The 144,179-nt window shown below is 40.5% G+C and overlaps 1 protein-coding gene and 1 long non-coding RNA gene across 2 annotated transcripts; one reads left to right on the forward strand and one right to left on the reverse strand.

Moving 5' to 3' along the window:
* Positions 1-12,413: 12,413 nt before the first annotated feature.
* On the reverse strand, positions 12,414-12,904 carry LOC115629545. The gene is made up of 3 exons (XR_003995932.1): positions 12,677-12,904; positions 12,499-12,603; positions 12,414-12,439 (listed from the first exon to the last, which is right to left on the reverse strand). It is a non-coding gene; the product is annotated as an uncharacterized LOC115629545 (long non-coding RNA).
* Positions 12,905-17,701: 4,797 nt separating this feature from the next.
* Positions 17,702-55,799, forward strand: LOC115629546 (tubulin polyglutamylase TTLL4). The gene is made up of 4 exons (XM_030526027.1): positions 17,702-17,841; positions 17,903-19,074; positions 19,151-19,361; positions 55,566-55,799. Exons 1-4 carry the CDS (start codon positions 17,821-17,823, stop codon positions 55,680-55,682), a joined length of 1,521 nt encoding a protein of 506 aa, XP_030381887.1. The 5' UTR covers positions 17,702-17,820; the 3' UTR covers positions 55,683-55,799.
* The last annotated feature ends 88,380 nt before the right edge of the window (positions 55,800-144,179 follow it).

The raw sequence follows: 144,179 nt of genomic DNA on the forward strand, positions 1-144,179 counted from the left end.
GAATTTCTCGGAGCATGGTCTACTGGACACTGGGGCGAACATAAGTTGTATAGGAGCAGATTTAGCAAGGATTGATTGGTCTGGCAGCTCTCAATACAGTAAGATGGTTTCAGATGTCAAGACAGCTGATGGAAAGAAACATCCTGTTATAGGTTTAATCAAGACCGAAGTGAATTATCGGGATACCAATAAAATTATTACGTTCTATATCATACCATCAATAGATAAGCGGGTAATATTGGGAATTGATTTTTGGAAAACGTTTGAATTGGCCCCTGGTCTTATATCAGAGATCGAGTTGCCAATACCAAATATAGATAACGCTGTAAACGAAAATAAATTTCCCCTAACGATTGAGCAGCAGACCCGACTTGAGGCTGTTATCGCTTGTTTCCAAATTTTGAACGACAGGGATTAGGTAAAACATCGTTAATTAAACACCATATTGAAGTAGGAAACGCCACTCCAGTTAAACAAAGATTCTACCCTGTATCCCCAGCTGTAGAAAAGTTGATGTATAAAGAAATTGATAGAATGCTGGAGCTAGGAGTTATTGAGAAATCTTATAGCCCATGGAGCTCACCCATGCGTCTTGTTGTAAAACCAGGAAAAGTGCGGTTGTGTTTAGATGCACGAAAAATAAATCAGCTCACTAAAAAAGACGCATATCCCCTGATTAGCATTGATAGCATTTTTGCAAGACTGCCTAAAGCAAATATTATTACAAAAATTGATTTAAAGGATGCATATTGGCAGATTGGCCTAACAGAAGAGTCAAAAGCTATAACCGCATTTACGGTACCAGGCCGACCGTTATATCAGTTTAAGGTCATGCCTTTTGGTCTTTGTAATGCTCCGCAAACCATGTGCCGACTAATGGATGAACTTATCCCATCAGAGTTGAAGCATTGTGTATTTGGTTATTTGGATGACCTCTGTGTAGTGTCTGAAGATTTTGAAACCCATTTGTCGATTCTTATAAAATTGTCTGAACAATTTCGTAAAGCTAATTTAACATTAAACATAACGAAGACACAGTTTTGTGTAATCGAAGTACCATACTTAGGTTATTTAATAGGTCGTGGAGGTATCTCAACTGACCCGAGTAAGGTCGATGCAGTTCGGTTATGGCCAGTTCCCAAGACATTAAAACAGGCTCGAGGATTCATGGGAGTTGCAAGTTGGTATCGAAGGTTTATAAATAACTTTTCTGACGTTGTGTTTCCTATAACCGAACTCCTGTCTACCAAAAAGAAATTTGCTTGGACTGACGCGGCTCAAATTGCCTTTGAGAAATTAAAAAACTTACTTACCTCAGCACCAGTGCTTCAGAACCCTGATTTTAAAAAGAAATTCTACGTGCATTGTGATGCTAGTGACTATGGTATTGGGGCAGTGTTAGTGCAATTGTCAGAAGATGGGGCAGAGCAGCCGATTGCTTTTATGTCAAAGAAACTGAATACCGCCCAGCGTAACTATAGTGTTACTGAGCGCGAATGCCTAGCGGCACTCGAAGCGATAGAAAGATTTCGGTGTTATATTGAATTGCAAGAATTTGAAGTCATAACAGATCATGCCAGTTTAGTTTGGCTTATGAAGCAACAAAACTTAAAAGGCAGGCTGGCAAGATGGGCGATGAAACTACAAGGTTATGCATTTACTATAAGTCATCGTCGAGGTAGAGAAAATATATTTCCCGACGCGTTATCTCGTTCAGTTTCGGAAGAAGTTGCAGGATTAGAAGTTATTCAACCGGAAATAGATTTAAATTCACCTGATTTTGACGAAAGCGAGTATGAGAACTTAAAAACGAAAATTCGCGAGAACGAAGCAAGCTATCCTGATTTAAGGATCCTTGATAAGTTTGTTTATGTTCGAACAGAACATGATGATGGATCCGAACTAAGCAGACAAACCAACTGGAAGCTGTGGATTCCCACCAGCTTAACCAATGGAGTTATTAAACGGGTGCATGATGATATTGTCACAGCTCATGGAGGCATGGCTAAAACTTTGGAACTTATACGCAGGAACTTTTACTGGCCTGGGATGGTTTCACAAGTTAGGGATTATGTCCGTAGTTGCGAAATATGTAAAACTACAAAACCACCAAATCAGATCTTACGGCCGCCAATGGGAAAGCCAGCAGTATCTTTTATTTATTTATTTATTTATTGTTAATTACTTCCTAGCGCAACAAGTAGAGTTACTTATATGTTATAGCACTAGTCACATAAAGAGTTTTACATATGTACTAAACTAGTTAGTTTATAATTTTTTATAAGTTTTAGGTCATTTCAACGTTTGTATGTTGACATTTTAGGGCCTTATCCACGCAGCAAGTGCGGCAATCTTGGCTTATTAATAGTGGTCGACCATCTATCAAAATATAATTGGTTGTGCCCATTGAAAAAATTTACCGCGAATGTCATTAAGGAATTTCTGCAGGATCACATTTTCTTTCGATATGGGGTGCCAGAAATTTTGATAAGTGATAACGGATCGCAATTTAAGGCTCGTGAATTTAATGCCTGGCTAACATCACTAGGAGTAAAACACATGTACACAGCCTTATACTCTCCCCAGGGGAATGCCTCAGAAAGAGTAAACCGATCAATCATTGCAGCTATTCGAGCTTACTTGAAAGACGACCACCGCGAATGGGATCTGCACATACACGGCATTAGCTGTGCTTTGCGTAATTCTTACCACCTGAGCATAGGCTGTTCTCCTTTTCACGCCTTATTTGGTTTTGACATGGCTACCCATGGAACTCATTATAAGCTGTTAGAAAATGTTAAAATGTTAGAAGAATCTAATAATGTATTACAGCGGGACGACCAATTACAATTGTTAAGAAAGGAATTGAGGGAAAATATTGCCCAAGCAGCCGAACGGAGTGCAAAACAGTACAATCTAAGAACACGTATTAGGTCTTTTAAAGTGGGACAAGAGGTGTACCGGAGAAATTTCAGCCTAAGCAACTTTGCGAAAAATCAAAATGCCAAATTCAATCCACAGTGGATAAAATCTCGAGTACGAGAGCGGCTTGGAAATTGTTATTATATACTAGAAGACTTCAACGGTCGACTCCAAGGGACCTTTCATGCCAAAGATATTCGGCAATAATTTGTGTTTTCAGGTTAATTCCCCGGGTCATGACCCTAGAATTTACCTGTGGTTGTGGTGAACAAGGGATGCATAATTTAGCCAATACCTAAACCTAAGGGTTATCGGTGCATCGAGCTTATGATCGTGAGTGCAAATGTCAAATTGGCAGATGCGATGTCGCGCTATTTTTCTGTCTCTCTCTCTCTCTGAGAGGATCATAGCGTGCACAGCATATAAGCGATAGAGAGTACAATCGTAGTTCTTCTTTCCTTTTGAGCCAGCATCAGCGACGGACGTACTTAGTGCAGTCAAGAAAGAAATAAATCGTGAATCTCGTTCTGTCATTGATATAAAGAAATTAATCTCGGTAAATATCAGGCATCCACCAAATATTATTGTTTTATAGTAAGTTATGTTCTTTTAGCTACCCATAAGTGGGCAGTGAAATAGATATTTTGGTGCAGAATTGTTGGCAACGAGGAAAAAAGGGAAAACAACAAAAATAAGTCCACACGCAGCAAGTTGCGGGCCAGCTTTATTAATTTAGTGGCGGCGCAATAGCGTGAGGCCCCATAAAGGCAAACATTGTGAGCTTGGTGCCCGATTCTGGAACCGCGCACCGCATGGAATGCACTCGAATCTGACCTAAAAGTGGCTAAAGGCTCTGTCGCAATTACTACGTGAGGACACATGTTATACCTTTGCGAGAATTGGGAGTGGCCAAGAAATTCGGCGCCTCCCAGAGCAGGTTTCAAGCGACTGTTGCTAATCAAGGACTCCATAGTTCGTGGCAATACCTTTGAAACCATGCAATATCCATGATAAGTGCATGAGCATGGTGTTTCGTCCATAAAAGCTGCTTCACTACAACAGCACTCGTGTCGAGCGCGAAACTAAACCCAGCATTTTACTAGGAAGGAGAGAGAAGGTTCTGCTACATGACCAAGGAGAGGACACAGGTCCAACGCGAATAGCCATGTTAGGCTATCGCCATCTGAAATTTGTTTAATTTTAATTTTGAGTTAGGTTATTAATTTGAACTTTTCTGTCTAACTACAGAAGCAGTTATTTAATATAATTTCCACAACAACAAGAGTATGTAAAGAAAGCGCAGCATGTCTTCGATGTAGGATGGATATGTATTGTTTGATAAAATTGGCAACCCAAACCCACACGACACAAATTTAAATTTATTCTCCAGCAACTACATCAGCGTCGACTACGATGGCCTTCGGAGGAGATTACGATGGGTGAGTTCGTTCCAAATAATTAAAATATTTAACTTTGTGTTGTGATTATAATAACCCGAGCCAAACCTATGTATATTACATATTGAAATGCCAAATGCAAACTCCATCTGAGCTTGTATACCAAACTAATACATAATGCAATACTGGTGGTTGCAGTTATCAGCTGTTTGATTTTTATGCATATGCGCCTGAACGAAAATAGAAACGGGTAAAGCATATTTTTTCCTGTACTTTGTTTTGATTATACTTATCCGCTGAGGCATCGAACATGTGAGCTAGCCGAATACGCAGAAATCTATACATAACGTTGTCGTTGTAACCAACCACTCACCGTGGTGCACACCTAGTTAAACATGAAATGAAACGCATAGTACTTATATTATTATTATTATACTTAAGTTGGAAGATAATCATTTGAAGTTAGTTTTTTGTAACCATTTTGTATTATAGTTTAAACCCTTCTTATTATTGATAACCTTGTATACTTTTCAAACAATTTTCGCCATTAAAGGCACATGAAGTTCGCATCTTAAAATTTGAAATGAGCGTTATTACAATTAATTTTTCCATCTTTATCTAAATAAATGTATATTATCATGAATGAGTAAATTTTGAGTAAATTTCCTTGAAAGTAATGTAGACGGGGAATATGGTGTCGTAGAAACTTTAGGGATTTTCCACATATTTGGCTAAAGGAAAATCATGGTAGGGTGGGTAAAGAAGCCTAGCTACAATAACATCTAGTAGCTCAGAGGTGTAATACAGGGCTTTTCCTCCTTTCTTAACTCCTATTTCTCTTTCTTTCGGGTCATAAGCTGCCCAGTTAATTTTTTTGCAACATTTAAGGCATAGCGGACTCATTTATTTATTCTATGTGTATACGACGAGTTAATGGCAGAATCAAATGAATCAACGAACCCCCCCACAGGCTGTTTGCTAGTCGCAATTTCGAGTCCCAGTCGATTTATTTGTTTCTAGGTTCACCTTAGCTCAGGGATGAATTTTGTTTTACCGGTCATGCATTTTTTTCAGAATACCGTAATCAGACATTACATCTAATTGACTGCCCAACAGGAACTATGTGTGTATATTGTATACAGATGCAGTCGCGGAGAGAAACGGTAATCTCGTTTCATTCCTAGTTCATTTTATCCTCGGATATTATAGAATCGTCATCCACTATTTGAACATAAATGCATATAGTTATAAGCGTCTACAATGCCCTGACCTACACTGCTGCAAGGAATGGCCCTTGCGAAGACAGTTGAGGCACAGATGCAGTCGATTTGCCTCCTTGTATCGCAAGTTGGCGTTTAAGCTTAAAAACCTTGGACATTTGGACAAATAGTGGTCCTTAGAGTCACAAAATATGCAAAGTGCTTGTGTGCGGTTAGTTGATACAATAAGTGTGTTACGGCTCGATCTACTTAAGCTCTTGCCCACCTGTTGGCTAGGTGTCTTGTGTACCGACATGCCTGTCCGTTTTGGAAGTTTACCGGTGGGCAAGGCCTCCTCCCACTTCTCATGCGTATGCTGGTCCAATTTGCCAGATATTAGATGAATAAGCCAGCCATCAGCAAGCTCCTGTGTGATTGTCATTGTGCTTAGTGCTCGCAGATGGGAATTGATTTTGTCGCTTAATGTGCGTAGACTGCTTGCGGAACCTGACTCAACGCCTGAAAGACCAAATATAGACCGCACGTGTGCCTGAAAATGGAGTAAATTGTTATCAATACGTTTGGCTAGCAATTCCAAAGCCTTGTCGTAGTTCTTTTCTGTAGGCTCAAGAGAACGTATTGTGTCGAGGGCGGCGCCATCCAAACACGAACGAAGATGTTGAAACTTTTCCACTTTGGCAATATCGTCATTGTTACCAACGGCGGAGTTGTAGACAGCGTAGAAGTCAGGCCAATCAATGTGGGTGCCAGAGAAACGTGGGAGCTGCAACTCAGGCAAGCGGGCCTTACGCGATGTTATCCTTAAAAATGAGCTTTGATCATCAATGCTTTGATGAACTGTTGTACAGTTGGAGAAAGTGGCCCTGCGTATGTAGATGGTCGAGCTGCCTAGCTTGGATTTTACCTCGTAATATATTTGCGCAAAATTCTGCCTCGAATCGCTCACCAATTCCAGCAGATCCAACTTCTCGAGAGTTGACTGCGCACGATCAAAATCAGCGTTAATTCGTTCGGCGCCTTCTAGACGCACCTGTAGGCCAGCCTCATCCAAATGGGTAAGCTCATCAGGTAAAAGGAACTGGTTCATTGACATAAGTTGTTTGAACACTGCAGCCGTTTTCGTCTTGTAAAAGTCAATGTCACTCGCGGCCAGATTCGGCTGTGCAGATGCTGGATCTTGAGCCATTGCAAATTACTTATGCACTTGTTTGTATAATGTATATGTAATATACAGAGCTCTGCTAGTAGCACGCAATAGTTTAAAAGCAGATTAAATTCGGCTCGCGGATTGTTTAGAACTGCAGCGTAAACAATAGGTCGTTTGGCACTGCTAACTATGTATGTAAGCGATAATATTGATTATATGCATATGCGTATGCAGACGGCAGCCAAAACGAAAAAGCGAAGTTCAATTTGCACGATATTATTTATCACTCTCTTTGTGTTTGTGCAAAAAGTGAAATTATATCTGCGCGCAAGTGCAACTACTGCATCTCAGCAAGCCACGATATAGCTGATTGTCAACCTTTCGCAGCAATTCCTGTTGCAGAGCATTTCACTTTCATCAGAGCATAGAAAATGTGTATAAATTGCCTAAAAATAGGGTATGGTGTGTCGAAGTGTAACGCTTCCAAGTGCCGAGTCTGTTCAAAGGCTCATCATACGCTGCTTCATCGGTATGAATGGCAAGGTGCCAATAATGCGGCAGCATCGCATCCGACCAATGAGGCATATGTTAGCCATGTCCGAAGCAAGGATCAGATAATCCTTGCTACAGCAGCACTTGTAAAAGTTAAAGACAGAACTGGCCAATTCTAGGTTGCTAGGGCATTGTTGGATTCTGGATCCCAAGTCAACTTCTTGTCGGAGTCGCTGGCTTACGCCAACGCCGAGAAAATGGTGCGTTAAATATTCTGACAGTTGGCCAGTCGAACGGTTCGGCATAGAGTCAACGCTTGTGTTCAGTCACGCACCACCGCATACAGCTTCATGGCAGATTTTTGGGTACTAAGATCAATATCTGCTTGTCAGCCAAGCGATGCCGTGCGTCTCGAGCAGTGGAAGGTACCACCAAATGTCGAACTGGCTGATTCTGAGTTTTTCAGACCAGCTAAAATAGACTTGCTGCTGGGAGCCGAAACATATTTTCAGCTTCTGGGCGTTGGCCAAATAAAACTCGGTCCCACACTTCCAATTGTACAAAAGACGCTGTAAGGTTGGATTGTGTCTGGAAAATGCACCCAAAGGGCACCTTCTGCGTCAACAATATGTAATATTGCCATCAAAGACAATGAATGTTCTCTCGATTCTCTGGTTGAACATTTTTGGGAGTTAGAGAAAGTCCCAGAAAAATCGAAAGCTAGTTGTTACTCAGCTGAACAGTTAGCCTGCGAGCAAAGCTTCGTTCAAACAGTCCGCAGGCTACCTTTTGGCCGTTTGGAAGTAAATCTTCCTCTTAAACGAAGCCCTAATTCGCTTGGTCATTCCTTTGAGATAGCAAAAAGGCTTTTCTTATCGTAAGAGCGAAGGCTGCTTAAAGATGAAAGCTCACGTCACATGTACAATAAGTTCATGAGAGAATATTTAGATCTCGGTCACATGTCAGAGCTTTATGGTACTCCTCCAGAACCACACTGCTATATTCCTCATCAGTGCGTTCTGAGGCCTGAAAGTAGCACCACTAAGCTGCGCGTAGTTTTCGACGCGTCTAGAAAAACCTCTTCGCTTGTGTCGCTGAACGATACTTTAATGGTAGGTGCTACAATTCAGAGGGACCTCTATGCCACTCTAATTAGTTTTCGGCTGCATAGATACGCAATAAGTTCCGACATTTCTAAAATGTACCGGCAAGTAGGAGTGACTAAATCAGATCACAACTTTCAGCTGGTTCTCTGGCTACAGGATGCTTCTCAAGATCTGAAAACGTACCGTTTGAACACGATCACTTTTGGAACTGCCTCGGCGCCATTTCAGGCGATTCGATGCCTTTTGTGGATGTGGCAATCCCAATGAGCTTGCATACATCTTGGGACACATTCAAGTCAAATCTGCTTAAACTCGATCAAATTATTATACCGAGATATGTAGGTCTCGCCGGAAGTCGAACTATCCAAACACATGGTTTCGCAGATGCATCCAGCCACGCTTATAGGTGCTGCATCTACATTCGAACTGATAACGGTAACAATGCTGTCTCTGTCTTGTTGTACTGGCTTAAACGAGATCCATCTTCGCTGTCGACATTTGTCGCCAATAGGGTTGCGGATATACAAGTAATTGCAAGTCAAACGATTTGGCGCCACGTACCGACCGAATGGAACCCCGCCGATTTAGTGTCCAGAGGCACTAATGTTGACGAGTTGGAATCGTCCATTTGGTTTAACGGCCCCGTATTTTTATTGAAACCTACTAATCATTGGCCAAACTTACATCAGTTTGAGTCAGCACCAGATTTAAAGTCGTCTGAGGACAAAAAAAAGTGTCGGCACACACTGTCACTGAGACATATTTAAGCCCAATTGAGGCCTTAATTGAAAGGTGCTCCGATTTCAAAAAGCTGGTTCGTATAGTGGCATACGTGAATCGGTTCTGTCTCAAATAGAAATGCAAAAGCAGATGCTTGTTTACTGGCTTTCCTTAAACTAATAGAAATTGCACCAGGAGGTTAAAAATTTAAAGGCGTCCAAATTGCTTCAACCGAAATATCAGCGTCTGAATCCGTTCATGCACCAGTACGAGCAAAACGGAGTTAGCTTGCAACTTGTGCGAGTAGGTGGATGGCTGCTTAACGCTTCTCTGCCGTACGACGCGAAATTTCCTTTGCTAATGCCACGAAATTCGCGTCTTGTAAATCTTTTAGTTCGCGCCTTGCATTTTGAAAACCATCATGCAGGTGCCAAAGTCATGGTTGCTCTTCTTAGGCAACAAATATGTTTTATCAATAATGCTCGAGAGGCATGCACAAGGGCAGTAAAAAACTGCGTGCATTGCTTCAGCTACAAACTAAAGTTGCTGAGTCAAATAATGGGCAACTTGTCATCCGATCGCGTGAATCCTGAGCACGAGTTCGCGGTTTGTGGCGTAGAATATTTTGGTCCTTTCCACGTCAGTCTCAGAATTCGTGGAAGAGCCCCTTTAAAGCCCTATATCGCAGTATTTGTGTATTTTACGTCAAAGGCAGTCCACCTCGAACCTGTTGAAGACCTGTCGACTGATTGCTTTTTAAATTCTTCACCAGACGGGGTCTTCCAGAGCGCGTGTACAGCGACAACGCGACAAATTTCGTGGGCAGCATTCGGCGACCAGAAGGATAGGAAGGTGTCGTACGTCGTACAGCGAGCACCCCACTTCGAAGGACTGTGGGAAGTAGCAGTGAAGGCCGCCAAGAATCGCCCTCGACGCCTTCAGAGGTGGAGGTAGAGGCTCTACTCAACTCCAACTCCCCCTCAGCAGCGATCCAAGCGACGGCGAGGCCCTCACTCCAGGCCACCTGCTAATAGGTCGGCCTCTACGTTCGCTGCACGAATCCGAGCCACGAAGGGCTGGCAGTAGGACTAGCTCCGGGTTGTTGAAACGGTGGCAGCAACTTTCGGCGCTCAAGCTTCAGTTTTGGCTCAGCTGGTCCTGGGGCTACGTCCTCAGCCTGCAGCAGCGGACTCGGTGGGCCAAAGGAGAGCCCAACGTGGAAGTCGGCGCCCTCGTTCTCATCCACGAGGACAATCTTCCACCCCAAAAGTGGCTGACAGGAAGCGTGGTTCGCACAACCGTCGAGCAAGACGATAAGCGCGTGTGGCAGAAGTACGCACAGCAACAAAAGTGGTGAAACGGCCAATTCACAAGCTGGCCGTACTACCAATAGGTTAAAGCCTATCACTTTAACGAGACCGGAATGTTGAAGCAGGAGTTGGTTAGTTATAAGTTTGATTATTGTTGAATTGTAGATTGTAGACCTATTGTAAACTTAATTTGTAAGCCAATGAATTTTTAGCAGTGTAGTAAATGGAATATGTATAAGCTTAGGTTAGCATTGTAACTTTAAGGCGCGCTGTTAGAATGTAAGAAAAGTTCGCATTGTCATAGGCCTAAGCATAAATAGAAATTAATACAACTGGCACTCGTTAACTAGCATTGAAGAACGACACATGAATTCTTTAGCACAAATAAATTTCGTTAACTTCTCCATCAACCCAACTATAGTATTATTCATTACCGCGGTCGATTTATAGTTTCAGTTAAATACATATACATAAATAAATATAAACAAATATTTATAGTATATATATATATCTCTATATATATAAAACAGTTCGTCCTGACTGACTGATTGACAATCAACGCACAGCCCAAATGGTAAGAGCTAGGAAGCTGAAATTCGGGTAAAAGTTGTCTTTTATGGTGTAGGTGAGCATTAAGAAGCAATTTTGGAAAAGGGGGAAAACGGGCTCCAAAGATGTATGAAAAATCCGCAATTTTCATTTGATTGGCTTCAAACTGGGTTTGTGTAATCTATAAAAGAATTAAAAAAACACTGCATACTTGATTTTTCACCGTTTTCTTGGGGCAGGAAAAAGGAGGGTTTCCTGTGGAATAATTCAAACACAATCAACACCCCATAGGAAGGAATTTTTGTAAATTCGAGCTCCAAGTGGGGGAAAATTAGATTCAAAGTTTGTTTGAAAAATCCGCATTTTCCACCAATCAACTTCAAATTTTGTTTTTAAAATCTATAAAAGAATGAAAAAAAAACTGCATACTCGGTTTTTATAGTCTGTACATGAAATGTTCAAGAGTATATTAGGTTTGCGGGAGCTAAAAAATGTAACAGGCAGAAGGAGGCGAGGCAGACCCGACAAAGTATATATATTCTTGATCAGCATGACAAGACGGGTCGATCTAGCCCTGTCTGTCCGTCTGTCCGTATGAACACCTGGATCTCAGAGACCATAAAAGATAGAGTCAGCAAAGTTTGCACAAGATGCCTTATTTGTGGACGCTATACGAGTTTGTTTTATTTTTTTGATTTTACCCCCGATAATGGTTTTTTTTTTCGTAGCGCCTTTCGTATAACCACGTATATCTCGGAAGATATAAGACCTAGGGACATAAAATTAGAAGTCCAAGATGCCTTATGTGAACACGCAGGAATTGTGTATTTTGGAAATTCCCTCCTTCCCCATTTACACTCGCAATTCGTGATGGAAACATAACTCCTGTAATTCTCGGAATTTTTGACACAAATTTGGCAAATACGTACAGTTAGTGACTATGTGTGCTTATACTAAATGTCATTATGATTAACCTATTTATCAGGAAGTTATAGCCATATATATAATATTTGGCCAAGCGCTGCCCGCAGTTGTTGTTGTTGCTGCTTTGGTTCAAAATTTTGCTACATGCATACATGAATAGACACGCATAGGCATGCATACACTCCCATAGACACAATTCCTATGTAAATGTCTAATTATACACCCCTTACGTGAGTTCGAATACCAAGGGTGGTAATTTTTTTTTTTTTAATTTTCTTCATTTTTAACATTTCTATAATTTATCTACACATATGTACAGAGTATGTCGTACATATGTACAAAGTCGGGACACCTGACTTTAGCATTTCTACATGTTTTTATCATTTTATATTGAGTAATACTTATTACATAACTTATATGTATATGCATTCTATAAAATGTTGTTCATTTATTACTTATTGTGTCGTCATCAAAACTGAAACTATTCCTCTAATTAATTATAGCTTACATAATTTTTAAGGTTTTTGGACATCTCCACTTCACCCGTTAATATGAAGAAAACTGCAATCGGTAAGTCTCCTTCTTTTATTATTATGCGTCCCGAGGATATTGGCATAAATTGTACAACCGGTATTAACCTAGCACGAATTTTCTGCATGCATTTAATGGATTGGTTAATTTAAAAGATAAGAAGTTTATGGTTTGACTTACTGGTGGAATACGAGCAAAGCACCTAAGTCCAGCAAATAAGTGACATAATTTCTTTCTTTCAGAAACAGAGCGAGCGGCATGTGGTGTTCTTATTAGGGATTTTTCCTTTGTTTTTTTTTTGTGATGTTAAAAAATGAATGAAATACTAAAAATCACTGGTTGTTATAAATAAACTTACACCTAATGTTAACATCCCTACTTTTCTCTTGGTTCGTAAAAGTAAGGCTTTATTTTTTTTCGTATTCAAAGATATTTTTTGATCCCCGGTATCATCAAGCCATTGTAAATTAACTATAACTGCACGGACTAACCTTTTAAAAAAATATTTCAGGTACGTTTTTCTTAAAAAGTCTTCAGCTACGCGAGTTCGCTTCGACATATTAAACAATAAAAAAGGTAACACAAAAATAAATTTTAAAATTAAACGTCAATGAATGAACTGAATATGTTCTGTATTCATCTTGATTAATAAACACTAGCTTTCTATGTGTTAGACAAACATCATCCAAATACCATTCCTTCAACAACCTAACTCTCAAGCTTCAAAATAATACATACAACAAACTTGCACAGCATACACACATGAGGCAATATGGTGTCTCTAGCTATTATAATCTCTGAGATCCAAGTGTTCATACGAGTTCAGATATTTGTTTGTTAAATCCAATATAGATATAATCTGTGTGTCTGCGACGTGTCTTGTCTTAGTGATCAATTTTTATGTTGTGATAGTTATAGTGTATATCGTTATAATCGCGAGAGCCATGCGGAGGGTGTTGCTCTGTACATTAACTGCACAAAAGTTTTTCCGTAACGCCGTTCATATCATCGCCTATTTTTTTGAGACTATAAGACCTAGGGACATCAAATTTAAAGTCCAAGATGTCTTATGTGAATACGCAGAAAATGTTTTTTTGGAGTAACTCGTTCGACATTTTTTTAAAATTTTCTTATTATTCTAAACATATGTACAGAGTATTTCAAAGTCGGGACACTCGATATTAACTTCTCTACTTGTTTTTTAAAATCTTTATTCGTTATTTAAGATCTGTCCCAAGAATGACAATCATTAAATTTTATGGTAGCATTGAAATTTGTTCAATCATGCTGTGGTTGTTTTAGCCTCTGGTACTAACTAGTGGCTGAATATTTTACAATTGGTACTTGAACCAAGTGTATTCGGAGGAGCTGAAAGGAAATGTGAGATCAGAGCGAGTGTTCTTGTTGTTCTGTCTGTTTATTGATTGAAATGCAAGGGCTTATATACTAAATTTGAATGTGCGCAGGTCTAATTATTACTAACAAGTGTATCTTAAAATATATTGCCCATGCGTAGCTCGTGATACGGTCAAGTGCGTGTGACATTGACAGTATGATGAACTTCAGCGCTATGGGGCATACATATATGAACAGCAACAATATAGGTATATTGATAATTAACAAACCATAAATATATTTAGTCCTGTTTAATTTGGAACACACCTTGTATACATACATACAGGTTGCGCCATCTTTTATGTCGGTATGTAAACATTGAATATCTTTGAAAATAAACAACCGATTTTCAAGTATGAGATATTTTTTTATTTAATTTGGTTCTGTACAATTTTTTCAGACTAATTTTATACACTGGTCTACTCAAGTCAATCGGTTCACTAATGACAAAGTTATTCAATATTTACATACCGACATAAAAGATGGCGCACCCTGTACATACATCATAATTATTTCTTCTCCTCTTTAATGAAAAGTTACAAAAATACAACGCGGCTTATCTTGTATTCTTTCTCAGAGTAAATAAATAAACCATGTTTAAAGTTAATTAAATTTCTAATTTTGTAAAACCACTTCTTGGTGATCACCAACACTTTGACAGCTTTTTAACGCTTACCATTTTGGCTGTGCGTTGATTGCACATACCCACATACATACTACATGTACATAAATACAGTGAGCCAATCCCGTGCGGGACATTTAATTTTGATTTAAAAGTCGGGACGTCCCACCAAAATCGGGACGTCTGCCAACGCTGATATGTACATACATTTTATTTTTTTATGCAGGCGCTATCTATCCTCATGTGCATGTACGTACATATCCATACATATAAGTATACATACATACATATGTAATCAATTGTACAGTTAAACACTTATCCATATGTGTTTGTTGAATATGAATGTTGTAAGTGTAAAAGGCGTGTTTCTGCTTTTGTAAATCGCGGTGTATGGATACACAAATTTTTTTTGTAAATCGAATAATTAGGAGAATGTCGATATTTAATTTATGATTTTATTCTTGGGTATATGGTAGTCCAATTTTAAGGACCGATATATGTACATAATATTCCTTTTTCATAAAATATTAATTTATTTTATGCAAATGTGGCTAACATTAACATTGCTGTTTTTTGGATATGCGAGATCCATCCAAATCCCTTGCTTTTTTCAACAATAAAATACATATACATGTATGTATGTATGTACATGACAGAATGCCTTAAGATAGACTTTGTGCAAAAAACTGGAATAAATATTAGAGTATTTCCTAATTTGAAATTCTATTTTGGTCGTGTTGTTTTTGTTTCTATCGCATTTTCGTGTGTTCGTGCTTATTAAGTCAACACGAACACGCACAAAATTTGAATATGAAACACGGCAACCGTGTGCACGCAGTGCAGCGATGTGCCACGAATAATAAAACACACAGATTGAGTGTGTCACTGTGTAAGTGTGTTTATGTGGTGTCCCCAACTGTTTCATATTGTGCGCTCTTTGTTATTTATTGTTATACTCTGTACATTTTATGTGCAGAGCCGTGTTGTGCCGTGTTGCTGAAAATGTAACAGGCAGGAGGCGTGGCAGACCCCACAAAGTATATATATTCTTGATCAGCATGACGAGACGAGTCGATCTAGCCCTGTCTGTCTGTCTGTTTGTCCGTCTGTCCGTATGAACACCTGGATCTCAGAGACTATAAGAGGTAGAGACACCAAACTTTGCACAAAGATGCGTTATAGGTGTACGCCACTTTCCCACTATAGGGGTTTTCGCGATTTTCCATTTGTATAATCGTCTATATCTAATAGACTAGAAGACCTACGGACACCAAATTTTAGTCCCAGATGCCTTATGAGAATACGCAGAAAATGTGTATTTTGGAATTTCCCTCCCTCCTCCCTCTCCCCTGTAAATCGCAAATACCCCGAGTTAGTTATTATGTGTCCGTATGCCAAGTTTCACTATGATAGACCGATTTAACAAGAAGTTATAGCCATAAATATATTTGCTGCTGCAGCGCTGCTCAAGCGCTGCCCAAGCGCTGCCCGCGGCTGTTGTTGATGTTGCTGTTTGGTTGACTGCGAAAATGCTTACACAGGCACAAAATTCATACACTCCCATAGACGCAATTGCTTTGTATATGTGCAATTATATACTCTTTACTTGAGTTCGAATACCAAAAGAGGTAAAATCGATCAAATTTTTATACTCTGTACATAAAATGTACAAGAGTATATTAGGTTTGCGGGAGCTGAAAATGTAACAGGCAGAAGGAGGCGTGGCAGACCCCACAAAGTATATATATTCTTGATCAGGATGACAAGCCGTCTGTCCGTCTGTCTGTATGAGCGCAAGGACCACAGCAAGTACAAGAGCAAGAATAACCAAACTTGGTATCCAGATTCTCCTAAATCCCCACTCCCCCGCAATAAATGTTTTTCATAACTCCAGTAATTCTTGGAATTTTTAACTCAAATTTGGCATATACATACAGTTAGTGATTATGTGTCCGTTAGTTAAGTATCATCATGATCGGTCAATTCTGAAGAAAGTTATAGCCATAAATAAAATCGCTGCCAATGCGCCGGTTTGGTTCAACTTTGTGCTACATATGTATGTACATACACGCATATAAACACGGAGACACGATTCTGATGTAAATGTATTCTGTTGAAACTGTACATGAACGTGTCTGCACTTTTCTATATACGTATTGAATTTAATTAAATAATTTAATTAATATATTTTTTTTTCATTTTTTCCTTTTTGGTGGGAGGTACAGGGTATTTAAAGTTAAGCCTTCTCGACATTAGCATTTTTTCTTGTTTTTAGTCTAAGCTTAAGCCAAAATACACGATATGTGAAACCTCCCATACGAGATTTATATTCCACCGAGAATTGGTTTCGAGGCAAAATTTAGGCGGCTGAGATTTCTGTGGCAGCCTTGAGTGTGTGTCTCTTTACCTAACTACATCTATGTGATTGTACTTTGTTGTTGCCTGCGGGCAGATCTTCGTTTAATGTGTTGGTCCATCGAACGTCTAGTCAGCCTTAAATATTCATAATTCTAAATAGCAGTTTCGTTTTTATTCTCTGTACATGAAATGTACAAGAGTATATTAGGTTTGCTGGAGCTGAAAAATGTAACAGGCAGAAGGAGGCGTGACACCCCACAAAGTATATATATTCTTGATCAGCATGGCAAGACGAGTCGATCTAGCCCTGTCTGTCTGCCTGTCTGTCCGTATAAACACATGGATATGTGAATACGCGGAATATGTGTATTTTGGAATTTCCCTCCCCTCTCCAGCGCAACCACTGATTTTCTGATTTGGGAAGTACCCCCAGTAAGTGATTATGTGTCCGTTTCATTATAATGCCTTTAACAAGAAGTTATAGCCATAAATATATTTGCTACCCAAGCGCTGCCCGCAGCTGTTGTTGATGTTGGTGCTTTGGTTGACTGCAAACATGCTCACACAGACGCGAATAAACGCGCATAAGCATACATACACTCATATAGACGCAATTGCTTTATAAATGTGCTATTATACACCCTTTACTTGAATTCGAATACCGAGAGAGGTAAAATCGATCAAACATTTTTTTTAATTCTCTTAATTTTTTTAATTTCTATAATAACCCTAAACATATGTACAGAGTATTTCAAAGTCGGGACACCCAACTTTAGATTTTTTACTTGTTTCTAAAAAAACTATACGATAATGTTTTTAAAGAATTTTTAAAAATGTAGATAAAAAACCTTAAATTAAGACCAATTGCTCCAATTCCACTGTTTTGAAATCGTTCCTAATTATGAATTGAAGGTCTTCTTTTTTCTGTTTACGTGATCATCTTGAGTATCGTTTTGTACTCAACATTCGCATTTCAATATCAATATATTATCGATATTCTCGTTTGATACGCATCGCTATATGTTTATGTATATTTTCGTATTTTACATTATTTTTAAAGTACCTAAACTTAAATTTTTTGTATTATAAGTTGAATTAAACGAGACAATAGATCCAAATATTGTATAATGCCAGGATGCAGTAACAAGGTTACATAAAATGTGTTTAATAAACGCCTCAAATTGTTTCTAATATTTTTTTGTTATTTAGGCCACTAAGGCGGATAGTCAATCCTCTACAGCTGTACCGACACGATCGGTAATAATGTTGTTAGCAGCATCCTTGACAACTGCTGTAATTGTTGAACTCATGCTCTACTACAGAAGTGAATCTTGGGGCAATTCGAATAATGCGACTACAGAATTCATTGCGCGATCACCCACATATGCAATTTTTAGCAAAAGTGAATCTGAGGATCATTTGGTCCATGTAAAAACATTGTTGCACAAGTTCGGATATAAACGGGTAGATATTGACAGCGACTGGAACTTGCTTTGGGCGCATGACTACCCTTATGCCAATTTCATAAGTTTAAAGAGTTTAAGCGCAAATCAGTTGGTAAACCATTTCCCTGGTTGTGGTTACTTAACTAACAAAGTCGATTTGAGCACCAACACTAAAAGGTTGACATTTCTGCCCCAGGCGTTTCGACTACCAGAGCAGAGTGAGCTGTTTTTACAATATGCGCGTTCATTTCCCGACAAACTTTTTGTTCAGAAACACAACGAGCACCGTGGCATTAAAATAAAAGCCTTCAGAGACGTCGAACTGAACATGAGTGATTCCTTCGTGCAAGAATTTTTGCAAAATCCCTTTCTAGTCGATGGTTATAAATTTGACATCGGCGTGTATGTTGTGATCACTTCCGTAAATCCTTTACGTGCTTACATTTACACTGGCGATGTTTTGTTTCGGTACTGCCCTAAGAAGTACCATCCATTCGATGCCGAGGACATAAATAAGTACATTGTAGGAGATGACTATTTGCCAACATGGGAAGTGCCATCACTTCGTAAGTACTATACTAATTTTGGCGCTAGCATGCGTGATGCTTTTGAGGCTTACGTTCGTGATCAGTCAATGGATCCTGCTGGTATATGGCTGCAAGTTGAACACATCCTCCGTACCACAATTCAAGAAAAGGAGAAAGATATATTTGACACCTTTCGCTCATACAAAACACATAATTTCTTTGAATTAATGCGTTTTGATTTCTTTATTGACGCGAACTTAAATGTTTACCTCATGGAAGCAAATATGTCACCGAATCTTTCCTCGGCTCACTTCAAGTCCAATTCTATTTTATATAACCAGGTTCTTTACAGTGTTTTTAGCTTGGTGGGCATTCGTCCTGTGAGCTCTCATGACTACACAAATTTCATGTGAGTGTGACATGAATTAAGTAGAATTAGAAGCCATATTTAATTTTGTTTTTTTAATTAAATTTTTGATTCACAGGTCGGCTGAAGTCAATGATATAACAGATGATAAAAATTTAGCCACTGGTTTAAATAAGTGTGCCAAATATAAATGCGACAAGTCTTGTAACCAAGAGAATTGTAATCTATGTCTGCCTTGCTTGAGTGGATCTGATTATGAGATTATAAAAAAGGCACATCGGGAGCATTTGCATCGCGCCGATATGAAGCGTATTTTTCCAAAGGAAATTGTAAGTACCTAATTTTCCACAAAACACATTATGTGAATAAGGCTTCTTGGACTGCTGATCAAGAATATATGTATATATTTTGTGCGGTCTCCCACGTCTCCTACCTCTCCCCCTTCCGATGTACATATATCGACATACAAATTAAGCAAGTTCGCTGTTGAGCGAATTTATAAGATGCGCGGTGTCGCACAAATGAGTAGACTTTTTAATTAATGCTTTCACGTGGCGATGACCGACGCGGTTTATTTCCAAAAATCAACTAACTCTACGTACAGAAAAGTTCTTAAAATGAAAGCTAGCCCTGTGACCCATATTTGCTGGTATTGCACTTTCTTCAAGTGCAAGTCTATGCTTATCGTTCTTATTCTGCATGATCGAGCGGTCACTGACTTATGACCGGCCGGATGTGTTAACTCCTCCCTCGCTAAGTTGAAGGCCGTCCTCGGTTTTCCTCAGACTCTCGATAACAATCTGCAAGGAAGATTGGCGGCTAGCCCTTCTCCGTTTCTGGTACAGCTTCGAAAGAAGGAGTCCAATAGCTATGATGAAAAGAATGGATGCGCTGAACATCGCCGGTCTTGTTGTCAGTTTATCCTCTATGCCACCAATGTACCGCGGATTTTCAATGTTTAACCCTTGCAGATATGGCAGGCTCATAATTTCTTGGTGACCAGTGATATTCAGGAATGCCGATGCTGCTGAGGCCGGGTGTCATCGGACGATATTCTTCCTGTTTCTGAACAAAGACCCGTTAATCCAGACTTCTTCATCGAATGTCAGCAGGAACGTACCATGGATACGTTTCTCTGTACTATTGTCAATTTTTATTTCGGCAGTTCCCTCATTTATTATGATGATACCGTCGTCCACAACCTCTAGCGTTTTTAGATGACTGGGACGAGTGCTGCAGTGTGCGGTGCCACCGGAGTGGAGTTGTTGCGCACATGTCGCGGACGATAGCTCCTTGCAAAATGTTGACGTGAGAGTATCGGTGCAATTTCCGATTGGCAGGATTTTATTGCCACAGTCTGCGACATTATTATCTTCAGCAAAATGTAGTATTGTACCATTGTGTTGTACAGGAAACAGGGTGATCTTTTTACAGACTAAGCTAGGATCAGGATATTTAATTATAAAGTGCAGAAAATTATTATCTAATACAACATTGTCAATGTTACTATGTCATTGTCATTGTCAATATGTCATATGCTACTTCCATTAAATCTGTTATTGCAATAATAGTAGAGTGCTCATTTAACATTTTCTCTAAATCTTTAGAATCAAGAATAGCGGGGTTAATAATTTGGATCTTAGCAAGTGTAACAGACAGCATTAATGTCTCAAGTTCCGAAATTAAAATTCTATCCCTTGCGAGTAATGTTTCGTAGAGGTGGCCAGTTTCGATTTGTTTTTTCTTCGTATCCCTGACAATCAGATTTACAGTTTCAGTTTATTTATTTATTTTTTCTTGTACTCTAGTGTTAATAACTAAACTTTGTTGATTGTACTTTATTTTCTCGAAATCGTCGAAATCCGGGGGTTCCAGCAACTATCTTCAGAGCTGTTCCCAAAATATTTATACTTCTTGTATGTCTATGATGAATGTTAATAGTTTCTAAAAGTGTTTTTATATGACCTATGTCAGATTCTAGTATTTTTATACTCTGTACATGAAATGTACAGAAGTATATTAGGTTTGCGGGAGCTGAAAAATGTAACAGGCAGAAGGAGGCGTGGCAGACCCCACAAAGTATATATATTCTTGATCAGCGTGACACGACGAGTCGATCTAGCCCTGTCTGTCTGTCTGTCCGTCCGTATGAACACCTGGATCTCAGAGACTATAAGAGATAGAGACACCAAATTTTGCACAAAGATGCCTTATGTGTGTATTCTATACGAGTTTGTTTTATTTTTTTGATTTTCCCCCCCACTTGCCCCCTACTCGCGTAATTCTTGGAATTTCGAACTAAAATTTTGGCAATACCCCCAGTTTGTTAATATGTGTCCGTGTACCAAGTTTCACTATGATAGACCGATTTAACAAGAAGTTATAGCCATAAATATATTTGCTGCTGCAGCGCTGCTCGCGGCTGTTGTTGATTTTGCTGTTTGGTTGACTGCACACATGTTTACACAGACACGAATAGATGCGCATAGGCATACATACACTCACACAGACGCAATTGCTATGTAAATGTGCAATTATACACCCTTTACGTGAGTTCGAATACCGAGAAAGGTAATATCGATGAAATTTTTTTTTTTTTATTTTCTTAATTTTTTTTATTTTCTATAATTATTGTAAACATATGTACAGAGTATTTCAAAGTCGGGACACCCGACTTTAGCTTTTTTACTTGTTTTCATGTGGGACTGGGAAAAATGTTTCATGAGAAGTTGTGTTTCCTCGGCTTTTTCCGAGTACATAGTCAGATTGGATGAATGTCTGAGATACTTAAAATTCTTCCAGATGATTGCGTTTCCGTCTAGTAGTGGGATATAATCCGAATTCGAGTAGTCGGTTAGCTTGGCAGTTGTTATTGTAACAAAAAGCAGGCAGAAACCTAAATAGAATAAATGAAAAATAATAATAAATGAAATGAAAGCTCATCGTATATTGTCCTTATAGACCTCCCTTCCACTTATCAGAACCGTTGTTCCCAAGTCAGCTTCTACTGTAACTTCCTCGTACAGGGGTGTTAGTTTGTTTCCTAGCCTTTTATTTATTTTTATAAGTACTTTGTCTTGTCTCGTTGTGTCTTTGAAGCTGCGTTTCTTGGGCTTTATTAATTTTGTCTCTTATTTCTGCTTCAAATTCCGGTGTGGAAGAGTGTATTACGTCGATTGGTCTCTTGTTTATGGTGGAGTGTACTGTCTTATTGTATTCTATTGTTGACTGAAGTATCAACTCGACTGTGTCGTTCATGTGTTTTTCTAATTTCAGGCACCTAGCAACTTCTGCTAGAGTACTATGAAATTTCTCTACCTGTCCATTTGAAGTACTATGAAGTGGTGGGGAATTTACGATCTAAACAATTTGCTTTCTAAAAGTGATTTGATAGTTCCTGAATTTGAAGAGGGCTCATTGTCGCAATATATGATTGTGGTATGAGGATAAAAATTCATAAGCTGTAAAATTGGTGGCTCTATGTTTATTATAGTTCTAGAAGCTATATGGTGCATTTTCTTCTAAGGCGTGAAAATTCTGCCGCGATAAGGCGTCAGCAACAAAGTTTTCTTTCCCTGGTTTATAAAACATTTGAGCATTGTGCTCATCAATAAAAGCTTTCCATCTTTTAATTTTCGCGTTTGGGTTCCTATCTGAGACTGCGAATGTGAGTGGCTGATGGTCGGTGTAAATATTCAGATTTTTAACGCCATATAGATAATTTCTAAGGGTTTTTAATGCTAACACTATAGCAAGTAACTCGCGCTCATTTGTTGCGAAGTGTTGTTCGTTATCTCTTAATGTTCTGGAAATCATAGTAATTGGTTTCCTATCTTGAGACAGAACTGCCCCCAGGCCAACGGATGAAGCATCCGTCGTTAAGTCAAATGGGTTCTGATAGTCGGGGTAAAGTAGCATAACGTCATCAGACACGAGAATATTTTTCAATTTCTCAAAAGTTAGACGTTGTTTCTCGTTAAGGCTTACAGGAATTTTTTTGATTGTCCTGCACTGATTTTGCCGTTGTCACCCTTCAGTATTTCTGTCAATGGCTTAGCAAAACCTCCGAAACCCTCATATTTGCATAATAGAGTTTATCCAATACCCATGCAATATGTTTTACGTGGTCTTCCATTCTTTTCGAAAAAATGATAACATCATCCATATAAACATAGCATGACTTCCCAATTTGTTCCCGAAGGACATCATCAATGGCTCTCTGAAAAATACTGGGGGCGTTTTTCAAGCCAAAAGGAAGTCTGCAGAATTCATACTTCCCGTTCCCTACAGAGAAGGCAGTTTTTTCCCTATCCTTTTCCGCAAGTAGTATTTGGTGAAATCCCGATTTTAGGTCAAGTGTCGTAAAATACCTAGCTTTCCCTAGATTTGAGAGGATTGCTACAATATTGGGTATAGGGTATATATCATCTGTAGTTTTTGAATTAAGTTTTCTAAAATCTATAACAAGACGCTTTTTCCTGTTTCCCTGTTCGTCTGTCCCCTTTTTATCAACTACCCACACCGGATTATTATAGGGTGATCTAGATGGCCTAATTATTTTGTCTTTCAACAAGCTGTTGATTTCGCTATTTACAAAATCGGACACCCCCATTGGGTAAGGATATAGCTTAGAATATCATTTACTGTTCGGATAGTGCCGACGATGTTAATATTATACGGGAGGGCTTCGTTAGAGTCGGCAAAGACTTTCTTTTTAATACCATTTCTTTGAATTCTTCTTGAATGTACTGAGGAACTTCTATGCCCTCTATTTCTGTAAAATTGACGTCTGTGCCTTTCAGAAATTGAATTATTTCAAATCCGGATTCGGTTTTCAAAATTTTATTTTTAAAATCCAACGTGGCATTTACTCTATTTAATAGGTCAAGTCCTATTATTCCATCAAATGTTGTCAGATTGGGGAGTAAAAAAAATGTAGCTGTGGTGTTGAAAAGTTAAAGCCATGAAGTGACTTAACGGAGAAAGGTTTATCTACTGCAATAACGTTTTTTAGTTCTGTTAGTGGTTTTATATAGTTCTTTGAGGCACCCGTGTCAATAAGTAATTTAATGGTTTTACCTGCTATCGTTCGTTCTACGGACCTCTATACCTAGCAGTCCCACTATTTGGTATTTTTGTGTCCTGATTTTGGAATGATAAGTAAGGGGGAAGGTTTTGGTTCCTTTGTTGAATTGATTGTCTAAACCGGGAGGAACTGTCAATTTCCATCGGTTGGGGTGGCTCCTGTTTTGAGAAAGAACTATTACTCTGTGCTTTTTGCTTATTAAAATATGGACTTTTACCCTGTGGCGGGCTGTTATTATCCATAACTAGACTTTTTAGCTGTCGTTCTCTTCTGTGAGCTTTCTCCTCGAGGCTTTTTGCATAGTTATTTGCAAATTGGAAACGCTCATGATTTGACTCAACTTCCTGGGCTAAGGCCAGGGCTGATGGCAGGTCTTTGGGACGTGACGAAAAAAGGATGTCGCTTAAGGATTTTTTGGTGCCTGAAATAAATACTCTCAAGGCATCTGTTCTATATTTTTCGTTAAGGGAGGCAGCCGAGGTCCCATCGTACGACATTATTGTCTTATTTATGAGGAGCGTAAGCTTTCGCTCGATCTCCTCATAGTATTGTGTTATTGTCAAGTTTCCCTGACGCAGAGTCGACAACTCCTGCTCAATTAAGAAAATAGGGCGTTTATCTGCATACGTAAAGTCAAGTCTGTTTATGATTGCTTTAAAGTTTAATGGTGTATCGTAGGAAGACAGCACCATATCGGCAGGGCCCTTTATCTTATTTCTGATTATACCTAGCGCCTGGTAATGTTTCGAAAATTTTATAAGCCGTATGGGCGGCTTTGCGCCATGAAACGTATGTCTCATGTTTACCCCCAAAGTCGGGTACAGATTTAACAATATCCCATTTCTCACTACATTGGATGCCTGGTATTATATCGGCGTCCCTAAATATCTCTACCTCGGGTACGGTTACGGTTACGCTAGAAAATTTAGTTTCAATTTCTTTCAATTTATTCTCAACAAGTAAAAAAGCTAAAGTCGGGTGGCCCGACTTTGAAATACTCTGTACATATGTTTAGAATAATTATAGAAAATAAAAAAATTAAAAAAATAAAAAAAAAAAATTGGATCGATTTTACCTTTCTCGGTATTCGAACTCACGTAAAGGGTGTATAATTGCACATTTACATAGCAATTGCGTCTGTGTGAGTGTATGTATGCCTATGCGCATCTATTCGTGTCTGTGTAAACATGTGTGCAGTCAACCAAAGCACCAGGATCAACAACAGTCGCGGGCAGCGCTTGAGCAGCGCTGGAGCTGCAAATATATTTATGGCTATAACTTCTTGTTAAATCGGTCTATCATAGTGAAACTTGCCACACGAACACATAATAACAACTGGGAGTATTTCCAAAATTTTAGCTCGAAATTCCAAGAATTACGGGAGTTACGATTTGTGGTGGAGAGGGGGAAGGGAGGAAAATTCCAAAATATACATTTTCTGCGTATTCACATAAGGCATCTGGGACTATAATTTGGTGTTCCTAGGTCTTATAGTCTCCGAGATATAGGCGATTATACGAATGGAAAATCGGGAAAATCCCCATAGTGGTGAAGTGGGGGGGGGGGGGGGGGAATCAAAAAATAAAACAAACTCGTATAGAATACACACATAAGGCATCTTTGTGCAAAATTTTGTATCTCTATCTCTTATAGTCTCTGAGATCCAGGAGTTCATACGGACGGACAGATGGACAGACAGACAGACAGGGCTAGATCGACTCGTCTTGTCATGCTGATCAAGAATATATATACTTTGTGGGGTCTGCCACGCCTCCTTCTGCCTGTTACATTTTTCAGCTCCCGCAAACCTAATATACTTCTGTAAATTTCATGTACAGAGTATAAAAATTTGAGCCTGATTTGCGAGTGCAGTTTTACTCCCATCTCGACTAGAATTTTTAGATCGGACTCGGTGAAAGACATTTTCGTAGTTATGCTTTGCTCGGGCCACCAATTCTCGCCTTTTTTTCCCTGAATTTTTTTAGTTCTGCTGGGATCTTATCCAAACCGGATACTAGCTCCTCTAGTTCAAATAGTCACTCTACTTACATGTCTTTTACTAATTGTCGTGTAGTGTTTCTTCTTATAAAAAAGTGACCATCTGTCACTGTAGTCTTCCTTCGTTGGATCTTCTTTTTTAGTTTTTGTTGTTTGCCGGCTTGGCAATTTTTTTGGTTTTAATATGGTTTAATTAATTGCGGATCGTGGTTTCCGTTTTGTTGGGCGCCAATTAAACAAGTTCGCTGTTAAGCGAATTGATGGGATGCGCGGTGTAACACTATTTCGGAAGTTTTACACTGATTCGCTGTTGAGCGAATTTACTATATATGATGCGCGGTGTCGCACAAATGAGTAGACTTTTTAATTAATGTGAAAAATCGCTACAAACGAGGTTCACAGTGCCGATATTGCAAGGCAAGTGATTTGCCTGCTGCCGCTACAAGTTAGCGGGCCGGCATAAGAAAAGGAATGTACAAAGAGAGCGCCACAGAGGGCGCAGCAAAGGGCGCGATAGAGAGCGCAAAGAAAAGGCTTAGAAGCTAAGTAGGGTGCTCCAACATTCCGGCCCCTTTGAAGGACTCCCGGTCTTTCAAATCCACACCGCCAACATCGTGGACTGGTCGCCTAGCAGCGCCGCTGCCTCCAACAATCCTCCTATGTGAGGAGGTCGGGGAAGAATGAACCACCAATCGATTCGTCGCTCTGCCGCATAGTCCGTCAGGGCGTCCTTTCTCCGCTCGAAAGCCGACGGCATGTCCCTCAGCAAGCCGCTTGTTCCCGCGAAGTTCGTCACGTTGTCGCTAAAGACCATTTCCGGCAGGCCGCGCTGCCCGATGAACCTTGTAAAGACGTTAAGGACAGTATCAGTGGATAAATTAGCTACCAGTTTGAGGTGAACGGCCTTCGAGGCAAAACAAACGAATACCGCTACGTAATTTGTAACGGGCGGTCTTCCGCTTATGCGATAGCTACCATGGAATGGGCCGCAAAGTTCGAGTTTACAAACCCTGAAAGGTCGACCTTCTCGAAGGCGATCACCTGGCAAATTTCTCATTATTTGCTCAACTAACTTGGGCTTACATCAAAGGCAGTTATGTAAAACTGCTGAGCAAAACCTACAAGTATTTATCACCCAAATCTGTTGCTTTAGCAGCCCAACTAACATCTTAAATCGCTACAGCTCTTGCCACAGAGTTTTGGCCGCTGTGACGATGGGGCACAAAGGTCCAAGTTGCTCAGACAAACGAGATAATATATTCCGCTTTGTCGGCTTCAACGAAGTAAAGCTATCCTCATGCAGATGATAACGAAACACATCATTATGAGAAGCCAGCATGTCGTCAACATAAAAACAATTTTTAATGACATTTAACGCGACATGGTGACATCGAGCATAAATATTTGCCAATTCAAACAACGAGCGCACAGCTAAGAATGGCGCTGATGCAGTCCCGTATGTTACAGTGTTCAACTTAAAGGACTGCAGCTCAAGAGAGACGCTTTCTCGCCAGAGAATGAGCTGGTAATTTTTGTCTTTTTCAGACACGTTTATTTGCCTGTACATCTTGGAGATGTCGGCAGTAATTGCGTATTTATTCAACCGAAAATTTACAAATGTTGAATAACGCTCCCTCTGAATAGTCAGCCCAGCCATTAACGTATCGTTTAATGATAGAGCCGTTGACGTCTCACTAAAAGCGTCAAACACCACACCCAATTTGGTTGTGGGACTTTCAGGCCTCAGGACACATTGATTAGGAATATAATAATGCTGCCCTGGAGGAGCAGATTCAAGGGCTGACATATGCCCAAGATCACTATACTCTCTCATGAAATCGTGGTGCATATCATGGAGAGTTTTATCTTTTGTGAGTTTACGCTCAAGTTGTAGGAACCGCCTTTCAGCAGTTCGAAACGAAAGGCCTAGTACAGTGGGATCGGGATTGAACGGAAGTTCGAATTGAAAATGACCTGTAGACAGGCACTGTACTGAATTTGTGAAGTGTGCTTCACAGGCCCTTTGTTCAGCTGTCTGGCGCACAGCCTTCGACTCATTTGGGCTCCGATCGAGTTCCCAAAAGCGTTGAACTAAGGTGTCGAGAGAACAATCATTAACTTGAGCGACAACGTTAACGCTGAATTGTTGAGGAGGTATTTGCCCTGTATTGCTTCCAGCAACAACCCATCCCAGCAACGTCTTCTGCAACAATGGAAGACAAGAATTGAGCTCGATTTGCCCAACGCATAATAACTTGTAAAAAAGTTCAGCGCCTAGGAGAATATCAACCTTGGCTGGCTTATAGAATTCTGGGTCAGCCAACTCAAGGTTTGCGGATATTTTCCAATTCGATGTGGGCACAAAGTTACCAGGCTGACAAGTAGATATGGATTTAAGAACCCAAAAATCAGTGCCAAAGCTGTGAGAATTGAAACGAGATTGAATATCAGCGCACACCTTGTGCCTACTACCAGTAGTGGTTCCACCTGCCATTACAATACTCACAGCTGTGTCTTTACGCTTTAATCGAAGGCGCTTCGCAAGGTTCTCAGTCATGAGGTTCAACTGTGAGCCGCCATCAAGTAACACACGAGCAGGATGGTAATGGCCGAATCTATCTTTAATTTTTACCACTGCTGTGGCAAGAATTACTTGATCGGCACTTAAAACGTGACCTAAGTACGCTTCTGGAGGTGCGACTGCGTGTGGAGCGGGTGAATTTGGCACAGCTACAGAGTATCTGTGCAACAACGAATGGTGTGGTTTTGAACACACCCGACACTTGGAAGCCTCGCAGCTGGAAACTATATGGCCCACATTCAAACAATTGAGGCACATTTTTTGAGTCTTAGCAAACTCAAATCGCTGCATAACAGATATAGAACCGAAGGAAGGGCAAGAATAAATATTGTGATCCGCAGAACCACAATATGTGCACTTCGAAACCGATTTTGAAGGCTTTGAAGGACCCTTTGTGCAAGAAAACGAAGCTTTACTATTTCTTGCAGGTTCTACTCGCGGTTTATTTGGAACCCGAGTTGTCTCTTCAGCCGCTAAATATTGGTAACGCCTGTTTAACTGCTTAGCGCAGTCATCCCAAGAAGGCAACTTGTCATAATCGAGCTGTTCCTCAAAACGAGATTTGGTTGCATGATCAACTTTGGCCATAACCATATGTATGATCATTGCATTCGAAATGTCCTTTTCACTTCCCAACGAAGTTAAAGACGCATAAATGGCAGAAACAGTGTCAATGATGGACCGCAAAGTAGACGCATTAGGTTTGGTCATACTTGGGATGTCAAACAATTGCGAGATAGTGTCGAAAAATATCAAACATTTGTTGTCGTACACAGACTTGAGGCTAGCAATGGCTTTCGAGTAATTGCATTCCGTTAACTGAAACGGTTTCACAACTCCTAGAGCCTCACCTGACAAGCACGACACCAAATGATTAAACTTCTCGACGTTGGTCAACGAAGGATCGTCATGAACTAGGCTTTCAAATAAGCACATAAAATTCTTAAATTCGGCATGCTTTCCACTGAATGTAGGCAGTCGCATTTTGGGTAACTGGGACCGTTGACTGGCCATCATAGAACAGTCATGAGAAGTCTGACTTTCAACTTTTTGTTTCGTTGCCTTCACATACAACGCCTTAGTTGAAATGCACAAATCCTCAAGTGGCCCTCTACTATCGTTACTTGGATTGAGACTATCCAAATCTGCCTAAAGCGCCATAGCTTTCTTTATGTAACCTTCCAACAGCTCGAGACGGCACTCGAGTTCTGTTTGTTCAAACGAAATTGTCTTTAACTGAAATGCCGTTTTCATACGAGCAATATCAGCGCTAACCTTATCAAATTTCTGCAAGCATTGTACTAGTTTAGAACTAGATTTAATGAAATCTGCATCTCAGCTGTACTCAGAAAATAGGCGTCGATTACCGCAAGCACGCTTGTAGGCAACGCTAATCCAAACGGGTAGCGGGGGGAAGTTCGTTGGCCCAGCGACAAGTATAGCCGAAAAAAGGCGCGCACAAAATATAGAGCGACAAAATTCTTTTGCTACGCTAGCGGCGCAAGCAACAACAAAGCTATGTTTGTATGTATGCAGCTGATGCAACAAATCTAACAACAACAATTAAACTTATTAATGCTTTATGCTCAATTGTTGGCACAGAATACCTGTAAGCTCTCAAAAGAGTCCACCGAAACTTCCCTGGATTCCGAGCGACGATCACCCATAAGCCAAGCCAAACGACAGTACCACAAGTAGGGCAGACAGCAGCTCCACAGTCCAAACGAGCAGTTGTAGTTGATGATATCCAGAAAGGCACCAAGCTCCAAATCCAAATAAATGTATGTATATGGTATCCAAACGACACCAGATCCAAATCAAACGAGGTACTAATCACACGACCGCGCACAAAAACCAAGCCACAAAGACCGCAAACAAACGAGGAAATCTTATGAAAACCGATGTCCCTGCTCGGGCGCCAATGAAAAATCGCTAGCTTTTTAGCGATTGCAACAAACGATATTTAACTAGTTATAGTATTAATTGAAGACACGCGGAAATCTTTCGATTATTAATATTGCTTTTAATGGCTTGGAAAATTGTACAAACGAGGTTCACAGTGCCGATATTGCAAGACAAGTGATTTGCCTGCTGCCGCTACAAGTCAGCGGGCCGGCATAAGAAAAGGAATGTACGAAGAGAGCGCCACAGAGAGCGCAGCAAAGGGCGCGATAGAGAGCGCAAAGAAAAGGCTTAGAAGCTAAGTAGGGTGCTCCAACATAATGCTTTCACGTGGCGATGACCGACGCGGTTTATTTCCAAAAATCAACTAACTCTACGTACAGAAAAGTTCTTAAAATGAAAGCTAGCCCTGTGACCCATATTTGCTGGTATTGCACTTTCTTCAAGTGCAAGTGGAGGGTGAGTGCCCTGTAGTCGCTGACGCGCGACTATGCTACTGTGCGCATGCACGAGCCGTACGCTTAGATTGATGACCATGCCCAAAATCGTTCTTATTCTACATGATCGAGCGGTCACTGACTTATGACCGGCCGGATGTGTTAACTTACACACCTTACATGAGTTCGAATACCATAGATGAAATAATTGATCACAGAAAAATTCGTTTTATTTATTTATTTTTTTTATTTTATTTTATTTTACATAAAATGTACAGGAGTATATTAGGTTTGCGGGAGCTGAAAATGTAACAGGCAGAAGGAGGCGTGGCAGACCCCACAAAGTATATATATTCTTGATCAGCATGACGAGACGAGTCGATCTACCCCTGTCTGTCTGTCTGTCCGTCTGTCCGTCCGTATGAACACCTGGATCTCAGAGACTATAAGAGATAGAGACACCAAATTTTGCACGAAGATGCGTTATGTGTGTATTCTATACGAGTTTGTTTTATTTTTTTGATTTTCCCCCCCCACTTCCCCCCTATGGGGGTTTTCCCGATTTTCCATTCGTATAATCGCCTATATCTCGGAGACTATAAGACCTAGGAACACCAAATTTTAGTTCAATATGCCTTATGTGAATACGCAGAAAATGTGTATTTTGGAATTTCCCTCCCCTTCTCCCTTGCAAATTGCGATTTTTTCGAACTCCCGTAATTCTTGGAATTTCGAACTAAAATTGCAAATACTCCCAGTTAGTTATTATGTTTCCGTATGCCAAGTTTCACTATGATAGACCGATTTAACAAGAAGTTATAGCCATAAATATATTTGCTGCTGCAGCGCTGCTCAAGCGCTGCCCGCGACTGTTGTTGATGCTGGTGCTTTGGTTGACTGCACACATGTTTACACAGACACGAATAGATGCGCATAGGCATACATACACTCACACAGACGCAATTGCTATGTAAATGTGCAATTATACACCCTTTACGTGAGTTCGAATACCGAGAAAGGTAAAATCGATGAAATTTTTTTTTTTTAATTCTCTTAATTTTTTTATTTTCTATTATTATTGTAAGCATATGTACAGAGTATTTCAAAGTCGGGCCACCCGACATTCGCTTTTTTACTTGTTTCTTATTCTTACTATCTTTAATGAAAATGTTATCATTATCTTCTATTTTCTCTACTATATATGGTCCTAAATATACTGGGTCTAATTTGTGCCCTGTTTCGTTTCTTATAAGTACTTTATCTCCTACCTTTATATCGAAATTCTTAGTATTTTCGTCATATACTAAATTCCTATAAGCCTTGGCTTTTTATAGCCTGTACCCAAAGGGTGAAAGACTATACTAGTTTTGTGCGCATGTATGTAACACACAGAAGGAGGCGTGGCAGACCCCACAAAGTATATATATTATTGATCAGGATGACAAGACGAGTCGATATAGCCATGTCCGTCTGTCCGTCCGTCTGTCCGTCCGTCTGTCTGTATGAGCGCAAGGAACTCAGGAAGTACAAGAGCTAGAATAACCAAACTTGGTATCGAGGTTCCCCTAAGTCTTAGGCAGGTAAAGTTTATTTATTTATTCTGATACACCCCCCCCCCCCCCCCCCACTCCCCTGCAATTCGTGCTTTTGTTTAGGTTTTGAATAGGTACATCAATTTTGGTAGGTACATCCAGTTAGTAGTAATGTGTCCGTGTGCCAAATTTCATCATTATAGGTCAATTCTGAAGAAAGTTATAGCCATAAATAAAATCACTGCTCATGCGCTGCCTGCAGCTCTGCTGGCAGCGCTGCCCGCTGCTGTTGTTGTTGCTGCTTTGGTTCAACTTTGTGCTGCATACATACACGCATATAAACACGCTGAGACATTTCTGATGTAAATGTATGCTGTTAAAACTGAACATAAACATGTCTTCTAATTTAATTTAATTACTTTATTAATTCAGTTTTTTTAATAATTTAATTTAATTTTCAAATTTTTTTTTTTGATTTTCCTTTTTTGTGGAGAGTACAGGCTATTTTGTTGTCGGGCTTGCTCGACTGTAGCGTTCTCTCTTGTCTAACATAATTCTAGCTCTTTTGTAATTAGTTTTGTTTAAATCTATGAACTGTTTTGGTGGTCTGCCAAATACTAGTTCGTGTGGACAATTCTCATGCGTTGCTGATGGTGTCGTGTTGAAGCAATAAGTGAAATATTGATCCAGACAATCCCAAACAGTTTTGTCTGCAGAGATATATGAACGAACTAGCAGGTATTGCCCGTCTTAACCCGGCTCAATATAATGTTTCCAATTGTATTTATTTTGTGTGTGCATAACCTACTCATATGTTTTCACCTTAAAGGTTACCAGTAGGAAGGCATTTAAGGTATTTAAATGAACATTTTCTGTTCTTGACAAAAAATTGTTCAATAGTCCGTTACATTTTTGTTCTTGCCAAACTATTTCGTTAAACGAACATGACCACTATACCTAATATTTTTTAAAGCTCGTTTTCCCCCCTTTGGAGCTAGAATTTTCCAAAAGCCTTTCTTAGTGTGCTCCTACACTATGATGGACACTATGAAAGGATACTTGAGTCCAAATTTAAATTCACATTTGAGTCTTTTCGTGTCATATTGAGTCAATACGGCCACGCACAAACTCGGAATATGAAACACGGCATTCGTGTCAATGCCGTGCAGCGATGAGCCACGATCAAAAACCACTGGCACCGATACCATCAAAATATCGAAGTTTGAATGCAATAAGCAGAATATTTAAATAATAAAATCGAATTATTTATAGAGATCAATAAGAACAAATCATATACATACATCTGCCCGCAATGCGAAGCAGAATATGCGTAGCTCCGATATTCGGTTTCTGCTTTACTATCGGTTACGCAGTCGTTGCCTAGCGACGGTAACTGTAAACTTTTGGCGTTTTGCCTTTGCAATTAACATTAAATGGTCAAAACGAAAGAAGAAGAGCGAGCCAATGACTTGCAGTTGTTGTTGTTTTTAGAGCATTATTTTTTTTACAATCAAACAACTGTGTTCGATTGCCCAATGTATACATTAATACGAATGTACATACATGCTATATTCATACACAGGCATACATACATACATACATACATATGTATGTTACTCTTTACTTTTTCAACCGTACGTAGAGAACCGCACACATAGACACGAACTGTTGCTTGTTGTGTGCGTGAGTGTGTGTATGTGATGTCCCCAACTATTTGATATTTGTTGTTGCTGCATAAAGTTATTAATGAAAACCCTAATGCCAAATGCACTAAACAAAGAAAAAACTACTTTTAAAAATGTTATATAATTTTCAATTAATTAACATTTCTTGCTCTGTCAGTGCAAGATGAATGTACATACATACATATGTAGATACATATGTACATACATAGATGTGCACATATGTAAGGACATTCACACATTAGTGTGTCACATGTTGCTTTGGCTATTTCAATCGTTTGCACGCAACTACACGAACAGCTGTTTGCATGTGTGTGTGTGTGTATGATATGTTTGATATTTTGTATTGTTTGTTCTGCCTGCTTTTGTAAAATGCATATTTTGAAAATCCTTGAATGCAAAGTTGTAGATTTAGTTACGTAGATTACATTCCAAATTTTAAATCGATCGGACTAAATTTATAACACAAACTTTTCATTTGAAATAGTGAATAAATATTAAAACCCCAATAATTCAAGCTCCAACACAAACTTCTTAGTGCGCATCTACACCCTGATAGGATACTTGAGCCCAAATTTCAGCTTTCTAGCTCTTACCGTTTGGGCTTTGGCTGTTGACGCGGTTTCCTTTTTGTGCCCCAACATTTTTTTTACAGGAAAACTCCCATATTTTAGGCCCCAAAAAAAATATCAAAAAACCAAGTATACAGTTTTTCTTGGAATTGTTCTGAAAGTATACAAACTAAGTTTAAAGTTAATCAGAAGAAAACTGTAGATTTTTCATACAAACGTTGGAGCCTGTTTTCCCCCCTTTGGAGCTCGAGTTTTCCAAAATCCCTTCTTAGTGGGGACCTAGACTTCGAAAGGATACTTGAGTCCAAATTTCAGCCTTTCAAATTTCCTAGCCTTTACCGTTTGGGCTATGCGTTGATCACCAATCAGTCAGTCAGTCAGTCAGGACAAACTGTTTTATATATATAGATGTATTCATTAAATGTTCGATGACTTCGTTCTATTGTCCCTAATGTTTGATGATGATATGCAGTAGAGGTGAGATTCTTGATCTTCATTTACTTGCATAAATCAGTTAAAATCTGGTTTTTATACTCTGTTCCCATGTCCGAAATGAACGTCTTCATTGGACCATTTGGATTCTGTCATTCGCAAGGTCACTACTTTTTGTACTTCATCATTTGTAATGACTTCATGTACGTTGGGCTTAGATACATTTTTATGACTTTGCCTTGGCAGAAGTTCATAATTTTCTACTGTACAGTTTTTACTTTGTCTACTTTGTCGCCTGGTAGTGACTTTCAGGACTTTATGTTGCATATCTTTCAGTTCTTTTATATTAATACGCGAAAGTGCGTCTGCTACAAAATTATCCTTCCCCTTTAGGTATTTTACTGTGAAGTTGTATTTTTCAAGCTCTAGCCGCATGCGAGTTAACTTCGAACTGGGATTAGTCATAGAAAAAAGATATGTCAATGGTCTGTGATCCGTTTTAATAGTAAAGTGTTTGCCATAAATATATGGTCTAAAGTGGATAATTGCCCAATGAATTGCCACTAACTCATGTTCTGTTGTGCTCTTATTGCTTTCCCCTTTTGTAAATGAACGAGATGCATAAGCTATTGGGAGTTGAATTCCGTTATGGTTCTGAGTTAGAACCGCTCCGCAAGCTTGTTTACTATCATCTGTTATTATGCAAAATTCTTTGCGAAAATCAGGATATTGTAATAATGTGGGTTGCATAAGCTTTTCTTTAAGGTATTGGAATGCGTTTTGGCATTCACTTGACCATTCAAAAAGTACATTCTTTTTACATAATCTAGCTATGTGCCGTGAATAATAATTGCAGAATGCTACAAATCGTCTTGCGCTGTCATTATGAGGGATAAGATAATTTTTAATGACGTAAAATTTCTTGTCATCTAACAATACTCCTTTGTCAGTGCATTTGTGACCTAAGAATGTCACTTCATGCATGAAAAATCCATATAAAGGAATGCCTGAGAGGGTTCTAAACCCGAGAATGCTATAGTCATCATTCTCTGAAATGAATTTGGTTCTATTTTAAGACCAAATGGTAATCGCGTGAAGCGATATGAGCCATTGCTCGTTGAAAAAGATGTTATATTTCTTGAACTTTCTTCAAGTTCAACTTGGTCGAAACCTGACATGAAGTCAAGGCATGAAAAGAATTTAGCTCTACCCAGTTGGTCTAGAATATCATCAATTCTGGGGAGCGGGAATTTGTCAGAAAGTAGTTTTTTGTTTATTTGGCGATAGTCAATTACTAATCGCCATTTCTTTTCTTCCGAATTTGGTAATGATTTTTTCGGAACTAATAAGAGTGGGCTGTTATACTCGGATACAGACGGTTCTACGATTTTGTCATTTATTAATTTCCCTACTTGTTTTTGAATTTCCTCATCATCTTTAAGTTTCAATGTTTGTTTATAAAAATTATTTGTCGCTATTGGTTCGGTTTCCAGTCCGAACACAGCACTATACTTGGTGCATAATTCTGTTAGTTGGCTTTTGAGTTGTTCTGGAAAATTTTTCTTTAATTTTGAAAGTACTTGTTCGCTTCTAATTTCTGGATTAGTGTTATGAATGTCGTAATCTGTTAAATTTTCATATTGGATTTTGTTTACTTTGACCAATTGGTCTAAATTAGTTGTGTTTAGAAGGCGAATGTATACACGTTTGGATGCTGTTATTGTATTTGCAACATAAATTCCATTATGTATTTCTTGATTAGGAACAAATATATAATCACTAGCAGGTCTTGCCCGTCTTTGCTGGGCTAAGTAAAATGTGCTTAAAATTATAAGTTTAATTACTATGTGATATTCTTCTTTCGACGCTCTCTAAAGTTTTTTAAAGAGTTCATTTTCCAAATATAGTACAATAAGTACTATGTGTGGTTATACGTACATACATACATATGTACATATCTTCGTTACGCACCGGGCGGACTGCCAGTCCTGACTTAACTGTGTGCTTTCTCAGGATGTTGTACGCACGGTCGAGTTATCCCCGAAAAGGCCGACGCTGGACATTAATTTTGATTTATAAATCGGGACGTCGCGCCAAAATTTGAGCGTTCGGCAACGCTGATATGTACATACATTTAAATTTTTCATGCAGGCGTTATCCGCCTATATACATACATACATATATAAGTATGTATTAAATTTTTTAATTCAACACTAATTTGTGTCTTCAATTCCAAATATGATTGTTGTGAATGTAAAAGGTGCGTTTCTGCTTTTTTAAATCGCATGAATAAACTCACAAAATAGGCTTAACAATAAATGACTCTTAGATTTGTTCAGAGTATATTTGTATTGTTGTTAGCTAACACTAAAACGGTAAGTCGCTGTAAATTTGCGATCAGCTGAGATCCTAGAGATGGGCATGTGTCGGATGCTCTATGTGTTAGAGCATCAAAACTATCGATAGTTGAATCCGTCGATACAATCAATAATTCCATCGAAGTTTGAATGCAATAAACAGAAAATTTAAATAATAACATCTTATAATTTATTGAGATCAATTAGAACAAATCATATACAAAAATACATATGTACATCTGCCCGCAACGTGAAGAAGAATATGCGTAGGTCCGCTTTCGGTTTCTGCTTTACTATCGCTTACGCAGTCGTTGCCTAGCGACGGTAACTGTAAACTTTTGACATTTTGCCTTTGAAATTAACAGGCGTAAATGATCAAAACGAAAGAAGAAGCGCGAGCCAATGACTTGCAGTTGTTGTTGTTTTTAGTTTTAAAAATTTGATTTAAAACCATAGAACATTATTTATTACAATCAAACAACAGTGCTCGATTATCCAATGTATACATACATACATACATATGCATGCATGTTTCTCTTTACTTTTTCATACATAGACACGAACTGTTGCTTGTTCTGTGTGTGAGTGTGTGTATATGATGTCCCCAACTATTTGATATTTGCGTTCTTTGTAATTTGTTGTTGCTGCATAAAGTTCTTAATGAAAACCGTAATGCCAAATGTACTAAACAAAGAAAAAATTACTTTTAAAAATGTTAAATAATTTTTAATTAATTAACATTTCTTGCTCTGTCAGTGCAAGACGAATGAACATACATATAGTACATATATAGATGTGTACATGTACATAGATGTGTACATATGTATGTATGTGTGTACATTCACACATTAGTGTCTCACATTTTGCTTTGTCTATTTCAATCGTTTGCACGCAACTGAACGAACAGCTGCTTGTATGTATGTGTGTATGTATGTATACTTAGTTGTCCCCAACTGTTTGATATTGTGCATTGTTTGTTCTGCCTGCATTTGTAAAATGCATATTTTGAAAATACTTGAACGCAAAGTTATAGATTTAGTTACGTAGATTACAGTCCCCAAATTTGAAATCGATCGGAAAAAATTTATAACTCAAACTTTTCATTTGAAAAGGTGAATAAATATTAAAACCCCAATAATTCAAGCTCCACCACAAATTTCGAAAATCCGAGTATGCAGTTTTGTTTGTATTCTTTTATAGATTATAAAAATCTAATTTAAAGTTGATCAGTGCAGAAATTCAGAATTTTCAAACAAACTTTGGAGCTCGTTTTCCCCCCTTTGGAGCTTGAATTTTCCAAAATCCCTTCTTAGTGGGCACCTTCACTATGATAGGATCCTTGAGCCCAAATTTCAGCTTCATAGCTCTTGCCAGTTGGGCTGTGGGCTGTTGACGCGGTTTCCCAAAGGGTGAAACGCTATACTAGTTTTGTGCGCATGTATGTAACACACAGAAGGAGGCGTGGCAGAATTTTAAAATCAATTTTGGTGGTACATCCAGTTAGTACTAATGTGTCCGTGTGCCAAATTTCATCAAGATAGATCAATTCTAAAGAAAGTTATAGCCATAAGTAAAATCGCTGCTCATGCGCTGCCTGCAGCTCTGTCGGCAGCGCTGCCCGCAGCTGTTGTTGTTGTTGCTGCTTTTGTTCAACTTTCTGCTGCATACAAACACGCATATAAACACGCATATAAACACGCATAGGTACGTGATGTAAATGTATGCTGTTAAAACTGAACATAAACATGTATTCTAATTTAATTTAATTAATTAATTCATTCATTTTTTTTAATAATTTAATTTTTTTTTAATTTTTCCTTTTTGTGGAGAGTACAGGCTATTTTACTGTCGGGCTTGCTCGACTGTAGCGTTCTATCTTGTTATTTCAGGAAAACTCCCATATTTCAGTCCCCAAAAAAATATCAAAAAACCAATTACACAGTTTTTCTTCGAATTTTTTTTTTTTTGGAGCTCGATTTCCCCCCTTTGGAGCTCGAATTTTGCAAAATCCCTTCTTAGAGGGCACCTACACTATGAAAGGATACTTAAGTCCATTTCAGCTTCCTGGCTTTTACCGTTTGGGCTGTACGTTGATCACCAATCAGTCAGTCAGGACAAACTGTTTTATATATATAGAGATTTACTGTATTAATGTTCATTTTTCGAATTACTTGGGATCTGGCTGGCAGAAGAACTGTATTGTTACCAGCACTATATGTTATCGGAACATAAATAGGATAATTTAAATTTTGAGGTCTAATTATAAACCAATCTTCACTTGATTCGAAATCTAATTTACAATTGAATTTTTTAATAAAATCAATGCCTATTACTCCATCACACGGTATTAAACAAGTAAAAAAGCTAAAGTCGGGTGTCCCGACTTTGAAATACTCTGTACATATGTTTACAATAATTATAGAAAATAAAAAAAAAAATAAATTTAAAAAAAATTGGATCGATTTTACCTCTCTCGGTATTCGAACTCACGTAAAGGGTGTATAATTGAACATTTACATAGCAATTGCGTCTGTGTGAGTGTATGTATGCCTATGCGCATCAATTCGTGTCTGTGTAAGCATTTTCGCAGTCAACCAAACAGCAACATCAACAACAGCCGCGGGCAGCGCTTGAGCAGCGCTGCAGCAGCAAATATATTTATGGCTATAACTTCTTGGTAAATCGGTCTATCATAGTGAAACTTGGCATACGGACACATTATTACTAACTGGGGGTATTTGCAAAATTTTAGTTCGAAATTCCAAGAATTACGGGAGTTAGGGAAAATCGCATTTGCGGGGGAGAGGGGGGAGGGAGGGAAATTCCAAAATATACATTTTCTGCGTATTCACACAAGGCATCTTGGACTAAAATTTGGTGTGCCTAGGTCTTATAGTCTCCGAGATATAGGCGAATATTCGAATGGAAAATCGGGAAAACCCCCATAGGGGGGAAGTGGGGGGGGGGGGAAATCAAAAAAATAAAACAAACTCGTATAGAATACACACATAACGCATCTTCGTGCAAAATTTGGTGTCTCTATCTCTTATAGTCTCTGAGATCCAGGTGTTCATACGGACGGACAGACGGACAGACAGACAGACAGGGCTAGATCGACTCGTCTTGTCACGCTGATCAATAATATATATACTTTGTGGGGTCTGCCACGCCTCCTTCTGCTTGTTACATTTTTCAGCTCCCGAAAACCTAATATACTCTTGTACATTTCATGTACAGAGTATAAAAATCTGAATCTACCAAATGAAATTCGTGTGGAATAATATATTTTGTTGATTGAAGTTCTATTGAAGTTGTTCCTTGAGATTTTATTACACCTTGGCCTATGCCTTGGATGTTTATAATTTTTTCTTCTTGAATTTTGAAATTATCTGAATTTATTTTTAAAAGTGAGATCTGCACCAGTATCTATTAGGAATGTGAGTTTATTCTCAGTTGAATGATTATAAAAAGCGACAAATATATTAAGACTGTAATTGATGGAATGAACCTTTGCATTTACTAGTTGTTTCCTAAAGGGTTCTGAGAGTTATCCTACGCATTTTGCGCCACTCTTACATTGTTATTATTATTACCTTGATTGGAGTTACCTCGGCCTCTTCCGCGGCCTCGTCTTCCTCCACGGTTATTGTAATTATTGTTGCTGTTGTTGTTACCGCCTCTGTTGTATTTATTGTGGTTGTAATTTCTGCCACGATTACAACCTCTGCCTCCTCTGTTATTGTTGTTTGCACCTCGTCGACAATACAGGACAGTGTTACTTTGACCTGTTATCTCTGTGCAACTATTGAAAAATTTGGAAACGGCATCATTCATATTTGTGAATGTGCCTGCCTGCATGATAAGTTTTACCTTATCAATTGAACAATTTTGGGTCATAGCTTTTACAGCTATTGTAGTGCTGTATTTGTTTCGAAGTGATTGGCTTAGACCTTCGCTGATATAGGCGCCTTCAAGGGCCTTTGCCAGTTTTTCCACCTCTTTGGTGTATTGATTAGCCGTTTTCCTTTTCTGTTGCAGATTAAGAAGCTTAGCAGATACAACTTCTACCGATTCTCCTTTTATTGCATTTGATAGTTGCGTAATGATTGCAGCAATTGTCCGCTTATTACTTATTAAATTTATCGTATGGCCTTTTAGCTTTGTTTTTATAAGGCTTATTGCTGTTAGCTCATGTGTGCCTTTTAATAATAGATTCAAAGAATCTAGAAAACTTTGTAGATTTTCCGGCCTACCGTCAAACTCTGGTATCAGAGATGTGGCTAGCTTGATAAATTCTACAAATGTTTGTGCCATTTCAGAGATTGTTATTATTTCCGGTTTGGTTTCGATTGGATCGCTTTCTTCTAGTGTTTCAATGTCACTATCAGATTCAACGTCGCTTGGTTGAATTGATTCATTTAGTTCTTTCAATTCGTCGGGATCAAACTCCGCCAATTGATTTAGACTTTCGCCTATTGGCGACAACTGGCTGACAATCTTGTGTTTAGGGATTTTATTACCTTTAAACATTTACTATTGTGCTCAGATGTGAATTTATTTTCATAACCATTTACTAAGGTAACTATATTATTGTATTCCCTTTGTTACAAATTAATTTTAGTTTGAATTTGTACTGTTTTTAATTTGAATTTGAAAGTACCTGCCGATTATTTGTTTATGAAACTATGTAATTATCGATCATTACTTTAGAATTAAGTATCGAATTATCGCGTCAGTATTCAAGACGAAGGGAAAGGACTGGTATGTAAGCGCATAAAAATATATAATTTGTAAAACAAAATTACTCATAGATAATAAAACACCACCACAACCGCTCAAGATTTTCACTATAATTGCCAAGTGAAGTTGGGTTAGTTGTCGTTTTCGTTATTCGCGGACCCTTCGGAGACTGCTCAACATTTTTTATTATCAATCGCCGCCATCTTGGGAGACGCCGAGCGGCATTGTCTGCCGCCCAGTATTGGACTAATTCAGGAATGTGCATCGCCGCCGCACAATTGGAGAAACCTGAAGAAGTCACATAAAGATCGGAGTCTACTAAATATACATATCTACGTTCACAGTGCATTGCCTGCCGCACAGTGGTGGATATATAAGGAGTGGTGAAAAAGTTTAGTGCATTGCCTGCCGCACAGTGGTGGATATAAAGTTTTGTGCATTGCCCGCCGCACATCGACTCTTTATGCCAAGAGTCAGTCATCGAACAACTAAAGGAAAGCCGCCAGTCCGTTTAGGATTTGAACACAACATGTCTCAAAGGTCAGACAATGAAGATGAGCTCGACGCTACCGTGGTTGCCCCCTGCAAGGTTGAGCAACTACAGCAAAAGGTTCTGGACTTGGAAAAGAAGTTTGCAGAGGTGCTCAAGCGTAATGATGAGCTGAGTAAGTCCTTAGAAGAAAAACTTAATCGTAATGATGCCGAAAGTAAAGGTATGTTTCAAAATGTAATGCCCTTAGTAGATCATAACATTTTCCCAGAAAAGCACCTAGAAAGCCAGCAGCATGTAGTTAGAAATAACGAACCAGATAATTCCATTACAATGCCGCCGCCGCCAAAACACACTGTTCTACAAGCTGCAAATGCTATGTCGCCGCCGTCAGATTATACGTCTCTACAAGCAACGAATTTTTTGCCGCATTCGTTGCAACCTGTCCCTCATATGCCGCCGAGGTCTCCGTATACATCTTCGTCATCACAGAATAATAATTATCAAGACAACTCACACAGTCAACCTTACTTACGTAAACTACAGGATTTGCCTGAGTTTTCTGGAACACCTGAACAGTGGTATATGTTTTACGTAGCCTATGAAGAAACATCGAAAGCGTACAAATGTACTAATTTGGAAAACTTGACGCGCCTTCAAAAGGCTCTTGTAGGTGCTGTCCGGAATATAGTTTCTTTGCTTATACACTCTGAGAACGTCGAAATCGTTATTGCTACTTTGAATCAGTATTATGGTCGCCCTGAAATTTTAATCCGAAGGCAAATTGCCAAAGTTCGTGCCTTTCCGACAGTAAAATATAATAAAATAAACGACTTAATTGAATTTAGTGTATTAGCCGCCAACTTGACAGCATTTTTAGAAAATTATAATGCTAAGCCGCATTTAAGTAATCCAACTCTCATTGACGAGTTGGTAAGTAAACTGCCTATGTCTAAAAGAGAAGAGTGGGCAAAATATATGACAGAAAAAGGATTGATATACCCAACAGTAAGGGATTTCTCAGAATGGCTGCAACAAGTTGCGAAATACTTAACAATTGCATTAGAAGCAACAACCGTCAAAGTTGAAACGAATGAATTGCGAGAGAAAAGACCTGAACCAAAGCAAACATTTACTTTATACGAAAATAACACGAATTCCCAAAATGGTCTCCTATGTAACGCCGAACATCAACTCTATAAATGTAATGTCTTTCGCCAAAAAGAATTGGCCGATAGATGGGAATTTGTCAAAAAGAACCGATTGTGCTTTTGTTGCCTAAGTCTAGGCCACTCACTACAAAATTGTTCACGCCGAAGAGATTGTAATATCGACTCTTCTACTAAACCACATAATCGTTTGCTGCATTATAACGCCGCGATGCAAGGTAAAAGGAAAATACATCCTACAACTATCTCCGAGGAACCAAAATCAGAAGCCAGTGTTGTTAATACAACGGTCGTCGAAAAAGATTTGCCCGATAAAACGCTTCTTAAGTTTCTGCCTGTAAGTGTTTCGGGTCCAAAAGGTACATGCGAAATTATTGCATTCATTGATGAAGGATCAACTATATCCCTGATTGAAAATGACGTCGCTAAATTAATAGGAGCTAAAGGAAATAAAAGCCTAATGACGCTAAAGTGGATAGGTGACAAATCCGTAAGCGAAATGTCCGAACAAGTTAATATAGAAATCAGAGGTATAAGCTGTGGACCTATATCCTACAACTTGAAAAATGTTCGCACAATAAAAAATTTGCTTTTGCCAAAACAGAGCCTGAACTTAAATAAATTTTACTCTCATTTCCTTCTTTGAGAAACTTACCAATTGAGAATTACACTGACGCCGCCCCTAAAATGTTAATTGGAATGCCACATACAACGTTGATAAGGCCGGTGAAGGTCATAAATCTTAATAACAATTTTGCCGTACACAAAACAAAACTGGGCTGGACACTTTTTGGTTCTAACGAATCTCTGGAGAGATAGTAATGTCAGCACGCCTAGCACATACGTTTTGCAAGTAATGATTTTTGGATCAGCCAGTTCGCCATGTTCAGCGCAGTATGTTAAAAACACAAATGCCAAAACCTATTTAGATAAAAACAGTAGAGCCGTGCAAGCCATAATAGAACGCCATTATGTTGATGACTATGTTGATAGCTTTAGTAATATACATGAAGCTTATTCCGTTGTAAAAAAGGTTATTGAAATTCACGAAAATGCTAACTTCGAGCTTCGTGGTTTCGTTTCAAACTCAGAACAATTAATGCATTTGTTAAATATCAAAAATAAACCACATCTAGCAAACCTAGCAGACCTTAATCAACGTAAGCCAATCACTGAAAAGTTTTTGGGCTTACACTGGAATGCAAAAGACGATATATTTTGCTTTGTTTTTATACTCTGTACCCAAAGGGTGAAAGGCTATACTAGTTTTGTGCGAATGTATGTAACAGGCAGAAGGAGGCGTGGCAGACCCCACAAAGTATATATATTCTTGATCAGCATGACAAGACGAGTCGATTTAGCCCTGTCTGTCTGTCCGTCTGTCCGTATGAACACCTGGATCTCAGAGACTATAAGAGCTGGAGACACCAAACTTTGCGCAAAGATGCCTTATGTGTGTACGCTGTGCAAGTTTGTTCTATTTTTTTGATTTCCCCCCCACTTCCCCCCTATGGGGGTTTTCCCGATTTTCCATTCGTATAATCGCCTATATCTCGGAGACTATAAGACCTAGGAACACCAAATTTTAGTCCCAGATGCCTTATGTGAATACGCAGAAAATGTATATTTTGGAATTTCCCTCCCTCCCCCTCTCCCATGGAAATTTCGATTTTCTAACTCCCGTAATTCTTGGAATTTCGAACAATTTTTTTGCAAATACCCCTAGTTGGTTATTATGTGTCCGTATGCCAAGTTTCACTATGATAGACCGATTTAACAAGAAGTTATAGCCATAAATATATTTGCTGCTGCAGCGCTGCCCGCGGCTGTTGATGCTGGTGCTTTGGTTGACTGCGAAAATGCTTACACAGACACGAATAGATGCGCATAGGCATACATACACACACAGACGCAATTGCTATGTAAATGTGCAATTATAAACCCTTTACGTGAGTTCGAATACCGAGGTAAAATCGATCAAATTTTTTTTTATTTTCTTTATTTTTTTATTTTCTATAATTATTGTAAACATATGTACAGAGTATTTCAAAGTCGGGACACCCGACTTTAACTTTTTTACTTGTTTTAATTTGAATTTGAAAGTACCTGCCGATTATTTGTTTATGAAACTCTGTAATTATCGATCATTACTTTAGAATTAAGTATCGAGTTATCGCGTCAGTATTCAAGACGAAGGGAAAGGATTGGTATGTAAGCGCATAAAAATATATAATTTGTAAAACAAAATTACTCATAGATAATATATGAAACTCTGTAATTATCGATCATTACTTTAGAATTAAGTTTCAAATTATCGCGTCAGTATTCAAGACGAAGGGAAAGGATTGGTATGTAAGCGCATAAAAATATATAATTTGTAAAACAAAATTACTCATCTATATATATAAAACAGTTTGTCCTGACTGACTGACTGATTGGTGATCAACGCACAGCCCAAACGGTAAAGGCTAGGAAGCTGAAATTTGGACTCAAGTATCCTATCATAGTCTAGGTGCCCACTAAGAAGGGATTTTAGAAAACTCGAGCTCCAAAGGGGGAAAAACAGGCTCCAACGTTTGTATGAAAATTCTACAGTTTTCATCTGATTAACTTCTTAGTTTGTATACTCTCAGAACAATTCCAATAAAACTGTATACTTGGTTTTTTGATATTTTTTTTGGGGCCTAAAATATGGGAGTTTTCCTGTAAACAAATGTTGGGGCACAAAAGCAAACCGCGTCAACAGCCCAAACGGTAAAAGCTAGGATGCTGAAATTTGGGCTCAAGTATCCTATCATGGTGTAGATGCGCACTAAGAAGGGATTTTTTTAGAAAACTCGAGCTCCAAAGTTTGTTTGAAAAATCCGCATTTTTTAGCCGATCGACATAAAACTTGGTTTCTGAAATCAATAAAAGAATACAAAGAAAACTGCATACTCGGTTTTTTAAATTTTTGTTGGAGCTTGAATTATTGGGGTTTTCTTGGGGCACAAAAGGAAACTGCGTCAATAGCTCACAGCTCAAACGGTAAGAGCTAGAAAGCTGAAATTTGGGGTCAAGTATCCTATCATAGTCTAAATGTGCATTAAGAAGGGACTTTGAAAAAAATTCGAGCTCCAAAGGGGGGAAAAGTAGCTCCAAAGTTTGTTTGAAAAATCGGCATTTTTCAACCGATCGAACTTAGTTTCTAAAATCAATTAAATAATACAAACAAAACTGCATACCTAGATTTTCGAAATTTGTGTTGGAGCTTGAATTATTGGGGTTTTAATATTTATTCACTATTTCAAATTAAAAGTTTGTGTTATAAATTTAGTCCGATCGATTTAAAATTTGGGTAATGTAATCTACGTAACTAAATCTACAACTTTGCATTCAAGGATTTTCAAAATATGCATTTTACAAAAGCAGGCAGAACAAACAATACAAAATATCAAACAGTTGGGGACAACTAAGTATACATACACACACACACACATGCAAACAGCTGTTCGTGTAGTTGCGTGCAAACGATTGAAATAGCCAAAGCAACATGTGACACACTAATGTGTGAATGTCCTTACATATGTGCACATCTATGTATGTACATATGTATCTACATATGTATGTATGTACATTCGTCTTGCACTGACAGAGCAAGAAATGTTAATTAATTGAAAATTATATAACATTTTTAAAAGTAACTTTTTCTTTGTTTAGTGCATTTGGCATTAGGGTTTTCATTAATAACTTTATGCAGCAACAACATGTATGTACATTCGTATTAATGTATACATTGGGCAATCGAACACAGTTGTTTGATTGTAAAAAAAATAATGCTCTAAAAACAACAACAACTACCAGTCATTGGCTCGCTCTTCTTCTTTCTTTTTGACCATTTAATGTTAATTGCAAAGGCAAAACGCAAAAAGTTTACAGTTACCGTCGCTAGGCAACGACCGAATAACGGAGCTACGCATATTCTGCTTCGCATTGCGGACAGATGTATGTATGTATATGATTTGTTCTTATTGATCTCAATAAATAATTAGATTTTATTATTTAAATATTCTGCTTATTGCATTTAAACTTCGATATTTTTATGGTATCGGTGGCTTCAACTATCGAAAGTTTTGCTCTAGCAAATTGAGATGAGAATTGTCAGTGCTTTTTGATCGTTGCTCATCGCTGCACGGCATTGACACGAGTGCCGTGTTTCATATTCCGAGTTTGTGCGTGACCGTATTGACTCAATATGGCACGAAAAGACTCAAATGTGAATTTAAAATTAGGATATACCCTTATAATTATTCCCCTTTTATGCACATAGTCTATCTTAAAACGTTGTGTTATCTCTCTATATAAAACAGTTTGTCCTGACTAATTGGTGATCAACGCACAGCCCAAATGGTAAAAGATGAAATTTGGACTCAAGTGTCCTTTCATAGTATCCATCATAGTGTAGGAGCACACTAAGAAAGGCTTTTGGAAAATTCTAGCTGCAAAGGGGGGAAACCGAGCTTTAAAAAATATTAGTTCATAGTCATGTTCGTTTAACGAAATAGTTTGGCAAGAACAAAAATGTAACGGACTACTGAACAATTTTTTGTCAAGAACAGAAAATGTTCATTTAAATACCTTAAATGCCTTCCTACTGGTAACTTATTAGGTGAAAACATATGGGTAGGTTATACTCACACAAAATAAATACAATTGGAAACATTATATTGAGCCGGGTTAAGACGGGCAATACCTGCTAGTAGATAATAAAACACAACCACAACCGCTCAAGATTTTCACTATAATTGCCAAGTGAAGTTGGGTTAGTTGTCGTTTTCGTTATTCGCGGACCCTTCGGAGACTGCTCAACACCCTTACTAATATTTCTATATGGTTTTTTAGCGTTTCCGCCTTTATAACTGCATCTTTATTGATGCATTTGTAAGATTTATCAAATGTGTAACGAAATGCGTCTATATGTTTCGCAATTTCGTTCCATTCCATTCTTTTACTGGAATTTTCTTACTTTTGTAAGCGTACTAACCATGTAGTTGCTGTACCTAAATATGGGTCTTCTTTTTCTGTTAATTTTACCCTGACATATGGTAGTGTTGAAAGTACCATTGCCTTTTCTGCTTTATCGCAGTGTATAAGTGGTCTACAGATTCCGCCGAAAGCTTCTACATAATCAGTCTCGAACCGATATACTGATATGTATTCGCTATGGGAATGTAAAACTCTAATCGCATTAATACGAAAATTTGGAAAGCCTTCGTAAACGTGATCTATTTTCTCCTTATTCGTTTTTATACTCTGTACATGAAATGTACAAGAGTATATTAGGTTTGCGGGAGCTGAAAAATGTAACAGGCAGAAGGAGGCGTGGCAGACCCCACAAAGTATATATATTATTGATCAGCGTGACAAGACGAGTCGATCTAGCCCTGTCTGTCTGTCTGTCCGTCTGTCCGTCCGTATGAACACCTGGATCTCAGAGACTATAAGAGATAGAGACACCAAATTTTGCACGAAGATGCGTTATGTGTGTATTCTATACGAGTTTGTTTTATTTTTTTGATTTCCCCCCCCCCCCACTTCCCCCCTATGGGGGTTTTCCCGATTTTCCATTCGAATATTCGCCTATATCTCGGAGACTATAAGACCTAGGCACACCAAATTTTAGTCCAAGATGCCTTATGTGAATACGCAGAAAATGTATATTTTGGAATTTCCCTCCCTCTCCCCTCTACCCCGCAAATCGTTACTCCCGTAATTCTTGGAATTTCGAACTAAAATTTTGGAAATACCCCCAGTTGGCTATTATATGTCCGTATACCAAGTTTCACTATGATAGACCGATTTAACGAGAAGTTATAGCCATAAATATATTTGCTGATGCAGCGCTGCTCAAGCGCTGCCCGCGGCTGTTGTTGATGTTGCTGTTTGGTTGACTGCGAAAATGCTTACACAGACACGAATTGATGCGCATAGGCATACATACACTCACACAGACGCTATTGCTATGTAAATGTGCAATTATACACCCTTTACGTGAGTTCGAATACCGAGAGAGGTAAAATCGATCCAATTTTTTTTTTATTTATTTATTTTTTTTATTTTCTATAATTATTGTAAACATATGTACAGAGTATTTCAAAGTCGGGACACCCGACTTTAGCTTTTTTACTTGTTAGATCTTATCTAAGTTATTTGCCCTACTCATGTATCTTTTCTTAATAATTGTATTATGCTTAACATAGATTGTAAGCAGAAATTGTAAAACTGACACTATCGTGATAATTAATAACAGGATCCACAACGATTTTATATCGTCTGTGTGATCATTTATCTTGACGTTGTTTACAACGTTGGCAGTATTGTCTTTTGCCTCACTAGAATCACTAAACCATCCCATTATGTTCTCAAATTCTATTTCTGTCTATTCAATATTAAAACAATTTTCTGTTTTTTTTTTCATGAAAGAAAAATTAATTTTATTTTCATAATATTGTTTAATCATATATTTAATCTTTTTCTTTTAATCTTATATGGGATTTTATAAAGAAAGAAAAATATATTTTCCTCTTAGAAAATCGAAAACAAAAATTGGAGTCATATTTTCATTGCAATGAACTTATTGCAAGATTTATGAATTACACAAAAATTCTAAACGCAGCTGAGTATAAATACTCAGCGCCAGAGACGTGGAAAAGTTAGTTATTTAGTTTATGTAGTAGGCTCCCAATTCAATGTTACAAATCATAAAATTAAAAAAAAATTCTCCAACCACATATGTCAGTAATGAAAGCCTAACAGGTTTTAGTGTTTTGCGACTTGCATTGACGTGCGTCAATTCGCATGTAGAAATTAAATCTATGGCAAGTTAAGGCTTACCCATATTTGCCGCCCCCTTGCGTGGCCTCGCCCGGTTGCGAAGTTTTAATTCAGCTTTTAATTCGTTGATGCGCTCTATGTAGCGCTGTCGGTCTTCTGGTGTCGTCGCTGCCGCCAGCAAATCTTGTTGCAGGCGTTTTTGTTAAAGTAGCTTTCTTACTTGTCCTCCACGTTTTGTCTTTGGTTTTGCTGTAGATTTTTTTTTCTGCCGTGCCCGGTACTCAGCTATTGTGAGTGGGCGTGGTCCATCGTTTGGAAACACCTCCAGGTACTCCTGGATGGAAGCTGCTTCCCTTTGCTCAATAGGAACAGAATCTATGTAGTCGTCACTCATAAGGGCTTAACTGGGCGCGTTAAGCGGTGCCGGTGCTGGTCATCGCACAGGCTTAATAATTATATGTAATTATGCAATTACATTACAGCTTCGTGTAACTTGTCACGGTCGCCATGTAGTTGGAATCTTCAGTCCAAATTGAAAAACGGTTTTATGTTTGCCAGAGCTTCTGCTCTACTTGGCTGTGCAAATGAATCTGAATATATTAGACTGAAGCTAATACATAAAGTTTTTATATCTACATATTTGTATGTTTGTATGTTTATATTATTGTGTTCATATGTATGCAGAAGGCATGCATATGTTATATATGTATGTATTTGACCACTTGAGCTGCAAAGTGCACGCTCCGCATTTCCCACGCGCTCGGCTTGTATATAAGCGGTGGATCGTATTACATATGCGCTGGTGTGTTTCCATGTTTAACTGTGGGCTTTTGGGTATTTGTATATTTACGATTATTATGACAAAGTGTCACAATGTATGTATTTACTGTTATACCCTTCGATTTGTATTACTGGCAGGGTAGATATACTACTACTTCTTAATTTTTTTTATTTTCTATAATTATTGTAAACATATGTGCAGAGTATTTCAAAGTCGGGACACCCGACTTTAGCTTTTTTACTTGTTTTAATTTCTATAATTATTCTAAACATATGTACAGAGTATTTCAAAGTCGGGACACCCGACTTTAGCTTTTTTACTTGCTAATGTAACTGGCGAAGGCTTATCCTTTTCCCAAAATCAATATAATATATTCATTTACGATTTTTACCTAAATGTTCTGCAATATATACTGCTTAAATGCGACTTCTGAGGTTTTGTTGCTGCCCCGAATGCCAACAATTTCTGCGTGCCGAAACACGACAATAAACACGATTTTTTCCAAAAAGGGCAACAACGGGCAAAAGGTGTTATTTTGAGATGAAGAACAACACTCATAAGTAAAAGCTGTCGTACTTAGTTTTTGTCAGCAGGTGTCAGTTCGTTTTTTATACTCCAACAAGATAGAACGCTACAGTCGAGCAAGCCTGTACTCTCCACAAAAAAGAAAAATTAAAAAAAAAAAATTTAAAAAAAAAATAAATTATTAAAAAAATGAATGAATTAATTAATTAATTAAATTAAATTATAATACATGTTTATGTTCAGTTTTAACAGCATACATTTACATCACGTACCTATGCGTGTTTATATGTATGTATGCAGCACAAAGTTGAACCAAAGCAGCAACAACAACAACAGCAGCGGGCAGCGCTGCCGACAGAGCTGCAGGCAGCGCATGAGCAGCGATTTTACTTATGGCTATAACTTTCTTCAGAATTGACCTATAATGATGAAATTTGTACCTACCAAAATTGATTTCAAAATTCCGAGAATTACGGAAGTTATAAGAAAAAACACGAATTGCGGGGGAGTGGAGGGGTGCATCAGAAAAAAAAACACAAACTCGTCCTTTCTCCGACTTAGGAGAACCTGGATACCAAGTTTGGTTATTCTAGCTCTTATACTTTCTGAGATCCTTGCGTTCATAGAGACGGACGGACGGACAGACGGACATGGCTATATCGACTCGTCTTCTCATCCTGATCAAGAATATATATACTTTGTGGGGTCTGCCACGCCTCCTTCTGTGTGTTACATACATGCGCACAAAACTAGTATAGCCTTTCACCCTTTGGGTACAGGCTATAAAAAACACAGGAGACGTATGTTAATTTTCTACGAACAACCATATAAATTGGACATTACACATAAGTCAAAGCCTTGGACTGCATATAAAAGTATTATATGCAGTAGATGTCAGAGCAAAAGTTTTGCCAACATGATCGTTTCGCCTGTCTGAGTATTTTCTTGTACTGTGACAGGCTCTGCTTGTATGCACATCAGTTTTTAAGGTAAAGCACTGAAAAAATCTTCTTGTTACCCAACTGGGAAAGCACCACGTTTATTTCGGAAATAGGGTATTTGTCGGCCATTGTGACTTTGTTAAGTTTGCTATAGTTGACTAGCAAGTCTTGTCCGTCTTTGCTGGGCTCAGTATTTGTGCTTACAATTATAAGTTTATTTACTACTAGCAGGTATTGCCCGTCTTAACCCGGCTCAATATAATGTTTCAAATTGTATTTATTTTGTGTGTGCATGACCTACCCATATGTTTTTCATCCTTATTAGTAACCAGTAGGATTGAAATCATCCAGTTCGATGTTTGTCGGCTAGTGCCTTTTTGTTTCATTACGTCGCATTTTTTATTACAATTAAGGGAACGGCATTCTAGGGTTCTATGATTTCTTCCCAAGCAGTTTACGCATAATCTTTGCATTTGTGCCCAGTTCAGTCTTTCTGGGGCTGATTTTAGTTTAAATCTGTCGCAATGACTGGTTGGACTGATTACAAAACGTGCATGTTTTGTATGTGTCAACTTTGCCCGATGCGTATGCCTGAAATTTCTCCAAAGCCAGAAAGTGTTGCTCAAGGAAGGACATAAACTCCATTAAAGATTGGAGTTGCCGTTCATTATTAAAACGATCCTGAAGCAGTGAGCGACAGGTGGTGAATTAGTCGTTCTGCTTCGCCTTGAACGTTGGCCTTCAAGTACCACAATTTCTGAATCGTGGGAAGTTCGGCCTCTTGAATTATCTTTTTGAAGATGTCATGAAATTGTTGCCATTTGAGATAGTCACCGTCAAATTTCGGTATTGACATCTTTGGCAGCTGCAACGACAATTGACTTGTCATTTGTGTGGGTGCGTCAAGTGCGGGAACATGCATTCATGGACATCGGAAATTTGATTCCAATATTTCGCCATAGGCCTCAGTTGTTGTTTGTTTCCAAGTGTAATTTGTCCCATTATGCGAGACAATGCACTCATCAAAGCGTTTTGATGCCTTATATGCGGCTCAATACCTTGTAACCTTTCAGCATTATCGCCTAAGAGGCTGGTGTCCATGTCAAACGTTTGAAGCATGGTTGTGTGCTGAGTAAATTTAGTTAAATACTCATTAGCGATATCTATTATTTTTGTGTAATAGTCGCTTTCAAAATAGCTGAAATAGTTGCAACTGCTCCCAAAGATGGCTTAGCCTTGCTTTTCTTTCTTCGTAGTAAGCTTTCGTTTTTCTATCCTGGGAATCCTTTTTGTAATTCCTTATCAGTGTTTGAATTTCTTCTCCCAGCGATGCCTGCTTAGTAAGCAGCGAATTCAGGAGATAGAGTTGCAATTTCTCCAATCTGGTATTAGTTATCGGATCCGTTGGAGGTGTTTTTGTTTTGCTTTGACTCACATCGATTAAAGGTGAATGGCACTAAATACCAATGGATACCATGATACGGTCAAGTGCGTGTGACATTGAAAGTATGATGAACTGCAGCGCTATGGGGCATATATATGAACACCAACAATAAAGGTATATTGATAATAAAAAAACCATAAATATATTTAGTATTTAATTTTTATACTCTGTACATGAAATGTACAAGAGTATATTAGGTTTGCGCGAGCTGAAAAATGTAACAGGCAGAAGGAGGCGTGGCAGACCCCACAAAGTATATATATTCTTGATCAGCATGACAAGACGAGTCGATTTAGCCCTGTCTGTCCGTCCGTATGATCACCTAGATCTCAGAGACTATAAGAGATAGAAACACCAAATTTTGCACAAAGATGCCTTATGTGTGTATTCTATAAGAGTTTGTTTTATTTTTGTGAGTTTACGTGAGTTCGAATACCGAGAAAGGTAAAATCGATAAAAAATTTTTCTTTTAATTTTCTTAATTTTTTTTATTTTCTATAATTATTGTAAACATATGTACAGAGTATTTCAAAGTCGGTACACCCGACTTTAGCTTTTTTACTTGTTTTTTGATTAATAATAAGTTAACGCAAAGAAATTTTTCATAGAAAGTTGATATGTACAATTGCTGCCCAAGCGCTGTCCGCAGGTGTTGTTGATGCTGATGCTTTGGTTGACTGCAAACATGCTGACACAGACACGGATAGACACACATAGGCATGCATGCCACACACAGACACAAATTCGATGCGAATGTGCAATCGCATAAAAATTGTTTCGTCAGTTTTGTTTGCAACTGTTGCAATAATATTGGGTTACGTTCTCTGATGAGATAAACTAACTCATTTTCAAGAAACACTGGTGTTTTCTCAACAGTCAAAGTATTCTGAAACCCGAATTGTTGTTAACTTAAATTAAACGTTTATGTTTGACTATTTCAAAATAATATAATTGAAATTATTGATTATGTCATTCTATGCCCTTTACGTGAGTTTGAATATATACCTTTTCATGTAACAGTTTGTAACAAAAGATATTTCTTATTTTTCAGGCAAACTATCGTGATTTTAATTTCACTAGTGAAACTAAAAATATGACCAGAAAAAATGCTTGGATGACACAATGGTACGCTTATAAATGTGAATATGATCGAACGTGGTGCTCTTAAAATTAAGTAAGCTGTTATCACAACTGTAAAAGTAAATATATGTAATATACATAATTAATATCATAAATGACAATAACAGAAAACATATTATTTTTAATAAACGGTGATACCAACGTTTTTGTTAATGCATAATTTTATTTTGTATCCAAAGTGAAAAATTGGTATACTAGTTTTGTGCGAATGTATGTAACACACTGAATGAGTGTGAAAGACCCTAAAAAGTATTTTGGACTTTGTAACGACGTACTGGCGAATGTCACATGGTGTCGTCACTAGTGAGGGACGGCGAGGTGTAGTTTTAAGGAAAAAGGAAAGATTTAGACATATAGATATAGAGGTAAGACAATAATGGAAAATGGAGTTAGTTCTTTTTTAGCCACGGAGACATTCAGCTGCGCTGCACAGCGTTAAGATGGCTCGGTTGAAGCAACGTTTAGTGATGCGAGGTGACACAATGGGACGTGCATTTCGACGGCAGCGGGGACCCACGAGCATTCTTGCGCAAGCAGGAAAGTAAAGCAGAAGCGAGCGGGGAACCGGTGGGCAACTTAGTGCCAATATTACCTGGAGTGTGCAGCGCTGACATGGGACCGGACTAGGCGGAATCCGACCCAGCAGCCCCCTATGTGAAGCAGTGGCCATAAAGCGCGCGACGACACTTCCAAGGCGAGTCAGATACAACCGCAGCATATGTCCAAGCGATGCTGATGGTCATGTTCGACGCGGCATGTCTGGAGAAGAGCTGCTGAGGCTCATCTATAACAACAGCCTGTCGACGATAAACATCAGGATCCACCATCACGACGTCCATACGGTAGCCAAGTTTAATCAGCAAGCGGAAGAGCTGGAGGAGCTGTGCATAGCGCCGGTTTATTCCGCCGAGACGACGCCCACAATACGGCGAAGGGGGCGTCGGAGGCGCCGAAGAGCTCAACATGCAGCGTTGGCGATAACAGAGCCAATTGGGGCTCCAGCTCACAGAAGAACAGGCGGCTGGGGCAGTCGATCCATTGTTACGACAACCACGAAAGGTGGCCGGCAAAATCCACGCCGAACTGGAGGTGCGTTGGCACGTGGATGGAGGCAAATGGATACAGCGCCTGACGACAGCAGACAGAATGGGACAGAACTGGTCCCAATTCGCACTCCTAGAGCGGCGGCAGTGAAACTGACGCTGCGAGAACGTATTCTGGCTCGGTTTGGCACGCCTAGACAGTTAATTACCGATGATGTCACACAGCATGTACAGCATGCTGCATGGGTTGAACATCGGCCAGAAATTCCTTTGGCAATTAACACCACTCAATTTGTAGTCACAGGCTACTCACCAGCGTTAATCTTGTCCGCAAGGGACCCAAGACGTCCACATACGGGGACGATCCATATGCACCAGGGGCCAACGCGGTCAACCTCAAGGCGCATACAGCGCTGATAAAATTTGTCACGCAGAATGTACGAAGGAACCAAGGGCTGGCCAGTGAAGACCAAGCGCGTCAATACCATTTGAGGAGGCGTCCCCGAATTAGCGACGAAGTTCTGGTCAAACAGTACCAGTTATTCAACACTACAAAGTAGTTTGCACCGAAGCTGGCTCCATGACGGGCCATACACAGTGAAAGCGTTCGTATTTCCAGTCATTGCCCTCCTACAGCCAATAGCAGGAGGAGGGGCTTAAACCGCACACGTGCGAGACCTCAAAACCACGACTGCCGATCCACACCAGTATTTCGACAGTGGCGCAAGAAGTTCTGCCCAGGTGAGAACCACTAAACGCATACTTTTCCCAAAGTTAATTACTGGCATGGCCAGGAAGACCGTCTACTCACCAATCGTCAGACGTACAAAACGGGTGGCTGAACATGAGGGGAAGCGCAGAAGACCAGGCTGGACAAAAACACAGGTACATAAAATAAAAGCGTCCAAAATAACAAATCAATGTCACAACACGTTGCCGCGATCGCGACGTCATAGCTCCTGTAGAGAACAGGTGGCAGCGATGTTCAATAAAATGCAGCGGACCGGTGCCCAACACTATTGCATGGGATGGGTAGCACTGTTGCTGACTGTTGCAGGTCCGCAGAGCAGAATACTAACGGTAGGCAAGAATTCCGTTGACCCACCGGCGGTACCAGCGGGCCGACCGGCAGCCAGCCCCTCCGAAGAAAGAGGGGAGTGTAACGACACCCTAGCAACTCCCACAGGGTGTCGTCACTAAAAAGTGACGGCGGGGTGTAGTTTTAAGGAAAAAACTATAATATAAACATATAGATATACAGGTAAGACAATAATGTAAAATGGAGTTAGTTCTTCTTTAGCCACGGAGGCATGCAGCTGCGCTGCACAGCATTAAGATGGCATTTATTTTCTGCTAAGTGCACTGAAGGCCGCCTACACCAAATAAAACGATTAAAAGTTAAGCCCCTTACCATTTATTTTTGGGGGTTCAAGTAACAAATAACTTGGACTAATCTGGTCGGCGATGACACCGGAGCAACATCACAACTTTTAAAAAGTTGTTTCTACCCTGTACCCAAAGGGTCAAAGGGTATACTAGTTTTGTGCGAATGTGGCAGACCCCAAAAAGTATATATATTCTAGATCAGGATGATGAGTCGATATAGCCATGTTTGTACTCAGATTCAGCAAATACCTTCAGTTAGTGATTATGATTATGATAATTTTGAAGAAAGTTATAAATGTGTGTTCCAACGTAAACAGAACTTAAAAAAAACAGAACAAATGGTTTTTTCGGCAAAATCGATTTATTTTATTCAAAATAATCTCCTTCTGCTTCAATACAGCTTTTTGCACGATCCAAAAGCATGTCGAACGAGTGTTTTAGCTCGTTGGCCGGTATGGCCGCCAGTATGCAATCCTTTTAAATGGCCTCTACGTCTGCATAACGCTTTCCTTTCATGGGCAAATGCATTTTTCCGAAAAGGTAGAAATCGCACGGTGTCATATCAAGTGAATACGGCAAGTGGTTAATGGTTAAAATGTGATTTTTGGTCAAATAATCGGTCACCAGCGTCGATCGATTCTGATCAATTTTTGGTCGTTTTAGAGATGTTCAATTCCATCAATTACAATGATGATTTCGGCTGATTTTTGATGAATTCACGCACAGTTTCGATGGAATTTTCGGTGATCACGAATTTTGATTGGCCCTCATGTTGATCGTCATTTATGTCCTTACGTTGAAACCACTCGTGCACTCCGCTACGGGATAGGCAATCATCGCCATAAACTTGTTCCATCAATTGAAACGTTTCGGTAAAAGTTTTACCAATTTTAAAACAAAATTTTATGTTGGCTCTTTGTTCGAAGCTCACTTTTGCACCGATAATATAAACATACTGACACTTAAAACGCAATAACTTCACTTCCAATCGATGTAATGTCATGAAATTCTCACTGGACAATCGATAAAGATAGCAGATTCTAACGCACCAGTCGACATATAGATAGCGGCACCAGGGGGCTCTAGATTCAAAAAGTCCTGTTTACTTTGGAAAGCCCCTTGTATACTCTTTACCGAAGCTCTACCCGCAGCTGTTGTTGTTTTTGCTGCTTTGGTTCAACTTTGTGCTGCAGGCATTAATGCACGTAGAGACACGATTCTGATGACAATGTATGCTGTTAAAACTGTATGTAAACATGTCTCCACTTTTGTATGTATTTGTATTTAATTAAATTAATTTAATTTTTATTATACCCTGTATCCGTAGGGTAAAAAGGGTATATTAGGTTTGTGCAAAGTATGTAACATGCAGAAAGAAGCATCTCCGACCCTATAAAGTATATATATTCTGAATGAGCATGACGATTCCGTCCGTCCGTCTTCCGGATGAACGCAAGGATCTCAGAAACTGTAAAAGCTAGAATAACCAAATTTGGTATCCAGATTCTCCTAGATCCGAGAAAGGACGAGTTTATTTTTTTTTGAATTTCCCGGGAATTGATTGCACTCGGACATATACGTGCATTGTTAGCACTGCGCAAGATACACATATGTATGTACATTAAGATGCAACTAATTACATACATACAGTTCTCAGCATATAGTGGCGCATGCATCTGGTTTGGCACAGGAAATATTTGTGTCAAGTGTAAAACGGCAATTTGAAGCAATTATTAAAAATCGGGAATTGAAAATTGTCGCAGTCCCAAGTTCGTTGACCGACCATTTCATGCTCATGCTTCTTTGCTGACCGTGGTATCGAGTTAGTACTGTACGGCCTACGCTTACAGCAACGGCTTATGCGTGGGTGCGCGCCAGTACATACTTAGACCGCTCATTTTGTGCCCTTTGCCCTCTTTTCGTTTCATCTTCACACTTAAACGCTGAGTGCAGTGATTCTCTTCGTAAGTTGTTTGTTTTTGCAATTAAATGCACCGCCGGCAGTTGATATATTGCTTCCTGCTGCGCAACATTCTAATTTACCAAAAATGAAGCTACCAAGATTTAGTGGCAAACATGCAGACTATAAACATTTTATAAGCCCTTTTAAAAGTTTGGTAGATTCTGACCGCTCACTATCAAAGATTGAGAAGTTTAACCATCTTCTCTCTTGTCTATCCATTGAAGCCTTAGGGACAAGCTTTTCAAGTGACCGGTGAGAACTATTCAAAGGCATTAGAAAGTCTAGAGCGGGTATATGACAACAAAAGCTTAATATTTTTGGACATATTAGCACAGTTGTTTGACGTTCCGTCTATGAGCAAGCCCTCAACTTCGGCTTTGAGATCAATCATAGACACCGTACCAGCCATTTTCGAGTCACTCCTGTCTTTGGGGAATGAAAAACAAATTGTCAATGCACTGTTGATACACATCGTCTTGTCGAAAGTAGACAGTTACACAAAGGCTAAATACGAAGAGCAGCTCGACTATGATAGTTTACCACTGTGGTCGGAGTGTGACACTGTACTCAAGAGGCAATATCAACACTTGTCTGCTGAAGAATCCTCAAAGTCGAAAGGCAAGCCAAGGTTTGAGTTTCCGTCGAAAAAGGCCACTAAATCATCGTTTTCATGCTCCAAAGGCGAACAAAAATGTTCTTTTTGTGAAGTCGATCACCACATCTATAAATGTCGAGGTTTCAGTGCGACTCCTGTTTTAGAGAGGTTTGCTTTTTTTCACTAGTGAAACTAAAAATATGACCAGAAAAAATGCTTGGATGACACAATGGTACGCTTATAAATGTGAATATGATCGAACGTGGTGCTCTTAAAATTAAGTAAGCTGTTATCACAACTGTAAAAGTAAATATATGTAATATACATAATTAATATCATAAATGACAATAACAGAAAACATATTATTTTTAATAAACGGTGATACCAACGTTTTTGTTAATGCATAATTTTATTTTGTATCCAAAGTGAAAAATTGGTATACTAGTTTTGTGCGAATGTATGTAACACACTGAATGAGTGTGAAAGACCCTAAAAAGTATTTTGGACTTTGTAACGACGTACTGGCGAATGTCACATGGTGTCGTCACTAGTGAGGGACGGCGAGGTGTAGTTTTAAGGAAAAAGGAAAGATTTAGACATATAGATATAGAGGTAAGACAATAATGGAAAATGGAGTTAGTTCTTTTTTAGCCACGGAGACATTCAGCTGCGCTGCACAGCGTTAAGATGGCTCGGTTGAAGCAACGTTTAGTGATGCGAGGTGACACAATGGGACGTGCATTTCGACGGCAGCGGGGACCCACGAGCATTCTTGCGCAAGCTGGAAAGTAAAGCAGAAGCGAGCGGGGAACCGGTGGGCAACTTAGTGCCAATATTACCTGGAGTGTGCAGCGCTGACATGGGACCGGACTAGGCGGAATCCGACCCAGCAGCCCCCTATGTGAAGCAGTGGCCATAAAGCGCGCGACGACACTTCCAAGGCGAGTCAGATACAACCGCAGCATATGTCCAAGCGATGCTGATGGTCATGTTCGACGCGGCATGTCTGGAGAAGAGCTGCTGAGGCTCATCTATAACAACAGCCTGTCGACGATAAACATCAGGATCCACCATCACGACGTCCATACGGTAGCCAAGTTTAATCAGCAAGCGGAAGAGCTGGAGGAGCTGTGCATAGCGCCGGTTTATTCCGCCGAGACGACGCCCACAATACGGCGAAGGGGGCGTCGGAGGCGCCGAAGAGCTCAACATGCAGCGTTGGCGATAACAGAGCCAATTGGGGCTCCAGCTCACAGAAGAACAGGCGGCTGGGGCAGTCGATCCATTGTTACGACAACCACGAAAGGTGGCCGGCAAAATCCACGCCGAACTGGAGGTGCGTTGGCACGTGGATGGAGGCAAATGGATACAGCGCCTGACGACAGCAGACAGAATGGGACAGAACTGGTCCCAATTCGCACTGCTAGAGCGGCGGCAGTGAAACTGACGCTGCGAGAACGTATTCTGGCTCGGTTTGGCACGCCTAGACAGTTAATTACCGATGATGTCACACAGCATGTACAGCATGCTGCATGGGTTGAACATCGGCCAGAAATTCCTTTGGCAATTAACACCACTCAATTTGTAGTCACAGGCTACTCACCAGCGTTAATCTTGTCCGCAAGGGACCCAAGACGTCCACATACGGGGACGATCCATATGCACCAGGGGCCAACGCGGTCAACCTCAAGGCGCATACAGCGCTGATAAAATTTGTCACGCAGAATGTACGAAGGAACCAAGGGCTGGCCAGTGAAGACCAAGCGCGTCAATACCACTTGAGGAGGCGTCCCCGAATTAGCGACGAAGTTCTGGTCAAACAGTACCAGTTATTCAACACTACAAAGTAGTTTGCACCGAAGCTGGCTCCATGACGGGCCATACACAGTGAAAGCGTTCGTATTTCCAGTCATTGCCCTCCTACAGCCAATAGCAGGAGGAGGGGCTTAAACCGCACACGTGCGAGACCTCAAAACCACGACTGCCGATCCACACCAGTATTTCGACAGTGGCGCAAGAAGTTCTGCCCAGGTGAGAACCACTAAACGCATACTTTTCCCAAAGTTAATTACTGGCATGGCCAGGAAGACCGTCTACTCACCAATCGTCAGACGTACAAAACGGGTGGCTGAACATGAGGGGAAGCGCAGAAGACCAGGCTGGACAAAAACACAGGTACATAAAATAAAAGCGTCCAAAATAACAAATCAATGTCACAACACGTTGCCGCGATCGCGACGTCATAGCTCCTGTAGAGAACAGGTGGCAGCGATGTTCAATAAAATGCAGCGGACCGGTGCCCAACACTATTGCATGGGATGGGTAGCACTGTTGCTGACTGTTGCAGGTCCGCAGAGCAGAATACTAACGGTAGGCAAGAATTCCGTTGACCCACCGGCGGTACCAGCGGGCCGACCGGCAGCCAGCCCCTCCGAAGGAAGAGGGGAGTGTAACGACACCCTAGCAACTCCCACAGGGTGTCGTCACTAAAAAGTGACGGCGGGGTGTAGTTTTAAGGAAAAAACTATAATATAAACATATAGATATACAGGTAAGACAATAATGTAAAATGGAGTTAGTTCTTCTTTAGCCACGGAGGCATGCAGCTGCGCTGCACAGCATTAAGATGGCATTTATTTTCTGCTAAGTGCACTGAAGGCCGCCTACACCAAATAAAACGATTAAAAGTTAAGCCCCTTACCATTTATTTTTGGGGGTTCAAGTAACAAATAACTTGGACTAATCTGGTCGGCGATGACACCGGAGCAACATCACAACTTTTAAAAAGTTGTTTCTACCCTGTACCCAAAGGGTCAAAGGGTATACTAGTTTTGTGCGAATGTGGCAGACCCCAAAAAGTATATATATTCTAGATCAGGATGATGAGTCGATATAGCCATGTTTGTACTCAGATTCAGCAAATACCTTCAGTTAGTGATTATGATTATGATCATTTTGAAGAAAGTTATAAATGTGTGTTCCAACGTAAACAGAACTTAAAAAAAACAGAACAAATGGTTTTTTCGGCAAAATCGATTTATTTTATTCAAAATAATCTCCTTCTGCTTCAATACAGCTTTTTGCACGATCCAAAAGCATGTCGAACGAGTGTTTTAGCTCGTTGGCCGGTATGGCCGCCAGTATGCAATCCTTTTAAATGGCCTCTACGTCTGCATAACGCTTTCCTTTCATGGGCAAATGCATTTTTCCGAAAAGGTAGAAATCGCACGGTGTCATATCAAGTGAATACGGCAAGTGGTTAATGGTTAAAATGTGATTTTTGGTCAAATAATCGGTCACCAGCGTCGATCGATTCTGATCAATTTTTGGTCGTTTTAGAGATGTTCAATTCCATCAATTACAATGATGATTTCGGCTGATTTTTGATGAATTCACGCACAGTTTCGATGGAATTTTCGGTGATCACGAATTTTGATTGGCCCTCATGTTGATCGTCATTTATGTCCTTACGTTGAAACCACTCGTGCACTCCGCTACGGGATAGGCAATCATCGCCATAAACTTGTTCCATCAATTGAAACGTTTCGGTAAAAGTTTTACCAATTTTAAAACAAAATTTTATGTTGGCTCTTTGTTCGAAGCTCACTTTTGCACCGATAATATAAACATACTGACACTTAAAACGCAATAACTTCACTTCCAATCGATGTAATGTCATGAAATTCTCACTGGACAATCGATAAAGATAGCAGATTCTAACGCACCAGTCGACATATAGATAGCGGCACCAGGGGGCTCTAGATTCAAAAAGTCCTGTTTACTTTGGAAAGCCCCTTGTATACTCTTTACCGAAGCTCTACCCGCAGCTGTTGTTGTTTTTGCTGCTTTGGTTCAACTTTGTGCTGCAGGCATTAATGCACGTAGAGACACGATTCTGATGACAATGTATGCTGTTAAAACTGTATGTAAACATGTCTCCACTTTTGTATGTATTTGTATTTAATTAAATTAATTTAATTTTTATTATACCCTGTATCCGTAGGGTAAAAAGGGTATATTAGGTTTGTGCAAAGTATGTAACATGCAGAAAGAAGCATCTCCGACCCTATAAAGTATATATATTCTGAATGAGCATGACGATTCCGTCCGTCCGTCTTCCGGATGAACGCAAGGATCTCAGAAACTGTAAAAGCTAGAATAACCAAATTTGGTATCCAGATTCTCCTAGATCCGAGAAAGGACGAGTTTATTTTTTTTTGAATTTCCCGGGAATTGATTGCACTCGGACATATACGTGCATTGTTAGCACTGCGCAAGATACACATATGTATGTACATTAAGATGCAACTAATTACATACATACAGTTCTCAGCATATAGTGGCGCATGCATCTGGTTTGGCACAGGAAATATTTGTGTCAAGTGTAAAACGGCAATTTGAAGCAATTATTAAAAATCGGGAATTGAAAATTGTCGCAGTCCCAAGTTCGTTGACCGACCATTTCATGCTCATGCTTCTTTGCTGACCGTGGTATCGAGTTAGTACTGTACGGCCTACGCTTACAGCAACGGCTTATGCGTGGGTGCGCGCCAGTACATACTTAGACCGCTCATTTTGTGCCCTTTGCCCTCTTTTCGTTTCATCTTCACACTTAAACGCTGAGTGCAGTGATTCTCTTCGTAAGTTGTTTGTTTTTGCAATTAAATGCACCGCCGGCAGTTGATATATTGCTTCCTGCTGCGCAACATTCTAATTTACCAAAAATGAAGCTACCAAGATTTAGTGGCAAACATGCAGACTATAAACATTTTATAAGCCCTTTTAAAAGTTTGGTAGATTCTGACCGCTCACTATCAAAGATTGAGAAGTTTAACCATCTTCTCTCTTGTCTATCCATTGAAGCCTTAGGGACAAGCTTTTCAAGTGACCGGTGAGAACTATTCAAAGGCATTAGAAAGTCTAGAGCGGGTATATGACAACAAAAGCTTAATATTTTTGGACATATTAGCACAGTTGTTTGACGTTCCGTCTATGAGCAAGCCCTCAACTTCGGCTTTGAGATCAATCATAGACACCGTACCAGCCATTTTCGAGTCACTCCTGTCTTTGGGGAATGAAAAACAAATTGTCAATGCACTGTTGATACACATCGTCTTGTCGAAAGTAGACAGTTACACAAAGGCTAAATACGAAGAGCAGCTCGACTATGATAGTTTACCACTGTGGTCGGAGTGTGACACTGTACTCAAGAGGCAATATCAACACTTGTCTGCTGAAGAATCCTCAAAGTCGAAAGGCAAGCCAAGGTTTGAGTTTCCGTCGAAAAAGGCCACTAAATCATCGTTTTCATGCTCCAAAGGCGAACAAAAATGTTCTTTTTGTGAAGTCGATCACCACATCTATAAATGTCGAGGTTTCAGTGCGACTCCTGTTTTAGAGAGGTTTGCTTTTTTTCACTAGTGAAACTAAAAATATGACCAGAAAAAATGCTTGGATGACACAATGGTACGCTTATAAATGTGAATATGATCGAACGTGGTGCTCTTAAAATTAAGTAAGCTGTTATCACAACTGTAAAAGTAAATATATGTAATATACATAATTAATATCATAAATGACAATAACAGAAAACATATTATTTTTAATAAACGGTGATACCAACGTTTTTGTTAATGCATAATTTTATTTTGTATCCAAAGTGAAAAATTGGTATACTAGTTTTGTGCGAATGTATGTAACACACTGAATGAGTGTGAAAGACCCTAAAAAGTATTTTGGACTTTGTAACGACGTACTGGCGAATGTCACATGGTGTCGTCACTAGTGAGGGACGGCGAGGTGTAGTTTTAAGGAAAAAGGAAAGATTTAGACATATAGATATAGAGGTAAGACAATAATGGAAAATGGAGTTAGTTCTTTTTTAGCCACGGAGACATTCAGCTGCGCTGCACAGCGTTAAGATGGCTCGGTTGAAGCAACGTTTAGTGATGCGAGGTGACACAATGGGACGTGCATTTCGACGGCAGCGGGGACCCACGAGCATTCTTGCGCAAGCTGGAAAGTAAAGCAGAAGCGAGCGGGGAACCGGTGGGCAACTTAGTGCCAATATTACCTGGAGTGTGCAGCGCTGACATGGGACCGGACTAGGCGGAATCCGACCCAGCAGCCCCCTATGTGAAGCAGTGGCCATAAAGCGCGCGACGACACTTCCAAGGCGAGTCAGATACAACCGCAGCATATGTCCAAGCGATGCTGATGGTCATGTTCGACGCGGCATGTCTGGAGAAGAGCTGCTGAGGCTCATCTATAACAACAGCCTGTCGACGATAAACATCAGGATCCACCATCACGACGTCCATACGGTAGCCAAGTTTAATCAGCAAGCGGAAGAGCTGGAGGAGCTGTGCATAGCGCCGGTTTATTCCGCCGAGACGACGCCCACAATACGGCGAAGGGGGCGTCGGAGGCGCCGAAGAGCTCAACATGCAGCGTTGGCGATAACAGAGCCAATTGGGGCTCCAGCTCACAGAAGAACAGGCGGCTGGGGCAGTCGATCCATTGTTACGACAACCACGAAAGGTGGCCGGCAAAATCCACGCCGAACTGGAGGTGCGTTGGCACGTGGATGGAGGCAAATGGATACAGCGCCTGACGACAGCAGACAGAATGGGACAGAACTGGTCCCAATTCGCACTGCTAGAGCGGCGGCAGTGAAACTGACGCTGCGAGAACGTATTCTGGCTCGGTTTGGCACGCCTAGACAGTTAATTACCGATGATGTCACACAGCATGTACAGCATGCTGCATGGGTTGAACATCGGCCAGAAATTCCTTTGGCAATTAACACCACTCAATTTGTAGTCACAGGCTACTCACCAGCGTTAATCTTGTCCGCAAGGGACCCAAGACGTCCACATACGGGGACGATCCATATGCACCAGGGGCCAACGCGGTCAACCTCAAGGCGCATACAGCGCTGATAAAATTTGTCACGCAGAATGTACGAAGGAACCAAGGGCTGGCCAGTGAAGACCAAGCGCGTCAATACCACTTGAGGAGGCGTCCCCGAATTAGCGACGAAGTTCTGGTCAAACAGTACCAGTTATTCAACACTACAAAGTAGTTTGCACCGAAGCTGGCTCCATGACGGGCCATACACAGTGAAAGCGTTCGTATTTCCAGTCATTGCCCTCCTACAGCCAATAGCAGGAGGAGGGGCTTAAACCGCACACGTGCGAGACCTCAAAACCACGACTGCCGATCCACACCAGTATTTCGACAGTGGCGCAAGAAGTTCTGCCCAGGTGAGAACCACTAAACGCATACTTTTCCCAAAGTTAATTACTGGCATGGCCAGGAAGACCGTCTACTCACCAATCGTCAGACGTACAAAACGGGTGGCTGAACATGAGGGGAAGCGCAGAAGACCAGGCTGGACAAAAACACAGGTACATAAAATAAAAGCGTCCAAAATAACAAATCAATGTCACAACACGTTGCCGCGATCGCGACGTCATAGCTCCTGTAGAGAACAGGTGGCAGCGATGTTCAATAAAATGCAGCGGACCGGTGCCCAACACTATTGCATGGGATGGGTAGCACTGTTGCTGACTGTTGCAGGTCCGCAGAGCAGAATACTAACGGTAGGCAAGAATTCCGTTGACCCACCGGCGGTACCAGCGGGCCGACCGGCAGCCAGCCCCTCCGAAGAAAGAGGGGAGTGTAACGACACCCTAGCAACTCCCACAGGGTGTCGTCACTAAAAAGTGACGGCGGGGTGTAGTTTTAAGGAAAAAACTATAATATAAACATATAGATATACAGGTAAGACAATAATGTAAAATGGAGTTAGTTCTTCTTTAGCCACGGAGGCATGCAGCTGCGCTGCACAGCATTAAGATGGCATTTATTTTCTGCTAAGTGCACTGAAGGCCGCCTACACCAAATAAAACGATTAAAAGTTAAGCCCCTTACCATTTATTTTTGGGGGTTCAAGTAACAAATAACTTGGACTAATCTGGTCGGCGATGACACCGGAGCAACATCACAACTTTTAAAAAGTTGTTTCTACCCTGTACCCAAAGGGTCAAAGGGTATACTAGTTTTGTGCGAATGTGGCAGACCCCAAAAAGTATATATATTCTAGATCAGGATGATGAGTCGATATAGCCATGTTTGTACTCAGATTCAGCAAATACCTTCAGTTAGTGATTATGATTATGATCATTTTGAAGAAAGTTATAAATGTGTGTTCCAACGTAAACAGAACTTAAAAAAAACAGAACAAATGGTTTTTTCGGCAAAATCGATTTATTTTATTCAAAATAATCTCCTTCTGCTTCAATACAGCTTTTTGCACGATCCAAAAGCATGTCGAACGAGTGTTTTAGCTCGTTGGCCGGTATGGCCGCCAGTATGCAATCCTTTTAAATGGCCTCTACGTCTGCATAACGCTTTCCTTTCATGGGCAAATGCATTTTTCCGAAAAGGTAGAAGTCGCACGGTGTCATATCAAGTGAATACGGCAAGTGGTTAATGGTTAAAATGTGATTTTTGGTCAAATAATCGGTCACCAGCGTCGATCGATTCTGATCAATTTTTGGTCGTTTTAGAGATGTTCAATTCCATCAATTACAATGATGATTTCGGCTGATTTTTGATGAATTCACGCACAGTTTCGATGGAATTTTCGGTGATCACGAATTTTGATTGGCCCTCATGTTGATCGTCATTTATGTCCTTACGTTGAAACCACTCGTGCACTCCGCTACGGGATAGGCAATCATCGCCATAAACTTGTTCCATCAATTGAAACGTTTCGGTAAAAGTTTTACCAATTTTAAAACAAAATTTTATGTTGGCTCTTTGTTCGAAGCTCACTTTTGCACCGATAATATAAACATACTGACACTTAAAACGCAATAACTTCACTTCCAATCGATGTAATGTCATGAAATTCTCACTGGACAATCGATAAAGATAGCAGATTCTAACGCACCAGTCGACATATAGATAGCGGCACCAGGGGGCTCTAGATTCAAAAAGTCCTGTTTACTTTGGAAAGCCCCTTGTATACTCTTTACCGAAGCTCTACCCGCAGCTGTTGTTGTTTTTGCTGCTTTGGTTCAACTTTGTGCTGCAGGCATTAATGCACGTAGAGACACGATTCTGATGACAATGTATGCTGTTAAAACTGTATGTAAACATGTCTCCACTTTTGTATGTATTTGTATTTAATTAAATTAATTTAATTTTTATTATACCCTGTATCCGTAGGGTAAAAAGGGTATATTAGGTTTGTGCAAAGTATGTAACATGCAGAAAGAAGCATCTCCGACCCTATAAAGTATATATATTCTGAATGAGCATGACGATTCCGTCCGTCCGTCTTCCGGATGAACGCAAGGATCTCAGAAACTGTAAAAGCTAGAATAACCAAATTTGGTATCCAGATTCTCCTAGATCCGAGAAAGGACGAGTTTATTTTTTTTTGAATTTCCCGGGAATTGATTGCACTCGGACATATACGTGCATTGTTAGCACTGCGCAAGATACACATATGTATGTACATTAAGATGCAACTAATTACATACATACAGTTCTCAGCATATAGTGGCGCATGCATCTGGTTTGGCACAGGAAATATTTGTATCAAGTGTAAAACGGCAATTTGAAGCAATTATTAAAAATCGGGAATTGAAAATTGTCGCAGTCCCAAGTTCGTTGACCGACCATTTCATGCTCATGCTTCTTTGCTGACCGTGGTATCGAGTTAGTACTGTACGGCCTACGCTTACAGCAACGGCTTATGCGTGGGTGCGCGCCAGTACATACTTAGACCGCTCATTTTGTGCCCTTTGCCCTCTTTTCGTTTCATCTTCACACTTAAACGCTGAGTGCAGTGATTCTCTTCGTAAGTTGTTTGTTTTTGCAATTAAATGCACCGCCGGCAGTTGATATATTGCTTCCTGCTGCGCAACATTCTAATTTACCAAAAATGAAGCTACCAAGATTTAGTGGCAAACATGCAGACTATAAACATTTTATAAGCCCTTTTAAAAGTTTGGTAGATTCTGACCGCTCACTATCAAAGATTGAGAAGTTTAACCATCTTCTCTCTTGTCTATCCATTGAAGCCTTAGGGACAAGCTTTTCAAGTGACCGGTGAGAACTATTCAAAGGCATTAGAAAGTCTAGAGCGGGTATATGACAACAAAAGCTTAATATTTTTGGACATATTAGCACAGTTGTTTGACGTTCCGTCTATGAGCAAGCCCTCAACTTCGGCTTTGAGATCAATCATAGACACCGTACCAGCCATTTTCGAGTCACTCCTGTCTTTGGGGAATGAAAAACAAATTGTCAATGCACTGTTGATACACATCGTCTTGTCGAAAGTAGACAGTTACACAAAGGCTAAATACGAAGAGCAGCTCGACTATGATAGTTTACCACTGTGGTCGGAGTGTGACACTGTACTCAAGAGGCAATATCAACACTTGTCTGCTGAAGAATCCTCAAAGTCGAAAGGCAAGCCAAGGTTTGAGTTTCCGTCGAAAAAGGCCACTAAATCATCGTTTTCATGCTCCAAAGGCGAACAAAAATGTTCTTTTTGTGAAGTCGATCACCACATCTATAAATGTCGAGGTTTCAGTGCGACTCCTGTTTTAGAGAGGTTTGCTTTTTTTCACTAGTGAAACTAAAAATATGACCAGAAAAAATGCTTGGATGACACAATGGTACGCTTATAAATGTGAATATGATCGAACGTGGTGCTCTTAAAATTAAGTAAGCTGTTATCACAACTGTAAAAGTAAATATATGTAATATACATAATTAATATCATAAATGACAATAACAGAAAACATATTATTTTTAATAAACGGTGATACCAACGTTTTTGTTAATGCATAATTTTATTTTGTATCCAAAGTGAAAAATTGGTATACTAGTTTTGTGCGAATGTATGTAACACACTGAATGAGTGTGAAAGACCCTAAAAAGTATTTTGGACTTTGTAACGACGTACTGGCGAATGTCACATGGTGTCGTCACTAGTGAGGGACGGCGAGGTGTAGTTTTAAGGAAAAAGGAAAGATTTAGACATATAGATATAGAGGTAAGACAATAATGGAAAATGGAGTTAGTTCTTTTTTAGCCACGGAGACATTCAGCTGCGCTGCACAGCGTTAAGATGGCTCGGTTGAAGCAACGTTTAGTGATGCGAGGTGACACAATGGGACGTGCATTTCGACGGCAGCGGGGACCCACGAGCATTCTTGCGCAAGCAGGAAAGTAAAGCAGAAGCGAGCGGGGAACCGGTGGGCAACTTAGTGCCAATATTACCTGGAGTGTGCAGCGCTGACATGGGACCGGACTAGGCGGAATCCGACCCAGCAGCCCCCTATGTGAAGCAGTGGCCATAAAGCGCGCGACGACACTTCCAAGGCGAGTCAGATACAACAGCAGCATATGTCCAAGCGATGCTGATGGTCATGTTCGACGCGGCATGTCTGGAGAAGAGCTGCTGAGGCTCATCTATAACAACAGCCTGTCGACGATAAACATCAGGATCCACCATCACGACGTCCATACGGTAGCCAAGTTTAATCAGCAAGCGGAAGAGCTGGAGGAGCTGTGCATAGCGCCGGTTTATTCCGCCGAGACGACGCCCACAATACGGCGAAGGGGGCGTCGGAGGCGCCGAAGAGCTCAACATGCAGCGTTGGCGATAACAGAGCCAATTGGGGCTCCAGCTCACAGAAGAACAGGCGGCTGGGGCAGTCGATCCATTGTTACGACAACCACGAAAGGTGGCCGGCAAAATCCACGCCGAACTGGAGGTGCGTTGGCACGTGGATGGAGGCAAATGGATACAGCGCCTGACGACAGCAGACAGAATGGGACAGAACTGGTCCCAATTCGCACTGCTAGAGCGGCGGCAGTGAAACTGACGCTGCGAGAACGTATTCTGGCTCGGTTTGGCACGCCTAGACAGTTAATTACCGATGATGTCACACAGCATGTACAGCATGCTGCATGGGTTGAACATCGGCCAGAAATTCCTTTGGCAATTAACACCACTCAATTTGTAGTCACAGGCTACTCACCAGCGTTAATCTTGTCCGCAAGGGACCCAAGACGTCCACATACGGGGACGATCCATATGCACCAGGGGCCAACGCGGTCAACCTCAAGGCGCATACAGCGCTGATAAAATTTGTCACGCAGAATGTACGAAGGAACCAAGGGCTGGCCAGTGAAGACCAAGCGCGTCAATACCACTTGAGGAGGCGTCCCCGAATTAGCGACGAAGTTCTGGTCAAACAGTACCAGTTATTCAACACTACAAAGTAGTTTGCACCGAAGCTGGCTCCATGACGGGCCATACACAGTGAAAGCGTTCGTATTTCCAGTCATTGCCCTCCTACAGCCAATAGCAGGAGGAGGGGCTTAAACCGCACACGTGCGAGACCTCAAAACCACGACTGCCGATCCACACCAGAATTTCGACAGTGGCGCAAGAAGTTCTGCCCAGGTGAGAACCACTAAACGCATACTTTTCCCAAAGTTAATTACTGGCATGGCCAGGAAGACCGTCTACTCACCAATCGTCAGACGTACAAAACGGGTGGCTGAACATGAGGGGACAAAAACACAGGCACATAAAATAAAAGCGTCCAAAATAACAAATCAATGTCACAACACGTTTCCGCGATCGCGACATCATAGATCCTGTAGAGAACAGGTGGCAGCGATGTTCAATAAAATGCAGCGGACCGGTGCCCAACACTATTGCATGGGATGGGTAGCACTGTTGCTGACTGTTGCAGGTCCGCAGAGCAGAATACTAGCGGTAGGCAAGAATTCCGTTGGCCCACCGGCGGTACCAGCGGGCCGACCGGCAGCCAGCCCCTCCGAAGAAAGAGGGGAGTGTAACGACACCCTAGCAACTCCCACAGGGTGTCGTCACTAAAAAGTGACGGCGGGGTGTAGTTTTAAGGAAAAAACTAATATATAAACATATAGATATACAGGTAAGACAATAATGTAATCCTAGATCAGGATGATGAGTCGATATAGCCATGTTTGTACTCAGATTCAGCAAATACCTTCAGTTAGTGATTATGATTATGATAATTTTGAAGAAAGTTATAGTTATAAATGTGTGATCCAACGTAAACAGAACTTAAAAAAAAACAGAACAAATGGTTTTTTCGGCAAAATCTATTTATTTTATTCAAAATAGTCTCCTTCTGCTTCAATACAGCTTTTTGCACGATCCAAAAGCATGTCGAACGAGTGTTTTAGCTCGTTGGCCGGTATGGCCGCCAGTATGCAATCCTTTTAAATGGCCTCTACGTCTGCATAACGCTTTCCTTTCATGGGCAAATGCATTTTTCCGAAAAGGTAGAAGTCGCACGGTGTCATATCAAGTGAATACGGCAAGTGTTTAATGGTTAAAATGTGATTTTTGGTCAAATAATCGTTCACCAGCGTCGATCGATTCTGATCAATTTTTGGTCGTCAGTCAATTTGTTCGAAACAAACTGTGCACGCACGGCAATTTGAAGCAATTATTAAAAATCGGGAATTGAAAATTGTCGCAGTCCCAAGTTCGTTGACCGACCATTTCATGCTCATGCTTCTTTGCTGACCGTGGTATCGAGTTAGTACTGTACAGCCTACACTTACAGCAACGGCTTATGCGTGGGTGCGCGCCAGTACATACTTAGACCGCTCATTTTGTGCCCTTTGCCCTCTTTTCGTTTCATCTTCACACTTAAACGCTGAGTGCAGTGATTCTCTTCGTTAGTTGTTTTTTTTTTTGCAATTAAATGCACCGCCGGCAGTTGACATATTTCTTCCTGCTGCGCAACATTCTAATTTACCAAAAATGAAGCTACCAAGATTTAGTGGCAAACATGCAGACTATAAACATTTTATAAGCCCTTTTAAAAGTTTGGTAGATTCTGACCGCTCACTATCAAAGATTGAGAAGTTTAACCATCTTCTCTCTTGTCTATCCATTGAAGCCTTAGGGACAAGCTTTTCAAGTGACCGGTGGGAACTATTCAAAGGCATTAGAAAGTCTAGAGCGGGTATATGACAACAAAAGCTTAATATTTTTGGACACATTAGCACAGTTGTTTGACGTTCCGTCTATGAGCAAGCCCTCAACTTCGGCTTTGAGGTCAATCATAGACACCGTACCAGCCATTTTCGAGTCACTCCTGTCTTTGGGGAATGAAAAACAAATTGTCAATGCACTGTTGATACACATCGTCTTGTCGAAAGTAGACAGTTACACAAAGGCTAAATACGAAGAGCAGCTCGACTATGATAGTTTACCACTGTGGTCGGAGTTTGACACTGTACTCAAGAGGCGATATCAACACTTGTCTGCTGAAGAATCCTCAAAGTCGAAAGGCAAGCCAAGGCTTGAGTTTCCGTCGAAAAAAAGCCACTAAATCATCGTTTTCATGCTCCAAAGGCGAACAAAAATGTTCTTTTTGTGAAGTCGATCACCACATCTATAAATGTCGAGGTTTCAGTGCGACTCCTGTTTTAGAGAGGTTTGCTTTTGTAAAAAGCTAACTAACTCATTTTCAAGAAACACTGGTGTTTTCTCAACAGTTAAAGTATTCTGAAACCCGAATTGTTGTTAACTTAAATTAAACGTTTATGTTTGACTCTTTCAAAATAATACAATTGCAATTATTGATTATGTCATTCTATGCCCTTTACGTGAGTTTGAATATATACCTTTTCATGTAACAGTTTGTAACAAAAGATATTTCCTATTTTTCAGGCAAACTATCGTGATTTTAATTTCACTAGTGAAACTAAAAATATGACCAGAAAAAATGCTTGGATGACACAATGGTACGCTTATAAATGTGAATATGATCGAACGTGGTGCTCTTAAAATTAAGTAAGCTGTTATCACAACTGTAAAAGTAAATATATGTAATATACATAATTAATATCATAAATAACAATAACAGAAAACATATTATTTTTAATAAACGGTGATACCAACGTTTTTGTTAATGCATAATTTTATTTTGTATCCAAAGTGAAAAATTGGTATACTAGTTTTGTGCGAATGTATGTAACACACTGAATGAGTGTGAAAGACCCTAACAAGTATTTTGGACTTTGTAACGACGTACTGGCGAATGTCACATGGTGTCGTCACTAGTGAGGGACGGCGAGGTGTAGTTTTAAGGAAAAAGGAAAGATTTAGACATATAGATATAGAGGTAAGACAATAATGGAAAATGGAGTTAGTTCTTCTTTAGCCACGGAGACATTCAGCTGCGCTGCACAGCGTTAAGATGGTTCGGTTGAAGCAACGTTTAGTGATGCGCAATGGCAATGTCGTGAGCACTGAGGTGACACAATGGGACGTGCATTTCGACGGCAGCGGGGACCCACGAGCATTCTTGCGCAAGCTGGAAAGTAAAGCAGAAGCGAGCGGGGAACCGGTGGGCAACTTAGTGCCAATATTACCTGGAGTGTGCAGCGCTGACATGGGACCGGACTAGGCGGAATCCGACCCAGCAGCCCCCTATGTGAAGCAGTGGCCATAAAGCGCGCGACGACACTTCCAAGGCGAGTCAGATACAACCGCAGCATATGTCCAAGCGATGCTGATGGTCATGTTCGACGCGGCATGTCTGGAGAAGAGCTGCTGAGGCTCATCTATAACAACAGCCTGTCGACGATAAACATCAGGATCCACCATCACGACGTCCATACGGTAGCCAAGTTTAATCAGCAAGCGGAAGAGCTGGAGGAGCTGTGCATAGCGCCGGTTTATGCCGCCGAGACGACGCCCACAATACGGCGAAGGAGGCGTCGGAGGCGCCGAAGAGCTCAACATGCAGCGTTGGCGATAACAGAGCCAATTGGGGCTCCAGCTCACAGAAGAACAGGCGGCTGGGGCAGTCGATCCATTGTTACGACAACCACGAAAGGTGGCCGGCAAAATCCACGCCGAACTGGAGGTGCGTTGGCACGTGGATGGAGGCAAATGGATACAGCGCCTGACGACAGCAGACAGAATGGGACAGAACTGGTCCCAATTCGCACTGCTAGAGCGGCGGCAGTGAAACTGCCAGCGGGCCGACCGGCAGCCAGCCCCTCCGAAGAAAGAGGGGAGTGTAACGACACCCTAGCAACTCCCACAGGGTGTCGTCACTAAAAAGTGACGGCGGGGTGTAGTTTTAAGGAAAAAACTAATATATAAACATATAGATATACAGGTAAGACAATAATATAAAATGGAGTTAGTTCTTCTTTAGCCACGGAGGCATGCAGCTGCGCTGCACAGCATTAAGATGGCATTTATTTTCTGCTAAGTGCACTGAAGGCCGCCTACACCAAATAAAACGATTAAAAGTTAAGCCCCTCACCATTTATTTTTGGGGGTTCAAGTAACAAATAACTTGGACTAATCTGGTCGGCGATGACACCGGAGCAACATCACAACTTTTAAAAAGTTGTTTCTACCCTGTACCCAAAGGGTCAAAGGGTATACTAGTTTTGTGCGAATGTGGCAGACCCCAAAAAGTATATATATTCTAGATCAGGATGATGAGTCGATATAGCCATGTTTGTACTCAGATTCAGCAAATACCTTCAGTTAGTGATTATGATTATGATAATTTTGAAGAAAGTTATAAATGTGTGTTCCAACGTAAACAGAACTTTAAAAAAAACAGAACAAATGGTGTTTTCGCCAAAATCGATTTATTTTATTCAAAATAGTCTCCTTCTGCTTCAATACAGCTTTTTGCACGATCCAAAAGCATGTCGAACGAGTGTTTTAGCTCGTTGGCCGGTATGGCCTCCAGTATGCAATACTTTTAAATGGCCTCTACGTCTGCATAACGCTTTCCTTTCATGGGCAAATGCATTTTTCCGAAAAGGTAGAAGTCGCACGGTGTCATATCAAGTGAATACGGCAAGTGGTTAATGGTTAAAATGTGATTTTTGGTCAAATAATCGGTCACCAGCGTCGATCGATTCTGATCAATTTTTGGTCGTCAGTCAATTTGTGCGAAACAAACTGTGCACGCACGGCAATTTGAAGCAATTATTAAAAATCGGGAATTGAAAATTGTCGCAGTCCCAAGTTCGTTGACCGACCATTTCATGCTCATGCTTCTTTGCTGACCGTGGTATCGAGTTAGTACTGTACAGCCTACGCTTACAGCAACGGCTTATGCGTGGGTGCGCGCCAGTACATACTTAGACCGCTCATTTTGTGCCCTTTGCCCTCTTTTCGTTTCATCTTCACACTTAAACGCTGAGTGCAGTGATTCTCTTCGTTAGTTGTTTTTTTTTGCAATTAAATGCACCGCCGGCAGTTGACATATTGCTTCCTGCTGCGCAACATTCTAATTTACCAAAAATGAAGCTACCAAGATTTAGTGGCAAACATGCAGACTATAAACATTTTATAAGCCCTTTTAAAAGTTTGGTAGATTCTGACCGCTCACTATCAAAGATTGAGAAGTTTAACCATCTTCTCTCTTGTCTATCCATTGAAGCCTTAGGGACAAGCTTTTCAAGTGACCGGTGAGAACTATTCAAAGGCATTAGAAAGTCTAGAGCGGGTATATGACAACAAAAGCTTAATATTTTTGGACACATTAGCACAGTTGTTTGACGTTCCGTCTATGAGCAAGCCCTCAACTTCGGCTTTGAGGTCAATCATAGACACCGTACCAGCCATTTACGAGTCACTCCTGTCTTTGGGGAATGAAAAACAAATTGTCAATGCACTGTTGATACACATCGTCTTGTCGAAAGTAGACTGTTACACAAAGGCTAAATACGAAGAGCAGCTCGACTATGATAGTTTACCACTGTGGTCGGAGTTTGACACTGTACTCAAGAGGCGATATCATCACTTGTCTGCTGAAGAATCCTCAAAGTCGAAAGGCAAGCCAAGGTTTGAGTTTCCGTCGAAAAAGGCCACTAAATCATCGTTTTCATGCTCCAAAGGCGAACAAAAATGTTCTTTTTGTGAAGTCGATCACCACATCTCTAAATGTCGAGGTTTCAGTGCGACTCCTGTTTTAGAGAGGTTTGCTTTTGTAAAAAGCTAACTAACTCATTTTCAAGAAACACTGGTGTTTTCTCAACAGTTAAAGTATTCTGAAACCCGAATTGTTGTTAACTTAAATTAAACGTTTATGTTTGACTCTTTCAAAATAATACAATTGAAATTATTGATTATGTCATTCTATGCCCTTTACGTGAGTTTGAACAAAAGATATTTCCTATTTTTCGGCAAACTATCGTGATTTTAATTTCACTAGTGAAACTAAAAATATGACCAGAAAAAATGCTTGGATGACACAATGGTACGCTTATAAATGTGAATATGATCGAACGTGGTGCTCTTAAAATTAAGTAAGCTGTTATCACAACTGTAAAAGTAAATATATGTAATATACATAATTAATATCATAAATGACAATAACAGAAAACATATTATTTTTAATAAACGGTGATACCAACGTTTTTGTTAATGCATAATTTTATTTTGTATCCAAAGTGAAAAATTGGTATACTAGTTTTGTGCGAATGTATGTAACACACTGAATGAGTGTGAAAGACCCTAAAAAGTATTTTGGACTTTGTAACGACGTACTGGCGAAGGTCACATGGTGTCGTCACTAGTGAGGGACGGCGAGGTGTAGTTTTAAGGAAAAAGGAAAGATTTAGACATATAGATATAGAGGTAAGACAATAATGGAAAATGGAGTTAGTTCCTCTTTAGCCACGGAGACATTCAGCTGCGCTGCACAGCGTTAAGATGGCTCGGTTGAAGCAACGTTTAGTGATGCGCAATGGCAATGTCGTGAGCACTGAGGTGACACAATGGGACGTGCATTTCGACGGCAGTGGGGACCCACGAGCATTCTTGCGCAAGCTGGAAAGTAAAGCAGAAGCGAGCGGGGAACCGGTGGGCAACTTAGTGCCAATATTACCTGGAGTGTGCAGCGCTGACATGGGACCGGACTAGGCGGAATCCGACCCAGCAGCCCCCTATGTGAAGCAGTGGCCATAAAGCGCGCGACGACACTTCCAAGGCGAGTCAGATACAACCGCAGCATATGTCCAAGCGATGCTGATGGTCATGTTCGACGCGGCATGTCTGGAGAAGAGCTGCTGAGGCTCATCTATAACAACAGCCTGTCGACGATAAACATCAGGATCCACCATCACGACGTCCATACGGTAGCCAAGTTTAATCAGCAAGCGGAAGAGCTGGAGGAGCTGTGCATAGCGCCGGTTTATGCCGCCGAGACGACGCCCACAATACGGCGAAGGGGGCGTCGGAGGCGCCGAAGAGCTCAACATGCAGCGTTGGCGATAACAGAGCCAATTGGGGCTCCAGCTCACAGAAGAACAGGCGGCTGGGGCAGTCGATCCATTGTTACGACAACCACGAAAGGTGGCCGGCAAAATCCACGCCGAACTGGAGGTGCGTTGGCACGTGGATGGAGGCAAATGGATACAGCGCCTGACGACAGCAGACAGAATGGGACAGAACTGGTCCCAATTCGCACTGCTAGAGCGGCGGCAGTGAAACTGACGCTGCGAGAACGTATTCTGGCTCGGTTTGGCACGCCTAGACAGTTAATTACCGATGATGTCACACAGCATGTACAGCATGCTGCATGGGTTGAACATCGGCCAGAAATTCCTTTGGCAATTAACACCACTCAATTTGTAGTCACAGGCTACTCACCAGCGTTAATCTTGTCCGCAAGGGACCCAAGACGTCCACATACGGGGACGATCCATATGCACCAGGGGCCAACGCGGTCAACCTCAAGGCGCATACAGCGCTGATAAAATTTGTCACGCAGAATGTACGAAGGAACCAAGGGCTGGCCAGTGAAGACCAAGCGCGTCAATACCACTTGAGGAGGCGTCCCCGAATTAGCGACGAAGTTCTGGTCAAACAGTACCAGTTATTCAACACTACAAAGTAGTTTGCACCGAAGCTGGCTCCATGACGGGCCATACACAGTGAAAGCGTTCGTATTTCCAGTCATTGCCCTCCTACAGCCAATAGCAGGAGGAGGGGCTTAAACCGCACACGTGCGAGACCTCAAAACCACGACTGCCGATCCACACCAGAATTTCGACAGTGGCGCAAGAAGTTCTGCCCAGGTGAGAACCACTAAACGCATACTTTTCCCAAAGTTAATTACTGGCATGGCCAGGAAGACCGTCTACTCACCAATCGTCAGACGTACAAAACGGGTGGCTGAACATGAGGGGACAAAAACACAGGCACATAAAATAAAAGCGTCCAAAATAACAAATCAATGTCACAACACGTTTCCGCGATCGCGACATCATAGATCCTGTAGAGAACAGGTGGCAGCGATGTTCAATAAAATGCAGCGGACCGGTGCCCAACACTATTGCATGGGATGGGTAGCACTGTTGCTGACTGTTGCAGGTCCGCAGAGCAGAATACTAGCGGTAGGCAAGAATTCCGTTGGCCCACCGGCGGTACCAGCGGGCCGACCGGCAGCCAGCCCCTCCGAAGAAAGAGGGGAGTGTAACGACACCCTAGCAACTCCCACAGGGTGTCGTCACTAAAAAGTGACGGCGGGGTGTAGTTTTAAGGAAAAAACTAATATATAAACATATAGATATACAGGTAAGACAATAATATAAAATGGAGTTAGTTCTTCTTTAGCCACGGAGGCATGCAGCTGCGCTGCACAGCATTAAGATGGCATTTATTTTCTGCTAAGTGCACTGAAGGCCGCCTACACCAAATAAAACGATTAAAAGTTAAGCCCCTCACCATTTATTTTTGGGGGTTCAAGTAACAAATAACTTGGACTAATCTGGTCGGCGATGACACCGGAGCAACATCACAACTTTTAAAAAGTTGTTTCTACCCTGTACCCAAAGGGTCAAAGGGTATACTAGTTTTGTGCGAATGTGGCAGACCCCAAAAAGTATATATATTCTAGATCAGGATGATGAGTCGATATAGCCATGTTTGTACTCAGATTCAGCAAATACCTTCAGTTAGTGATTATGATTATGATAATTTTGAAGAAAGTTATAAATGTGTGTTCCAACGTAAACAGAACTTTAAAAAAAACAGAACAAATGGTGTTTTCGCCAAAATCGATTTATTTTATTCAAAATAGTCTCCTTCTGCTTCAATACAGCTTTTTGCACGATCCAAAAGCATGTCGAACGAGTGTTTTAGCTCGTTGGCCGGTATGGCCTCCAGTATGCAATACTTTTAAATGGCCTCTACGTCTGCATAACGCTTTCCTTTCATGGGCAAATGCATTTTTCCGAAAAGGTAGAAGTCGCACGGTGTCATATCAAGTGAATACGGCAAGTGGTTAATGGTTAAAATGTGATTTTTGGTCAAATAATCGGTCACCAGCGTCGATCGATTCTGATCAATTTTTGGTCGTCAGTCAATTTGTGCGAAACAAACTGTGCACGCACGGCAATTTGAAGCAATTATTAAAAATCGGGAATTGAAAATTGTCGCAGTCCCAAGTTCGTTGACCGACCATTTCATGCTCATGCTTCTTTGCTGACCGTGGTATCGAGTTAGTACTGTACAGCCTACGCTTACAGCAACGGCTTATGCGTGGGTGCGCGCCAGTACATACTTAGACCGCTCATTTTGTGCCCTTTGCCCTCTTTTCGTTTCATCTTCACACTTAAACGCTGAGTGCAGTGATTCTCTTCGTTAGTTGTTTTTTTTTGCAATTAAATGCACCGCCGGCAGTTGACATATTGCTTCCTGCTGCGCAACATTCTAATTTACCAAAAATGAAGCTACCAAGATTTAGTGGCAAACATGCAGACTATAAACATTTTATAAGCCCTTTTAAAAGTTTGGTAGATTCTGACCGCTCACTATCAAAGATTGAGAAGTTTAACCATCTTCTCTCTTGTCTATCCATTGAAGCCTTAGGGACAAGCTTTTCAAGTGACCGGTGAGAACTATTCAAAGGCATTAGAAAGTCTAGAGCGGGTATATGACAACAAAAGCTTAATATTTTTGGACACATTAGCACAGTTGTTTGACGTTCCGTCTATGAGCAAGCCCTCAACTTCGGCTTTGAGGTCAATCATAGACACCGTACCAGCCATTTGCGAGTCACTCCTGTCTTTGGGGAATGAAAAACAAATTGTCAATGCACTGTTGATACACATCGTCTTGTCGAAAGTAGACTGTTACACAAAGGCTAAATACGAAGAGCAGCTCGACTATGATAGTTTACCACTGTGGTCGGAGTTTGACACTGTACTCAAGAGGCGATATCATCACTTGTCTGCTGAAGAATCCTCAAAGTCGAAAGGCAAGCCAAGGTTTGAGTTTCCGTCGAAAAAGGCCACTAAATCATCGTTTTCATGCTCCAAAGGCGAACAAAAATGTTCTTTTTGTGAAGTCGATCACCACATCTCTAAATGTCGAGGTTTCAGTGCGACTCCTGTTTTAGAGAGGTTTGCTTTTGTAAAAAGCTAACTAACTCATTTTCAAGAAACACTGGTGTTTTCTCAACAGTTAAAGTATTCTGAAACCCGAATTGTTGTTAACTTAAATTAAACGTTTATGTTTGACTCTTTCAAAATAATACAATTGAAATTATTGATTATGTCATTCTATGCCCTTTACGTGAGTTTGAATATATACCTTTTCATGTAACAGTTTGTAACAAAAGATATTTCCTATTTTTCGGCAAACTATCGTGATTTTAATTTCACTAGTGAAACTAAAAATATGACCAGAAAAAATGCTTGGATGACACAATGGTACGCTTATAAATGTGAATATGATCGAACGTGGTGCTCTTAAAATTAAGTAAGCTGTTATCACAACTGTAAAAGTAAATATATGTAATATACATAATTAATATCATAAATGACAATAACAGAAAACATATTATTTTTAATAAACGGTGATACCAACGTTTTTGTTAATGCATAATTTTATTTTGTATCCAAAGTGAAAAATTGGTATACTAGTTTTGTGCGAATGTATGTAACACACTGAATGAGTGTGAAAGACCCTAAAAAGTATTTTGGACTTTGTAACGACGTACTGGCGAAGGTCACATGGTGTCGTCACTAGTGAGGGACGGCGAGGTGTAGTTTTAAGGAAAAAGGAAAGATTTAGACATATAGATATAGAGGTAAGACAATAATGGAAAATGGAGTTAGTTCCTCTTTAGCCACGGAGACATTCAGCTGCGCTGCACAGCGTTAAGATGGCTCGGTTGAAGCAACGTTTAGTGATGCGCAATGGCAATGTCGTGAGCACTGAGGTGACACAATGGGACGTGCATTTCGACGGCAGCGGGGACCCACGAGCATTCTTGCGCAAGCTGGAAAGTAAAGCAGAAGCGAGCGGGGAACCGGTGGGCAACTTAGTGCCAATATTACCTGGAGTGTGCAGCGCTGACATGGGACCGGACTAGGCGGAATCCGACCCAGCAGCCCCCTATGTGAAGCAGTGGCCATAAAGCGCGCGACGACACTTCCAAGGCGAGTCAGATACAACCGCAGCATATGTCCAAGCGATGCTGATGGTCATGTTCGACGCGGCATGTCTGGAGAAGAGCTGCTGAGGCTCATCTATAACAACAGCCTGTCGACGATAAACATCAGGATCCACCATCACGACGTCCATACGGTAGCCAAGTTTAATCAGCAAGCGGAAGAGCTGGAGGAGCTGTGCATAGCGCCGGTTTATGCCGCCGAGACGACGCCCACAATACGGCGAAGGGGGCGTCGGAGGCGCCGAAGAGCTCAACATGCAGCGTTGGTGATAACAGAGCCAATTGGGGCTCCAGCTCACAGAAGAACAGGCGGCTGGGGCAGTCGATCCATTGTTACGACAACCACGAAAGGTGGCCGGCAAAATCCACGCCGAACTGGAGGTGCGTTGGCACGTGGATGGAGGCAAATGGATACAGCGCCTGACGACAGCAGACAGAATGGGACAGAACTGGTCCCAATTCGCACTGCTAGAGCGGCGGCAGTGAAACTGACGCTGCGAGAACGTATTCTGGCTCGGTTTGGCACGCCTAGACAGTTAATTACCGATGATGTCACACAGCATGTACAGCATGCTGCATGGGTTGAACATCGGCCAGAAATTCCTTTGGCAATTAACACCACTCAATTTGTAGTCACAGGCTACTCACCAGCGTTAATCTTGTCCGCAAGGGACCCAAGACGTCCACATACGGGGACGATCCATATGCACCAGGGGCCAACGCGGTCAACCTCAAGGCGCATACAGCGCTGATAAAATTTGTCACGCAGAATGTACGAAGGAACCAAGGGCTGGCCAGTGAAGACCAAGCGCGTCAATACCACTTGAGGAGGCGTCCCCGAATTAGCGACGAAGTTCTGGTCAAACAGTACCAGTTATTCAACACTACAAAGTAGTTTGCACCGAAGCTGGCTCCATGACGGGCCATACACAGTGAAAGCGTTCGTATTTCCAGTCATTGCCCTCCTACAGCCAATAGCAGGAGGAGGGGCTTAAACCGCACACGTGCGAGACCTCAAAACCACGACTGCCGATCCACACCAGAATTTCGACAGTGGCGCAAGAAGTTCTGCCCAGGTGAGAACCACTAAACGCATACTTTTCCCAAAGTTAATTACTGGCATGGCCAGGAAGACCGTCTACTCACCAATCGTCAGACGTACAAAACGGGTGGCTGAACATGAGGGGACAAAAACACAGGCACATAAAATAAAAGCGTCCAAAATAACAAATCAATGTCACAACACGTTTCCGCGATCGCGACATCATAGATCCTGTAGAGAACAGGTGGCAGCGATGTTCAATAAAATGCAGCGGACCGGTGCCCAACACTATTGCATGGGATGGGTAGCACTGTTGCTGACTGTTGCAGGTCCGCAGAGCACAATACTAACGGTAGGCAAGAATTCCGTTGGCCCACCGGCGGTACCAGCGGGCCGACCGGCAGCCAGCCCCTCCGAAGAAAGAGGGGAGTGTAACGACACCCTAGCAACTCCCACAGGGTGTCGTCACTAAAAAGTGACGGCGGGGTGTAGTTTTAAGGAAAAAACTAATATATAAACATATAGATATACAGGTAAGACAATAATGTAAAATGGAGTTAGTTCTTCTTTAGCCACGGAGGCATGCAGCTGCGCTGCACAGCATTAAGATGGCATTTATTTTCTGCTAAGTGCACTGAAGGCCGCCTACACCAAATAAAACGATTAAAAGTTAAGCCCCTCACCATTTATTTTTGGGGGTTCAAGTAACAAATAACTTGGACTAATCTGGTCGGCGATGACACCGGAGCAACATCACAACTTTTAAAAAGTTGTTTCTACCCTGTACCCAAAGGGTCAAAGGGTATACTAGTTTTGTGCGAATGTGGCAGACCCCAAAAAGTATATATATTCTAGATCAGGATGATGAGTCGATATAGCCATGTTTGTACTCAGATTCAGCAAATACCTTCAGTTAGTGATTATGATTATGATAATTTTGAAGAAAGTTATAAATGTGTGTTCCAACGTAAACAGAACTTAAAAAAAAACAGAACAAATGGTTTTTTCGGCAAAATCGATTTATTTTATTCAAAATAGTCTCCTTCTGCTTCAATACAGCTTTTTGCACGATCCAAAAGCATGTCGAACGAGTGTTTTAGCTCGTTGGCCGGTATGGCCGCCAGTATGCAATCCTTTTAAATGGCCTCTACGTCTGCATAACGCTTTCCTTTCATGGGCAAATGCATTTTTCCGAAAAGGTAGAAGTCGCACGGTGTCATATCAAGTGAATACGGCAAGTGGTTAATGGTTAAAATGTGATTTTTGGTCAAATAATCGGTCACCAGCGTCGATCGATTCTGATCAATTTTTGGTCGTCAGTCAATTTGTGCGAAACAAACCGTGCACGCACCTTTCTTAAGCCCAAATGTTCGGTCAAAATGCGATAAATCGATGTTTTAGAGATGTTCAATTCCATCAATTACAATGATGATTTCGGCTGATTTTTGATGAATTCACGCACAGTTTCGATGGAATTTTCGGTGATCACGAATTTTGATTGGCCCTCATGTTGATCGTCATTTATGTCCTTACGTTGAAACCACTCGTGCACTCCGCTACGGGATAGGCAATCATCGCCATAAACTTGTTCCATCAATTGAAACGTTTCGGTAAAAGTTTTACCAATTTTAAAACAAAATTTTATGTTGGCTCTTTGTTCGAAGCTCACTTTTGCACCGATAATATAAACATACTGACACTTAAAACGCAATAACTTCACTTCCAATCGATGAAATGTCATGAAATTCTCACTGGACAATCGATAAAGATAGCAGATTCTAACGCACCAGTCGACATATAGATAGGGGCACCAGGGGGCGTTAGATTCAAAAAGTCCTGTTTACTTTGGAAAGCCCCTTGTATACTCTTTACCGAAGCTCTACCCGCAGCTGTTGTTGTTTTTGCTGCTTTGGTTCAACTTTGTGCTGCAGGCATTAATGCACGTAGAGACACGATTCTGATGACAATGTATGCTGTTGAAATTGTATGTAAACATGTCTCCACTTTTGTATGTATTTGTATTTAATTAAATTAATTTAATTTTTATTATACCCTGTATCCGTAGGGTAAAAAGGGTATATTAGGTTTGTGCAAAGTATGTAACATGCAGAAGGAAGCATCTCCGACCCTATAAAGTATATATATTCTGAATCAGCATGACGATTCCGTCTGTCCGTCTTCCGGATGAACACAAGGATCTCAGAAACTGTAAAAGCTAGAATAACCAAATTTGGTATCCAGATTCTCCTAGATCCGAGAAAGGACGAGTTTATTTTTTTTTGAATTTCCCGGGAATTGATTGCACTCGGACATATACGTGCATTATTAGCACTGCGCAAGATACACATATGTATGTACATTAGGATGCAACTAATTACATACATACAGTTCTCAGCATATAGTGGCGCATGCATCTGGTTTGGCACAGGAAATATTTGTGTTTAAAAGTTTGGTAGATTCTGACCGCTCACTATCAAAGATTGAGAAGTTTAACCATCTTCTCTCTTGTCTATCCATTGAAGCCTTAGGGACAAGCTTTTCAAGTGACCGGTGAGAACTATTCAAAGGCATTAGAAAGTCTAGAGCGGGTATATGACAACAAAAGCTTAATATTTTTGGACACATTAGCACAGTTGTTTGACGTTCCGTCTATGAGCAAGCCCTCAACTTCGGCTTTGAGGTCAATCATAGACACCGTACCAGCCATTTTCGAGTCACTCCTGTCTTTGGGGAATGAAAAACAAATTGTCAATGCACTGTTGATACACATCGTCTTGTCGAAAGTAGACAGTTACACAAAGGCTAAATACGAAGAGCAGCTCGACTATGATAGTTTACCACTGTGGTCGGAGTTTGACACTGTACTCAAGAGGCGATATCAACACTTGTCTGCTGAAGAATCCTCAAAGTCGAAAGGCAAGCCAAGGCTTGAGTTTCCGTCGAAAAAAGCCACTAAATCATCGTTTTCATGCTCCAAAGGCGAACAAAAATGTTCTTTTTGTGAAGTCGATCACCACATCTCTAAATGTCGAGGTTTCAGTGCGACTCCTGTTTTAGAGAGGTTTGCTTTTGTAAAAAGCTAACTAACTCATTTTCAAGAAACACTGGTGTTTTCTCAACAGTTAAAGTATTCTGAAACCCGAATTGTTGTTAACTTAAATTAAACGTTTATGTTTGACTATTTCAAAATAATACAAATGAAATTATTGATTATGTCATTCTATGCCCTTTACGTGAGTTTGAATATATACCTTTTCATGTAACAGTTTGTAACAAAAGATATTTCCTATTTTTCGGCAAACTATCGTGATTTTAATTTCACTAGTGAAACTAAAAATATGACCAGAAAAAATGCTTGGATGACACAATGGTACGCTTATAAATGTGAATATGATCGAACGTGGTGCTCTTAAAATTAAGTAAGCTGTTATCACAACTGTAAAAGTAAATATATGTAATATACATAATTAATATCATAAATGACAATAACAGAAAACATATTATTTTTAATAAACGGTGATACCAACGTTTTTGTTAATGCATAATTTTATTTTGTATCCAAAGTGAAAAATTGGTATACTAGTTTTGTGCGAATGTATGTAACACACTGAATGAGTGTGAAAGACCCTAAAAAGTATTTTGGACTTTGTAACGACGTACTGGCGAATGTCACATGGTGTCGTCACTAGTGAGGGACGGCGAGGTGTAGTTTTAAGGAAAAAGGAAAGATTTAGACATATAGATATAGAGGTAAGACAATAATGGAAAATGGAGTTAGTTCCTCTTTAGCCACGGAGACATTCAGCTGCGCTGCACAGCGTTAAGATGGCTCGGTTGAAGCAACGTTTAGTGATGCGCAATGGCAATGTCGTGAGCACTGAGGTGACACAATGGGACGTGCATTTCGACGGCAGCGGGGACCCACGAGCATTCTTGCGCAAGCTGGAAAGTAAAGCAGAAGCGAGCGGGGAACCGGTGGGCAACTTAGTTCCAATATTACCTGGAGTGTGCAGCGCTGACATGGGACCGGACTAGGCGGAATCCGACCCAGCAGCCCCCTATGTGAAGCAGTGGCCATAAAGCGCGCGACGACACTTCCAAGGCGAGTCAGATACAACCGCAGCATATGTCCAAGCGATGCTGATGGTCATGTTCGACGCGGCATGTCTGGAGAAGAGCTGCTGAGGCTCATCTATAACAACAGCCTGTCGACGATAAACATCAGGATCCACCATCACGACGTCCATACGGTAGCCAAGTTTAATCAGCAAGCGGAAGAGCTGGAGGAGCTGTGCATAGCGCCGGTTTATGCCGCCGAGACGACGCCCACAATACGGCGAAGGAGGCGTCGGAGGCGCCGAAGAGCTCAACATGCAGCGTTGGCGATAACAGAGCCAATTGGGGCTCCAGCTCACAGAAGAACAGGCGGCTGGGGCAGTCGATCCATTGTTACGACAACCACGAAAGGTGGCCGGCAAAATCCACGCCGAACTGGAGGTGCGTTGGCACGTGGATGGAGGCAAATGGATACAGCGCCTGACGACAGCAGACAGAATGGGACAGAACTGGTCCCAATTCGCACTCCTAGAGCGGCGGCAGTGAAACTGACGCTGCGAGAACGTATTCTGGCTCAGTTTGGCACGCCTAGACAGTTAATTACCGATGATGTCACACAGCATGTACAGCATGCTGCATGGGTTGAACATCGGCCAGAAATTCCTTTGGCAATTAACACCACTCAATTTGTAGTCACAGGCTACTCACCAGCGTTAATCTTGTCCGCAAGGGACCCAAGACGTCCACATACGGGGACGATCCATATGCACCAGGGGCCAACGCGGTCAACCTCAAGGCGCATACAGCGCTGATAAAATTTGTCACGCAGAATGTACGAAGGAACCAAGGGCTGGCCAGTGAAGACCAAGCGCGTCAATACCACTTGAGGAGGCGTCCCCGAATTAGCGACGAAGTTCTGGTCAAACAGTACCAGTTATTCAACACTACAAAGTAGTTTGCACCGAAGCTGGCTCCATGACGGGCCATACACAGTGAAAGCGTTCGTATTTCCAGTCATTGCCCTCCTACAGCCAATAGCAGGAGGAGGGGCTTAAACCGCACACGTGCGAGACCTCAAAACCACGACTGCCGATCCACACCAGTATTTCGACAGTGGCGCAAGAAGTTCTGCCCAGGTGAGAACCACTAAACGCATACTTTTCCCAAAGTTAATTACTGGCATGGCCAGGAAGACCGTCTACTCACCAATCGTCAGACGTACAAAACGGGTGGCTGAACATGAGGGGAAGCGCAGAAGACCAGGCTGGACAAAAACACAGGCACATAAAATAAAAGCGTCCAAAATAACAAATCAATGTCACAACACGTTGCCGCGATCGCGACGTCATAGCTCCTGTAGAGAACAGGTGGCAGCGATGTTCAATAAAATGCAGCGGACCGGTGCCCAACACTATTGCATGGGATGGGTAGCACTGTTGCTGACTGTTGCAGGTCCGCAGAGCACAATACTAACGGTAGGCAAGAATTCCGTTGGCCCACCGGCGGTACCAGCGGGCCGACCGGCAGCCAGCCCCTCCGAAGAAAGAGGGGAGTGTAACGATACCCTAGCAACTCCCACAGGGTGTCGTCACTAAAAAGTGACGGCGGGGTGTAGTTTTAAGGAAAAAACTATGATATAAACATATAGATATACAGGTAAGACAATAATGTAAAATGGAGTTAGTTCTTCTTTAGCCACGGAGGCATGCAGCTGCGCTGCACAGCATTAAGATGGCATTTATTTTCTGCTAAGTGCACTGAAGGCCGCCTACACCAAATAAAACGATTAAAAGTTAAGCCCCTTACCATTTATTTTTGGGGGTTCAAGTAACAAATAACTTGGACTAATCTGGTCGGCGATGACACCGGAGCAACATCACAACTTTTAAAAAGTTGTTTCTACCCTGTACCCAAAGGGTCAAAGGGTATACTAGTTTTGTGCGAATGTGGCAGACCCCAAAAAGTATATATATTCTAGATCAGGATGATGAGTCGATATAGCCATGTTTGTACTCAGATTCAGCAAATACCTTCAGTTAGTGATTATGATTATGATCATTTTGAAGAAAGTTATAAATGTGTGTTCCAACGTAAACAGAACTTAAAAAAAAACAGAACAAATGGTTTTTTCGGCAAAATCGATTTATTTTATTCAAAATAATCTCCTTCTGCTTCAATACAGCTTTTTGCACGATCCAAAAGCATGTCGAACGAGTGTTTTAGCTCGTTGGCCGGTATGGCCGCCAGTATGCAATCCTTTTAAATGGCCTCTACGTCTGCATAACGCTTTCCTTTCATGGGCAAATGCATTTTTCCGAAAAGGTAGAAGTCGCACGGTGTCATATCAAGTGAATACGGCAAGTGGTTAATGGTTAAAATGTGATTTTTGGTCAAATAATCGGTCACCAGCGTCGATCGATTCTGATCAATTTTTGGTCGTTTTAGAGATGTTCAATTCCATCAATTACAATGATGATTTCGGCTGATTTTTGATGAATTCACGCACAGTTTCGATGGAATTTTCGGTGATCACGAATTTTGATTGGCCCTCATGTTGATCGTCATTTATGTCCTTACGTTGAAACCACTCGTGCACTCCGCTACGGGATAGGCAATCATCGCCATAAACTTGTTCCATCAATTGAAACGTTTCGGTAAAAGTTTTACCAATTTTAAAACAAAATTTTATGTTGGCTCTTTGTTCGAAGCTCACTTTTGCACCGATAATATAAACATACTGACACTTAAAACGCAATAACTTCACTTCCAATCGATGTAATGTCATGAAATTCTCACTGGACAATCGATAAAGATAGCAGATTCTAACGCACCAGTCGACATATAGATAGGGGCACCAGGGGGCGTTAGATTCAAAAAGTCCTGTTTACTTTGGAAAGCCCCTTGTATACTCTTTACCGAAGCTCTACCCGCAGCTGTTGTTGTTTTTGCTGCTTTGGTTCAACTTTGTGCTGCAGGCATTAATGCACGTAGAGACACGATTCTGATGACAATGTATGCTGTTGAAATTGTATGTAAACATGTCTCCACTTTTGTATGTATTTGTATTTAATTAAATTAATTTAATTTTTATTATACCCTGTATCCGTAGGGTAAAAAGGGTATATTAGGTTTGTGCAAAGTATGTAACATGCAGAAGGAAGCATCTCCGACCCTATAAAGTATATATATTCTGAATCAGCATGACGATTCCGTCCGTCCGTCTTCCGGATGAACACAAGGATCTCAGAAACTGTAAAAGCTAGAATAACCAAATTTGGTATCCAGATTCTCCTAGATCCGAGAAAGGACGAGTTTATTTTTTTTTTGAATTTCCCGGGAATTGATTGCACTCGGACATATACGTGCATTATTAGCACTGCGCAAGATACACATATGTATGTACATTAGGATGCAACTAATTACATACATACAGTTCTCATCATATAGTGGCGCATGCACCTGGTTTGGCACAGGAAATATTTGTGTCAAGTGTAAAACGGCAATTTGAAGCAATTATTAAAAATCGGGAATTGAAAATTGTCGCAGTCCCAAGTTCGTTGACCGACCATTTCATGCTCATGCTTCTTTGCTGACCGTGGTATCGAGTTAGTACTGTACAGCCTACGCTTACAGCAACGGCTTATGCGTGGGTGCGCGCCAGTACATACTTAGACCGCTCATTTTGTGCCCTTTGCCCTCTTTTCGTTTCATCTTCACACTTAAACGCTGAGTGCAGTGATTCTCTTCGTAAGTTGTTTGTTTTTGCAATTAAATGCACCGCCGGCAGTTGATATATTGCTTCCTGCTGCGCAACATTCTAATTTACCAAAAATGAAGCTACCAAGATTTAGTGGCAAACATGCAGACTATAAACATTTTATAAGCCCTTTTAAAAGTTTGGTAGATTCTGACCGCTCACTATCAAAGATTGAGAAGTTTAACCATCTTCTCTCTTGTCTATCCATTGAAGCCTTAGGGACAAACTTTTCAAGTGACCGGTGAGAACTATTCAAAGGCATTAGAAAGTCTAGAGCGGGTATATGACAACAAAAGCTTAATATTTTTGGACACATTAGCACAGTTGTTTGACAGCAGAAGAATCCTCAAAGTCGAAAGGCAAGCCAAGGCTTGAGTTTCCGTCGAAAAAAGCCACTAAATCATCGTTTTCATGCTCCAAAGGCGAACAAAAATGTTCTTTTTGTGAAGTCGATCACCACATCTCTAAATGTCGAGGTTTCAGTGCGACTCCTGTTTTAGAGAGGTTTGCTTTTGTAAAAAGCTAACTAACTCATTTTCAAGAAACACTGGTGTTTTCTCAACAGTTAAAGTGTTCTGAAACCCGAATTGTTGTTAACTTAAATTAAACGTTTATGTTTGACTCTTTCAAAATAATATAATTGAAATTATTGATTATGTCATTCTATGCCCTTTACGTGAGTTTGAATATATACCTTTTCATGTAACAGTTTGTAACAAAAGATATTTCCTATTTTTCAGGCAAACTATCGTGATTTTAATTTCACTAGTGAAACTAAAAATATGACCAGAAAAAATGCTTGGATGACACAATGGTACGCTTATAAATGTGAATATGATCGAACGTGGTGCTCTTAAAATTAAGTAAGCTGTTATCACAACTGTAAAAGTAAATATATGTAATATACATAATTAATATCATAAATAACAATAACAGAAAACATATTATTTTTAATAAACGGTGATACCAACGTTTTTGTTAATGCATAATTTTATTTTGTATCCAAAGTGAAAAATTGGTATACTAGTTTTGTGCGAATGTATGTAACACACTGAATGAGTGTGAAAGACCCTAACAAGTATTTTGGACTTTGTAACGACGTACTGGCGAATGTCACATGGTGTCGTCACTAGTGAGGGACGGCGAGGTGTAGTTTTAAGGAAAAAGGAAAGATTTAGACATATAGATATAGAGGTAAGACAATAATGGAAAATGGAGTTAGTTCTTTTTTAGCCACGGAGACATTCAGCTGCGCTGCACAGCGTTAAGATGGTTCGGTTGAAGCAACGTTTAGTGATGCGCAATGGCAATGTCGTGAGCACTGAGGTGACACAATGGGACGTGCATTTCGACGGCAGCGGGGACCCACGAGCATTCTTGCGCAAGCTGGAAAGTAAAGCAGAAGCGAGCGGGGAACCGGTGGGCAACTTAGTTCCAATATTACCTGGAGTGTGCAGCGCTGACATGGGACCGGACTAGGCGGAATCCGACCCAGCAGCCCCCTATGTGAAGCAGTGGCCATAAAGCGCGCGACGACACTTCCAAGGCGAGTCAGATACAACCGCAGCATATGTCCAAGCGATGCTGATGGTCATGTTCGACGCGGCATGTCTGGAGAAGAGCTGCTGAGGCTCATCTATAACAACAGCCTGTCACGATAAACATCAGGATCCACCATCACGACGTCCATACGGTAGCCAAGTTTAATCAGCAAGCGGAAGAGCTGGAGGAGCTGTGCATAGCGCCGGTTTATGCCGCCGAGACGACGCCCACAATACGGCGAAGGAGGCGTCGGAGGCGCCGAAGAGCTCAACATGCAGCGTTGGCGATAACAGAGCCAATTGGGGCTCCAGCTCACAGAAGAACAGGCGGCTGGGGCAGTCGATCCATTGTTACGACAACCACGAAAGGTGGCCGGCAAAATCCACGCCGAACTGGAGGTGCGTTGGCACGTGGATGGAGGCAAATGGATACAGCGCCTGACGACAGCAGACAGAATGGGACAGAACTGGTCCCAATTCGCACTGCTAGAGCGGCGGCAGTGAAACTGACGCAGCGAGAACGTATTCTGGCTCGGTTTGGCACGCCTAGACAGTTAATTACCGATGATGTCACACAGCATGTACAGCATGCTGCATGGGTTGAACATCGGCCAGAAATTCCTTTGGCAATTAACACCACTCAATTTGTAGTCACAGGCTACTCACCAGCGTTAATCTTGTCCGCAAGGGACCCAAGACGTCCACATACGGGGACGATCCATATGCACCAGGGGCCAACGCGGTCAACCTCAAGGCGCATACAGCGCTGATAAAATTTGTCACGCAGAATGTACGAAGGAACCAAGGGCTGGCCAGTGAAGACCAAGCGCGTCAATACCACTTGAGGAGGCGTCCCCGAATTAGCGACGAAGTTCTGGTCAAACAGTACCAGTTATTCAACACTACAAAGTAGTTTGCACCGAAGCTGGCTCCATGACGGGCCATACACAGTGAAAGCGTTCGTATTTCCAGTCATTGCCCTCCTACAGCCAATAGCAGGAGGAGGGGCTTAAACCGCACACGTGCGAGACCTCAAAACCACGACTGCCGATCCACACCAGTATTTCGACAGTGGCGCAAGAAGTTCTGCCCAGGTGAGAACCACTAAACGCATACTTTTCCCAAAGTTAATTACTGGCATGGCCAAGAAGACCGTCTACTCACCAATCGTCAGACGTACAAAACGGGTGGCTGAACATGAGGGGAAGCGCAGAAGACCAGGCTGGACAAAAACACAGGCACATAAAATAAAAGCGTCCAAAATAACAAATCAATGTCACAACACGTTTCCGCGATCGCGACGTCATAGCTCCCTAGCAACTCCCACAGGGTGTCGTCACTAAAAAGTGACGGCGGGGTGTAGTTTTAAGGAAAAAACTAAGATATAAACATATAGATATACAGGTAAGACAATAATGTAAAATGGAGTTAGTTCTTATTTAGCCACGGAGGCATGCAGCTGTGCTGCACAGCATTAAGATGGCATTTATTTTCTGCTAAGTGCACTGAAGGCCGCCTACACCAAATAAAACGATTAAAAGTTAAGCCCCTTACCATTTATTTTTGGGGGTTCAAGTAACAAATAACTTGGACTAATCTGGTCGGCGATGACACCGGAGCAACATCACAACTTTTAAAAAGTTGTTTCTACCCTGTACCCAAAGGGTCAAAGGGTATACTAGTTTTGTGCGAATGTGGCAGACCCCAAAAAGTATATATATTCTAGATCAGGATGATGAGTCGATATAGCCATGTTTGTACTCAGATTCAGCAAATACCTTCAGTTAGTGATTATGATTATGATAATTTTGAAGAAAGTTATAAATGTGTGTTCCAACGTAAACAGAACTTAAAAAAAAACAGAACAAATGGTTTTTTCGGCAAAATCGATTTATTTTATTCAAAATAGTCTCCTTCTGCTTCAATACAGCTTTTTGCACGATCCAAAAGCATGTCGAACGAGTGTTTTAGCTCGTTGGCCGGTATGGCCGCCAGTATGCAATCCTTTTAAATGGCCTCTACGTCTGCATAACGCTTTCCTTTCATGGGCAAATGCATTTTTCCGAAAAGGTAGAAGTCGCACGGTGTCATATCAAGTGAATACGGCAAGTGGTTAATGGTTAAAATGTGATTTTTGGTCAAATAATCGGTCACCAGCGTCGATCGATTCTGATCAATTTTTGGTCGTCAGTCAATTTGTGCGAAACAAACCGTGCACTCACCTTTCTTAAGCCCAAATGTTCGGTCAAAATGCGATAAATCGATGTTTTAGAGATGTTCAATTCCATCAATTACAATGATGATTTCGGCTGATTTTTGATGAATTCACGCACAGTTTCGATGGAATTTTCGGTGATCACGAATTTTGATTGGCCCTCATGTTGATCGTCATTTATGTCCTTACGTTGAAACCACTCGTGCACTCCGCTACGGGATAGGCAATCATCGCCATAAACTTGTTCCATCAATTGAAACGTTTCGGTAAAAGTTTTACCAATTTTAAAACAAAATTTTATGTTGGCTCTTTGTTCGAAGCTCACTTTTGCACCGATAATATAAACATACTGACACTTAAAACGCAATAACTTCACTTCCAATCGATGAAATGTCATGAAATTCTCACTGGACAATCGATAAAGATAGCAGATTCTAACGCACCAGTCGACATATAGATAGGGGCACCAGGGGGCGTTAGATTCAAAAAGTCCTGTTTACTTTGGAAAGCCCCTTGTATACTCTTGGTTCAACTTTGTGCTGCAGGCATTAATGCACGTAGAGACACGATTCTGATGACAATGTATGCTGTTGAAACTGTATGTAAACATGTCTCCACTTTTGTATGTATTTGTATTTAATTAAATTAATTTAATTTTTATTATACCCTGTATCCGTAGGGTAAAAAGGGTATATTAGGTTTGTGCAAAGTATGTAACATGCAGAAGGAAGCATCTCCGACCCTATAAAGTATATATATTCTGAATCAGCATGACGAAAGAAATCGATCTAGACATGTCCGTCCGTCTTCCGTCCGTCCGTCTTCCGGATGAACGCAAGGATCTCAGAAACTGTAAAAGCTAGAATAACCAAATTTGGTATCCAGATTCTCCTAGATCCGAGAAAGGACGAGTTTATTTTTTTTTTGAATTTCCCGGGAATTGATTGCACTCGGACATATACGTGCATTGTTAGCACTGCGCAAGATACACATATGTATCTACATTAAGTTGCAACTAATTACATACATACAGTACAGCATGCATCTGGTTTGGCACAGGAAATATTTGTGTCAAGTGTAAAACGGCAATTTGAAGCAATTATTAAAAATCGGGAATTGAAAATTGTCGCAGTCCCAAGTTCGTTGACCGACCATTTCATGCTCATGCTTCTTTGCTGACCGTGGTATCGAGTTAGTACTGTACAGCCTACGCTTACAGCAACGGCTTATGCGTGGGTGCGCGCCAGTACATACTTAGACCGCTCATTTTGTGCCCTTTGCCCTATTTTCGTTTCATCTTCACACTTAAACGCTGAGTGCAGTGATTCTCTTCGTTAGTTGTTTGTTTTTGCAATTAAATGCACCGCCGGCAGTTGACATATTGCTTCCTGCTGCGCAACATTCTAATTTACCAAAAATGAAGCTACCAAGATTTAGTGGCAAACATGCAGACTATAAACATTTTATAAGCCCTTTTAAAAGTTTGGTAGATTCTGACCGCTCACTATCAAAGATTGAGAAGTTTAACCATCTTCTCTCTTGTCTATCCATTGAAGCCTTAGGGACAAGCTTTTCAAGTGACCGGTGAGAACTATTCAAAGGCATTAGAAAGTCTAGAGCGGGTATATGACAACAAAAGCTTAATATTTTTGGACACATTAGCACAGTTGTTTGACAGCAGAAGAATCCTCAAAGTCGAAAGGCAAGCCAAGGCTTGAGTTTCCGTCGAAAAAAGGCCACTAAATCATCGTTTTCATGCTCCAAAGGCGAACAAAAATGTTCTTTTTGTGAAGCCGATCACCACATCTCTAAATGTCGAGGTTTCAGTGCGACTCCTGTTTTAGAGAGGTTTGCTTTTGTAAAAAGCTACCAATTATGCATTAACTGCTGGATGCCAGGGCATAGAGTTTCTGCCTGTACGTCTTCAAAGTGTAGGGTTTGTTCTCGTCTGCATCACACTTTTCTTCTTAGGTATTCAGACCCTGCTCAAATGCATAATGCTGCCTCTAATCAAGGGCAGCAGTCTGAGGCTCTCAATAACTTGTCCGTTGTTGAAGCTTCTTTGCATCCTGCACACGTTAATCACGCTTCATCGGAAATCGAGCCCGTCATTCTTGCAACAGCACTTGTGCATATCCGTGACCGCTTTGGTCAAATTCACGTTGCTAGAGCTTTGTTAAACCCAGGCTCACAGGGGAATTTTATGACAGAAGACTTTGCCCGATCTCTGCGTAGATCAAAAGAAATGTCTTACTGTCACATCAGTTGGTAAATCCAGTCTGGTGGCAAAAAGCGAAGTCACCGCAACAGTTTTTTCAAGAGTCAACTCTTACCAGTTCAATGCTGATTTTTGGGTGCTTAGTTCAATTTCTAAAAATCAGCCCGATTGCGATTTGTCCAGCAATCAAACCCGGAGTTGTACAAGCCCCAAAGAGTTGACTTGTTGCTTGGCGCTAACTCATTCTTCGACCTTTTATGTACTGGTCAAATGAAACTTGCAGACGGTGCGCCATTATTGCAGAAAACCCTGTTTGGATGGGTAGTATCTGGGCGATGCAAGAACTTCAATACGCGAAGTCCGTCTGGTTGTGAAGTTTCATATTCTGTTAAAGACACTAAGCTTGAGGCTCTAGTGGAGCGTTTCTGGGAACTAGAAGAAATTCCCAACGTTCGAAAATCCGCAAAATTCTCTTCTGAGCAAATTGCATGTGAAGAAGATTTCGTCAAGCGTGTATACACATTGCCATCAGGTCGTTTGGAAGTCAGTTTGCCATTTAAAACCGATCCTCAGTTCTTAGGCTCATCATTTGACGTTGCCAAACGACGATTTCTATCTCCAGAACGCAGAGTTATAAAATCCCCATCGCTCCTAAAGATGTATGTCGATTTTATGAACGAATACATTGAGCTTGGCCATATGACTGCCATAGGAACAAAATTCCACCGGGACCACACTCTTTCATACCGCATCAGTGTGTCCTGAGGCCTGAAGCAGTTCCACCAAACTGAGAGTTGTTTTTGACGCTTCGTGCAAAGACCGTCATTGTTTGGCGTGAAAGCCCATCTTGTGAGCTTCAAGTTTTTCGGTTGAACACGGTCACCTACGGCACAGCTTCTGCACCATTTCTTGGCATTCTACCGATAGGTGCCGAGGTTCTTTGAAATGACTTCTATGTCGACGATATGCTCTCTGGAGCCGACGATTCTATACGTTAAAGACGATTGGCACTCAGGTGTCTCCAAATTTAGAATCAGGCGGTTTTCAGTTAGCAAAATGGCACACAAGCCATCCAAACATTACAGATGCTAACGAATCTGAAAAATCGCTGAATTTCAATGATACCGATTCAACTAAGACCTTGGGTATGAGGTGGCCGCCAAATATAGATCAGTTTCGATATCATTTGGATGAGAGTTTCACTGATCTAAGTTCTACCAAACGCAACATTTTATCAGTCACAGCACGTATGTTTGATCCTCTTGGCCTTTTATGTCCAATAAGCATAAGGGCGAAAATTATTCTGCAAGAGCTATGGCGGATTGCTTGATTTGGATGAGCTTGATTGGGATAAGGCAGTCCCAATGGAATTGGCTACCAAATGGGAAGCGTTTCAGCAAAATCTTTTTCTACTGCATAAGGTCTCCATCTCTCGATATTCTTTTGCCTGTGGCAGCTCAAACATACAAGTGCATGGTTTCGCTGATGCGTCTAGTCACGCTATATTCGTGCCAACCACAATGAAAACATTTCCTGCCGTTTGCTTACAGCAAAGGCAAAGGTTGCACCGTTAAAGACAAAATCCATACCCATGCTCGAATTGTGCGCAGCATACTTACTAACCCAACTATGGACTCTCGTTAAAGAAATGCTTGCCAAATGGAGAATCGAGAGTGTGTGTGGACCGACTCTGAAATCACGTGGTTCTGATATAAGAGAAGTGGCTAATTCAATTTTTGGTTTCAACGGCCTAAGTTTTTGTATGACGATGAGTCAGCTTGCTCTCAAAATGCTAATTTTCCAATATCTGATGAAATTAAAAATAGCGAGATAAAAAAATCCGCTCAAGTCTTCTTAGCTTCCATCCAGGATGACTTTTCGTACGTAATTAATCGTTTTTGCTCTCATCGCAAACTTGTCAGAGTGTTCGCTTATGTATATAGATTCATATTGCGATCAGTTGAGAAACGCAGTACTTTGGAATTAAGTGTTAAGGAGTTAAACGTCGCAACTCTTAAATTATTCGAGCTGGTGCAGCGCTCTGAATTTTCAGAAGTGTTTGCCAAATTAAACAAGTAAAAAAGCTAAAGTCGGGTGTCCCGACTTTGAAATACTCTGTACATATGTTTACAATAATTATAGAAAATAAAACAAGTAAAAAAGCTAAAGTCGGGTGTCCCGACTTTGAAATACTCTGTACATATGTTTACAATAATTATAAAAAATAAAAAAAAAAATAAATAAAAAAAAAATTGGATCGATTTTACCTCTCTCGGTATTCGAACTCGTAAAGGGTGTATAATTGCACATTTACATAGCAATTGCGTCTGTGTGAGTGTATGTATGCCTATGCGCATCAATTCGTGTCTGTGTAAGCATTTTCGCAGTCAACCAAACAGCAACATCAACAACAGCCGCGGGCAGCGCTTGAGCAGCGCTGCAGCAGCGCTGCAGCAGCAAATATATTTATGGCTATAACTTCTTGGTAAATCGGTCTATCATAGTGAAACTTGGCATACGGACACATAATTACTAACTGGGGGTATTTGCAAAATTTTAGTTCGAAATTCCAAGAATTACGGGAGTTAGAGAAAATCGCATTTGCGGGGGAGAGGGGGGAGGGAGGGAAATTCCAAAATATACATTTTCTGCGTATTTACACAAGGCATCTTGGACTAAAATTTGGTGTGCCTAGGTTTTATAGTCTCCGAGATATAGGCGATTATACGAATTGAAAATCGGGAAAACCCCCATAGGGGGGAAGTGGGGGGGAAAATCAAAAAAATAAAACAAACTCGTATAGAATATACACATAACGCATCTTCGTGCAAAATTTGGTGTCTCTATCTCTTATAGTCTCTGAGATCCAGGTGTTCATACGGACGGACAGACGGACAGACGGACAGACGGACAGACAGACAGACAGGGCTAGATCGACTCGTCTTGTCACGCTGATCAATAATATATATACTTTGTGGGGTCTGCCACGCCTCCTTCTGCCTGTTACATTTTTCAGCTCCCGCAAACCTAATATACTCTTGTACATTTCATGTACAGAGTATAAAAAGGTCATCTTCTTCAGCCAGGCTTGCAAGCGCTGACTCCATTTATCCAGCAGTATTCAGACTCTGGTAGGAATTTTTTGGTTATTCGGTTCGGAGGTAGACTGCTAAACGCCCCTCTTGACTATGAAACAAAGCACCCCATATTGATGCCAAAGTCCTCAGCGTTTGTCGCAATGTACTTGCGAGAGCTAAACATAAAAACGTTAAAACTATGATAGCTCTATTGCGACAACAAATCTGGCTTTTTAATGCTCGAAAAGAATGCACGCGAATTGTTAGAAAGAGCATTCACTGCTATCGTTATAAGCCACCTGCGCCAAATCGCAAACGCGTCGTTGGTGGAGAGCGAGGTCAGAGGCCACTTGGCGGACGTAGAGGCAATCTTGAACTCGCGACCGTTAACCTTACTCCTGGTCATCTGCTGATCGGTCAGCCGCTTCGTTCGGTGCCGAAGACATACAGGCCGCTAACGTATACGCACAGGTGGCAGCTGTTATCAATGCTCAGGCAGCGGTTCTGGCAAGCGTGGTCCGAGGACTACGTACACAGCCTTCAGCTGCGCACCAAGTGGCAGAGTCCTCAATCCAACGTAAACGTCGACGCCCTGGTAATCCTCCACGAGGCAGCGCTGGATCGTAGGACGGATAACCAGCGCTACAACAGGAGCAGACGGCCAAATTCGGGTAGCTACTGTAAAAAACGGCCATGGCCAAACTTAAACGTCCCATTCACAATTTAGCCATGCTTCCTGTATTTTGAAGGTCAAATGTATGGCCCCTCAACGTGGCCGGCATATTTATTTACATTATTATATTCTTGTAATTTTATATTGAGGTTGTTGTTTATGGATTGTTTGAAATTGAATTGTTAGTTTTTTAAGTTAATATATGTTAATGAATTGAATTGTTAGCTTAAGTCGTCTAATTGGAATCCATGTACTCATATCTTGCGCCACTGTACGTACAAATGAGTGGTTTAATGTAAAATGGTATCAATCCAGCTGTCAGACTAAGCATAGCGCATTATGTTGCCAAAAATAAACATTGTTCTCTTGTCTTGTGACCACCGAACGACCACAGCGGACTTTTTATTCTTCACCAAGCGCAACAGCCAACTATTTATACTCTGTACATGAAATGTTCAGAAGTATATTAGGTTTGCGGGAGCTGAAAAATGTAACAGGCAGAAGGAGGCGTGGCAGACCCCACAAAGTATATATATTCTTGATCAGCATGACGAGACGAGTCGATCTAGCCTTGTCTGTCTGTCTGTCCGTCCGTATGAACACCTGGATCTCAGAGACTATAAGAGATAGAGACGTTTATAAAGTTTACAGCCCCTGTAAAAAACCTAATATATGTGCAATGCGGAAGATGACGCTTAAGCCAAAACCAAACATTGTTGGACTTGTATTTTTATACCCTGAACCCAAAGGGTAAAAGGGTATACTAATTTGTATGTAACACACAGAAGGAGGCGTGGCAGATCCCCTAAAGTACAGGGTGCGCCATCTTTTATGTCGGTATGCAAACATTGAATATCCTTGAAAATAAACAACCGATTTTCAAGTATGAAATATTTTTATTTAATTTGGTTCTGTACAATTTCTTGAACTGAGGTTATCAACACTCAAGTCAATCGGTTCACTAATGACAAAGTTATTCAATATCTACATACGGGCATAAAAGATGGCGTACCCTGTATATATATTATTGATCAGCATGAGAAGGCGAGTAGATATTGTAATGTTGCTCCGGTATCCTCGCCGACCAGAGTTGCCCAAGTTATTTCTTTCTCGGACCCCCAAAAACGAAATGTGAGGCGGCTTCTACTTAATATTAAATAATTAATATTAATAAAATAAATATTAATATAATAAAATAATTAAATTAAAAAAAAAATAAAAAAACTCGTCCTTACTCGGATCTAGGAGAATCTGGATGGCAACTTTGGTTATTCTAGCTTTTATAGTTTCTGAGATCCTCGCGTTCATCCAGACGGACAGACGGACGGACAGACGGACGGACATGTCTAGATCGATTTCTCTCGTCATGCTGATCAAGAATATATATACTTTATGGGGTCGGAGATGCTTCCTTCTGTATGTTACATACTTTGCACAAACCTAATATACCCTTTTTACCCTACGGGTACAGGGTATAAAAATGTTATATATGGTTATATGGTTACACGACATTATTCCTTTTATTTATTTTGCATATGATCATTGTCTTTTTTATAAACGGTTTTTTTTTAACACGACTTTTTTTAGGAACCAATCTACCGTTTAAAAACAGAATTAGGTGTGTCCTTCTTCTGACGATATTTGGAGAGAACAAGCGAACATTCGAAGCACTTAGGTTAGCGCTACGATTTGGTTGCACTCTAATTCATAACATGCTGGCATGACCGAATTTCGTCAACGTAAGTTCGCTGCACCGCCGTGACTGAAAGTGACTAAACTAAACTTAAGTTTGTAAAATCCACCCCATTTTTAATGTTACTATCTTACGTCTATATATATCTTTCATTTTTCTTAAAAGAACACCTCGCAGCACTTCTCTAGTGACGACACCCTGTGACAGTCGCCAGGGCGTCATTACAATATAGCCATGTCCTTCTGTCTGTCTGTATGAATAACCAAACTTGGTATTCAGGGTCCCCTGAACCCTAAGCAAGTTTCGATCAAGTTTTTTTTTTCGATACACCCCCACACCCCGTGGGGTGTTCCGTTCATATTTGGGACTTGCCTTGTAATCTAAAGTCAGCCCATACCATTAGCGATCCTCCCCCATGGTTGCGCTTGTACCAGGTCTACCTGGGTTTCCGAATAACCTCTAAGGGCGCCGTTTTTACAAGTGGCTTAGTGATACGTACGTGGATTTTGAATGCGGAAAGGAAAAAAACTCAAAAGGAATAGCTGGTGGACAATAAGAGGACTAGAAAATACATCCTTGGGAGTACTTAGGCTGAGGATAGGCGAACGACAGCTGTAACAACAGACGGCCTGGGAAGTGTGAAGTGTGCGGCGTCGGCGCCAACTCGCCTACGAGAAGAAGGTCGAGATTGTTTCCGCGGCAGAGGAAAGCACCAGCACCGACCGTCGACTCTACATCCTGGGCAGAACCTTGGCCGTAGTTGAAGCCAGGCCACCTTTCGTTTTTTTTTTGGATCCGGACTAAGTACCCCTTTTTGTCCACACAGTTTACATTTATACTTTCACGAATATACACACACACATAACCCTTTTATATACAATAGATAAACCAATCATGACCCCATAGCCAATCAGTCACATTCAGAAATACAACCCAAATATTATATACATGCCATAGCCCATACGATCACACTCAAACTAATAAATGTCCAACACAAAATACTCTTTTATGTATATATATATATAAAAAAAAGAAAAAACACAAGAATATAAACCATAAAAAAAGAAACAATTAACACCAATATAAAAACACACACTCATAGCCATAAACCCAGACCCCAAACAGTTTATATACACCAATACACGTTCGCCATATTCAAATACACAACACAAGCCACATATATGTATTAAGCACATTAAATACATTTATTTAATTTAAGGAATGAAAGGACAACCAAATTGTAGTTAGTCTTGGGGCGGCGCAGTTTTGTTTTTGTACTACACTAATTAGTTGCCTCTAAAAATAGCGCTGTGATCACCCAACAATCAACCCTATACTCGAGTACAGGTAGGCTAGGAGGTTCAGTTGTGGTAAAACAATAATTGGCCAAAGAGCTCAAATATAACTGCAGCGTGCCAGACAATAAATGTTCTAAATGTAATACCTAAATTTAATAAATGTGTGAAAAGTTAACTAAGAATATGAATCTGGAGGAGAGTATTGTATGGGGTCAGATGGGGTAGCAAGGGTATAAACCAGAACCAAAGCAAGCTCATTAAAGGGAGTCGGCAATAAAATGCCAATACCGGCTCACGGTAGGGAAGGCCAACAGCGGCAGTACATCTAAGCACCCACCACACCGCCCAAAGCTTTCAGGCGGCCATCAACCGACAATCATGTAGTTGTGTGTTTCAAGAAAAATATAAATTTATTGTTAGTGCTGCCGCATATATATTTATATATGCCGCATATATATTTACAAAATACTTAAAAGAAAAAAACTGCATACCAAAAAGGAAATTACCGTTATTTTTCAATGAGGAACACAGAAAACAGTTTTTGCACATATAATTCTTTTACAGAGGTACCTATGTATAGTATATGCATACATACTCGTATGTATATTTACATTCATACATGCATACACACTCGTATGTATATTTACATACATATGTAGTATGATTAAAAACAGTACAATTAAGCAAAGATATTTGGTGAACTTATGCACAACATACAAGGTGCGTTCCAAAGTAAACAGGACTTTTTGAATCTAGCGCCCCCTGGTGGCGCTATCTATGTGTCGACTGGTGCATTAAAATCTGCTATCTTTATCGATTTTTGTATGTTTGTGTTATCGGTGCGAAAATGAGCTTCGAACAAAGAGCCAACATTAAATTTTGTTTCAATTGGTGGAACAAGTCTATGGCGATGATTGCCTATCCCGTAGTAGTGTGCACGAGTGGTTTCAACGTTTTAAAAGTGGTCGTGAGGACATAAATGACGATCAAAATGTGGGCCAATCAAAATTCGTGATCACCGAAAATTCCATCGAAACTGTGCGTGAATTCATCAAAAATCAGCCGAAATCATTAAAGAAATTGATGGAAATGGAATTGAACATCTCCAAAACATCGATTTATCGCATTTTGACCGAACATTTGGGCTTACGAAAGGTGTGTGCACGGTTTGTTCCGCACAAATTGACTGACGACCAAAAATTGCTCAAACGATCGACACTTGTGACCGATTATTTGACCAAATATCACATTTTAACCATTAACCACTCGCCGTATTCTCCTGATATGGCACCGTGCGACTTCTACCTTTTCAGAAAAATGCATTTGCCCATGAAAGGAAAGCGTTATGCAGACGTAGAGGCCATTCCAAAGGGATTGCATACTAGCGGCCATACCGTCCAACGAGCTAAAACACTCGTTCGACATGCTTTTGGATTGTGCAAAATGCTGTATTGAAGCAGAAAAACCATTTGTTTTGTTTTATTTTTTAAAAAGTCCTGTTTACTTTGGAACACACCTTGTATAAATGAGCATACATAAATAGCAATATGCACGCAATATGTACATATGAGTATGTACCAGAGAACTGCAAAGTATGTTCATGTATGTTCGACCACCCTTGCTGGAAATTCAATCAAATCAGATCTTTGCTTGGCTGCAAACGAGCTCGAACGAGTTGAGTACTCTCAGCATTTTTCTTATGATCGAACTTGCATGACCAATCTATCTATTTTTACGAACAAGCACCGGTCTTGATTGGTTTGCTTTCAAACAGTTCAGGCTTGGTCACTTCGAGTATTCTGTTCGTTGCGAACGGGTACCAGCTTTGATTGGTTTGCTTTCAAACACTTCAGGATCGGTCACTTCGTTTAAGATGACTGGGTCCTGATCGAAGCAAACCAGACTTTGCAGAATGAGCGTTTGATCGAACGAGCATAGTGCCGTTATTGGTCGAGTATTGTTTGGGTATTTCGCGAGCTATACTCGGGTATTACTCGAGTATTGCGCAGGTTTTACCCGAGTATTTCTCGAGAATTGCGCGGGTTTTACCCAAGTATGACCGTATAAAATATGCATGTATGTACAAATTTATGTATTTGTGCGTGCATGTGTTGTTTGCAATTATGCGCAAACATGTGTATACGTATGTACGTATTTTAAATAAAGAGGCACGTAATTCCAACAAAACATATTTATTTATTATTATACTCTGTACATACATGAAATGTACAAGAGTATATTAGGTTTACGCGAGTTAAAAATGTAACAGGCAGAAAAAGGCGTGGCAGACCGCTCAAAATATATGTACATTCTCTTGACTAGCCCTGTCTGCCTGTTCGTCTCTCCGTATGAACACCTGGATCTCAGAGACTATAAAAACATGAGAAACCAAATTTTGCATGAAGATACCTTATGTGTGTACGCTATACGAATTTATTTTATTTATTTTTTTTGATTTTCCCACCCACTTCCCCCCTATGAGGGATTTTTGGAAACCCCGTTCGTATAATCACCTATATCTCGGAGACTATTAGATCTAGGAACACAATTTTAGTCCAAGATGCAGTATGTGAATACGCAGAAAATGTGTATTTATATGTCCGTCTGCCAAGTTTCGCTATGATAGACCGATTTAACAAGAAGATATAGCTATAAATATATTTGCTGCCCGCAGCTGTTGTTGATGCTGGTGCTTTGGTTGACTGCAAACATGTTCACACAGACACGATAGACGCGCATAGACATTCATACACTCACATAGACGCAATTGCTATGTAAATGTGCAATTGTACATCCTTTACGTGAGTTCGAATACCGAAAGAGCTAAAATCAGTCCGTCTGTATGAGCGCAAGGATCTCAGAAGGTACAAGAGTTAGAGTTACCAAACTTCGTATCGAGGTTCCCCTATGTCCTAGTAAGGTGAAGTTTATTTTATATTCTGATACACCCCCTCCCCACTCCTCCGCAATTCATAATTTTTCGATTTTTGCCAATCGGTTGTGTCAGAATCTGTAGAAAGTCAGAACCCCTCTACTTCGAAGGCGAAACAGCTAAGCCAAGCTGCAAAGCTAGAAATCGGAGTTGAGGTGGCTGGCAAATCTGCAGAGCCAGGCACTTCGGCGATGATGCCGTACTTCAGAAGCACTACACCATTCCGGAGACGTCACCAGATGGTTGAAGGATGGTAGAGTGGGCCAAAGAAATTTTACCGGAATTCAAGCCAGCAATTCCGATAAGACGTTATAGAAATGCCCCGAAAAGGCAGAGGTCGGCAGAAGGACGCCGCCACAGCCAGCGAAGCGAAAGCGACCACAGCTCCTACACCAAACCTTCGCAGAAGTGGCGCAAGGTAAGATCCTCATTGGTGTCCTAGACATGGACAGCAAGGAGGGTCTTACCCCAAGGTACAGATGGCCAGGGGTCAAAAATGAGCTGCAAGGCCGCTTTCTGATTGATCTGGCCACAAATGGAAGACTACCACACCGATCTGCGGCAGAATAAAGGCCATCGCTTGCCATGACAAGCGGTCGGCCGAAGCCTACAAAAAGTCCATAGCGGCACTAGGAGAGGTGTATCCTGGCGCTAGGTACCAGTAACGGTGGGCTGGCCACTACAAATCCGTAGCCATACGGGTCTACCGATCCGACGCAGCGAGTGGCAAAACCACCACTCAAAACGCTGCCGAGTTAATGGACGCGGAAGGTTTCAGCAGACTAATCTCCACCACTGCAAAGCAGCATCTGGTGCTCTACAACTTCGTCTAAGCCAAGACGAAGTAGATGTAGTCCTCACCCAGGAACCTTGGATCTGTAGAGGCAAAGTTTCTGGGTTGAGGACGAAAGAGTACCAGCTAACTATACCAATAAACACAGGCAAGATCCGCACCTGCATTCTAACAAAGAAAAACATATATATTTTTCTGCTACCCAATTTTAACGATGGCGACAACACAGCGGCATGCATAGAAGCAAAGCCAAAGCCTCTGAGAGTATGCTCAACGTACATGGCGTATGAGGAAGCGAATCCTCCACCTCCTCTGACAAGACAAGTCATAGATGATAGCAGGTAGAATAAATTTGATCTGCTCATTGGATGCGATGCCAACGCACATCACACTCAGTGGGGAAGCACTGGGTGAGTCACTTTTTAACTACATCCTATCAACCAACATATTGCTATGTAGCATGGGTTCAGATCCCACTTTCGTGATTAAGAATCGACGTCATGTTCTCGACCTCACACTACAGACGTGCTCTATAATCGTATTTCAAAATGGAGAGTTCTATTAGAACACTCATTTTCTGACCACAGATACATTCACTTCGAAGTATCTTTTAAGAACGAACGATCAGTAGTGACAAGAAATCCTAGACGCACAAACTGGTCCTCTTATTCAAATCAAATAGGCAAGCTATTACCAGATTACCCACCTTCGGGCCCAAACACAGTCGAGTTCCCCTCGACTCTAATTACCAAATTCACTACTGCATGCGGAATAGCGCTGCAGAAGTCATGCCCTATTGGGAAACCAAGAGGCAAACTCAAGTCTTCCTGGTGGACTCCACAAGTAAATGAGTCAAGGAAAAAGGCCAGGAAACTTTTCAATGCACCCAGATCCCAGGGAGGGGAGCTACACTGGTGTGCGTACAAACAAAGTTTGTCAGAGTATAAGAAAATACTCAGACAGGCTAAACGCTCGTCTTGGCAGGACTTCTGCTCTGACATTGAGAATACCACTGACAGGCTTCGAAAGGTTCTCTCGAAAACACCTTCAACGCTTGGTTACCTTCAAAAGCCCGATAAGTCATGGACAACTTCAAATGAAGAGTCACTTGGTCTGCTTCTAGGAACCCATTTTCCCAGCTCCACTAGCGTTTAACCATCCAGCAGCGCGCCAAGTGCGGGTCCATCTCACATTCTCTCTGACGTATTATCTAAAAATAATATTAGCTGCGCAATTAAAAGCTTTAAGCCATACAAATCAGCGGGGCCGGATAACATCATTCCGGCACAGCTTTTGCACGCAGGAGATACAGCCATCAGATGGCTGACCGACATCTTTAATAAAATAATCCTAACAGGAAGTATACCAGAAACGTGGCTTAGATCAAAAAAGGTAAAGCCACGCATACTCCCCCGAAAGACTTCAGACCTATCAGTCTTTCGACTTTTCTCCTAAAAACGTTCGAGAGACTACTAGGTCTCTACCTAAGAAGCAAGGTCCCGCTTTCTGACCTCTCATACTCACAACATGCCTACTGCAAAGGAAGATCAACAAAAACGGCACTCCATGGCGTTATATCGAATATTGAGAGATCTCTAAATATCAAACACTTCACCATCACTGCCTTCCTAGACATAGAAGGCGCTTTTAATAACGTGTCCCCAAACGCAATCATGAACTCGCTTACGGACCTGGGAATAGACAGCTCCATCGCAGAATTGATAAGACAGCCGCTCACCAAGCGGTCTATCAAGGCTACGCGGGGGTCGTCCACTATATCCAGATACGTAAGTTGAGGAACACCTCAGGGCGGCGGCGTGATGCATTAATGTCAACTTGGGCAACGTCAAGTGGCCTAAGTGTAAACCCTAGCAAGACAGAGCTAGTCCTATTCACCAGGAAATACAAAATTCCACTACTTCGTCCCCCACTACTAAATTGGGTACCATTATCTTTCAGCAGCTGAGCCAAATATCTAGGTCTAATACTGGATAGGAAGCTAGACTGGAATCTGAATATTGAAGATCGAGTGAGTGTCCACCTTAATATGCCGGAAGACCTAGAATCTCCTTCTCGAGTCCTATGCTCCTATATTCCTTCTTCTTCTGATATTCAAGTTTATATGCTCCATATTACTTGTATCAGAGAAGTTTGTTCCCGCCTGCGTGACAATGACTTGATTGTTATGGTGGGGGATTTTAATTTACCAAGCATTTATTGGTCATTCCTTAATAGTTCCCCTCACCTTATTCTTTCGTCACAGCATGACTTTAAGGATTGCCTTCTTGAACTCTCTTTAGTTCAAATTAATCCAATATACAATCACCTTCATAGATATCTCGATTTGGTGTTTATTAATCATATCACTAATGTTGTTATTTCTAGAACTTCTCTTTTAACACTGCCTGTAGATATTTATCATCCTACTCTAGAAATGTTAATTGGTCTTTCTTGTATAGCTCCATCGAGATAGATGTTGCTTCAAAATTTTTTTATGACACTATGTATTCTATCTTCGATGTCTGTATTCCCAATAGCGTCGCATCATTTTCTTCTTTAAGCCTTCATGGTTTACGCGTAGATAAACTAAACAAGAAAGGAATGCTAAAGTCGAGCAGGCTCAACTCTTAAATACCCTGTACCACCCCACAAAAAAATAAATTAATTTAATTTAATTAATTAATTAATTTAATTTAATTAATTAACTAAATTAAATATAAAATATTCCATACATGCATACATACTTTTACATTTACATCAAAATCGTGTCTATGCATGTTGTGTACTTGTACATATGTATGTATGTGTGCATTGGGTATGGTTATATGACTATAACTTTCTTTCTGATCAGCCTATCATAATGAAACTTGGTATACGGATATATAATTACTAACTAGATGTGTTTAGTTTAAAACACCAAGAATTACGGGAGTTATAGAAAATCTTGAATAGGGGTGGAGTGGGGGGGGGGGGGCGCATCGGGAAAAATGAACAAACTCGTCCTTTCTTGGGCTCAGGAGAATCTGTATACCAAGTTTGGTTATTCTAGCTCTTATACTTTCTGAGATCCTTGCGTTCATACAAACAGACAGACGGACATGGCTATATCGACTCTGCTTGTCATGCTGATCAAGAATATATATACTTTGTGGGGTCTGCCACGCCTCCTTCTGTGTGTTACATGTACACTCGCACAAAACTAATATACCCTTGTACCCTTTGCGTACAGGGCATAAAAACATAAAATCCAGATGTTTTAAAAAGTTCAAGCAGTCGGGCTTAGGTGTTGACTTTTCTAAATATTGTATTGCAAAATCTAATTTTCTTCGTTTAAACTCCTTGTGTTAGACAAATTATCTTGAGCGTTGGAAGCTCCAATGTAAACATGACCCTAAAAAGTTCTATAACTTCGTAAATTCTAAGCGGAAATCTTCGACTTTGCCATCGTCATTTTTCCTTGCCAATAAAAACTCTTGTAATGATTCTGTAAGTGCTGAATTATTTGCAAAGTTTTTTCAGTCGACATACTCCTCCGAGTCTTTTAACGCCAATTCTTACCCATTCTGCATTATGCCTTCAAATTTCACTTTTGCTCCGATAATTACAGATTCTTGTATTTTGTCTAATGTACAATCTGTAAAAGCTTCATTCGCTCCTGGGGCTGACAACATTCCTAGTTGTGTGCTCAAAGAGGGTAGTACCTCCCTCTGCAAGCCATTGCTTAAGCTTTTTAATCTGTCCCTTGAGAACGAAATCTTTCCTGATTTTTGGAAAGAATCGTTTATTATACCACACCACAAAAAGGGTTGAAAGTCAGACATTTCTAACTATAGGGGCATTGCCAAACTGTCTGCTATTCCTAAATTATTTGAAAAAATAATTACTTCCTCTTTACAGCATCATTGTAAGTCTGTAATCTCCCCTGCTCAGCATGGATTTTTTCAAAATCGGTCAACAACGACTAATCTGCTAGAATTTACATCTGTCATAAATGATGCATTCCTAGCAAAGCTGCAAGCTGATGTTATATATACTGACTTCAGCAAAGCATTTGATTCTGTGAATCACGACCTTCTCCTCTTAAAGCTATCTCGTATGGGATTTCCGTCAAACTCCTTGAATTGGATTTCCTCATACTTAAAAAATAGGACACAGAAGGTACTACTCAGGTCGAATATTTCTAAACCTGTTATCGTAACTTCGGGCGTACCTCAAGGTAGTCATCTCGGCCCCCTATTATTCACTCTATTTATTAATGATCTTCCGTCTATCCTGCTGCATTCCCGAATACTAATATATGCCGATGATGTAAAGCTTATTTTTTCGTATAAAGATCCTCTTTATCAGTCTCGTCTGCAGTATGATCTAAACTGTTTTCAACGGTGGTGCTTGGTCAACTACCTGCACCTTAACTGTTCTAAATGCAAGTTTATGACTTTTCACCGGTCCAGACCATATCTAGGTACTTATGCGATTGACAGTATAAATTGCATCAGGATCGCATTGAGTCGGTTCAGAAACAATTTCTTATTTTCGCCCTTCGTGGTCTAAACTGGGATCCTAATCTGCGATTACCATCCTACCTATACCATCCTACTTCTCCTTCTGGCTTCTTTAGCTCACCGTAGAATAGTTCTTGGTGTTCAGTTCCTCCACAAATTGATTGTCGGAGATGTTGATTCCTCTATGATTTTAGGTCGCATCAATTTTTCGGTTCCTTCTAGGCCAACAAGGAACTTTCTGCCTCTTCAACTTAACAGATGTACACGCCATGCACAATCCTTTTCGAGTATTATGCGCTAATTATAATAATTTTCACTTTTTAATCTCAAGTGAGCTCTCTCGCCTCTCACTAAAATCTTCTATTTTCAGCTACCTCCGGCAGAATCACTGATCACCACTGCTGTGAGTAGGGGCATAGCTTGCCGGACTGGCTAATAAATTTTCCCTCAACGGGTCAGTGATTCTTCACCTTTACATTTTAATTATATTTTATTATTTAAGTATTTTAATTTGTTTTCTTCTATCTTTTATTGCTATGTTTTTTCATCTCCACTTCATTTTTTATAAGTCTAATAACGTATCTGACTACTCTCTGCTGTGAATCGGGGCATAGCTGGCCGTTTGGCAAATAAAATTCCCCCACCGTGTCGGATTCGTTATTATATAATTTTGTCATTTTTATAGGTTTTTTTATTTCTTTAGTTTTACTTAGTTTAAGTTCTCTATTGTATTGTATTGATTTTTTTATGTACATCGACTGCATTGTTTGTCGATGGAAAGAAATAAATAAATAAAACAAGTAAAAAAGCTAAAGTCGGGTGTCCCGACTTTGAAATACTCTGTACATATGTTTACAATAATTATAGAAATAAAAATCTAAATCAACAACAGCCGCGGGCAGCGCTTGATTAGCGCTGCAGCAGGAAATATATTTATGGCTATAACTTTTTGTTAAATCGGTCTATAATGGGTATTTCCCAAATTTGAGTTCGAAATTCCAAGAATTACGGGAGTTAGAGGAAATCGCGATTTGCTGGGGAGAGGGGGGAGGGAAATTCCAAAATACACATTTTCTGCGTATTCACCTGGGACTAGAAATTGGTGTCGGTAGGTCTTATAGTCTCCGAGATATAGGCGATTATACGAATGGAAAATCAGGAAACCCCCATAGGGGGGAAGTGGGGGGGGGGGAAATCAAAAAAATAAAACAAACTTGCACAGCGTACACACATAACGCGTCTTTGTGCAAAATTTGGTGTCTCCAGCTCTTATAGTTTTTGAGATCCAGGTGTTCATATGGACAGACAGGGCTAGATCGACTCGTCTCGTCATGCTGATCAAAAATATATATATACTTTGTGGGGTCTGCCACGCCTCCTTCTGCCTGTTACATTTTCAGCTCCCGCAAACCTAATATACTCTTGTACATTTCATGTATGATTTGGCTTCCCGCACGCTTGGCAGCGGTCTCCACTCCGGCAGGTTCAGGCAGTACTGGTTTATGAGCACTGCCCGTGCTCGCCTAATCGGTGGCAGCGCCAGGAAACGCGGGCACTTTAGGAGTGAGTGCACACCGCGACACAGCCGACATCGGTAAGAGCCCAACCCTGGTGGTGCATTTGCGGCAGGAGATTTCGCTGGACGGCGAGACGGCATAGTGTGTGGCCTAAAAAATAGATGGTAGGGGGATTAGCGGGTGCGGTTGATAGAAGGAATGTGAGGCATGTTGTTATTGAGAAACTAATTGGAAGGCGTGGGCAGGAGGACTAGCTTGGCGACTGGCCGTCGGATGACGCCACGGGCAGTGTGGATGTCAACTACGCGCACTTTCGTGTCGTGGCCTGGATAATTGGCCTGGACCCTTCCGAGGCGCCATTCGATGGTCGGAACATTGTCTTCCTTAATGATGACCATGGCGCCTGGCTGCAGGTCCTCCTGTGGCTGTTGCCATTTGCTGCGCTTGTGCAGCTCCTTCAAATATTCATCCTTCCATCGCAGACAGAACTGTTGGCTTAGCGCCTTGAGTCGCCAACGATTCATGATAGAGCCTGCTCTATCTCCGGTTCGGCCAACGAGAGGAGGGGTCCGCCGGTCAGGAAGTGGCCTGGAGTTAGTGCCTGCAAGTCCGTGGGATCCTCGGACATAGGAGATATCAGGCGCAAGTTGAGGACGGCCTCAATCTTACACAGCAGCGTGGATAGCGTGCGCCAGGTTTCATGAACGCCTCCAGACCCTTAGACGCCCCCACAAACGTCTTGCCGTTATCTGAGTGGGTCCGTTGAGGGCATCGGCGCCGCGCCACAAAACGTGCGGAAACTGCCAGGAACTTCTCCGTACTGAGATCCGAGGTGGCTTCCAGATGGATTGCTCGTGTGAACACACACACGTAGCCCTTGGTAATGAGGCACGCCCGTCCCGTATAGTTCTTTACCTCGAACGGACCGGCAAAGTCAATGCCGGTGTGTGTAAAAGGTGAACCCTCCCTCCGTACCAGAGCCGATGAGAGCACGCGCGGCATAGACGGTACCCAAATGAAGCACGTCCACTACAGCCGTGCCTAGGAGGACGCCCTGAACATTGCTGCTGAATTAGTGCATGGAAACATGCAAGTGTTTATGTAGAAAATGTAGAAAACCATGCAAGTGTATTTCTACAGTATGTTCTCTCTGTGTGACGGTGTAAGTGATAGCGAAAAGAAATAGTTCTGTTTTAACTGGACACTTGTTGCATGTATGTCTGAATAAGTTCGAGTACGAACGGAATAATTAGATTTATGTTGCTAATTGTTACACTTTTTTATATTTGAACTGACCGGCGCGGTACCGGCCGTAGACGAAAGGGGCCCTTGGATAAAAGGACGGAAAGCGGGATGCTGAATCGACTTCATTTCATACCCCACTGATGACATCATATTTAGTTTGGACATATCGAGCGCAGCGTGAGCGGAGAAGTAATGAGAACGCTTGGAATAAACAACATAAATTGTTGGCCCGAACTTCGACGCCAATTAATATTAAATTACGTCACCGGCAGATGCTAACAAGTAAGCTAGAATTAGAGCAAGATTTATCTGAAAAAATTTTATATACCCGATTGATAAAAAAAAGCATAGATAATTTAATTCAAAAATTGCCAACGCAAATTTACATTAGACTAATTAACCACGAAATACTAGATTTAAGATCGTTGATAAACATTTTACAAGAAAAAGGGTTGCATGACGAAATTAATACTACGCAAAAATCTATTCATACAAATTTTTCAAATGATAAACAAAACAAACCATATGTTCAGAACCCTAATTCACATACTTTTAACACACCTAGATACAATACACCGTTTCAACCGTATTATGATTCACCAGTAGCTCACCAAAATTCTCAACCATATTACCAACAACCTAATCGACCACATATGCCCAATTTTCAGCCTAATTATATAACACGACCAAGGCAATTTAATATGTACACACCAAGACCAAACACTCAACGACAACAATTGTTTGACAACAACCGTTTTGGACAGAATCAAAATCAGCGACAATTACCAAGCCCAAATGCAACAGTACCCAATCAAGCAACCAAGCGAATGAGAGAATCCGACAGTTGTCAGAGTAAAATGAGTATAGATGAACTCAGACACCAGGAGGAAGTTACGTATCAGCAACACAACCCTTACAACAACTGCGACTACTCTATTTATGCCTGTTCAGAGTACAATCCAGAGCAGTATGAGCAGTCGAATGACAATACCCAGTTAACAGCACCACCACCTGTATTCGAGAAAAATAAATTAGCCTTCGAGGAGGCTGAAAATTTTCGGCCACCGGCGTCGGAAATTATCAATACATAATAATCACACACAAAGGTTGTGAAATAAAGTGTCTTATTGACACGGGATCCACAGTCAACATGATGGCTTCGAATGTGTTTGACTTTCCCATTCATAATACCAAGTAACTTATTCACACAAGCAATGGACCGCTCACTGTTACCAAAAGCATCACGATGCCGCCAGGTAATCTTTTCTCGACACAAAACGAATTTTTACTACACCGGTTCTCTTCAAATTACGACCTTTTGATAGGGAGAAAGATGTTAGCACAGACGGGGGCTGTAATAGACTATCGTACACAACTGGTGACTCTCTATAACAAAGAGTTTAGACTCATTGATCACCAGGATGTACAGGAGCATAGCCATTTTCAAAACATCACTCCTAGTTCCATGTCATACCAGTTATGCCAAAATGCACCAACTCCTGACTCTAGGCTTAATGGCCGGGATGCACTCAAATCAGAATCAAAGTTGTACCGATTGGAACACCTAAATCACGAAGAAAAAAGTAAGTTGCTCAGCTTATTGAAATAGTACCAGCATATACAATACCAAGAAGGTGATAGGTTATCATTTACTAATCAAACCAAACATATCATTAACACTACACATAATAGGCCCATTTAATCTAAATTATACAGTATTCCCCAAATACGTGACATGTTAAATCATGGTATTATACGTACCAGCAATTCACCATACAGTAGCCCCATTTTAGTGGTTCCCAAAAAACAAGACGCATCAGGCAGACAAAAGTTTAGGATTGTAGTAGACTACAGAAAATTGAATGAGGTAACTGTTAGTGACAGACACCATGGACGAAATTTTAAGAAAATTGGGAAGATGTAATTATTTTACTACTATTGACCTGGCAAAGGGTTTCCACCAGATCGAAATGGATTCAGATTCAATTCCAAAAACGGCTTTTTCCACTAAATATGGTCACTATGAGTATCTGCGTATGCCATTCGGTCTAAAGAATGCACCAGCTACCTTTCAGCGGTGTATGAACAACATATTGCGTCCACTTTTAAATAAACATTGCCTTGTCTATCTAGACGACATCATTATATTCTCGACATCTCTTGACGAGCACTTACAGTCGCTTCGACTAGTTTTCGAAAAATTGTCCGAGGCAAACTTAAAAGTACAACTTGACAAATGCGAGTTTCTGAAACACGAAACCACATTTTTGGGTCACGTCCTAACATCAAATGGTATTAAACCAAACCCAGAAAAAATTAAGGCCATTCAAAAATACCCAATTCCTACTAAGCCCAAGGAATTAAAATGTTTTTTGGGATTAGCGGGTTATTATCGCAAATTTATTCCAAATTTTGCTGACATTGCCAAACCTTTGTCAAAAAGTCTGAAGAAGGGTTCAAAGATTATCCACATTACAAATCATCATTTGAAAAACTAAGCATCTAATTTCTGATGATCGAATTCTTAAAATACCAGATTTCCACCGAAAATTCGTCTTGACCACTGATGAAAGTAACGTAGCATTAGAAGCAGTTCTTTCACAGACAGACATCCAATTAGCTACATCAGTCGAACATTAAACGACCATGAGTTAAACTATAGCTCGATTGAAAAGGAGCTTCTGGCCATTGTATGGGCTACAAAAACTTTTCGTCATTACCTATTAGGAAGACACTTTGAGATAGCCAGTGACCACCAACCATTATGCTGGTTGTACCGTATGAAAGATCCAAATTCAAAACTTATCCGTTGGAAGATCAAATTGTCTGAGTACGATTTCGACATTAAATATATAAAGGGAAAAGAAAATCATGTGGCGGACGCCCTATCCCGAATTAAAATCGAGCAAGCATATTTTGGAGAACACACCCAACACAGCGCAAACGAGGACAACAGAAACTTGATTTTTATAACAGAGAAGCCGACTAACACATTTAACAGACAGGTGATATTCACAAAGGGACCACCGAATATAAAAACGGAAAATTATTTTAAAAAACACATAACCCACATTTCTTATGAAACAATGACTAGAGAAAACCCCGAAAAGTACTTGATTGATCATTTTTGTGGCAGGAATGGTGTCCTTTACATAGACAGTGACGCAGATTTTGAAGTAATTCAAGTCGCACATAAACAAATTATTGACACTGAATACACACAAATTTTCCGCAGTTTGATCTTGCTAAGAAACGTACCTACTTACGTCGAATTTAAAGAGCTGGTCATTAGCACCCACGAAAAATTACTACATCCTGGTATACAGAAAACGTCCAGGCTATTTAACGAATCATATTATTTCCCCAAAAGCCAACTACTTATCCAGAACATTATAAACGAATGTCGTGACACAAAATTGCCAATGAAAATTACACCAAAGCTTGAACATTCCATTGATAAATTTGTAATCGACATATACTCGTCGGACAATAGGCATTATCTGAGTTGTATTGATGTTTACTCCAAATTCGCCACTCTAGAACAGATAAAGACTAAGGATTGGATAGAATGCAAAAACGCGCTCATGCGCATATTTAATCAATTGGGTAAACCAAAAATACTAAAAGCCGATAGAGACGGCGCATTCTCCAGTCTGGCTCTAAAACGATGGCTCGACAGCGAGGAAGTCGAGTTGCGGTTGGGCACGGCAAAAACCGGTGTTGCGGATGTCGAACGATTGCATAAAACCATAAATGAAAAAATTCGTATAATTACTACTTTGATACTAAACACATTTTACTAATAAAACACCTACCTACCTCATCTCTCATACACCATTTAATTTCTGAACTGTCGACACAGTAAAAATGAAACCATACCCATATCACTGCGGTTACCAACTGCATTACACAAGCACCAACCCCTATTTCGAATTTGTAACTTAGATTTTGTCCCCCACTCTTTTAAAACATTGTCAATAAAAATAAATAAATAATAATAATAATTTAAAAAAATATATATTAAAAGATAATATTATTAAAATAGCATAAGACAATAATGCACTACTGTATCTTATAATTTTAGTCTTTATCGATGTAATCATAATGATAATATTTAAAACAATAACCAATAATGCTACTCTACACTAAATTTAAGAAACAATCTCAAAAAAAAAAAAAAAATGAAATTAATACAGTGGATGATGCAACCCGAATTGCTTAAAATATACCCATTGGGTCTCGCCTAAGCATAGGCTTCTCTTTAAGGGAAGGGAGTGACGTATTCACGTCTACATTGGACCTTTATTTCATTATTTTTATATTCAAATGTTTAAACATTCGTTTGCTGCGGCCCCAATGAAAACAAAACCATCCGCTGCATAGTTGCAACAACAACGCAATTGTCCATTCTTTTCGTTACCTACGCAAGTCATGGCATCATCCAAATGTTCCATGCATCTTCGTTTGTAATGCTTGCGCTTTTAATGTAATTATTGCATCACCCAAAAGCTCTAGGCATCCTCATTCCTATGCTTTCACTTTTAACGCAATTATTGCATCATCCACAAACTCTAAGCTTTAAGCTCCGATCGTATCCCACCGAGGTTTCTTTTTAAGTTCTTTCGCTCATTGTAATCAGTCTTACTTGTAAGCTGCAGATCTAATAAATAACCACAATAATAAATAACTATGTGTGTTTAATTAAAAACAGCGTTGGCCTTAGTTGTCACGGGCCATTAGTAACACTAAAATCAAATTGTTTCGAATTGTGTTTACAACATAATTTAACTATATATATATTGCACATTTTGTACTAGCCTTAAGATGCCATTATTACTGAATTACTAGATTTAAGATTTCCTATTTTTCCACCACGCTGCATACAAGAGTTACGAAGCAATGATCTTTTGAAAAGAGGTAGAATAAACGGGCCAGCATCACCGCCCACGCTAGCATAGGAATTTTAGAAAAAGGGAATAAGGTCATAAGAAAAAAAGCTAGAAGGGCAAGCGAAAACCGAAGCTCGCTTTCTTCTCCGGCGACCACCCAAGCTGATGGACGTACGTCGAGTGCCAGCAGCGAGGCATAATATAAGTTAACCTAGCAAGAATAAAATCCAAGTAAGACTAAACGATCAAGGCAGAAATTTGGTGCAGCGTAGGGCCAAACTGAACACTGAACAAACTATGAATAAAAGGCATTATGAAAAATATTTTGAACGCGCGTTGGTTATTTCCGATCATTGGCGATTATATTTAGGACACTAAGCAGCAAATACAACACTATTGCGCTATAGGCAATGGGATCGGCGGATCAGACTGGCGACGTTATACAGTTGCTGGACCATTAACCGCAGTTGTAAAACGGCAACAGACTGGTAGATGCGTCGAATTTGCACTTATTGGGCATCAACCAGTGAGTACAATTTCCACCTGTCGCTGCCGATTGTCCCCTACAGTGTGCATCGAGCCCTTTGGTCGCAAGGTCCGCAACTTACAAATTTCTTGTAAGGGATCCTGGACAGCAGAGGTATTACCCCAGGTGGAAAAATAACTTCTTTACAAGTGGCGCCCGAGCAGGGACCTTGGCGACAAAGCGAGAAAAAAATATAAAGGGAAATACTTGTATGGATTAAAGCCCCATAGTCGATGAATGCTGTAGGTTAGGGAATTGTCATAGCAGCTGCACCCCAGAAAATTTGGCACATGCCGAATTTAATGCACATGAAAAAGCCCAAGTAAGGGATTAGCACACGCAAAAACACACATACGTACAAAACAAATCCAACATCGCCGCCGCGCTCTCGCTGCTTCGCTCAGCCTAAACGCGCTGAGCAGCGCAACCGACATCGGCTGCGGTCTCCGCCGTTGCGCAGGTCAGAGACAACAAGTGAAAAAAACAAGTGAAACAAGCAACATTGACACAGGGACAAGAAATTAAAACGTACAACACGCGAAGACAAAATTTATACACGGTGAAATAATTAAAATAAATAAATGCAACCACAAGCAAAGAAGTACAGTGAACACAGAGAGACAACATGAAACAGTGAAATGTGGCAAAATCAGAAAATATATTCTTTTTTTTTACACATTTTTTTTGTGTGTGTATTAATCTGACGAAGTGGGCATACAAGCAACACAGTGAACATACATATACTATATGTATGTTGTATGTACATACATGCAACTATACAACATTAAGCCAACCAGAAAAAGCACAACAGGTATAAGGTATATAAGGCGATAAGAAGGGATTTTGGAAAATTCGAGCTCCAAAGGGGGGAAATCGAGCTCCAAAGTTTGTATGAAAAATCTACAATTTACATCTGATAAACTTCAAACTTAGTTTGTATACTCCCAGAAAAATTCCAAAAAAAACTGCATACTTGGTTTTTTTTAATTTTTCTTGGGGCCTGAAATATGGGAGTTCTCCTGCAAAAAAAATGTTGGGGCACAAGAGGAAACCGCGTCAACAGCCCACAGCCCAAACGGTAAGAGCTAGAAAGCTGAAATTTGGGCTCAAGTATCCTATCATAGTGTAGGTGCGCACTAAGAAGGGATTTTTGGAAAATTCGAGCTCCAAAGGGGAAAAACGAGCTCCAAAGTTTGTTTGAAAAATCTTCAGTTTTCCACCAATCAACTCCAAATTTCTTTATTATAATCTTGTGGTGGAGCTTGAATTATTGGGGTTTTAATATTTATTCACCTTTTCAAATGAAAAGTTTGTGTTATAAATTTTTTCCGATCGATTTTAAATTTAGGAACTGTAATCTACGTAACTAAATCTACAACTTTGCGTTCAAGGATTTTCAAAATATGCATTCTACAAATGCAGGCAGAACAAACAATACAAAATATCAAACAGTTGGGGACAACTAAGTATACATACAAAAACACACACACACATACAAGCAGCTGTTCGTGTAGTTGCGTGCAAACGATTGAAATAGCCAAAGCAAAATGTGAGACACTAATGTGTGAATGTACACACATACATACATATGTACACATCTATGTACATGTACACATCTATGTACATGTACACATCTATGTATGTATGTTCATTCGTCTTGCACTGACAGAGCAAGAAATGTTAATTAATTAAAAAGTATTTATCATTTTTAAAAGTAATTATTTCTTTGTTTAGTACATTTGGCATTAGTAACTTTATGCAGCAACAACAAATTACAAAGAACGCAAATATCAAATAGTTGGGGACATCATATACACACACTCACACACAGAACAAGCAACAGTTCGTGTCTATGTATGAAAAAGTAAAGAGAAACATGCATATGTACATACATATGTATGCCTGTGTACGTACATACATATAAAGCATGTATGTACATTCGTATGTATGTAAATATGTATACATTGGACAATCGAGCACTGTTGTTTGATTGTAATAAATAATGTTCTATGGTTTTAAGTCAAATTTTTAAAACTAAAAACAACAACAACTGCAAGTCATTGGCTCGCGCTTCTTCTTTCGTTTTGATCATTTACGCCTGTTAATTTCAAAGGCAAAACGCCAAAAGTTTACAGTTACCGTCGCTAGGAAACGACTGCGTAAGCGATAGTAAAGCAGAAACCGAAAGCGGACCTACGCATATTCTGCTTCGCGTTGCGGGCATATGATATATGATTTGTTCTAATTGATCTCAATAAATTATAAGATGTTATTATTTAAATTTTCTGTTAATTGCATTCAAACATCGATGGAATTATTGATTGTATCGACCGATTCAACTATCGATGGTTTTGATGCTCTAGCTCATAGAGCATCCGACACATGCCCATCTCTAGCATCTCAGGTGATCGCATATTAACAGCGACTTCCGTTTTAGTGTTAGCTAACAACGCTACAAATGTATTCTGAAGAAATCTAAGAGTCATTTACCGTTAAGCCAATTTTGTGAGTGTATTCATGCGATTTACAAAAGCAAAAACACACCTTTTACATTCACAGCAATTATATTTGGAATTGAAGACACAAATTACTGTTGAATTAAAAAATTTAATACATACTTATATATATATGTATATAGGCGGAAAACGCCTGCATGAAAAATTTAAATGTATGTACATATCAGCGTTGCCGAACGCTCCAATTTTGGCGGGACGTCCCGATTTATAAATCAAAATTAAATGTCCAGCGTCGAACTTTTCGGGGATAACTCGACCGTGCGTACAAAGTGCTAAGGAAGCACACAGTTAAGTTAGGACTGGCATTCCGCCCGGTGCGTACCGAAGATACATACATATGTACATATGTATGTACGAATAATCATACATAGTACTTATTGTACTATATTTGCTATTTGGAAAATGAACTCTTAAAAAAAACTTTAGAGAGCGTCGAAAGAAGAATATCATATAGTAATTGAACTTATAATTTTAAGCACATTTTATTTCGGCCAGCAAAGACGGGCAAGACCTGCTAGTAAAGAGTAAAAACCGAAATGTGCGAACGAAAAGTGCATTGAGGCTGTAACGTCATCAGTGATGTGCAGGGTCGTCAGTGATGTGCCATGTCACTAGGCAGGCGAACCAGTGAGCCGAACCAGTTCGACACATAGCCTTCAATAATTTTTGTATATTTTTTTGTTTTTTAAATGTAAACAAGAGTAAGCATAAGAACAGTGAAAGAAAAACAAAGCAACAAACAATAGGAAAGCAAAAAAAATGTACAAAGATGACTCCAGAAAAGCAGGGTGCGTACGTTCCGTTAGCCACTAGAAACCCAGGGGTGGGAACCGGTTGGACTTATGGCCGGTCGCAATAGGAACTCGATGAATTCTCAGTCGAGTTCGGGTTCAACAAGGCGAACCAGCTCGACGATTTGAAGCAGAACTTCGCCACGTTCCTTGTGGGGAGAGCACTGTAGCGCGAAACTTGGGCTCGGTTGGCGGATCTTCAACGGCATTATACGTCGAAGTCCGTACCGACCCCAGTTTCTGAGTCTGGACAATTGCCGCGCCCATAGATGACGGGTGCGCCGCGTGATTTCCAGATACCCGGAACTGTTTCGCCTGCATACCTCTCGCCCGTTAACGATCGACTGTTCCCAAATTGGCAACCGAAACCAAATCCATCGAATGCAAGTCGCGCAATACGCTTCGACGAACCCAACCAGAACCGGTCCGTGGCAGACAACGCGATGGCCTCAATGGCACCTTATAATACAAGTCCAGAGCGCACAAGAAAATGGGGACTTCGTTTTAATGGGCTTACAGACTCACTGGCATTTATCGAACAACTCGAAAAAAGGGCTGTATCCTACGATCTCGAGTTCGACGATCTACTACGCGCCATGCCAGAGGTTCTAACGGAGAAAGCTGCGCTCTGGTTCCGCACATCCGGCTACAGAATGCAACATGGGCAATCTTCCGAAGAGAATTTTTAGAATTGTTCCTGGCTTCCAAATATTTTCAGCGGCTAGAAGACGAAATAAGAACTCGTTTCCAAGTTTCCCTGCATGCACCATGCCTAGGCCTCGTATCTATGAAAATACTTTGCCAGAATTTCAGCTATGAAATGAATTCCGGACGCTGCCTCATCTGATCCAACTCATCGGAGAGTTAGAAAGTGTCAAGCAGCGTGGTCAGAGACGCACATCCATGGCCGCACCCTTCGTCAACACTTCGCCAAGGAGGCCGCACACGCCTGTAGCTGCAACATATGGGCGCAACAACAACACGAGACCAACAACGTTCGAGACGCCGCGCAACCCTTTCCTACAGCGACCGATGCCGCAGCTCGAACCACCAATGATGACGTTGGCGGTGCCTGGGATGCAGCAAGGTAGCAGTCGAGAGGCAGCGAACCGGATGATGACACAGGACTCGCATGTTCCGGGCGACGCTCGACGAGCATGGAGGAATTGTGGCCAGCAGGGCCATTTCCAGGATCAGTGCCGTAACAGACAGGTACTGTTCTGCTGGGAATGTGGTCGGCGAGGCGTACGAACCCTTGCCTGTTACCCACAGCGAGCATCGGGAAACGAGCAGCGTCTCCGCTCGACTGGGAATCCAGCGGGGACGGTACATGGAACTCTCCAGTCCTAGACAACAAAAGTAATCAAGGATGGCCTGCGAGTTGCGATGCGCCGAACGCGGTGCGCATGGCTGCAGCTCCGACCAACACATCATTGCCCAGCACACGATGGCCTGCTGGTTGCGATACGCCGAACGCGGTGCGCATGGCTGCAGCTCCAGTCAACAATCCATTGCCCAGCTCAGGATGGCCTGCGAGTTGCGATGCGCCGAATGCGGTGCGGACGGCTGCAGCTCCCGCCCAAACACTATTACCCACTACTACTACATTGACTACTACGGAAGCCAGTCCACACGACACTACTGATGTGGCTAAAGAACACGAGGAATCTAACTACAACTCGGTGACGCGACAAGAAGCAGCAGAGCCACGGCCGCCGATTATGAAACCCAAGGCCCAGGGAGTTCTAGTCCAAGAATTCCGGTCGGATACTTTCGATTAACTAGAATTAAACCCAGCAAACCAGATGTCCAGATCCACGGAAGTTCAGATATCCGCTAAACCGGCCCCCCGAAGAAAGGAGAGGGTGTGACGCAGTTAAATTCTGCGCCACAAACTATTATTATTATATTGAATTTCTTATTTTTATATTGCATAGTTGCACATTTTGTACTAGCCTTAAGAGTTCATTTCTAGATTAAGATTTCCTATTTTTTCACCACGCTGCATACAAGTAGAGTTAAGAAGCAGTGATCTTTTGAATAGAGGGCGAATAAACGGGCAGGCATTACCGCCCACGCTTGCATATGGATTTTAGAAAAAGGGAATAAGGTCACACGAAAAAAGGCTAGAAGGGCAAGCGAAAACCAAAGCTCGTTCTCTTCTCCGGCGACCACCCAAGCAGACGGACATGCGTGTTTGCGACGAGTGCCAGCAGCGTGGCATAATATAAGTTAAGTTATCCGAGTAAGACTAAACGACCAGGGCAGAAAATTGGTGCACCGTAGGGCCAACACTAAACAAACTATGAATAAAAGGCATCATGAATAATATTTTAAATGCGCGTTCGTTATTTCCGAACATTGGCGATTATATTTAGGCCACTAAGCAGCAAATATAACACTATTGCGCTATAGGCAATGGGATCGGCGGATCAGACAGGCGACGTTTTACAGTTGCTGGACCATTAACCGCAGTTGTAAAACGGCAACAGACTGGTAGATGCGTCTAATTTGCACTTATTGGGCATCAATCAGTGAGTACAAATTCCACATTAATCAAACTACATCACACAACACCACACACACACATTGTGTGTGTATGTTGTATTCGTAAGAGTTTTATTATCTATATATATAAAACAGTTTGTCCTGACTGACTGACTGGCTGACTGATTGGTGATCAACGCACAGCCCAAACGCTAAAGGCTAGGAAGCTGAAATTTGGACTCAAGTATCCTTTCATAGTCTAGGTGCCCACTAAGAAGGGATTTTGGAAAACTCGAGCTCCAAAGGGGGGGAAACAGACTCCAACGTTTGTATGGAAAATCTACAGTTTTCATCTGATTAACTTAGTTTGTATACTCTCAGAACAATTCCAAGAAAAACTGTATACTTGGTTTTTTGATATTTTTTTGGGGGCCTAAAATATGGGAGTTTTCCTATAAAAAAATGTTGGGGCACAAAAGCAAACCGCGTCAACAGCCCACAGCCCAAACGGTAAGAGCTAGAAAGCTGCATTTTGAGCTCAAGTATCCTATCATAGTGTAAATGTGCATTAAGAAAGGATTTTGGAAAATTCGAGCTCCAGCGGGGGGGAAAAGTAGCTCCAAAGTTTGTTTGAAAAATCCGCATTTTTCAACCGATCGACTTAAAACTTAGTTAATCAATTAAATAATACAAACAAAACTGCATACTTAGATTTTCGAAATTTGTGTTGGAGCTTGAATTATTGGGGTTTTAATATTTATTCACTATTTCAAATGAAAAGTTTGTGTTATAAATTTAGTCCGATCGATGTAAAATTTGGGTAATCTACGTAACTAAATCTACAACTTTGCATTCAAGGATTTTCAAAATATGCATTTTACAAAAGCAGGCAGAACAAACAATACAAAATATCAAACAGTTGGGGACAACTAAGTATACATAGTTGTAGTTGCGTTCAAACGATTGAAATAGCCAAAGCAAAATGTGAGACACTAATGTGTGAATGTCCATACATATGTGCACATCTATGTATGTACATATGTATCTACATATGTATCTACATATGTATGTATGTACATTCGTCTTGCACTGACAGAGCAAGAAATGTTAATTAATTGAAAATTATATAACACTAGCAGGTATTGCCCGTCTTAACCCGGCTCAATATAATGTTTCCAATTGTATTTATTTTGTGTGTGCATAACCTACCCATATGTTTTCACCTTATAAGTTACCAGTAGGAAGGCATTTAAGGTATTTAAATGAACATTTTCTGTTCTTGACAAAAAATTGTTCAGTAGTCCGTTACATTTTTGTACTTGACAAACTATTTCGTTAAACGAACATGACCACTATAACTAATATTTTTTTAAACCTCCCCCCTTTGGAGTTAGAATTTTCCAAAAGCCTTTCTTAGTGTGCTCCTACACTATGATGGATACTATGAATGGATACTTGAGTCCAAATTTCATCTTTTACCGTTTGGGCTGTGCGTTGATCACCAATTAGTCAGGACAAACTGTTTTATATATAGAGATAACGCAACGTTTTAAGATAGACTATGTGCAAAAAAGGGAAATAATTATAAGGGTATATCCTAATTTTAAATTCACATTTGAGTCAATACGGTCACGCACAAACTCGGAATATGAAACACGGCACTCGTGTCAATGCCGTGCAGCGATGAGCCACGATCAAAAAGCACTGACAATTCTCATCTCAATTTGCTAGAGTAAAACTTTCGATAGTTGAAGCCACCGATACCATCAAAATATCGAAGTTTGAATGCAATAAGCAGAATATTTAAATAATAAAATCTAATTATTTATTGAGATCGATAAGAACAAATCATATACATACATACATCTGCCCGCAATGCGAAGCAGAATATGCGTAGCTCCGTTATTCGGTTTCTGCTTTACTATCGCATACGCAGTCGTTGCTTAGCGACGGTAACTGTAAACTTTTGGCGTTTTGCCTTTGCAATTAACATTAAATGGTCAAAACGAAAGAAGATGAGCGAGCCAACAACTTGAAGTTGTTGTTGTTGTTTTGTATGTACATGCTACATACATATACAGGCATAGATACATATGCTTGTACATATGTATGTATGCATGGGCACACATAGACACGAACTGTTCCCAACTATTTGATATTTGATATATGATATATATATATGTATATAGGAATGTATGAACGTACATACATACTTATTGATGTACATACATACATATGTACATGCTATACATACAGACGTATGTACGTTTGTAATACATATGGTGCTGGTGTAATTCATAATGCGAAATTCTTTCTAACCAACCTGCGTACGCCCTTGTAGTCCGTTGTCCTAAAAACCCCTTATGCCAAATGTACTAAACAAAGAAAAAATAACATAAAAATGTTTATGTTATAATGTTAATAATTTTTAATTAATTAACATTTCTTGCCCTGTCAGTGCAAGACGAATGTACTTTTGTACATACATATGTATGTATGTACATACATGTGTACAAATGAACATTCACACATTAGTGTCTCACATTTTGCTTTGGCTACTTCAACCGTTTACACGCAACTACACGAACAGCTGCTTGTATGTATGTATGTGTGTGTGTGTGTATGTATACTTAGTTGTCCCCAACTGTTTGATATTTTGTATTGTTTGTTCTACCTGCATTTGTAAAATGCATATTTTGAAAATCGTTAAATGCAAAGTTGTAATTTTAGTTACGTAGATTATATTACCCAAATTTGAAATCGATCTGACAAAATTTATAACACAAACTTTTCATTTGAAAAAATGAATAAATATTAAAACCCCAATAATTCAAGCTCCAACACAAATTTCGAAAAACCGAGTATGCAGTTTTGTTTGTATTCTTTTATAGATTATAAAACCCAAATTTAAAGTTTATCGATTCAAAAATGCAGAATTTTCAAACAAACTTTGGAGCTACTTTTCCCCCCTTTGGAGCTCGAATTTTCCAAAATTCCTTCTTAGTGCGCATCTACACCATGATAGAATACTTGAGTCCAAATTTCAGTTTCCTAGCTTTTACCGTTTGGGCTGTGGGGTGTTGATTGTGTTTCAATTTTTCCACGGAAAACCCCCCCTTTTTCATGCCCCAGGAAAAATTGTGAAAAACCAAGTATACAGTTTTTCTTGCATTCTTTTTGAGAATATACAAACTAATTTTGAAGTTAATCGGATAAAAATTGTAGATTTTTCATACAAACGTTGGAGCTCGTTTTCCCCCCTTTGGAGCTCGAATTTTCCGAAACCCCTTCTTAGTGCTCACTTTCACTATAAGAGGGATCTTGTGTCCAAATTTCAGCTTCCTAGCTCTTACCGTTTGGGCTGTGCGTTGATTGCCAATCAGTCAGTCAGTCAGTCAGGACAAACTGTTTTATATATATAGAGATTTTTAAAAGTAATTTTGTCTTTGTTTAGTGCATTTGGCATTAGGGTTTTCATTAATAGCTTTATGCAGCAACAACAAATATCAAATAGTTGGGGACATCACATACACACACTCACATACACACACTCACACACACAACAAGCAACAGTTCGTGTCTATGTATGTGTGCGGTTCTCTACGTACGGTTGAAAAAGTAAAGAGAAACATACATATATATGTATGTATGTATGCCTGTGTATGAATATAGCATGTATGTACATTCGTATTAATGTATACATTCGGCAATCGAACACAGCTGTTTGATTGTAAATAAAATAATGCTCTAAAAACAACAACAACTGCAAGTCATTAGCTCGCTCTTCTTCTTTAGTTTTGACCATTTAATGTTAATTGCAAAGGCAAAACGCCAAAAGTTTACAGTTACCGTCGCTAGGCAACGACTGCGTAAGCGATAGTAAAGCAGAAACCGAATAACGGAGCTACGCATATTCTGCTTCGTATTGCGGGCAGATGTATGTATGTATGTATATGATTTGTTCTTATTGATCTCTATAAATAATTCGATTTTATTATTTAAATATTCTGCTTATTGCATTCAAACTTCGATATTTTGATGGTATCGGTGCCAGTGGTTTTTGATCGTGGCTCATCGCTGCACGGCATTGACACGAATGCCGTGTTTCATATTCCGAGTTTGTGCGTGGCCGTATTGACTCAATATGACACGAAAAGAATCAAATGTGAATTTAAATTTGGACTCAAGTATCCTTTCATAGTATCCATCATAGTGTAGGAGCACACTAAGAAAGGCTTTTGGAAAATTCTAGCTCCAAAGGGGGGAAAACGAGCTTTCGTTTAACGAAATAGTTTGGCAAGAACAAAAATGTAACGGATTACTGAAAAATTTTTTGTCAAGAACAGAAAATGTTCATTTAAATATTTATTTATTTATTTAAGAGCTAACTTAATAATAATAAAATTATAGGCTAGCTTTTTTTTTTTTTCTAAGCTATGGCAACAGAGGCCTTCAGCTCAATAGATGTGTGGTTTTTATGTTATTTACATGAATTTTCTTATTTGTATGTGTGTTTATATGCATATGTACAGGGGATGTTTAGGGTAGTCTACTTAGTTTAGGTACATTTATTTGATCTTAGATCTTATGATATAAGTTTGTAGTTTTTAGGTATCTTAGAATGTTTGATATGTTTGAGGGAGTGGGATTCGATAGACATTGGAGAGGGTCAGTGTTTTTAAATATTGCTTGTCTTTGGTGTTTTAGGCTATTGCAGTTGGAAAGTATGTGTTCAATTGAAATGGTGTCATTGCAAAAGGGGCATGTTCTTGGAGATTGGTCTATGTGGTGTATGTGAGTTATTTTGGTGTGACCGAGTCTAAGTCTGGTTATTGTTATTTGGTCTCTCCGCGAAAGGGGTAGTTGATTTTTTTTTTTTGAAAATGTGGTAGTTGTTGAGCTTATGGGGATTATTTGTTTGGTACCAGGTTGATGTTTCGGTTATGTAGGATTGTAGTTTTGTGTGGTGTATGTTTTTTAAATATTTTAACATGTCTTGTATGTTAAGGTTTTCCTTTGTTATTAGAGGCAGCTTCGCTGCGTTTTTCGCTGAGGTGTCTGCTAGTTCGTTTCCTGTTATTCCTACATATCCTGGTACCCAAAGCAGCTTAAACTTTGGGAACGATTTTTGCATAATATTGCGAGCATGAGAGGAATAGTGTTCGTTATTGTTGGCGTTGTTAATTGCGTCTATTGCAGAGAGTGAGTCGGTGCATATGCAGAACTTGCCTCTTCTATTTTTTAGGGTTTCGAGAGCTTCGACTATTGCAATGAGTTCTGCAGAAAATACAGAGGAGTAGTGGGGCAGGAGGTAGGATTTAATTGTTTCGGTTTCGTTTGTGATGGCGAAGGTAGTGGTGGTGTTATTTTGGGATCCGTCTGTATAGATATATGTGTGTTTATTATTGTCTTTAGTTTTAATTTTAATAAATTCAGCACGGTATCTTTGTGGGTTTGTGTCTTTTTTATTAAGGTTTCTCAGTGTTGTGTCGGTAGTTATTTGGCTTACGTTCCATGGGGGGGTAGTCTGTCTGAGTAGTCTTGTGGGTTGAAAGGGTAGATTGTGGGCTTGGCTATGTTTAATTATGTGATCGATTGTTGAGGTATATTGTATACGTCTAGGTGGTCGGTATGTTTTGAGTATGTTGATAAGTGGGGAGTCTTTTGCTGCAATCAGGGATTTTATCAGGTTAGCAGTTAGAAGTTCACGTCTGTCTTCTAATGTGGAAATTTTTGCTTCATATTGTATGTTTTTAGTGGGCGTGGTTTTGAATGCTCCTAGAGCAATTCTAAATCCTGTGTTGAGTGAGGTTTTTATGGGTCGTAAGGTTGTTTTCGGACAGTGCCCATAAATGGGAAGACCATAATCTGATTTTGAGGAAAGTATTGCTTTTGTGACGTTTATTAGTGTGGAGTTATTAGTGGAGTTAAATTTTGAGTTTGCTAGACATTTTATTATATTAATTGTTCTTTTAAGGGTGTGCGTGAGCTGTTCAGTGTGTGTATTCCATCTGTGTTTGTTGTTAAAGTGAAGGCCTAGAATTTTTAGTGATGAGACATTCTGGATTTGTATGTTTCCTGTTGTTAGGGTGCATTCACAGTTGTGTTTTCTACAGACGTGCATGTGTCTGCATTTGGTGGTGGAGAGCATAGCGCCTGAATAATCGGCCCAATCTAGTATGGTTCTGAGAATTGGTTCTAGGTTTATATTGATGTTTTTTCTATTTTTTAGTTTTATTATTATGTTAAAATCATCTGCGTAGGCGCTTAGATTAATATTTGGGTGTAGGGTGATCATTGTGGTGAGTTTGTTATAGGCTATTTCGAATAGGACTACTGAGAGTGGTGAACCCTGGGGGATGCCGTTATGGAGTGGGTGGAAAGGGGAAAGGGTGTTGTTTATTCGCACTGTAATTTTTCTGTTTGTCATGAAATTTTTTATGTAGTTTAGTATTTTTGGTCCCGTTTTCCATTCCGTGAGTTGGTGTAGTATTGAGTGTAGTCCGATTCTGTCGAAGGCTTTTGCAAAGTCTAAGGATATTATAGATGTATGGTTTCTTCTGGAGATGGATCTTGCTAATAGGTGGTCTATTAATAGTAGACTATCTATAGCTGATTTCCCCTTCTTGAAACCAGTTTGACTGTTATGGATTAGTTTATCGTTAGAAACAAACCACTACAGCCTCTTTGCTATTATTTTGTCCAGCACTTTTGATAGGCATGAGTTCAGTGATATTGGTCGGTAGGAGTCTAGTATAGTTTTGTCTGCGTTGGGTTTTGCGATTGGAATTATAATGCTGTTTTTGAAAGCTTGGGGGATGTAATTGTTTAGTATGGAGTTTTGGAGGTTAATTATTCGGCATTTTGTTTTCCTGTCTACATTTTTTATAATGGAATAGTTTACTCTGTCTAGTCCGGGTGTATTACCTTTTAATGTGCTTAGGGCTGATGTAAATTCGATTAATGTTATTTCTTTTTCTATTTCGGTAGCTCTTTTTCTAGGGGTGTATGTATGGTTGAGGAGGTTGTTAAGTGATGCTTGTTTTGTGTTTGTAAATGTAGTGGAGAAATTTCGGTCAGTTGATTCGTCAGAGAAGTTTTTGCAGAAGAGTTCTGCTATTTCTGACTTGTTGGTGGTGTTTTCATTTGTGGATGGGTTAAGGATGCAGTGAATATGTTTTTGGGGATTTATGCCACAGAATCGTTTGATATTGCTCCAGATTGTTTTTGGACGTGTGTCGGGTGCTATTTGTGTTGTGAATTTGTGAATGCTGATTTTTTTTTCCTCTTTGAGGGTTCTTCTAAATATGGCATTCGCTTTTTTAAATTCTATAATATTAACCGTAGAGATGTTTCTTTTTAGTGTGTGCCATTTCTTTACTTTTTCGTCTCTAAGTTTTTGTAGGGTTTTGTTCCACCAAGGAACATTATGTGGTTTGGTGTGTTTGAGGAATTGTTTTATGTGCGCTAGATATAATAATTTTTTGTATTGTGGCTGCCTCTTTGTTTATGTTTGTACTTGTTTCTAGCTCTGAGGAGTACTTTTCTGTAAGTTTTGAAAATTGTTCCCAGTTGGCTTTGTCGGTGATGAAAATGGGTTTGGAGGAAAAGGTTTGGGTTGTTATTAGGCTAGAGTTAAATAGTTTTATTATGATGGGGAAGTGGTCGCTTCCAAACAGGTCATTTTCTGTGTACCATGTGCTGTCGATTTGTAATATTGGGCTGCTGAAAGTTATGTCGATGTTCGTTAGTGTATTGTGTGTGCTAAGGTGTGTTGGTGAACTGTCATTTAGTAGGATGTAGTTAGATTGGGTTATAAATTTTTCGAGTATTTTACCTCTAACGTTATTTGTCTTTGAACCCCAGCTTGTATGCCAACCGTTAAAGTCGCCTGTGACTATTGTGGGTATGGTTGAACTTTCCAGTATACTTTGGAGGTTTTTTATAGAAAAACTTTGATTGGGTGCAATGTAGGCCGATATTACTCTAAATTTGAGTTTTGATGTTAACTCTGCGTATACTGCGTCGAAGCCGTCGTTCAGAGTTATATTTTGGGATTCAAGGGAGTTGTGTATCAGGAGAGCTACACCCCCATATGAAGGTGAACTGTTTTTTGCTATTAATGTGTAGTTGATAGGTGTAGGTGATAGGAATGTAGTTGGTGTGTATTATATGTGTTTCTTGTAAAGATAGTATATGTGGCATATGTTTTTTAATTATTATTTGGAGTTCGCTGTAATTGTTTACGTAACCGTTTATGTTCCATTGAACAATCTTAATGGACATTTTGTTTTATTTGAATTTAAAGAAAAAGAAGAATAAAATGAGTGTGTTGTGTATTAACTTTGTAATAATTACGATTACAGCGCCTAATGGGTGTTAGATGGAGTCGCTGTCGCTATTGTTTTTATGTTTGTTTTTGTTTGAAGCTTTTGTTTTTTGTATGTTGGGTTTTGTGGGTTTAAGGTTTGTTGAAAGGGTGTTGTTTTTTTCTTTAGAAAATATTCTTAATTTTAAGTCTTTAGTTTTTTCGCTTGTTAAAGTGTGCGAGTTGTTGAGGTTGTCTACGTCCATATCCATGTCTTCTATGTGATGGTGTTGATGCGGTGTTGAAGTGTATTTACTGTTGGCTGATGTAGTTGGGGTCTCTGATAAAAGGTCGTGGTAAGATGTGAATGAAGATGGGGTGTTTCTTTGGTGGGTAGTTGACGGTTTTGTGTTGCGCTGCGTAGTGGATGATGTTATGGTTGTGTTTGGTGTTGGTGTGTTTGGGTTTTGTTTTGGTGCGGCTTTGGTTATTATTGATGCGAAACTGTTGCTAAGTGGCAGATTGTGTCGGGTGTAATAGATTGAAAGTGCAGTTTTATGGTCGACTTTCTCCGTTGCTTTGATTGCTACCAATTCTTGTTGTTTTGCGAATGCTGGGCATTTGCGGTCGAGTGGGCTGTGTTTAGAATCAGTTTCGGGGTTGTTTATGCAATTAAGGCAGCATTTTTCATTGGAGCAGGTTTCATTTTCGTTTGTGTGCATCGGTTGAGAGCAGTTTTTGCAAGTTTCATTTGAACTTTTGCAGATCGGAGTTGGGTGGCCAAATCGTAGGCATTTTTTGCATCTAAGTGGAAACGGGATGTACGGACGGACTCGTGTGTTCTCATATCCAATTTTTAGAGATTCTGGGAGGGTGTGTGAGTCGAATGTAATTATTATTAGGCCAGTTTCTACCATGCACTGCTCTTGTTTTTTTAATATTTTGCGCACTTCGGTTACATTTTGTGGTTTTAATTCGTTTAGAATTTCTGTTTCCTCAATGTTTCGCAATTCATTGCAGTAAATTACTCCCTTTGAAAAATTAAGGGTTTTATGCTCCGTTGTATCTACCTCAATATCTGCCATGTTTTTAAGTTTTAATAATTTCATTGTTTGTAAGGAGTTTTTTGTTTTGACTAATAAGGTGCCGGCACGGGTTTTTTTGCAAGATTCCACTTCACCTCCACAGGTGTAGTCTATTGTTTTTTTTATTAGGAAGGGTGAGACATTTTCGAATGATTTGTTGTCTTTTCTGTTAATTACAATATGTTTGGAGTTATTTAGGTTATTTTCGCTGTAAGTTGTTGTTGTTATTCGATTTTTGTCTGGCGGTTCTCCCATTGTTGTTTTTCTCGGGCTCAGGCCCAGCACTTCGACGGGTGTTTTTTGTTCTTGTTTTTGTTGTGTTTGAGTTTTTTTGTTTTTGTGCAGTTGTCTATTTTTAGCTAATTAGCTGATAAGCTTTTGCTGTTGAGCTATTTGGCACTACGGGGAACGCAGAAGTAACACGTCTTGTCTCAAAGAAGTTCAGAGTGAAACTGACATTTAAATACCTTAAATGCCTTCCTACTGGTAACTTATAAGGTGAAAACATATGGGTAGGTTATGCACACACAAAATAAATACAATTGGAAACATTATATTGAGCCGGGTTAAGACGGGCAATACCTGCTAGTAGTTAATATGTGTGTATTTATTGTAATTTCATCATATGTAATGGTGAAAAAACATGATTATTTGTTTGCATATATATTTGTATTTTCAATATTAATAGAAAATAACATTTTTACGACTTTTACTTCCTCTAAATAATAACACGCGAGGCGTCACAGTGATCACGTCCGGAGACCTCATACTTCAATCGATAGTAGCGACGGGCGGTATGTGCAAAGGGACGTAATCAATGCGAGTTAATGACTCACACTTACTGGGAATTCTTAGTTATTATGAACAGTTTCAGTTCACAATCCCAAGCATGAAAGTGGTTCAGCGGATTATCCGGGCTTCTCGGTCTAGGAAATACACGTTGATACTTTCATTGTAGCGTGCATGCAGTCCAGGACATCTATGGGCATCACAGACCTGTTATTGCTCAATCTCATTATTGCTAGACGCAATTTGTTTATTTAAGAAGCTAGTGTCCTTATAATGGGACAAACCAACAGGTACGGCTCCTCTTATATAAACATATTCAATTATGATAAACATTTTAATATCCACCATGAATTGAAGGCTATATAAGCTTCAACACCATGATCCTGAAGATATCTATTTAATATATTTGAGTCTCGATCGTTATCGGAATTAACCAGACAAATCAGTCCTACATCCCTTTTTCATGCCCCAGGGAAAATGGTGAAAAACCATGTATGCAGTGTTTTTATAGCCTGTACCCAAAGGGTAAAAGGCTATATTAGTTTTGTGCGAATGTATGTAACACACAGAAGGAGGCGTCGCAGACCCCACAAAGTATATATATTCTTGATAAGGGTGATAAGCAGAGTCAATATATCCATGTCCGTCTGTATGAGCGAAGGATCTCAGAAGGTACAAGAGCTAAAATAACCAAACTCGGTATCCAGATTCCCATAGGCCTTAGGCAGGTTAAGTTTATTTTTTTATTCTGATACACCCCCCACTCCCACTCATGTTTTTTTCCATAACTCCCGTAGTTTTTGGAATTTCGAAAATTAGGTAGCTACATCCCGTTAATGATTATGTGTCTGTATGCCAAGTTTCATCATGATAGGTAAATTCTGAAGAAAGTTATAGCTGTATAATCATAAGCTTTTTTATGATTCCAAATATGCGAAATTATGTTGGCGAAATAATTGCAAAATAAGCTAAAACGAAAGTGTTCAATTTAAAAGAGGTTCACAAATATTTATTTTGCATAGGTAGCGATCACCGACTACGATTTTGTGTGTTTTGCGCGATTTACAAAGTTTATGATGGTAGACGGAAAGCTAAGCTTCTCCGTACCAGATGCGATAACGAAAACGAAACTTCACTTGCAGAGTTAGCGACAATAACTAGTTCATATGTGGCGGCTGCGCAGCAGCCTATGCAAATTTATGGCAAGCAACAAAAGGAAACGTTGAGCGGTCAGCTTGCTATGCAAAGCAAGTGACAAGAAAACGAGCACTTTATATTGAGTTATTTACGTTACTTATTAACTACGATGTGCTACCGGTTGTGGTTTTTTTTGCCGGATGACCAAACAATAGCCATAAATAAAATCGCTGCCCATACTCTGCTTGTACCGCTGCCCGCAGCTGTTCTTGTTGTTGCTGCGCATATAAACACGCAGAGACACGATTCTGATGTAAATGTATGCTGTTGAAATTGTACATGAACATGTCTTTAATTTAATTAATATATTTTTTTAAAATAATTAAAAAAAATTTTTTTTTTCATTTTTTCCTTTTTGGTGGGAGGTACAGGGTATTTAAGAGTTTAGCTTGCTCGACTTTAGCATTATTTTCTTGTTTGAATTCTTTTATAGACTACTCAAACCCAGTTTGAAGCCAATCAAATGAAAATTACAGATTTTTCATACAATCTTTGGAGCCCGTTCTCCACCAATCCCTTCTTAGTGCTCACTTTCACTGTGAGAGAGATCTTGTGTCCAAATTTCAGCTTTCTAGCTCTTGCCGTTTGGGCTATGCGTTGATGATGCCATGATTCGTCAGTTCGGCCTACATTCTGTCTTTATCACTATGTCAGCTGCTGAGACGAGGTGGATTGAGCTGCTTGTAATTTTAAAAAGAACAGTGGATAGGCAAGAAATTACAGAAGAAACTGCTCTTATTTTATGCCTTGGCAGTGGACTTCGACAATGAAGCGTCTATTTCTCCATGCTTCATTGATCATTTCGTTACCACATACAAATAATGACTTAGCGCAGTTTATAGAATACGAAAAGCATAATCATGGGCATTCATGCATGCGAGAAGTTAGAGGAAACTCTTTTTGTTGCTTTGGTATTCCATATCCGCCAATACCCTAAACAGAAATTTTGAAGCCACTGCCAGAAGAAACTAGTAACCTTTCTCTTCATCGCGAAAATTTAAAGAAAATTCAAAATGTTTTGAATTTTCCGTTTTAGTCACTTGAGCGTATTCGAAAATTTTCTTTCTCACGATCAAGCCTCAGCTACAAGGCAAAATCTATTTATTTTATTCTGCTTCAATACAGGTTTTTGCACGATCCAAAAGTATGTCGAACGAGTGTTTTAGCTTGTAGAAAAGGTAGTCGCACGGTGCCATATCAGGTGAATACGGCGAGTGGTTAATGGTTAAAATGTGATTTTTGGTCAAATAATCGGTCACAAGCGCATTATCGTGCAACAAACGCCAACTTCCATCTTCGCGATATTCGGGCCGAACACGTTGAATACGGTCCATCAAACGCTTCAAAACTCCAAGGTAGAATATCGCATTAACGTTTAGGCCGGGTGGAACAAATTCTTTGTGGACAAAACCCTTGGAATCATAAAAACAAATCAGCATTCTTCACTTTAGACTTCTCCATGCGCGCTTTTTTCGGTTTCGGATCGTCCTGTGCCTTCCATTCAGCACTCTGGCGTTTCGTTTCAGGATCATATTGGAAACACCACGTTTCGTCACCAGTCACAATATTGTAAAGGACGTTTTTGTCCTTTTTTACCTCTTTAATGATGTCCTTCGAATGTTGGATTCTGAGCAATTTTTGGTCGTCAGTCAATTTGTGCGGAACAAACCGTGCACACACCTTTCGTAAGCCCAAAATGCGATAAATCGATGTTTTGGAGATGTTAAATTCCATTTCCATCAATTTCAATGATGATTTCGGCTGATTTTTGATGAATTCACGCACAGTTTCGATGGAATTTTCGGTGATTGGCCCAAATATTGATCGTCATTTATGTCCTCACGACTACTTTGAAAACGTTGAAACTACTCGTGCACTCTGCCACGGGATAGGCAATTATCGCCATAAACTTGTTCCATCAATTGAAACGTTTCGGTAAAAGTTTTACCAATTTTAAAACAAAATTTCATGTTGGCTCTTTGTTCGAAGCTCATTTTCGCACCGATAACACAAACTTACTGACACTTAAAACGCAATAACTTCACTTCCAATCATTGTAATGTCATGAAATTCTCACTGGACAATCGATAAAGATAGCAGATTCTAACGCACCAGTCGACATATAGATAGCGGCACCAGGGGGCGCTAGATTCAAAAAGTCCAAAAAGCACCTTTTATAAATAAAAGACAAAGGAGAATTTCGAAACTGATGCGTGAAGCCGAGAACGTGAACGTGAACGAGATTCACAGAGGCGACTTAACCATCAAACAAAAGCTGTTGCATATTGGTCATAAATTTATTTCAGGCACTGAGATCTCCGCTTAGGAAGCCGTGTATTGTTGTCTAGGAATGCGATTATTTCGAGAACAGTTGCATGTGTCGATTTGTGGCGACCGGTAGTGCCGTTTAGACATTAATGTTAATGGTCAAGTGCGTCGCTGACCTACAATATTATGGTAGTATGCGCGCATCGCAAGAACTGTCGGTATATGTATTCTTGGGAGTGTCGTGTCATCGTTTTTGTGCATTGGTGGAATTTAACTAATCTAGAAGAGAATTCTTTGGAGCTTGCTCCTTTACTACTTATTTGTGTAGTTTGCTTCTAAGTACGTAAACGACCTTTCATATATTGAGTGCTTAAAGTAGTGGAATGGTATGTATGTGTTGAATCTTTGCTTCTTTCTTTCTTTTGTGGCCATTACAACCGGATGTGGGTTTTAGCCGCGTCGAGTAATCCTCGCCAGCGTGTTCTGTCTTGTGCCTGCTGTCGCCAATTGGTCACAGCAAAACTATTAAGGTCCTGCATACCTTGGTCTTTCCATCGCAGACACGGTCGCCCTCTTCTGCGTCGTCCACCAGCAGAGTCCGAATCGAATACTTTTTTGGCTGGAGCACTGTCATCCATGCGGACGACATGGCCTAGCCAGCGCAGTCGTTGGATCTGAATGCGGTTCACTACATCAATGTCGCCGTATAGCTCATACAGCTCATAGTTCATTCGGGTCCGTAGATTCGTCTCAGGATTTTTCTCTCGAAACCTCCCAGTGTCGCCTTATCAGGTGTTGTTAATGTCCATGCTTCAGCGCCGTAAAGAAGCACAGGCAAGATAAGGGACTTGTAGAGGGTTTGCTTAGTGAATCGAGAGTGTGATCTACTCATGAACTGTTTACTTAGCCCATAGTATCACCGGTTGGCAAGGGTTATCCGACGGCGAATCTCCAAGCTGACGTCATTGCTGTTGTTTATGCTGGTCCCTAGGTAGACAAAATCCTCTACTACTTGAAAGTCATATCTATCTATAGAGACATTGTTTCCAATACGCCGTGTCTGTCTGCTTGTAGATAGGAAGTATTTTGTCTTGTCCATGTTTACCGCCAAACCCATGTTTTTTGATTCCCTCTCAATTTCTATGAAAGCTCTGCTCACTGCGCGTGCGTTTGTGCCAATGATGTCAATATCGTTGGCATACGCTAGCAGCATGACACTTTTATAAAAAATAGTGCCTGCCCTATTGACATCGGTCCTTCGCAAAATAGCTTCCAGCAGAAGATTGAAGAAGTCGCACGATAGTGTATTACCCTGTCTGAAACCTCGTTTGGTATCGAATGGTTCAGAGAGGTCCTTTCCTATCAAGACGGAACTGCAAGAGTTTCTCAACATCATACAAAGCCGTACTAGCTTTGCAGGGATACCAAACTCAGACATGGCTGCGAAAAACTTCTTTCTATCGGGCGAGTCGAAGGCGGCTTTAAAGTCGACGAAAAGATGATGGGTGTCGATTTGTTTCTCTCGGGTTTTCTCCAGGATTTGTCGCAATGTGTATATCTGACCTATTGTTGATTTACCAGGCCTGAAGCCACACTGATAAGGTCCAATCAGTTCGTTTATGTACGGCTTCAGTTTATTGCGCATTACGTTAGCAAGAACCTTGTATGCGATGGGTAGAAGGCTGATTCCGCGGTAGTTGGCGCAATTTGCAGGATCGCCTTTTTTATATATGGGACATAGTACACTAAGACTCCAATCGGTGGGCATACTTTCCTCCGACCATATTTTGCATAAGAGCTGATGCATGCACCCGATCAGCTGTTCATCATAGTCGGGTGGCGGTATGTCAACGCCATCGTTTGCGATTGGAGATGCTAGAACTATTTCTCTGCCAACGGAGTTTTGGTCGTCTTCACCTGCTAATAGCTTAGAGAAATGGTCCCTCCAAAGTCTTAGTGATTCCTTCATATCTGTTACCAGATTTCCGTTTTCATCTTCGCAGAATGTTGGCCCGGGCTTGCAACCTGCGGTAAGACGCTTTACCTTGTCATAGAATTTTTTGGCATCTCTTCTGCTTCCATACATTTCTATCTCTTCTTCCTCACGCCTTTCTTGTTCCCATTTTTTGCGTCTAAAAAGGCGTCTCTCATTCTTTCTCTTCTCCCTGTATCGCTCCATAACAGCTCGCGTCGCTGATGACTGTAGAGTTCGTTGGTACGCGGCGTTTTTCTCTACCGTTGCTCGGCGGCACTCATCATCATACCAGCAATTTCGCTTGGGGCAGTAGTAGCCTACCACCTCTCTGCTAGCGGTAGCGAGAGAGTGCGAGATATTACTCCACTGTGAGCATATTGTTTCGGGAGGAGGTGCTTCGGCGAAGCAGATCCGAGAGTCTAGAGGTGAAGGCGTTAGCTACCGTTTGTGATTGCAGCTTACTGACGTCTAGTTTTCTTCGTGTGCCTAACTGTGCGTTATAATGCACACTAAGACGGGTGCGTACCTTGGCTGCTACAAGGTGGTGATCCGAATCAATGTTGGCTCCACGGATCGTGCGAACATCTAGCACACTAGATACA

Source organism: Scaptodrosophila lebanonensis, unplaced genomic scaffold (genome assembly GCF_003285725.1).
Source record: "Scaptodrosophila lebanonensis strain 11010-0011.00,11010-0021.00 unplaced genomic scaffold, SlebRS2 tig00000157-arrow-arrow-pilon, whole genome shotgun sequence".
Classification (NCBI taxonomy): Eukaryota; Metazoa; Arthropoda; class Insecta; order Diptera; family Drosophilidae; genus Scaptodrosophila; species Scaptodrosophila lebanonensis.

Coding starts and splice junctions, on each gene's coding strand:
- LOC115629546 (XM_030526027.1), top strand. CDS start 17,821: ATGCCAGGATGCAGTAACAAG. Junction 17,842..17,902: donor TGCCAGGATGCAGTAACAAG/GTTACATAAAAT, acceptor TTTGTTATTTAG/GCCACTAAGGCGGATAGTCA. Junction 19,362..55,565: donor GTATTTTTCCAAAGGAAATT/GTAAGTACCTAA, acceptor CTTATTTTTCAG/GCAAACTATCGTGATTTTAA.